This window comes from Neolamprologus multifasciatus, chromosome 18, assembly GCF_963576455.1.
Source record: "Neolamprologus multifasciatus chromosome 18, fNeoMul1.2, whole genome shotgun sequence".
Classification (NCBI taxonomy): Eukaryota; Metazoa; Chordata; class Actinopteri; order Cichliformes; family Cichlidae; genus Neolamprologus; species Neolamprologus multifasciatus.
Window position 1 is genome coordinate 33,899,391 of NC_140456.1, and position 136,708 is coordinate 34,036,098.

Sequence of the window (136,708 nt, forward strand, 5' to 3'; positions counted from 1 at the left end):
TAGCACAAATACTATGACTTAGCAGAAATACAGTTTACTTATCTAGAAACATACAAGCACACATTTCTGCTAAATTACAGTATTTCTTGAAAATCATCAAATCATAGTATTTGTGCCAAATTATAGTATTTTTGCTCAATCATAGTATTTGAGGCAGAAGGTTAAGTGTCTTCACTTCTTTACATGTTCTGCTTTTTCACCTGTTTCGAACACAAATTTAAGTTTACTCAACTCTTTTCTGCAGAAAGTGCAACTTTGTCAGCTAATTTTTCAGCTCCTTCAGTTGATGCCTGCTATATCTTTTGGTGCTCGTAACTGTTATACTTTTTGAAATATTAAGGTTTTTATGCCATTTTTTTTGGCTCATTTTGATAACTGAGACCAAATTACCAGTGTCTTTGCTGATTTGGCTCTCCGGGCTGAGCAGCTGTTCTCCGGGTGGGAGACCTAGGTTCAAATCCTGCTTATGGCCACATTTTATTTTTTTTTATAATTATGTATTTATTTTATTTTCGGTTGCTACAAACGGGACAGACATGACTGGGGGATAGGACAGGGAGACAGAATGAAAGAAAGAGAGGGAGAGAAAGAAAACGAGAGGGGAGAAGAGACGGTGACAAAGGGGGGAAGAAAGAAAAACAAACAAAACACCTGGATCACCTGTATGGAGAAAAAAAAACAGAAGAGAAAACAAACAAAAAAAGAGCAACATAATAAAAACAGCACCATCACAATAAACTAGCTAGCAGTAGATAACAGTAGATACTAAATATTAAACGCAATTGTGCAGCATGCAAGATAGACAGCGCACAATGTGCTTTGAGGCAGCAGCCAAGAAAGGTGTAGTTTGTGTCTGTGTACACCTGTGTGCACACCTGTGTGGATCAGCACGCTTGTATTCCATGGCAACATTTTTTCAGTGAACACTTTAACTTTCTAAACTCTTTTCAACACATATTTCAGCTTCTTAACTGCTTCTCAGCAGAGTTTTCAGTTTTTCACCTCTTTTCAGCACAAACTTCAGCTTCTTCAGCTCTTTTCAGCAAATTCTTCTCCTTCTTCTGCTTTTTTCCAAATCCACTGCAAAGCATTCACACAGCATTTTCGCAGGAAATGCAACTTTTTCTAGTTACAATTTTTGCTCAGTCGCTTTGAAACATTTCTCAAAACACCTTTAAAGTTCTCAGCAGTGAAGAAATATTTCCATAAACATGTATGAAATACACTGCAGCTCACCCAGAGCCTCAGTTCATATTTTAAAGTCACATGTTTGTGTCAGTGAAAAGGACAAAATTAAAGGTTTAGAAATGTTGAAGAATAATTTCAATTTCACAGTCAGGTCCAAAACATTTGCAACAGTAAACTTGAGCTTGAAAAAACCTGTTAGGGATGACTGGATGTTATTAGTGGGTCCAAACATTACAGCAAGTACTGATTCAGTCCACTGCAGTGAGATTTATCTGTCGGGCAGCTTGATTCATCAGGACAGAAGGTTTCTTGGCAGGATGAAGGAGATCCTGCCAAGAAACATGACATGTAGATTGTTCATTTGGTAGAAATGTTAATAATTATATTATAATTCCAACAAAGCTTCATCTTGGATGACTGGCAGCTGTAAGTCTGACATTATTAGATATTTCATCTATAAAAACATGAATTATTTAATATTTTCTGAAACTTGGGGGAAACTAAGCTATTGAAGTAACCATGAGGAAGAACTGAGGCTTTTAGTTTGTTAAAAAACTAAACATATATCACTTTGTTGTTCTAATGTTGGTTGTACAAAAACATTTATGAGAACTTTTACAGACTCTACCTTCCCTTCGCTCTCCATCCATTCGTCCCTGGGGTGAGCAGAGCAGGGAAAAATGCCAAGGAATGTGGCTGTGAAGAAAACAGTCAGCTCTTTTAAATGCTTGAGGGAATTCATGCTTCCCATGATTTAACCTATTTCAGATCATCTAAAAGCCTCACTGGGAGCCAGTAACTATGTGGGAAAAGTTCAGCAGTCGCAGTCATTTCCATGAAACCTTCTGGTATCACGTAAGCACCAGAGTGACAAACGGTGACCCCTCCTCCACACGTACACAGGAACACACACTTACTCCAAAAACCCACAAGCGTACAAAGTATTTGTCTTTTTTTGGTTCGTTTTACTCCAGGATTGTTTGTGCATTTCACTTTGTCAAGGAAACGATGATGATGTGGATGAAATGCTGGAAACAGCTTTACTAAAGCGTGTGTCCTTTCTCCTGCGTTAAAGTGTCCGAGTATCTGCTTTGCTTCTTCACTGGTTAATAAACAAAGCCTTGCTGTAAACAATGAGAGCCCAGACACATGTTTGTGATCACTGCGGCACCAACACCAGCGCACACATGCAACATGAAATCAGTGTGATGGTGCAGCCAGTCTTGTAAAATCACTGCTCAACAACCAAGTCAATGTTTACATCAAGTAAACAGTGATACGTCCAAAAGTAGTTATTTTTCCTGTTTTAAGTGCAGTTTAACAGCAAATGAAGGGTTTAACTAAAGTGTTGCATCAACCTTTAAAGAATGAAAACCATTTCTATGCGCAGTTCTCCATTTTCAGGCTAAAATGCACCATTAACTGGGAAGTATTTTCCTGGTGGTGAGGCCTGCTTCATCATTACTTCAGAACAAATAAAGCAAACAAAACATATGCAGTTGATTCCAACTCTGGAATTTGCATCTGGTAACTTTTAAGGCTTTTAATTCTCAGTGAGGCCCAGAGATGTTGATGCAAGACGAAGAGGCTGAAAACCCCAAACAAACTATCAGACGGAGCAAAACCTCTGCATACATGCGTCCACTGTTAAACGAAGGAATAATAGGTAAACACAGCAACACTGTCTCTGGTGGGCTCTACAGTGAGCTCTCCGTCTATCGATGCAGATTTTGTAAACAGAAAAACTACTGCAGAAAAGTGGCTCCAAAGCCTGCGTAGTTGCTTCTTCTTGAGTCTTCTCTTTTTAGAATAATAAACATCCACCCAAGCAAAAGAAATCACCATTAATCTGTTCTGTGCTCAGCCAAGTGCTGTCCCGAGAGCTTTAAGTGGTGCCTCAGACTGAACTTGTAGACATAAAACAGAAAGGCTTGACTAACATAAGTGTAATATTTCAGCCGGTCCTCCCTGTGCTGGAATGTTGAAATCTAATGAGTGATAGTCGTGTAAGGAATGCCAGCTTCACGGAAGGAGTCAGCATGGTGTCCACATGGTTACAAGGAAATTTAATGACTCAGCCGGTCACTCTGACACATCTCACTCTAGTACCTGACTCACGTCGTAGCAGAGCACATGTCTGCCTGTGCTGTTCGCACCAGGCTGTTTTACGTAAACATTCAGGCCTCCTGCTTTCTGTGTGGACTCACAAAGCTATGATCTCGCAGGCCTGAAATGACTGTCAGCTGCAACATTCAAATCCCAGCTGGAGTCTTTCTGTGTACTCGTTAAATCCATGGAAAAGTTTAAATGAAATGGAAAATAAATACAGCACAGTGATGAGTTTATCTCTCAACACTGGGTCAAATTAACCAGCATGTCAGCTGCTGCTGCTGCTGCTGCTGCTGCTTCACCAACAGTAGAACCAGCAGTGTTGGGCAAGTTGTTTGGAAAAGTAATTAATTATAGATACTAATTACTTCTTCTTCAAAAAAGTATCTGAGTTTTAACTAAATTACAAGATTCTAAAAGTAATTAATTACTAGGAAAAGTATCTATTGTGTTGTTTAACCCTCTGGGGTCCAGGGTATAATCGGCCATTTTAACTACTTCTGATGTTTCCTCTACATTTAGCCTTCAAAAACGATTTCCTTTACTTTGTTTGGTATCATTGTTTTCAGCACAACCTCATGTGTCTGAAGTTACAGTCATGTTTTCATTTTGACAAACTGTATTAACACAACTGATCTAAAATCAGGCAAAAAACATAAAATCCAAGTAGAAGAAGTTATTTTTACTGTAACAACCACAAACATGTTTAATGATCATATTTCATAACTTTAAATGTAAATATAGATTGTAAATTTTAAAATCCTGCCACGGTCAGCGAGGCAGACTGTGTGGAAGTGTGGAAGGACTCTGTGCAGTGAACAGTTTATTTACAGTGCAGAAAATGACAATAAATCCACATGTGCTCCCTTGACTTCCGTGTCATGTCTTCTCCCAAAAATCAGTGTCTTTGACCTCCCTGTGCTCAGTGCCCTCCTGTTTCCACGCTCCTCATGGAGTCTTCGCTCCCCCGACGAGCCTCATCAGCAGCAGGTGAGTGGCATGGTCTTCAGGTGTGGCCAGCTCTCCTGCAGGGCCACACCCACCAGGCTTGCGGGTGCCTGTCACCCAGCCTACAGGAAACAGACACACCCACAGACACACCTGCAGACACACCCGCAGACACACACGCACACATGCCTGCGTATACATACAAATGTGGAACACAGAATGGCAGCACAGTGCAGCAAAAATACAAATAATAATAACAATAATAATAATAATGAGAGTCCACACTGCTCAAGGACCCTGGGTCACTCAGACCCACCTGACCTACAGGTCAGTGGACACTCTTTCAGTGATGCACATCCTGGACAGGGAGGAACGCTGGTTTGAGCAGGAAGTCAAGGAGGCCATTTACATGAAAAGGGAAAGACCACCTTTAATTTGAGGAGGGGGGCTAAGGGTCCATCTTTCACCATCTTACAATACTGTGATTGCAGCCATTCCCCAACTCTCTGTGAATGGCACTCATGGTCATGGATCAATGGTCATTGATCAGTGGTTGTTGATCAATGGTTATGACAAGTTGCATGTTGGTGATCAAGAAACTGATCACAGTCCATTCGCTAGTGGTGCTAGTTTGTGCAACTTTTATTGGGCGAAGCAGGGCTTTGTGCAAGGGCGCTGCTGCAATCATCTCAGTGGAAGGGGTCACATGAAGAGGACATGGACGCTATGGAAACATGGAACCTGTGATGCCCAACTTCTAGACTGCAAAACAACTAGTAACTCAGTGTTCCACCATTTAGAGGGAGCATCTGCATCACATGTGGAGCTCAATGAGGTACAACACAAATGCTATGGCAAGCGGCAGTCATCAGGTCAGGGGGGTGATATCATCATCCACACCCAAGATAGGTACCTTAAACACAATTGTTCATATAAATCTTCTGAGGATCTACTAGATCAGCGGTCCCCAACCTTTTTTGCGCCACGGACCGGTTTATGCCCGACAACATTTTCATGGTGTTACGGATAAATACAACAAAATAAAACTAGTACCGGTACTGAAAAAAAGAAGATTTATTCATAACACACGTGAAAAGACCCAGGAAAACCGAGTAAACGATAAAAACAATAACAAAATAACGCTGAAAACCGATAAAAACCCTGAAAACTATACATTTCACACCTGAACCTCAACTCTCGCGGCCCGGTACCAAACGACTCACGGACCGGTACCGGTCCGAGGCCCGGGGGTTGGGGACCGCTGTACTAGATGATGTGAATGCGGCACTACGGACAATACCTACCGCCACCATTACCGAGACTAACAAGTGGGGCTGAGTATCATCACTGATTTCTAGAATCGATTCGATTCCAGTTCACAAGGTCCCGAATCGATTCAATCCACGATTCGATTCAATTCGATTTGAATTTGGGAAATTTTGCCTCAGACAGTCAGAAATATTATAATTCTAAACACTTATCAGTACATATCCATACTTTTATATCTACAAAAAGACAGCTGACACTTGTGAGACTTTATCAAAGGTGTGAGCATCACAGCAGAGGCCTTTGTGTCAAAGTAACTGAGGATAAACTCATACACAGAAAAACATGAAGGAGATTTTCCTGGCCAAGCTTTTTATAGCAGATAACCTTCAAAATATTGTGCAATAGAACAAAAACGAAAGAAAACCATGAATCATCATATGAACATTTCCTGATGCTGCTGAAGTGAAGCAGAGCAAAGTTACAGAGGTTTTATTAGAGACACAGCTGAGCGTTTTGCAATTTTGCATAATTTTAAAAAGTTTACATTTGTTCAGTATTGACCAGCAGAAATGAGGCTTTCTTGTCGGAAGTCAGTAAAAAAAACAAACAAACAAACTGTGGCCCACAGCGCTGTAAACAATGGTAGACAGGTGCGTAATAAGCAAGCGAATAATGCAGAAAATTGTGATTTTTGGATGGGAAACCTATTCCTGAGAGAGGGAGAGAGAGCTGTGCATGAAGTGTGATTTTATCGTGGCGGAAGCAGAACAGCAAAAGTCAGAGTGAATTCATGACGATATTTACGTGACGCGAAATGTGAAGCGTCATTTGGCTTCTTTTGTCGATGGTTCAGTCGATATTGGAGAGAGATAAAACCTGCAGCTTCAGAATCAGTGCAAAAAAAGACATAAACACAAAGAGTGGACCCACCGACGCATTAAAAATCAGTGAGCTGTCGCCCCGACGCCATGTCCATGAGAAAAGCGACAGCTTACTGATTCTGATGCGTTGGGTCCACGCTTTGTGTTTACATCCTGGTGCAGAATCCGTGTACCTGCTCTCATTTACTGTTTTAGCTGTTTGGTGGTTGTTGAAATTTTGTGAGGTTTAAACTGAGATTCTGGCGTTTAATGGATTTTAATGAATCAATATCACGTTATCCAAGCTAGAATCTATTTTAATCAATAAATTGATAATCAAATCCAACCTACTAACAAGCTGGTCTACACCATGGCAGCAGTGATTAGTAAGATGCTACAAGTTGAACAGCCACATAGAGCAGTACCCTCCATTGAGAAGGAGACTAGAGGCCAAGATCAAGTTAGCACAGAGATAACTATCGGAGCTGGAGAAAGGTGCGACAAAGAAGGTGCCTAAGAAGTACAGCAGCCTGTCCATACCTGAGGCCTTGGAAACAGCCAAGCAAGGCTAAGTGGAAGGAAGGAGTGAGTGTCAGTACCACAGTCCACGAACATGCAGGAAGATGGCCCCAACCAACTGTGTGCTCGGTGAATACCTCCGGCAGCATAAACCCAAGAAAGACGAGGAACCATCATGGAAGGACAGGACCCTGCATGGTATGCACCACCGGCAGATAGAGGAGGTGACTGATATCCAGAAATCCTCCCAGTGACTGGATAAAGCTGGACTGAAAGACAGCACAGAGGCACTAATCATGGCAGCACAGGAACAAGCTCTGAGTACAAGATCCATAGAGGCTGTGGTCTATCACACCAGGCAAGACCCCAGGTGCAGGCTGTGTAAAGACCCAGAGACAATCCAGCACATAACAGCAGGGTGCAAGATGCTAGCAGGCAGGGCATACATGGAACACCATAACCAAGTGGCCGGCATAGTGTACAGGAACATCTGTGCTGAATATGGCCTGGAAATCCAGAGGGCAAAATGGGAAATGCCCCCAAGGGTGGTGGAGAATGACCGAGCTAAGATCCTGTGGGACTTCCAGATACAGACGGACATAGTGGATATAGTGGTGGTAGACAAACAGAAGAAGACGGCCGTAGTGTTCGATGTAGTGGTTCCGGATGACAGCAACATCAGGAAGAAGGAACACGAGAAGTTTGAGAAGTACCAGGGGCTCAGAGAAGATTTCGAGGCGATGTGGAGGGTGAAGGTGACGGTGGTCCCTGTTTGCTTGAGACTAACAAGCTGATCTGCACCACGGCAGCGCTGATCCGTGAGATGCTTGGCTACAAGTTGAACAGCCACAAGGAGCAGTACCCTCCATTGGGAAGGAGGCTAGAGGTTAAAATCAAGGTAGCACAGAGGGAGGTTAGATAACTATCAGAGTTCCAGAAAGGAGCTGCAATGAAGAAGGTGCCTAAGAAGTACAGCAAGCTGTCCATACCCGAGGCCTTGGAAACTGCCAAGCCAAGAGTCAAAGCCTTGGAGGTAGGTGCCTGTGGAGGTACACAAGATTGAGAGATAGAAGGCAAGAGAATTTGCATGATTTAAATCTGTGTTCTCTGTCTTTGTTGCTTTGCTATGATCTTTTGTGCAAACCACCTCCTCCCCATCTCCACATCCATCTCATAGACACCACAGCCAGAGCTCTATTCACACTTCAATCTCCATCTTCACCGTCACCAGCATCTAGACTTCTGTCTCTTTTTTGGCCAAGTTATAGTTGCTAGATTTCCTTTCCTGATCCTGATAACCCTCAAAACCTGCTAGTTTTGAGGGTTATCAAGCGGGACAGCTGATCATCACAGAAGAAGATGATGCTATTTGAGAGGTACATGGCTGCAGTTGTTGAATTTATGCACAAGGAATTTAATTGTATGAGTAGCACTGAATACCTGCGCTTGTGAAATGAAATTATATGCTCCAATTATGAATTTCCCTACGCACAACTTTTGACAGAAAAAACAATTCCATAGACGTGTCTTTCCTTCCCTCTTCCTCTCCAATACTGCTGTCCACGAGCAAATCATCTTGACCTGATGGACATTACATTACATTGGATGAAGTAGATGGCACTGTGAGGCAGCTGTGGCTCAGTTGTCTACAAACTGGAAGTGCAACAGACTGATTCCTGCCTCCTGTGATCCACATATCAAAGTATCATTGGATGAATGAGATTTTTTCAGTGTTTAACTTGAGTAGAAAGGCACTACATAAGTATATTTACATTTATAAGTACATTATTTTATTATGTTTTACCACATTCATTCAGTAATGCCAAAAAATGGTGTCTTTCAGCACTATAACATCATGTGGTGGTTTTCACATTACTACCTCAACACATTTACTAACAGTAAAACTTTCTCACTGTTAAAGCTCAGATCTATACTGGTAAGGTAGACTGCTTTATAATATAATATAATATAATATTTTATTTTATTTTATTATAATATAATATAATATAATATAATATAATATTTTATTTTATTTTATTTTATTTTATTTTATTTTATTTTAATATAATATAATATAATAAAATGAAATATAATAAAATATAATATAATATTTTTAAAAAGAAAAAGTGACTTCATAATACAGACTGCGCCTCGAAAAGTATTAAGACAGAAGTTTTACAGATATGTTTTCTTTTTAAAAATATCATATTATATTATATTATATTTTATTATATTTCATTATATTATATTATATTATTTTTAAAAAGAAAACATCTCTGTAAAACTTCTGTCTTAATACTTTTCGAGGCGCAGTCTGTATTATGAAGTCACTTTTTCTTGTCTTACTTCCAAGTATTTTACAGGGAAGGAGACACAGATTGCATTTTAAGTAAGTTTAAATACTTAAAATTAAAATTAATTATTAATGTAAATTGCTTACAGAGTATTTTAACACAGCAAATCCCGCATGTCAAAATTAACACGGTCAGATTTGATTTCAACTCTATTAAAGTGTCTATATGGCTCCACACCAGAGAGTTAATTTAACTCTTTCTGGAGAGTTGGTGCGTTAACTCTGACTGAACCAAGCATGGCAAACAACTCAGAAATATGTAGAGCAAATTGTTCTGAAACGGCTTCACTTCAGCTTCGATTGGAACCTGTGGTGCTGGGGGCGGAGTCTGTGAATTTACTCTATTAGTGTCATAGCCCCTCTAGGAGTTCAGAGTTAATGTTTCCATTGTAACACCTCCAGATTTGACATAGAAACACTCATTTTTAACACTCGGTTTTAACTACTATCATTTTACACCTCGGAGTTACATTAAAAGAGTGTGACTCTACTTAGAGTAAAATTAACTCTACTTTTGCAAGAAGTCTACTACCACCAAAACATTTAATGCTTTTGAATTGCTGTGAAGTTACTTATGGTGTACTTTGTGGTGTAACTGGGACCACAGATTCGATGTTGGATCCAGTTTATTTATTCTGGCTGCAGCTCTCGGCTGTCAGCCGCACATCACACCACAAAAGTACTTGCAACTCTCACCCAAACCCTGATTCCCCATGTTTTAACATGGGGAATCAGTCGCATGGCACCGTAGACCACGCCTCACCACATACTTAAACTTACTTAAAATGCAATGTCTCCTTCCCTGTGAAATAACAGAAAACAAGCAATATTTATACATTTTACATCGTATGAGGCATAGGCTGCATTCATGGAGTCACTTAAACAGACACGACTTCTTTTACAGAGAAAGAAACACTAAGATAGATTTCTGAAAACTGACTTAGTGTGAAGCTGTTCCTCCAGCACAGAGAGCTGCAAAACCCCTCAGGAAACTCTAACTCTCCAGTCACAGACAAAAACCTGTAAAATGCTGTCTGGGTGGATGTTGCTGCTGATGTTAGCAGAGTGCTTCTGACCCATGTGGACAGTGACTGTGGAGACAAACTGAAAAGAGACGTAAAATGAAAAAACCCAAACAGGATTTCCATAAAGGCCATTTTGGAATCAGTAATCAAATATTGATCACAAATATACAGAAAATTATTGATTTATCTTTCAGTTAAATATGAACGTGTTCCTTAACTGTAAGCAGTTAAGATGTGGTTTGATTTACATCTTTCATGTACGCAGCACGTTTGTCATGGCCCACTGGTAAATATTGGTGTAATCTCAGGGGAAATAGCTTATTGTAGGGATTCTGTAAGAAAGATTGCTAGCTCTAATATTAATAGCACAAAATCCAAGGACACACTGACAGCTCGGATTTCTAGAACAATTTAAAATAACATCCGTCTATTCATTTGTTTTCTTCTGCCCATTCAATTCACAATGGGTTCCAGTCTGTGGCAGACATTAGAGTAGCAAGTCTGTTTAAAACGACTGCAAGCTGGCTACAACTATATGTATGACCATGTGTCTCTGTGCCCACGCTCCACTTCTCAGGAACCTGCAGTTCATTTTTAGTCTACTTTAAACAGACCTCACAAAGTCCAGCATTTTGCATTGACTATGATACCTTTGGTCATACATCTCCTCACCACCTTCATTTTAACAATTCTAAATGAGACTTGAGTATTTTTCTCACACCTAAATAAAAACTACTGATATTTACACATAACACATTCAGCTGATCCAGCCTGACTCAACCTGATCAGAAAAGGTTCAGCGCAGACAGACAGGCATTGTTTAACGTTAATGACAGCAAATGTTTGTGCAGTATTTCCCAGAGTGTGGCAGTGTTTGCATGATGTAAACATTACTAAGTTTCTAACTAATGCTCCAGTGTAACAGGTGTGCCAAATAGAAATCAAATCAAATCAAAATTTATTTATACAGCACATATTAAAACAACAGTGTTGACCATAGTGCTTCACAGTCAGTAAAAGCATGAGACAGTTAAAACAAACAATAAAAGAGGACAACAAACAATAGGTAACACAACAAGCTAGACCAGCCAACTAGACAGAATCAAAAGCCAAAGTAAAAAAATAAGTTTTAAGACATGATTTAAAAGACTGGATCGACTCGGCAGTACGAATATGAACAGGGAGGTTATTCCAGAGTCTGGGTGCCACGGATGCAAAGGCCCGGTCTCCTCTCGACTTCATTCGAGACCTAGGCTGTGCTAGGAGCCTGTGATTGGACGATCTAAGTGCTCTGTTGGGATTGTATGAGTGGAGTAGTTCAGAAAGATAGCTGGGTGCTAAATTATTCAGAATATTAAAAGTGAACAAAAGAATTTTAAAATCTATGCGATATTTAACAGGGAGCCAATGTAATGGAGTGGAGTTATGTGTTCATGGATTCTCGTGCCAGCAGTTAAGAGGGTCATTAAAGCTGCATCCTGAGGTTTGTCAGATCTGTCGGCTGATTAAAGGAGACAGATTTTGTTCAGACAGGTAGGATTTTATTTTACACTGACCCTGAGTCAGTATGAGCAACCTATACACCCAAACTTTAAGCCAGCACCATAAAGACAGTAAAGCACGTGATAATAATACTCCTGGTAACCACATTAACATTACTGACACTCGCTGACTTATTATAGTCCCTATAAATGCTCTCCATTGCAATGGTCTTACCTGTAAACACTGCCATATCCACCAGAATCTAGGGAGTCTTCCCATCCTCCTGGTAGTGATCCCCCATCTGAATGGATGACAACAACCTTCTGAACAAACTCGGTGTAGAAGGCCCCTACTGGCCCAAATCTATGGGGCTGGTTTCTGCTAATAATGCCCATTGTTTGGACTGATAACATGCGAATCGGGTGCCCAATGCCTTTTACGGTTGACTCCAGGTATTTAAACTTCCTTGCATCTTCAGTATGATACAGTATATCTCCCTCTCATTCACACACATCACAAAGCAGCTCTAATGTTTAATAGTAGTAATACTCTTCACTTCTGTGTGTGATTTTCTACATTTGGCAGAGCAGCAGCCTGTGCTCACAGATGGTGACGCTGTGAGAGACGGTGGTGTTTCCTCAGAAGAGCTACCAGAGGGCACAAGTCCTGTGCTGTGTCATCAAATGTATATTCTACATCTTCTATGCTTACAGATGCAGAGGCTCTGTGGAGGTTAGACAAAGCAGAGAAAATGAAGATTCTCATCTGATCTCTCATAAGAGGCAGAAGATAAACCATCCACAGCTAGAAAAGAAAGAGTTGTGACCTCTCATGTTGTACGTAGTGTGTTCTTTACATTTTACTGTGATCTTTGTTGGCTGGTGTTTAGAGTAGGAATGGAGAGTGGAATGAGATGCAGATGTTTTCACACTAATGAAGTGTGTAAATCTTTAATAATATTTATTTGTTGGTCACTTTAGGAGTGATGACTGTAACCCCAGAGCGAACTGGTCTGCAAAGCTAGAACAGGACTGAGAGAGAGCAGTCTTCATCCAGCTTCAAAGAAAACATCCAGGTAAAGCGACAAGGATCAGTGGATAAACTTGTCTCCACTTTCTAATGAGATACTCTTAGAGACAGACGATCTGAGCCATTTTAGCCTTAAACTCTAGTACTTTCAAATACACAAAAGTTTTTAAAGGACAAAACTTAACATCCAACTTTGACCATAATTCAGACACATCATTGCATGTGTGTTTTCAAACTTCCACAGATGGGCAGGATATCGCTGTCAGGCTGTCCAACCAGCCAACTTCAACAAAAGAACATGGCAGCCCTCAGCGATCACCACAGATGAGTTCCTGCAACATTCAGCATCTGATTTTTCTTGGTCTGTCTGCTTCTGCTGTATAGTTACCTACAGTAACCATCATGCGGTCACTCTAAACACACGCCATATCACGATTTCTTCTTGTTCCCTTTAATCTTGAAGTGTCAAACAGCTGGAAAGGAAACCGTGCCAGTGTGCTGTGATGTTTCACCAGCAGGTGCCAGATGCTGTTCTTGCCATTCATAGTTACACCACCAGAGGCAGCCCCGCCCACCTCAGGACCTCCCTGTGTCATGTATGATTATGAAGATGAAAACGAGCAGAACTAAGACTGTAAAAATCCATTATTCTGCCCTCACTAGGGTGTGAAGCTGGTTTCTAGCTTGGCAGATAGCTAACAGGTCCACAATAAACATCCAGGAGTCAGCGGATACGTTTTAGATGTTTACTGTTGAAGCACTGTAAAACAGAAACAAACAAAAAAATATTACATTTCTGCTGTAATTGCATTTTCTTTACAACATCAAACATTAAGTCATGCACTACAATGTATATAACACATAAACACAAACTTATCCAAACCCTTTCACTGGTTATTAGGCCCACGCATTTAGCGCTTAGCTTAATGCTAACATTACATAGGAAATACCATAGACGGGCTAACGTGTTAGCATCGCGGCCGTTTTTCCTCACAAAAGAAAGTTTTCCATACAAACCTCTAAACTGCTACACAAAACTATCGCGGGAAAGCTTACAAAACAAATAGCAACTACTTACAGGTATGTGCTCTCTCAGGCCCAGCAAGAAAAAGTGAACAAAAAGTGGAACAGACAACAGTTTGTCTAACGGACTGTTTTTCACTGGCGCGGTACTACGGCAAGTCTGCTGGTACAAAAAACACACACCCAAATTATCATGCCTGCCTTAAAGGGGCAGCACATCCATGAACAGAATGTTTAAATGCTTTTAAATTATTTATGAATCATTACTATGTTTGTGTGTTTTGTCTTGTTTTTTGGCGTTGTTACTAACAAAGTTCACCAAACTCAGACAGTTTACATTCTGTATGTGTTTTCATCTTTACCAGCCACACTCAATTGTTGACTCAGTGACTTTATCAAATATTCAAGTAGTCCAGGTAACCCTTGCTCTCAGTAAGTTGGAAGTAATTTCCATATTTATTTTGTAATCTCTACTCTTTCTGTATTCTGCTGTTTGCGTGCTGCCTTTAACAGTTTTTCTCCTTTGTAACTGAGCTTGTAAACAGCTGCGTCTCTTTGTTCCCACATCACCGTGTTAAGTTTTTCAGTGGTTATTTTTTACTGCTGTTTGAATTCTCTGTATGTTTGACCCTGTAGACTGTTTAATGGATTGCTGATCTTTCTGTTTGTAACCGCTGCCTGTTTTTGACTCAAGATTTGGATTTTTGACTTCAACACAACCTCTGCGTGTCCTCTTCCTCTGTGAATGTGTTACACATGACACAGATGTTTTCATTTTAATGACACAGCTTTCCCACAGTGAGTTATTATCTTTCATTAGGTAAATTTGAAAGTCCAGTATTTCAAAGCAGATGGGATTAGGAACAATACTGCCTGTTAGGTTTTGTATTGTTGATTGTCATTTATGCTTAGAAATGTCTACTTATATATGCTTAGAGTTTTATAATTAGTTTTAGATTGGTAGAGGTTTGATCCTTAATAGTCTGCAAACTTTGTGTGCAGTCCAGAGCGCTCTGGGAGCATGAGAGAGGTCATACCTCGTCTTATTGTTTTATGGTAGGATAAACGTAGCTATGTCTGTTTTAGGCTAAGTGCCTTTTGTTTAGATAAACTGCTGGACTTCCAGACCAGCAGGTTTAGGGAAGTCTTTATGGGGTCACACTCTGACCCCACACACACACACACACACACACACACACTTACACAACGCACAGGCAAGGTACTCTTTGTGTGTATGTAGACGTCATATGTTAATGAACCTACTTGAAACTTTAAAGTTACTCATGTAACATTAATGTTTATTAAGCTAGGGTTAGCAATTCAGACATATGTAATCGATATTACTCTTGCTGGATTTAACGAATATCTAGGAATTTGTATTATAATTCAATTTGCATGTAATATTCATATTCAATATCAGTCCTTTCATCTTGTAACCACATATCCTCCCAGGCTCATGGTGGGGCTGTGTCCTGGGATCCCTGAGTAAAAGAGAGTGTACATCCATATCATATTATATTCAATATTTGGTTAAAAAGAATTAGAATGTAAACAAAAATCAAAGTAGGATTCTTGCAAATGAGAACATGGCTGTTTGTATTCAAGTCCGTCTTTGACTCTATCGTCTGCCTGATCCATCAAACCTCCAGCCAGTAAACCTTAGTCATGACATTATTAAAGGTAACAATGTAAAAAATACACAGTCTGAATATAAAGTGCATTTAAACTCCACTTCAGTGAATTATATTAATGTCCAAGGAGTCATTCAGGACTGTAAAACATCAACTAAAGAGCCTGGTCTTTAGCGACTTTAGCCTGGCGAGTTACAGCAGACTGTCAGCACTTTGAAATGGAACGCAGCCCTCCGACGGCGGACAGCCAAAAACAGCAAACACCATAGCAACAGCCTAGCATGAGCTTACAACATATCCAGTCTTCATAACTATCAAACATATGGAATAATCTGCAAACAGTGAAAGTGTCACAGCTGTACAGAGCTATATCTTTGGAAGCTGCTAACATGTAATAATGTAAAGTGTGATGTAACCATGGAGACCATAACTCAGTCATGTTAGCTAGCACTGACTGAGGTGATCGAGCCTCCACACACAGCACAGGATAAAGACGTTTCCGGAAAATAGTTTTGAGGTTATGGTCAACAGGAAGTAAATGGATATATATTTGCTTTCTTTGACTGTCTAAATATTCAAACAGTCGAAGAATAAAGTTTTGTCTCAGAAATAAGCAGAGCTGTTCATGTTTGCCATTATAGTTTTATTTGTTGAGAGAATTATGAATTTCACACTGTGTATCTAATGAAAGAGCTTGGATAGTCTATTTCATTCCTTTGCCCTCTGAGAGCAGGATAAACACTGACAGTTATAGTTTAGCAAACTTCAGTCAAATCATGAAACAGTAGATACAGGTAGAAACTGGGTCAGATTCTTGCTTAGTCAAAAGCAGATACGTCCTGAGTTCAGTCTGTCAAATTAAAAAAGAAACTGCAGCATGCTGCATGTACGTCACAGTCTGGCAGAGGCAGACTGTAGGGAGGGGAGAGGTTGGACCCAAGTGCGTACATGCAAAATATAATATTAATATTAACTGAAAACGAGCCGTTTATTGAAACTGATTTTAGCAAAGAAAAACTAAAGTAAAGACAAAACTAAATCATAACCTAAACTGGGTGAGCTAAACATAACAAAACCCTGGAACATAGACATTGGCTACGTTCACTCTGCAGGTCTTGATGCTCAATTCAGATTTTTGGATCAAATCCGATTTTTTTGTCTGCTCGTTCACACTACAAATAAAATGTGACAGCAAACGCGCTCTAGTGTGAACGCTCAAAGCGGCCGCATGCGCAAAAGAAGACGTCACACACAACGCGCTCTGTTTAGACCCAGAGCAACAGTATTGTTTGACTGATGGCCTTAATATAAAGACTTCGGACTTCACGTTTCCCAATTTTTGCTTTAAGTTATTTTGTTATTTACATAATAATGTAAATAACCTAATAATGATCCTTATTGCTGTTTTAGAGGAGCGGTGCTTCAAAGGATAGTTGCAGATTTCTGTCAGAATCTGCAGATTATACAGTACAAATAAAATGTTCACGTTTCTCCAACGTTGTCTTCCCAACAGTTTCACTGGATGGACAGGAAGCGTTCACGATGTCTTCTCCAGCGCTGATAATTGGCGTCTGTCTTGTGTCAGTGACGTAAAAGACGGATTTAATGCGACATGACCATCAAACAGCAGCTTTCTAAAACATCAGATATGTATCGGATTCAGCACCACATACGAAAGTGACCCAGATCGGATTTGAAAATATCGGATTTGTGCCGTTCACACTGTCATACCATGATCGGATATGAGTCGCATAGGGTCAAAAAATCGGATTTGATGCGCGTTCGCCTGCAGTGTGAACGTAGCCATAGACATAGAGACCTGGCATGGAGACAAGGTAGGATAGCAGACGCTCAAAAGGCGAAAAGAATGAACACACACAGACTAAAAGCACACAGGAGGTGATCAGGGGAAGAGGAAACACATGGGGAAAAACGGCTGACACAAATGAACATAATGACATGCAGTAGAAGAGCAAAACTAAACGCAACGAACACAGGAACACATGACCTCTTCAAAATAAAACAGGAAACACAATGAGACAGACATGACAACATGAACTTGACAACAAATGACATGCAGACATGAAACACAGGCGAGACTTATACAAGGGTAGAAAACACAAAGGGAAACTAACAAACAAAGAACTATAATGACAACCTGGGCATGATAGGACGAACTTAGAAAACCTAAAGGACTTAAACATAAACTAAAACCAAAACGCTGATTGTGACAATGTACTGTTTGCATACACGGTCTCATAAATAGGCATCGATGTCTCGAATGTAGACGTGTACCTCAGTAAGCATTAAAAGATCCCAAATGAAACAGCAACATTCATGTAAAACTAATTTATATGACAATGATCAGACACTGAAAACAACACGTTTTAAAACAGTATTGTGGGGTGTAGGTGGTCATCAAAGTAGAAAACAGAACAGGACAATGTTCAATAACAAACCCCTGCATGCACAGATATAACACATCTCCAAACAGAAATAAATATTTCACAGTTTTTGATCAGTGTATTGATTGTTGTAAGACCACATGCAGTGTGTTACCATGATGGGCACACTGTGGACTGAGACTATGAACGTCACTTCTTTGAAGGATTCTCCTTCTTCTTGGCATCAGCATAGAGGCAGAAACAGCAAAGAGCTGCTTTCATCTACCAAAAGGAAAAAGCAGAATATCTGAGTTGAAACCAGTCAGGTGGATATAAACAATAAATCAATCCAATGTCTCAGGTAGCTTAACCTGTTGCAACTGTTGATATAAGCTCAGTATAATTAATAATTTTATCAAGGAACTTGTGTTTTTATTGTTTCAGTCATCTAACTTCCATCCATCCATTCATTTAATCCCCTTTTGTCTTTAAGTAAATGACTTGGTTCACTTTCTGACACAGCTGTATGTGAGTTTATGGTCGTGTCCAAATTCATGGCTGCTTCCTCCTGAGGCCGCATTTGTAGACTGATTACATCACAGCGACGCGCCGAAGGCTGTCCAAATTCATAGACTCCTCCGAATGCAGCCGACAAATGCGTCCTCCTTTTCCCCGAATTTGAAGGATGGGTCGGGTGTGTCCTTCGTGGCCTAACATATCCCAGAATTCATAGCGCGGCCCAGCCAAACTCCAGTTTCCAACAATGGCGGCCGCTACTAAGTTTTAAAATTACTCTTACTAATCTTTCTGGGTCACAAAATAAACTTTTAACATATTTTCAGGCGAGAAAGTAGCTGTGTAAACATCAAATATCTGCTCGGTTTATCAAGATATTGCATATTTGCAAAAGTGCTTCGACGTTTTCGGAGCATCTGCTACCCACCAGCTCGATAGCTAGCCGGGAGCTCGAGGGTCACTGAAGCCGCCGAGAACGGCACAACTCCCGGCACATCATGTTCAGATCACCGCGGACTTTCGCTACTCAGGTTAAACGTAATATATGTCACTTAGACAACCTAAAAATGTTATTGTTGGGCTTTTTTCAGTGTTTTATTTGTTCGTGAGTAAAACGGTTTGGCTGAGGTTAAAGTTATTAGATTAGATAAAATAAAACTTTATTAATCCCCCGGGTGGGTTCCTCCGGGATTTTCACACAGCTGAATAAACGTCAAACAGAAAACTGATTAAACAGAAGTGTGAGACGGTCGAGAATTTACGCCAGTGTCCGGTTATATTTTAGATAGCAAGGAGCAGACGGCCGAGTTTATTAAACTCCACCAACACAGCGGTGACGCTAATCAGAAGGTTAGACCGTCCAATTTCCCCAGCCGTTTACTTCGGGCTTACCCGACCTTCTGAGGACCCGGCCCACGTAGACCGCAAAGGCCGGGTCCTCAGGAGGATGCAGCCCATGAATTTGGACACGACCTATATCATGTCACTTTGCTGTTAGGGTTCGTGAGTTTCTCCAAGGTGTTTAACTGGCAGTGAATGTGAGCAGGGCTTCTAGCTTGGAAGCACATCAGTGGCTAACCCCCACTGGTTATCTTTGGTTGCAGTTAACTTGGGAGGTAGGTGTGGTCTCCCATGACAAGATGATGTCACTGGTTAGTGCAAATGGCTCACTGGGACATAGAAACCTGACATCTATGTCAAAGAATATCCAACCTGTAAAAGCTGTTTACGGTCAGAATCTTTTCAAAAACTCTAATTGTTAAAACCAGAATTCAAAATCCTGCTCCTCACATACAAGGTCTTAAATAATCAGGCCCCATCTTATCTTAATGACCTTGTAGTACCATATCACCCTATTAGAGCACTTCGCTCTCGCTCTGCAGGCCTACTTGTTGTTCCTAGAGTATTTAAAAGTAGAATGGGAGGCAGAGCCTTCAGTTTTCAGGCCCCTCTTCTGTGGAACCAGCTTCCAGTTTGGATTCAGGAGACAGACACTATCTCTACTTTTAAGATTAGGCTTCAAACTTTCCTTTTTGCTAAAGCATATAGTTAGGGCTGGACCAGGTGACCCTGATCGCTGCATAAATAAATTGAATTGAAAAAAAATTCAAACAAGTGAGCTTTTCTCTTTCCGTCAAATATCAACACCGGGACGTCTTAGACTGTCAGCTTTACTTAAGCACAACCAAAACCTGAGTTGTAGAAGCCGAAAAAAACGTTTCAGTACACGGCCTTAAATATTTCTTTCCCAACTTCTTCTGAATTCTATCGGTATTGTCTGATGATTTGAAGAATCCACAAAAGAAGAGGATTAAGTGATTTTATCTGCATCATGCAGCATCAGTGTGTCGTGTAATGATGTTGAATAGACAATTATCTCTCTCGTGTCAGGATTGTACTGCGCAGCATCTGATCGATATGTGAGGAATGCTAATGTAATATGACAACAGACATCTGGTCTTGTGTCCATCATTGTGGACAACAACACACATGGATGCAGGTTTATTGTTAACTTTTGTAAGGTTTATTTATTAAACACAGCTGCAGTCCCACTGTAAGCCTGAACTGGATAAGCACTTAAGAAAATGTGTGAACAAATGGACACAGACTAACTTAGCGGTACTATATTCATCCAAACAGACTGGACCAGTTATGGTTTACTGAATTAGAGACTTTAACAATCTCTTATGTAAGAATGTCTCGTGCTGATATACCTGCAAACTTGACATATCAGCAGCTGATATACCAAGCTGCTGTTTTTCAGGCTACGTCCACACGTACACGAGTATTTTTGAAAACTGAGATTTTCCGTTTTCGTTTTAAAAAATAATCCCGTCCACACGTAAAGGCAGAAATGAAGGAAAATGCTGCTAGGAACATGCCAAAGCAGCAGGTGGCGATATATTCCTAACTGTGTAGAAATGTTGGCCAATCAGAAGTCTAGAAGCCTCGGTGGGAAAAAGTAAACAAAGCTGGGGCATAGAAGCAGAACCGAGTCGTATGTGTGGAGGGACAGTAACTGTGTGTGTATATGTAAGCATTTAAACACTGCAGAGACAATTAACAGTAACAGTATTGTAGAAATTCATTTCACCGAAGCAATAACGTGGCGCACAGTGTGACGTCAAAAAAGGCGCACATCTTTGACGCTGCGTTTTCTCCGTTTTCTGCGTTTTTCTCGTCCACACGTAAACGCAAAAACGGAGTTTTAAAAATATCCACCCTGGCCGGAGTTTTTAAAAATCTCCGTTTTCAGTGACCAAAAACGCCGTTTACGTGTGGACGAAAGGTGCAAACGCGTAGAAAAATCTGCGTTTTCAAAAATACCCGGGTACGTGTGGACGTAGCCTCAGACTACATGTAGAGTGAGAAGTCCTCGAGACCCTCACAGTTCAAAGATAATTTTGATGGAAGTAGTTTTTCAGCAAGTGCAGCAACAGAGTAACAGAGTAACAGCATGTCAGACTTTACTGCTGTCTAACCTGAAGCTGTTGGCAGTTGGTGAATTTAAATGTATGGGAATAACAGAGCATTCTGATCAGCACCTTAACTTCAGGCTTATTTTTCATTGGTGGATTTGTCTTCATCAGACAGGTGGTTCAAATCTGGACTGGCACCATTTACCTGTTTGTGGTAAACTCATCTAACCTCATTTAATGTCTCTGTTTTAAGTCTGTATAGTTTATCTTCCCACTAACGCACAGTGTGAAAGTGAAATACACAAACCAGTTAAACCTTAAAAACTATTTTACCTGCTGCCAGTTCCTCTGTTTCTCCTTATGCCACTCATGGTACTCTCACACACATCAAATATTGTGCAAATATTCTGGGCTTTAGATATTTAAAATACATAATAGCACTCTTCAAGTGATTTAAAGAATATCAGCTTTTAATATTCATTCAGATTATTTGTTGGTTCCAAATTTTCTTTTGTCAGTTTTTTTCTAATGTAGACTTCAAAGATGTTCAGCTACTTTCAAACGTTTAACCTTATTTTAAGAAATAAGCATCTTCTGTGTGAACTTCAGCTTTCGACAGTTCTGCACTTTGGCTTTCATGTGAATGATCTGCCATATTCAGTGTATTCACCGGTGTACGATTAAACAATTATAATTCAAGTCGAACCATTCAGCTGTCAGCATCCACCACATTTTCTTCAGGAAACACTTTCTCTAGTACTTGTTTTATTAGTCTTTCTGTATCCACCTGTATGCCATAAAAATAATACAAAAATCAATAGTTACATATGTTGATGGATATTTATAAGGATGTCTTACTAAAATAGCTCCTCTCTCAGCATGTTTATATTGTTTTCCTTTCAGAAATGTAGCATAAAGCAGACTTATAAACATTTATTATCAAGTAGCAGCTAAATGTTGTAAAATGTAAGCATGTTGCTAAAGTGTAAAAATAAATGTTTCATCAGGTATATTTACTTTAATTCAAAAAATATTTGTTTGTTCATCTTCATGTGCATGTATGTTACAAGCATTTTCTCTGCTAGTCATTCTTTTAAGAAAATATCGCATGGCAGTAATTTCCTTGTTTTGTTTTTAACACACAATTTTCCAGCTTTAAATTTTATAAAACGGTTATAAAAGTATTATGTCATTAATTTTACATTCACTTGGGTTCTATTTACATTTTATGACACAGTTGAATGCAATACACCAAAATAATGTTTAGTGTAATGTAGAGATGGCACGATACCACTTTTTTATGTCCGATACTGATATCATAAATTTGGATATCGGCCGATACCGATATGAATCCGATATAGTGTGTTTTTTTTATTAAAACTGTTTTTTTAATATCTTGCTGCATTTTGTATAAGTTCAAATTCAAGTTTAAAAAAACAAACACTAAAGCTATTCTGTTATACCTGTATGCAAAAAATACACTGCACCCAAAATATTTCATAGTTCAGCAACACTGATCAATCTAATAAACTTGACCCTTTAAGACCTACCATAGAACAAAGTCCGTCAGAGCTTATATTATATTTTTACATGCTGTGGAGCCATTTTTGGGAGCATTTCAAGTTGATATACATCAATACAACCATTATAGCCCAAATTTTAATAATATGTCTGCTTTAAGTGCATAGTAATTACATAAATTGCAAAAAAGTGCAATAAACTACAAAAAAATTGAAAATCGTTTTTGTTTTTTTAACATATATTTCTAGTTAGAGAAATTTAAGAGGTTTATACCTCAAAACTGTAAATACAAAAAAGTTGCCCAAACTAGTTTCCCACCACAGGAAATTTATTTTGAGTGTCTTCATAGTTTTATTTTTGAAATACACCAACTTTTATAAACTGCAGGAAAAATGAAAATAAATATTATAATGCAAATTAGTGATGGTAAATTTGATTCTTTTTACTGAATCGAGTTTTAATGAGTCACTCACCAAAGTGAATCGGGTTTTTTGAGTCATTTGATTCACTGAGTCAGTTGACCAGAGAGTGCAAAAAATGTACATTTTCACTCAAACTTAATTTGTTTCTCTTTTCATGTAAATCCTACTGCTAAGATGAGTGATTGAAAAAGAAAACAACTATTTTATAGAGCAAAAAAGAGCAAAAACATTTCTAAAATTAAGCAATTTCCTATCAAAATTGCTTAATAAACATTTATTTTGTTTATTTTTATTTTATTAGTATTTTCCTTAAATGTGTTAAATATATATTTTCTCTTCTAAATGTCCACTGAGCTGTGAGCCAGGGGGCGGTAATGCGCCTTAACATTGGTTGCCAACCAAGAAGAAGAAGAAGCTGTGAGCCAGGAGGGAGGGGTTGAGTAAGTGAGTGATTCGTTCGCTCTGTGATTCAGCACAGGAAGGGAGGGGGTGAGTAGCTCAAATGTGCTGTTAGCATGTTAGCAGAGCGATGCTACTGTGAACCAAGGAGCTATTGTGTTGATGTGAGCTTCTACTCAGGGTTTTTTCTTCCAGTTCAGAGCAGAATTGTTTTCGGTTAAGATACTGGATGTTACAATTTTAATTATAAGCTAGATACATTGCTGCTAACAGCAACAGTGATGAGTCAGTGAGTCAGTTGGGCTTGTGAATCATGATTCATGAGTCAGTAAAGTGATTCTCGAGTATTGAACGACTCGTTCATGATTTGCGCATCACTAATGCAAATTTGCAAAAAAGCAGCATATGCATCAAAATAAACTATTTCCAGCAGTGCAATATGAGTCCTAAGCATCCCAGAAACCACACAGAAAGTCATAAAGTCAAAGATAACTTTTAAAAACACCAGTATAGGCTCATGAGGCCCTGATGGTAAAAAACTACATTTCCGCAAAAATGTCACTTCCGGTTTCGGGCAGGTCATGGCGGACATGTGAAAGTTCGCGCTGACTTGTATTCCAACGTAGGAAATGTTATGAACAGCTGATCGGATCGGCAAAGCGTGTTTCTGGAATATTATGTATTTGTTGCTGCAAGAAAAAAAAAATAGGGAACCACCCTCCACCTCATGATGCTTAATCGACGTAATCAACTTTAATTTGATGCAGTGTGAAAAAAAATGCACAGAAATCCATTATTTTTCAAGAATAATTAAATAGATTCAACATCTTTCTTCAACAGAACTGCAGACTGCACAGATGGTATCTTCCCAAAGGAAAAAGTACTATAGCTTACTAGGGTATATTAGATGTTATATATTATATTCTTCTTCTTCTTCTAGCAGTTCATATCCCACGACGCAGCTCCACTACCTTGCATGCCTTCCTCCATTTCTTCCTATCAAGGGCGTTTTCTGGTGTAACATTCACAGCCTTCATATCATCCTTGATTCGGTCCATCTTTGGTCTTCCTTTGGGCCTGTTTCCATTCAGATCTAATTGCTGGGCTGTCTTTGTGATGGAATTTTTATCGCCACGGACAACATGGCCGTACCATCGGAGCCTCGCCTCTCGCATCTTGTCTGTGATCGGTGTCACTCCCCATTGTTTCCTGACATCTTCGTTCCTCGCTCGGTCAAGTCGTGTGAGACCCAGAGGCCACCTCAGCATCTTCATCTCCATGGTGTGAAGGGCTTGTTCGTGTTTGGTCGTCGCTGGCCAGCACTCTGACCCGTAGAGTGCCACTGGGCGCACAATTGACTTATAGACTTTTGCCTTAAGATAGATTGGCATTCTCTTGTCACAAAAGACTCCACTCACCTGATGCCACTTCCTCCACGCTGTGTTGACACGGAATCTGGCGTCTGGTAGAGTTTTGCAGTCCGAGGTGACAAGGGACCCGAGGTACTTGAATTGGGCAACTTTAGTCAGCGGCTCGCCGTCGATAGTGATGGTACTGTTGGTCTGGGGGCCGCATTCAAGGTACTCAGTCTTCTTGATGTTCAGGTGCATGCCGTTTTCGAAGAGCCGGTCTTTCCATGCTTGCAGGCAGACATCATCTGCATACAGGAGGCTCCACGGATGTGGTGATTGCAGATCAGCCGTCGCGGTGTCCATACAGAGAGTGAACAGCAGGGGCGAGAGGGCTGAGCCCTGGTGGACGCCAACGGTAATCGGGAAGGCTGGTGATGCTCCCGCTGAACATCGGACCTCGCTTGTGACATTACGGTAGAGCAGCTGAGTCCATGAACCTGGGCCAGCTCTCGGCTGCGTCCAGTCAGAGTTCCAATGTTGATTGTTCCGAATCGTAGATGAGCTGGCTTCTTTTGGTAGAAGTTTCTGGCTTAATAGTTACTATATACAGTAATGGACTTCTATACTTTTTACATCAGATTAAAACTTTGGGTGTAAGATTCTGATAATTAATTATTAAAAGCTCGACATTTTAAATGAGAATAAGAAAGAAAAGTATGTCTTTGTGCCCCCTTTTCCCTGTTCATGCCCTATCGGCCCCCCTGGCTAAACTTTGCTAGATCCGCCCCTGCACAGTTACGTCAGCTGTAGAAAAAGATCCTGGTGTAGAAATAATATTAAATAAATTCTAACAACAGTTTATCAAGCTTAAACGTGCTGCTGTTGTTCAGCCGCTGGTTTCCTCTTTCTGGTGCAAAGTGGACCAAAAACAAACAAGAGACGGACTCGCGACAGAAAAGCCGATCAGCTGATCATTGATCAGTTTCACGATTGAAGCAGCAGCAGGAGAGAGAGAGAGAGCGAGAGAGAGGCAGTCGCTCCATATATCGGTTGTTAAGCTTAACGCTGGAATGCTTTACAAGCATTCAGAGATGAACTTACACACTTGCTTTACTTCTCTCTGGGAAAACTTTCTCGTAGATGAAATGCCGGTTTGGTAGCGAGGCTACAAAAGCTCAACCAGACAACAGGTCTCGTGCCACAGCCGCTCTATCACGTGACGCACACTGCTCCGACGTGCTACGGTTATGAGCCGAGTTACGCCATGTCGCAAGTTTTCTGAGGTGCTTTTTTGATATTTAATGGATCGGATTACATTTTTTATTTCTCTCTGATATCCGATCCAGTAATTTAGGTCAGTATCAGACCGATACCGAAACTTAATATCAGATCGGTACATCTCTAGTGTAATGGACTTTCACTTGTGCACCTATTCTGTGAAGTACACTTGTGCCGTCTGGACAGACAGCACGATTATTGAATACATTATTGCATGCATTAACTGCTGTTATGTAAAACAGTGACAATGGATTGAAACAGAAAAAAGCAAAAAATAAATTGCAAGCATAAAAGGAAAAACACTGTAAATGTAAAAAGTCAGTGTCAGTGTTTGCTTTTTCAGTTCACGTTTTTTTTTTTAAATCTTTCAATTACATTTTGTTTTCAGTATCAAAACCAGACGCTGCTCTGGCTTCATGTTACCCACCCAGGATACCAAGGTTGCCTGCTCTATCGGCAGGCTCTAATAAAAACCTTGCAACACTCCATTCCTGATCAAAACTTAAATCAGTGTTTGTGTGTTTAATGGGACAGTTTACAATGAAATTGTTCAGCCAGTTTTGGGGTGCTGCTGCAAGAAATGCTTATTCTAGCTGTTAGCACATGCATGTGGGCCACCCAGCTGTCAAAAATAAGATTCGCACTGGCCCTTTAATGACTGGACCGCTCCATTCATTCCACAGGGGAGAACTCACCAACAAAGAACTAGATATGCCAACGTCTAACATAAATACAAAGAGTCACGGGGGGAAAGTGAAGGACACCACGTAGAAAATCGAGATAAAAGACTGTCTATGCTAAGAGTGGGTTTAAAATGAAGTAAAGAAGCAGACAGTCCAAGGCTGCTTTCCCGTTCAGCCGCATCTATCCACTTTATTGCAGGGGCTGAGCCCCCGTCAAGGTAGCCGCAGTAGTGGATCACTAAGCGGAAAACAAGGTTTTTTTCCTTTCAAAATAAAAGTAAAAGTAGGCCAAGCTACAGTACATCAAAGGTATCTGTATATTAATTCATTCACTCATCACTCAATTATATTATGCTACAATATTTATTACGACTAGTCTTTCTGATTTTTTTATGCTTTTACATTCATTGTAGTTCATTTTAACTGTTGTTTTTACGATTGGATGCATCTTATGATTGGCTTTTATAAAATGCCAAAACGCCAACATAAACAAGTTATTAGAGGTTCACTAAAATCTGTTAGGGTATAATGAATATCTTCTTTGTCCTTTATAAACAGACAACTATATTTAGTTGTCTATTTTAAACGTTAACGAGGGTCAAAGTCGACCATAATGCTTGAAGTTGTGACCGGAAGCGGCCTTCGTGCTGCCGCGCAGCCTCACAGCGGTGCTGCTGACTGGAAACAGGATGCTGTCAGGCCGAAGAGACGCTCTGACCTAACGGAGAGAAACCGCAGCATCATCCTTTGTTTTCTGGAGCTGGATATCCAGGTAAGGACAACTAACCAGCTCAGTTGTGATGCTAACCTGTCTGCATTTCATAGCTGCGATGGCTGAAACGGCACTGACACTTCTGATGAAACGCAGGACCTGTCTTTTTTTCTTCATTAGCAGTCTTGTCGTAACTAAGGCTATTGTTCGGGATAATGCGATCCAGTCAGGCGCTGAGGACACATCATATAACGGAGCACTTATCCGTTGTTCTGACGAAGCCCTATGAGAGGTGCTGATGTGATTTCGTGTGAGGTTAGGGGTGGTGGTGCAGAGCTAGCTTCCAGCGCAGGAGCACACAGGCATTCCGAGGTGTAACATCCATGGCTGTGCTGCTGTGACGGGGGGTCGCGTTGCATTGCATTGCACTGCACCACCCCCACCAGCAGCAGCAGCAACGCGGGGACGCGCGCGCATGCAGGTGTAGTTGGTGTTGTCGCTTGTAAACAGCTCGTGACACATGGTATCACAGACAGGGACACCTCTGAAATGCTTTGGGGACGTTTGTCTTCCTCCTCCATGTCACAGTGGCTGTAGATATACCTGCAGTATATGATGCTTATGCTAGCTTTGACCATTTTGTGCTTGTTCCACCCTTTAACCATAAGAAACACTGTCCACTTCCACTCTGTCTTTAGCAGTAGGTGGTTCTTTGGCTAGCTGCAGTTACACGGGAAATTCCACCTGTTAGCTGTAATGTCGTGAAGGACAACAGTGTGGAGCAGAGTCAGTTTGAATCACCAGACCAATAAGCCGGACCAGTGTAATCAGTGTAACCCAGGGATCAAACTGACAGTAGATGGCCCTAAACTTTAAGCACTTGTTCTTAAATTCAGCCAAACAGCCAGTGTTACATCTATGTCAGTGTTTGGGAGCGTGGTGTAAATGAGCCTTTATACATTTAGTGCTTCGTGTCCACTTTAATGAAAGGAAACAGGGAGAAAAGGCTGTGGCAACAAGTCGCTGTCAATATCAGTCCAGTTCAGTTCAATTCAATTCAATTCAATTTTATTTATATAGCGCCAAATCACAACAAAAGTCGCCTCAAGGCGCTTCATAGATACAGAGAAAAACCCAACAATCATATGACCCCCTATGAGCAGCACTTTGGCGACAGTGGGAAGGAAAAACTCCCTTTTAACAGGAAGAAACCTCCAGCAGAACCAGGCTCAGGGAGGGGCGGGGCCATCTGCTGTGATTGGTTGGGGTGAGAGAAGGAAGACAGGATAAAGACATGCTGTGCAGTTCAACGGGGTAGAAAAGTGCTGTATAAGAACCAGTCCATTGAGCAGTTTTAGTGTTGAATCCAAATTTACAATGTGTGCTTCATCATCAGTAAGTATGGAGGAGGTCAGGGAAGTGATGGTTTAGGGTTGTATTTAATCCAGTAGTGTTAAAATTCATGGAATTACGAAAACTGAAAAGTACCGTCAGATTTTAGCTACCACCTGAAAACTGATTAGTTAGAGCTTCATTTCTCAGCCTGACAATGATCCCAAACACGCTGCCACTGCGGCGAAAGCATTCATGGATTTAAAAACAAAATCAAACACAAGAAACTCATTATTATTATTAGTAACACCAAGTATTAGCTTTCAAGCTTGTTAACATTGTACAAACTCTGTTATGCAGCGTATGTAGAATAGAATAATCCTTTAATTGTCCCACAAGGGGAAATTTGGTTGTAACAGCAACAGAAGAAAAACACTTATACAAACAGAAACACACAATTTTTACATCATGGGATTGATTCAGTAAATCACTGTTACATGTTTTCCTAGTGAAATATAAAGAAATGAGGCTGAAGAGGTTTGAACAGAAATGAAATCACTACTGTTACAATGTATACTCTAGTCCAGCGGTCTCCAACCTTTTTTGCGCCACGGACCGGTTTATGCCCGACAATATTTTCATGGACCGGCTTTTAAGGTGTCGCGGATAAATACAACAAAATAAAACTAGTACCAGTACCAAAAAAAAGAAGATTTATTCATAACACACGTGAAAAGACCCAGGAAAACCAAGTAAATGATCAAAACGATAACAAAATAACGCTGAAAACCGATAAAAACCCTGAAAACTATACGTTTCACACCTGAGCCTCAACTCTCGCGGCCCGGTACCAAACGACTCACGGACCGGTCCGAGGCCCGGGGGTTGGGGACCGCTGCTCTAGTACATGTGCTCAGCACGGCAGCACGGTGGTTAGCACTGTTGCCGCACAGCAAGAAGGTCCTGAGTTCAATTCCATCATCAGGCCGGGGTCTTTCTGTGTGGAGTTTGCATGTTCTCCCCGTGTTTGCGTGGGTTCCCTCTGGGTACTCCGGCTTCCTCCCACCGTCCAAAGACATGCAGCTTGTGGGTATAGGTTAATTGGATAATCCAAATTGCCACTAGGTGTGAATGTGCGAGTGAATGTGAGTGTGAATGGTTGTCTGTCTCTGTGTGTTGGCCCTGCGACAGACTGGCGACCTGTCCAGGGTGTACCCCGCCTCTCGCCCTATGACAGCTGGGATAGGCTCCAGCGCCCCCTGTGACCCTGAAAAGGAGAAGATGGACATGTGCTCAGCTTAAAAATCCCAGCCAACAGTACAACAGTGCTTTTTACATTATGGGTACGTTTACATTCATTAAGCTTGTCACATAGAGCAGCAGCTCACCGTCTGCTCTCTGGGCATCATTCCTGCATCTTATAATCATTCAGGGCAGCAAATAAGTCTTGATCACTCGCTTTGAGCACATAGAGTTTTGTGTGAAACTGTACACAGAATACAGTTTAGTATATAAGATAAAAAACAATGTCTCTGTATTTTAAGACTGAATAGTGCAGTTCACAGTGCAGTGTTTCCCAGGAGCCCCAGGTATGCTTTATGATTTAATTTCTCATCCTTCTGAGAAAACGGCACCATCAGTTTCCTTATAGGCCACATTTTTAAGCCCCGTCACTGCTGGACAGGCTCTCATCTCGCAGTCAGATGGACTCTGCTGCCATGGACTGATTCTGGCAGCAGCAGTCAGTGCTTGGAAGGTCACTCTGTCCACAAGCTGCAGGTGGGAGACTGGTTCATGCATTGCTAAGCTGTAGTTCAGTGAGGCTAAAGAAAGGTCAGCATGTTGAAGATTGAGTTTTTGTTTAAAAAAGTCATTCAGATTAGACAAAGTTTAATCTGTGAAAATCCACGGCTCTTTAATCTGCAGCACTTTTCTGCTTTTAGTAACCAAAGTGTGAAAACTGCAGGGGTCAGTGATAACCAGCATGAGTGCGCATCACAGAACTGCTCGTGTGGTTCAAAGGATCTTTACATGAAATGTGAAACACTTTATGTCTGAATGTGAAGGACACGTGTCTCACCTTTGTAAACGATGCTGTTCCTGTAAGGACTGCCAGCTCTTCAGCCGTGTACGTTATTAATACCAGAGAAAGTGTTTGCAACCTTCCTGAATTCCTGTTTCTTTGTATGTTTGTCACACTTCAATGTAGAGCAGGGCGATATGACCAAAAATATTTATCACGATATACATTTGAAAATTTGCGATAACGATATAATTGACACGAGACAAAATACTTTACAACTCCACAACTTTATTGGTGCAAAAAAAACCCCATCAATGTATTTTCTCTTAAACAAGCAGCTGTTTTTTGCATTAAAGCTACATAAAAATGTAACAGTGCAAATTCCTCGCTGACAGTTTAACTAAAAGGCATTTCCAGTGGAAACTGGCCGACATATCCTCAGCATAACCATGTATAATATCCACACAACTTAAAAGAGCTTATACACACACAATACGGTAATATTATGTTGGAGCACAGTACGTATCACTCCGCGAGGCTCCGCCTACGATAGCCGTAATGCTCCGACAATCCATCAAGCGGTGCGGCTTCGTAGCTTAGCAAAGTCGTACTAAAACATTTGACAGATTTTCGAGCGCCGTGTACATAAAATCGTTTCGAGGTCAGTAAACACAACCAGAGTTCATACATAAGGCACACGGGATTATAAGGGGCTCTGTCGACTTTCAGAAAAATCAAAGGATTGATTTTAAGTGCGCTGTATTTTCCAAACAACACGGTAATAACGACGGCCCGCTAGCATGCGCTACCAAAAATAGTGCTTTGTTGTGTATCTGACGGACAGAAGCTAAACCAGTTCCACACCACTTAAGTTGCAGCATTTTTACAAACCAGTTCAGGTTCATCTGTTTCATTCAACGATCCACTTTCGCTTTCCTCATTCTGCGTCGCCGCCATGTGCGTATGAAAACAAAGGCACTGCGCATGCGCGTTTTACCCATATTCTATTGCGATATTTCATTTTCTTGTCGTTGCCCAACATTACACCGGTATTACCGTGAACGGTATGATATGGCCCAGCTTCAATGTTTCAGAGCATCAAACAAATGTAAATGTTAGACAAAGATAATATAAGTTCCATGTTTTCGTCACTTGTGGATAAACGGCTTTTACTGTGTTTGGCTGAAGTTACACAGCTTTAGCTTCAATAACCTTTTCAGACTCAGAGACCTGAGGGTTGTTTCTCATTTGTTCCTGAACTTTCTCGGATCTCCTTATTCTTGATGGAGAACAGGTGTGGCAGTAATCAGCAGCAGCAATGGCCTTTATACATCTAGTGTTTCGTGTCCACTTTAAGAAGCCACACTTCCACTGAGTCCTGATGAGGCTTCAGTGAACATGTGGTGCAGCTGAAGTACATCTTCATGTCATCTGTTGCTGGGTATTTTAGTCAGGACCACTATAGCCAATAGAAAACGTTTTCCATCTGCACCTTCCCAACTTTCCATGTGTATGTACATAGAAAACCTTCTGCCCTTTCGTGTGAACGCAAAACCTCGAGGGAGGTCAAGCAGCAGAAAACATGGCCACAGGGAAGCCACTACCTCCTCTGTTTATCCCCAACCAGGAGGTCTGAGTCAGGAGTGAACAATGTTGAATTTGATCAGCGGTTATTGAATCAATTTCTTGCTTTCTTACAGAGTCTAGTTTTTCTTCTCAATGAGCTAAAGTCTGCGTAAAAAAGCACAAACATGTGTGAAGTGTGTTTGCGTGAAGAAGATGATATTTCCGCTTTAAAAGTAGGGCTGCACGATTTTGCATAAAATGAGAATCACGATTTTTTGGCTTAGAATTGAGATCACGATTCTCTCACGATTTTCTTTTCCAGTATAAATATTTCTTGCACTTATTAACTGCACATCAACTTCGTAACAGTTGAGACTGAACATAAAAACAATAAATAAACATAAAAACAACAAATGTCTCACGTTTTGCACAGTGTTGATGGAGCCATATCTTTGGTCAGGTGATAAGTAACAGCCTCCATAATTTCTTTGTACCTGTGGGAGTTCGACGGGTATAGGGAAGCGCTGTATAAGGTTCCCGTTATTGATGTTTGGGTGGTTGACCGGGACGGATTTTCTCCCGTCACTTTCTCGTCGTCCCTGACGTGCTCTCCGTTGTTTTTTCCTGCTAATTTTAGCAGCCAGCTTCTGTATCACGTGGTATAAGGCTCCGCCTTTGTCATTTGTTGAGCAGGAAGAGTGAGCGCTTGTTTTCATGCAGATTACGTCCCGGATCAAAATGCGGTACAATCGTTGTCTCTCTCTCTCTCTCTTTTTTTAATCGTTGTCATTTGGAAATGAGATCGCACATAAGTATGAATCGAGATCACGATTTTCTAACGATTAATCGTGCAGCCCTGTTTAAAGTCAACATCAACATGACTGAAGCTGTTTTTTACAGTGCTGTCATTAACAGTACTGCACCAGTATTAAGTTAGTTTTCTCACTGTGTGGTCAGCATTAACAAGTGGTGTAACTTCCACTCTTCATTCAGATCAATGCTACATTGAGCCAGCATCAAAGAAGCAAGAAGAAAGATGGAAGAGCCCTTTATAAAACCCGACCTTTGCTTTGGTAACGCTGCAGAGCTCTCACCTTGCTCTCCCTCTTCATCTTGTGCAAACTTAAGTGATGCAATAACCTTTTACATTTGTCTGGGCAGTCAGTTGCACAGTCTTTGCTTTGTTGTACAAACAAGCCTCGAGTTCCAGCTTCGACTGAGATATAGATTGAGGAAGTTTTACCTGAGAGCCACAGGTATCCTTGCTCATAGTGCACAGCTTCTGTCTGTAGCCTTTATGAATTCTGCTGTGAATGATTTAGTCAGGCTGTTTCTCTGCTCTGGCTGGAGCTTTAGATTGCAGTTACCAGGAACAGCTGACAGGGATCTAATCAAATGCATGAGATGATGGGTTCCCAGGTGTCTGTGATAAAACAAGTGAAGTTACAGCAGTTATTGAAAAGTGTTTTCTGCTGCTTCTTCTTCTTCTTCTTCTTTAGAGTCAGTTCAGACAATCAGGCTAAACCTACTGCAGCAATGAGTTGACCCCTTTAGAAGGAGCACATTCAAATGATGGAGGTAAATGAAGCAAACTGCAGCGACCGCAGTGAAGGCGGGGCTTACTCAGGATGTGACACTGCCCAACACTGGAGCGTGCATTGCTGTGCTGAGGGACATTTCCAATAAAGTTTACTGTACAACTGCTATCAGTGGTGACATACAGAGAGCTGTGCAGAGTAACTGTGAAACAGCGCCAGTGTCCGGCAGTCTCGCCTCTGTCAGTGCGCCCCAGGGTGGCTGTGGCTACAATGTAGCTGCCATCACCAGTGTGTGAATGTGTGTGTGAATGTGTGGATGATTGGATGTGTAAAGCGCTTTGGGGTCCTTAGGGACTAGTTTTTACCATTTCCAGTGACTCTCAGATTAAATAATAAAAGCAGAGTGTGCTACTTTGAGCCTCTCCTCTGTTAGCTCGGCGTCTGTCTGCATTGTGTGTGTTCTCAGTTTGAACTGAACATTATTAAGGTGTCTGACAGTGAATGAAGAGCTAATCATGGTCTCTGGAGAAGTTCAGCGCAGTTGTTAGTAGGACTGGGCGATATGACCCAAAATTCATATCTCGATATTCTTTAGCTGGATGGCGATACACGATATATATCTCTATATTTTTTTAAAGCCGTAAAGTAAGAACAAAAAGAGAGTTCTTAGTCAAAGCTGTGTCCCAGATCTCACACAGGCACTTTTATTATCATACAGCGCAGACGTAGAAGAAAAAATTACTCCGAAATAAATTATCAGCATTTATTAAATAATAATGCTCCATAAATAAAATAAAACCATGTTGTTTTTGTGCATAACCAAAAGCTCACAATTGTGCAGTCAAAATGTAAACTAACAGATTCCCAAGTTCTCTTTGTAACCACGTCTCTGAACAGGTGCAATTTGTGTCAATAATTCATTAAATGTGTCAAAAATATTTATTTAATTAATTATTTCCCATTTTTATTTAATTATTGCCACATTTAATTAGTTATTTAATGGTGTATTTAATTAATTCATTATGGCAGTCCTGGCGTTCCATAGTAAAGCAGCAACACTGATCCTTTTATTAAAGATGAAAGAATTTAGAGTTTTTAACTCTCAGTAAACCCACAGTGTTCGTTTCACTTTGGACCCAGAATCTGTGAGTCTGACGTCATTGACTTACAGACCGGATAACGTAAAGAAGACATTTAAGCATCTGCACATTTATTTTCTAGAAATGAAAGCAAGACGAACATAGCAGTGTAAAGGCAGTGTCCAATGAAACTGAAGTTTATATTCAGCATTTGTAGAGAGGGAAAATACGGCTTTTTTACATGTTTTTATGCCACCAGCTTTTTAGCAGGACAAGCACAGAGATGAGTCCACTGTCAGAGGCCATAAGAAGATCATTTGTAACCTTCAATAAAGCTGTTTCTGTGCTGTGATGAACTCTGAAACCTGACTGAAACTCTTCAAATAAACCATTCCTCTGCAGATGATCTGTTAGCTGTTTGACAACTACTCTTTCAAGGATGTTTGATATGAAAGGAAGGTTGGAGATTGGCCTATAATTAGCTAAGACTGCTGGGTCGTTTTGAGTAAAGGTTTAACTACAGCCAGCTTGAAGGCCTGTGGTACATAGCCGATTAGTTTTTAAAACACCTGATGGCTTAGCACTTAGCGTCACAGTGAGACGTTTATATATGTCTGATAATTCAGATAAACTCTTGATTTATTATAATGGTAAATGGGGTTATCGTGATATTAGAATTTAAAACTTAATATGATACCCAGGAAAATACAAAATGCAAGGTTTTTATATAAAGAGTGAGTTAGTATGTCTAATTAATAATTAATATGTCTTATGTCTCTTTATGTAGCACGTGAAAGAATGGGGAAAACGCACACACACGCTTTCATATCTTAGTGAGGACATCGCATTGACATAATGCTTTTCCAGGCTGCTTACCCTACCCCTAACCATCAAAAATGAATGCCTAATCCTAACCCTCAGCCTAAACCTAACCATAACCTAACTGTAACCCTGACACTAAAACCACATTTTGAGCCTCAAAAATGCTTCAAACTCGTGGGGACGGCATTTTGTCCCCATTAGTGACTGTTGGTCCCGACAAGTATAGTAGCATGTCAATTTTCTGTCCTCACAAAGATGTCTAAATATGTACACACACACAGGACCCAGTCTCCGTAAGTATTTTATTACTTTTTTATGACAAACAAATGACAAAGTAACATAATCAGTTGCTTGTCCATTCGCGCTGTGGAGTCTTAACTGTTGATCTGATCTGCAGCCTCTGTCAACTTAACAAAGTGGTTGATTAATGACTTTATGCCTGCTGCAGGTTTAGATGAAGTATGTCAGGTCATTGTAGTCTAAGGAGCTTGGAAAGAAAAGCGTCTGGACTTCTTTAAGTTGCTTGAAGATGTTTCACCTCTCATCCGAGAAGTTTCTTCAGTTCTAAGGTCAAATGTTGGAGAGTCCCAGATTTAAGCCGTGTAGGAGCAACTCACTGAGAGGGACAATGGACCCCCTAATGATCCTCTACCTAATCACATGAGCCAAGGTGTGAAAATGGGTGTAGGTCACAATGGGTTAACGCCCACTCACATCCTGGGCCTCAGAAAATCACATGGTGGGGTGGGGCTAGGCTTCACAATGACCTTGGCTGATTGTGCCCTACACCCATATTTGGTAGTAAGGGCGTTGTCGTTGTGCTGTTGTCCACCTCAGTGTGTAAACAAAACAAAAAACAACAATTGGGAATAATACTTTCTGAAGGGATTTGGATAACAGAATTTAAAAAAACAAAAAAAAAAACGCTTCATTGTAGACTTTCATTTCTTTCTTTTTATGATTTTCTTTTATCGTTTATGTTGTTTTTTTATATCTTTATTTTGATGGTTTCACCTTGTCCTTTAGTCACAGTGTAATAACATTAGAGACAGCGTTTTACTTTGCAGTTATTTTTGTGTGTATCCATGGAAATAAATCCTCCATGAGCCATCTGTCACATGGTCTCCATGTTGCAGAGACTATGTATGTGCATGAGGCGCACTACCTGTCAAATGTGTGAGCTGATTTTACCTAGGAAGTAGGATCCACACACACATCCACACATCTCTTTGTCTCACACACACACTTGCAGGTGAAGAATACATTAACTCAGCTTCCTTCTTGTACTTGCTGGACTCTTTCAGGTAATTTAAGATTAGAATCTGATGGGTCACATCAGGGCGTCTGGGTGAAAATGAATGCAGGGATGTGTGGGCATCAGGCAGATGAAGTGGGGGAGGGGCTTTTACATGTCTACTCCAATCAGATTAGAGATGTTAAATCTTTCTGCTTTGCCATCCTTGGAAAACATGGCAAGCATTGTTATCAGTCTGTGCTTCAGTTCAGACTGCAATTCATGAATGGATGCTGCAAGTATTCCCTGGTTCAGGGCAACAACAAGTACCACTCCTGGGATGGGAATGGAGATCTGGTTCTCTACAAGAACGAGTAGTTCAATTTAAGGTTGGGCGACTCGACGAATATATTGAAGATTGTTTTTACAAGAGTGATTTATTTATTTGCCAATGAGTAAGTTTGCTAATAATGCTGGTTGAAGCTAAGAGAAGCAGTCAACCGTAAAAATAATAGCGCTGTTTTAACAGCATCCTCTTCCAGCTGCGAACAAATGCGGCAATTCATTTACTCAGGGGTGGGGCGATCGTGGCTCAAGAGTTGGGAGGTCGCCTTGTTTTATAACAGAAAGAAAGAAAGGCAGTTCAGAAAACATATTATTACAAAAAAACCCAAAACACAATGGTGGGGAGGGAAACAAAGAAGAAATGGCTTCTTATTTCCACTATAACTGTGTTTACAGGCCGTTCCAGTGTTTGTGTGTTTTACACACTCGACCAAACAAATACAAAATTAAACACAAAGTTAAGTTAAGTCTTTTGTGCGATTTGGTGCATCTCAAATAAATAAATGAGTAATCCAAAAAGTAGCTATGTTAATACTGAAACAAGCAAGATAAGAAGGTAAAATACTCCCTCCAAACAAAACGTACAAATTTGAAATGCAAATCAGTCCGTACATGATTACATTGCTCTGCCCATCAAAAAGTCTGCATGAATATATCGCCTATCACCGGTTATTGGACTGTCAGTTGGAAAATTTTTACATATCGCCCAAGAACCCAAAGTGAAAGCTGAATGAATGTTAACCCCAACCCAGTAACCAGACCCCGAAACTGGGTCGACATATACATGTATATATGTGCGTGTGTGCGTATACCAGCCAAGTGTACTCTCAGTGGCAGAGGAACAATATGAAATCGGCACCACCAAGGCAGGAGATGGAGCAATATTGGAAGAGCATATGGGAGAAGGACACAACTCATAGTGGCAATGCTCAGTGGCTAGTGGATCTAAGAGCAGACCACAGCAACCTCCCTGAACAGGGTCCAGTAACCATGCTGGTTGACGAGAGACACCCGGAATGGCTAACCGAAGGCCGGATGGTCCTGATCCTCTAGGACCCCCCAGAAGGGACCGGTCCCCTCCAACTACCGACCAATAACCTGCCTCAGCACCACGTGGAAGCTCCTGTCAGGCATCATAGCTGCTAAGATGAACAGGCACATGGGTCAATACATGAGCGGGGCACAGAAAGGGATGGGCAAGAATACCAGAGGCGCAAAACACCAGCTACTGATAGACCAAGCAGTCAGCCGAGACTGCAAGACTAGGCTGACCAGCCTGTGCACTGCCTGGATTGATTGCAAGAAGGCCTATGACTCAATGCCCCACAGCTGGATCCTGGAATGCCTAGACCTATACAAGATCAACGGGACCCTAAGAGCCTTCATCAGGAACTCAATGGGGATGTGGCGTACAACATTAGAGGCCAACTTCAAGCGCATAGCACCAGTCATTATCACGTGCAGGATCTACCAAGGAGATGCTCTGTCCCCACTGCTGTTCTGCATAGGCCTGAACCCCCTCAGTGAGATCATTAACAAGACTGGCTACGGATACCGACTACAGAATGGAGCAGTTGTCAGCCACCTCCTGTACATGGATGACATCAAGCTGTATGCCAAGAGTGAACGAGACAGCGATTCACTGATCCACACTACCAGGCTATACAGCAATGACATTGGAATGTCGTTCGGGCTGGAAAAGTGTAGTTGGATGGTAACAAAGAGATGGAAGGTAGTCAGAACTGAGGGGATTGAACTACCAGAAGGCAACATTGCAGACATAGAGGACAGTTACAAGTACCTGGGGATCCCGCAGGTGAATGGGAACCATGAAGAGGCCGCTAGGAAAGCTGCAACCACCATGTACCTGCAGAAGGTCAGGCAAGTCCTGAGGAGTCAGCTGAACGGTAAGAACAAGATCCGGGCTATCAACACCTACGCCCTGCCCGTAATCAGGTACCCAGCTGGCATAAGCTGGTCAAAGGAGGAGATAGAAGCTACTGACATAAAGACAAGAAAAGCTCCTTACCATGCATGGAGGGTTTCACCCCAAGTCCAGCACCCTGAGGCGGTACGCTAAGTGGAAGGAAGGGGGCCGGGGACTGGTGAGTGTCAGCACCACAGTCCAGGATGAGAAAACAAACATCTACGAATACATCAGTAAGATGGCCCCAACCAACCGCGTGCTCAGTGAATACCTCAGGCAGCAGAAACCCAAGAATGAGGAGGAAGAGGAGGCACCATCATGGAAGGACAGGCCCCTGCACGGTACCACCAGCAGATAGAGGAGGTGGCTGACATCCAGAAATCCTACCAGTTGCTGCACAAAGCTGGACTGAAAGATAGCACAGAGGCACTAATCATGGCAGCACAGGAACAAGCTCTGAGTACAAGATCCATAGAGGCTGTGGTCTATCACACCAGGCAAGACCCCAGGTGCAGGCTGTGTAAAGACGCCCCAGAGACAATCCAGCACATAACAGCAGGGTGCAAGATGCTAGCAGGCAAGGCATACATGGAACGCCATAACCAAGTGGCCGGCATAGTGTACAGGAACATCTGTGCTGAATATGGCCTTGAAGTCCTGAGGTCAAAATGGGAGACGCCCCCAAGGGTGGTGGAGAATGACCGAGCTAAGATCCTGTGGGACTTCCAGATACAGACGGACAAAATGGTGGTGGTGAACAAACAGAAGAAGACGGCCGTAGTGATCGATGTAGCGGTTCCCAATGGCAGCAACATCAGGAAGAAGGAACACGAGAAGTTCAAGAAATACAGGGCTCAGAGAAGAACTCGAAAAAATGTGGACAGCGATGTAACAGCGATCCCAGTTGTAATCGGAACACAAGGTGCGGTGACTCCCAAACTAGTCGAGTGGCTCCAGCAGATTCCAGGAACAACAATCGGAGATCTCTGTCCAGAAGAGCGCAGTCCTGGGAACAGCTAAGATTTTGCGCAGGACCCTCAAGCTCCCAGGCCTCTGGTAGAGGACCCGAGCTGGGAGTAGACCGCCCGCATGGGCAAGTGGGGAATTTTTAATTTTTTTTAATATTCTCATTCAGCAGTCAGTGTACAAGTTATTGAACCTTGCATTGGCCTCTATGCTTATATAGTGACCATTGCAGGGAGAATTCCTCGGCATAGTGGAGGTGGAGCATCCCCACACCGACTCCTGAAATCTGACATGCATGTGTTCATCACGGTGTGTTAGTGCCATTCATTTGGTGAGTTAATAACATTACATAACAGCATTTTTCAGCAGTGTCTGCAGTACTGTGAGGGAACTGCGGCTGGAGAGTTCATCTGTGTTTTCAGTTAGAGGCCTGTCACAGTATCTGTATAGGACCCACAGCATCTTGGCACGAGATTTGAAATGTACTGTTTACCCTTTATCTACCTCATGCCTTTATCTAATAAACGTAAACTAGTGCTAACACTCTGGTGAATATTGTGAGGATTGTTTTGTTCCAGCTGATGTCTAAATTGCAGAGGAAGATATGCAGATTATTACTATGTATCTTTTTTAGAGGAATCTTGTTTGCTTGTCTTGTGTTTAGTTTGCAGTATGGCTGCTTTTTTACTCGTAAAAATGGTGATGCTGATTATGGCTAACTTAATTGGTAAGTGGACTGGTACTTATTGCAGATAAAGGGATTTTTTTTGTGTCCAAATTACAGTCCCTCTGTGTCCGTTTCAATGTATATGTGTAGCAGCTGGATTGAGGCCATCAAAACCACAAGTTTTTCACAAGGCTGTCAGTTTATTTGTGGCACAAACCCTGCCTGGATTAACATGTGCTGCTTTGATTTGGCTCTTAGCACTCTAATGTCTCTGATCCCAGTCAGTCTGCATGTACAGAATAGAATAGAAATAGAAATATCCTTTATCTGGTCGTTAAGTCTGACGTCACTAGCCGTGTCTGGGCCTAAACTCCGCTGCAGGTCCATATATCAAACGATCACTATGGCATTACTGAGAGTTGAAAAACTGTCTAAAGTCTTTCATCTTTAATAAAATGATCAGCGTTCTGCTCTACCAGGTGTAACAATTGAGTTTAACATCCAGGCATCCATGAAAACGGAATTTATGACATTTAACGGAGAAGTTAGCAGGAAGTTAGCTCGCTAGCTTCTATCTAAATACAATATAGCATGTCCTGACTGCGGGGTTTTGGAAACAAACTAAAGCGTACAGCTCTGTTATCACTTCCAACATAAATGAAGACAAAAAACTAAACAGCAGTGACGTTTGTAGGGTTACTGAAGTTTGGCTAGCTGGTATATAATGATGTGCTACGTGACCGCTTGCGACACAGCTATGTTAGCATAGCATAAACAAGCTAACTTTTTTTCCACTTGATAAAACATTAACGTTAACGATAAAAGAACAACTGAGATAATCCATCCACAATACGAGGTTAGTCATTCATATACTGCTGCATGGGCTGGGCTGTAGTTACATCGTAAGGTTTTAAAAACTGAGCTTAAATAAATGATTAGCGGTAATAAAGCCGAGGGAGGTCAACAGTGATCACTGACTGTTTTAGGAGCTTTTTGAGATTAAATAGAAGAAAATACAAAACATTAAACATGTTAACAACACAAAAGCATATTAAACACAGACTACTTTAGGCCCGGAAGTAGGATTCGTCACGTCATCACTTAACGACCGGATAGTCCCTCACTGGGGAAATTCAAGTGTTCCAGTAGAAGAGTGACCAGCATGGAGCAAAAATAAGGAATAACAGACTGTATGGTCTCTTAAGTGAAATTTAAAACATAAGAAAAAAAAAACTTTACTGTTATTAAAAATAGCACACTTGGATTCAAAGAAATGTGCAACGGAGTAGGGTAATTGTTTTTAAAAATAATGTACAAAATGTGCTGTATATTTGTGCTTAAAAAACCCAGACTTTTTACAGACAATGTAAAAACTGTGTAAGTAACAGCAGGGATGTAAACAACGTATTGTGTGAGCAGTGATGGCTATAAAGTCTAACAGCTGCTGGGAGAAAGGACCTGCAGCAACGTTCCCGTGCACACCTACGATGCAGCAGTCTGTTACTAAGTAGCTCTCCAGTTCTGCAGCAGCTTCATGCATCGGGTGGAGACATTGTCCAAGAGTGATGTTATTTTTGCCACCTGCACTCAGGTGAGGGGGCATCCTAGGACAGAGCTGGCCTTCTTGATTAGCTTATCCAGCCACTTCCTCTCAGCTGTAGATATGCTGCTGTTCCAACACACAACACCACAGAAGACGGCTGACGCTACCACAGAGTCAGAAAAGGTCTTCAGCAGCGCCCCTTGCACTCCAAAAGATCTCAGTCTCCTCAGTAGGTAGAGTCTGACCCTTTCTGTAAAGTGTGCATATATGTTTGGAAGTGTGGCAAAACGCGTTCTTGTGAACATTGTGGTGACACAATAGTGACATAACCTGCAAGATACAGTGATAAAACTTTACAGGTGTGTAGAACAAGTTTAAAGGAAGTGCTACAAAATGAGATTAGGGGATTAGAAACTTATGTTGAACATAACCTGCTCCCATAAAGTTATATTCAGACATTTGATTTAATATCGACTGAACGTGCCATCTTTTCAATTGATTCTTTTGTTTCACGTCCAGTATACACTCACCAGCCTGTTTAACTGCTAACACAAATATCTAATCAGCCAATCACATGGCAGCAATGTAAATTTGTAGACATGTAGACTGTGTCCCAAAACGTTGGCTGCATCCTTTGGAGGACCCGGCCTTTGCGGTCTACGTGGGCCGGGTCCTTCAAAGACCGAGAAGGCCCGAAGTGCGAGGCTGTGAAATGGGACGGTCTAGCCTTCAGATTTGCGTCATCGCTGTGTCGGTTTAATAAACTCGGCCGTCTGCTCCTTGCTATCTAAAATATAACAGGACACTGGAGTAAATTCTCGAAGGTCTCACACTTCTGTTTAATCAGTTTTCTGTTTAACGTTTATTCAGCTGTGTGAAAATCCCGGAGGAACCCACCGGATGGATTAATAAAGTTTTATTTAATCTAATCTCATCTAATAACTTTGATCTCAGCCAAACCGATTTACTCCGGAACAAATAAAACACCAAAAAAAGGCAAACAATTACATTTTTAAGTTATCCGAGTGACTTATACATCATGTTTAACCTGAGTAGCGAAAGAGCGGGGTCTGAAAACGATGAAGCCGGGAGTCCGCTGCTCTCGCCGGCTGGAGCGACCATTGAACCCCCCCGGCTTGCTATCGAGCTGGTGGGTAACAGCCGTCTCCGAAAACGTCGGCACACTTTTGCAAATATGCGATATCTTGATAAACCGAGCAGATATTTGATGTTTACACAGCTACTTTCTCGCCTTAAAATATGTTAAACGTTTATTTTGTGGCCCAGAAAGAATAATAAGAGTAATTTTAAAACTTCGTAACGGCCGCCATTGTTGGCAGCTGAAATTTGGCTGGGCCGCGCTATGAATTCTGGGATATGGTGGGCCACGAAGGACACACCCGACCCATCCTTCAAATTCGGGGAAATGAAGGACGCATTTGAAGGAGTCGACGAATTGGGACAGCCTTCGTCGCCTGGCTGTGACATAATCGGCCTTCAAATGCGGCCTCAGGAGGATGCAGCCGACGTTTTGGGACACAGCTATGGTCAAACATGGTCATGATGCTGAAGTTCAAACTGAGCATCAAATGGCAACAGATACCCTCTTCTCATAGATGGCCTGTCCATGGCCCCCTATAGTCTGCCAGCGGAGAACCGTGCTGAGCTCTGAACTCTTGCATCAGGACCAACTCAGGGTTCAGTGTCTTGCCCAAGAAAACTTTAGCATGCAGACTGGAACAGCCAGAGATTGAACCAGCAACCTTCTGAATAATAGATGACCTGCTATAGTCTGTACTCTTCAGTCTCCTCCTAGAAATATCCTGAAAGAAAGAACAAAGAAGAAGGAATCTTTTTATAGCAGTTTCCAAGTTGTTTACTGAGCCTCTTAATCTCTGAACAGTGATTTCAGTTGACATGAGTCCAATAAGTTGAGGTGGTGAAGAAAAAGCTGTTCTGTAGAAGTGCTGTGATTAACGCAGTAGGGTAAGTCTGCTTGTAAGATGTGATCTGTGTCTTTGGTAAACCCATTAGCTCCAGCACACAGCTTATCTTGTCTCCCTTATCTGACCCAGGGCTTCTTCAGCCTTCTATCGCCACTCTTTTTGCTTACTTTCTGCAGGTTTCTTCATGAACCTTGTTAAATTTCAAAGAGATGATGCCAGTTTTTGCCTAACTCAGGCAACAATGTGTACAGTAATTGTGTGCTTCATAATTCGCCAAGTCATCAAATGTGTGAAAACTGTGGAATTTTGCAGACTTATGGGAAGTCTGCTAAATTAAATGTTGCAGAATATTAGTCTTACTATACAGTTAGTTCCACAATTTGTTGGTCAGCAACACAGTTTCTGTCCACCACCACAGTGGATTTTAAAGTGCAGACTTACAGCTTTAATTTGAGATGTTCAACAAAAGATTTGGCTTAACTGTTTATAAATTGCAGCCATTTTTTTCACGGTCCCCCATATTTGGAGCCTCAATGGGACTTGGACAGTTGAGTGGCAAGCATGTCCTGTCCCCTTTGTTATTATCTGAAGTTGAAGAGATATTGGTGCAAATAAGCAAAGCACTCATTGGGCTGAAACAAAAACTGTGTGAGAGCGAGAGAGCAAGAAATCTGTTAGATTTTACAAAAGAATGGATGAACTGTTCAGTTCAGCTACAACACAAGGCCTGAAAGAGCACTGCAGAAAACTGACGTGTACAATCACAGATTCATTTCCTTGGTTAAGACAACCAACTTCACTATATCTAACCATGATAAGAGGCCTCTCGAGAAGGCAGGAATGAATGGAAGTACTACGGAGCCCCGCAGGGGACATGGGAGAAAAAAAAATTAAGACGGACTTTTGCGAGATCTTGCAAAACCAACTTGGGATCTCGTAAAACTTTTGCGAGATCTTGCAAAACAAACTCGGGATCTCTCAAAACTTTTATGAGATCTCGCAAAAGTTTTAGCTGCATTCTTCGGAGGCCGCCAGCTCGAAGCCGACCGGGAGGTTGAGGCACGATGTGCCGGGAAAGCGTTGTTCCTCCCGGCTGTAGTAGGTCTTGACCTCCCGTTAGCTTCGAGCTAGTGGGTGTCAGATCTCCGAAAACGTCGGAGCACTTTTGCAAATATGTGATGTCTTGTAAACCGAGCAGGTATCTGACGTTTACACAACTACATTCACGCCTCAAAATATCTTAAAAGTGTATTTTGTGACCCAGAAAGAGGAATATTACAACTAAGTAGCTGCCGCCATTGTTGGAATTCAATTTTTGCGAGATCTCGCAAAACTTTTGCGAGATCCCGAGTTTGTTTTGCGAGTTTGTTTTGCGAGATCTCGCAAAAGTTTTGCAAGATCCCGAGTTTGTTTTGCAAGATCCTGAGTTCTCGCAAAAGTTTTGCAAGATCCCGAGTTTGTTTTGCAAGATCCTGAGTTCTCGCAAAAGTTTTGCAAGATCCCGAGTTGGTTTTGCGAGATCCCGAGTTTGTTTTGCGAGTTGGTTTTGCGAGATCTCGCAAAAGTTTTCAAGATCCCGAGTTGGTTTTGCGAGATCTCGCAAAAGTTTTGCGAGATCTCGCAAAAGTCCGTCTTAATTTTTTTTCTCCCATGTCCCCTGCGGGGCTCCGTAACATACAAAGTTGAGGTGAAACAAGCTGAAAACGTCTGGTGTGTAGACTTCAAAGGAATCATGTAAAACCTTCACAGTTCTGAGAGGTGAAAAAAAGTCTTTGGACAAATGAATCCAAGATGAACTTGTACTAATGATGGAAAGACGAAAGCACGGAGAAGGAGAGGAACGGTCCATGATCCAAATATCTGTCAAACATAGTGGAGGTAATGTTGTGTCAGGGGCTGCCAGTGGAACTCAGCATAGTGTTGATTCATGATGTGAATGCTGATAGAAGCAGAAGCATGACTTGTGATTTGTACAGGGTTTTACTCTTTGCTCAGGTTCAGACTGATGCTTTCCAGGGCTTCTCAGAACAGATGGATACTGACCCAAAATATGCTACAAAAGCAACCCAACAGAGCAGCTCCAGCTACTGAGGACAAAACTGAAGACAAGGACCCACAAATGGGCAGCAACTGAAGACGGCTGCAGTAAAAGTGTAACAGAACATCGCAAGGAAAGCAGCATTTGGTGATGTCCATGGGTTCAAGACTTCAGGCAGCCAATTTTCACCTAAGTATGGAAAACAAGCCTTATATTTGAAATGGTCCTAGTTTGTCCACATAGTTGTCAGCCTCTAACAAGTGGAGAAAATCACTGAAAGACCTAAAAGATGAACCAAACATTTTTGTAAAACCCCTTGAATTAGGCTACTCATATTGTTTATTTGATTTCCACTGTGGTGGCGTTCAGAGGCAAAACTACAAAAGCTGGATTTGTGCCGCCTGACCTTAACCCTTCCAGTGCCCCTAGTTTGGGCCCTTGTTGTGGGAATGAGTATCTAAATAGTCTGAAGTTTTAGTTTGACATTTAAACATTTCCAGAAGAAATAAATTATTCTGATTTGTTTTTCGTGTAGTGTAGCTTATATATTCTCCTTCCAGCCTCCCTCTCTGTTATTAAAAGACGATGTTGCTGCACGTTGCCTCGACAGAGATCTTAGTTATATGAAAATGTAAGAATGCTAACGCACACATACTCACGCTCTGCTTGGAAGAGCTGTAATAGGATTCGAGAGAACTGGAAGTGCAACTGGAACAGAGAAACAGGGAGGTGACAGAGTGGGTCATCCACAGTGGAGCATATAGTGAGACATGGGTACATGCACACACACAATACAACCTCAGTTCCAGCAAAGTTGGGTTTCTGGTTAATGTAAACAAAAACAGAATCCAATGATTTGCAAATCTCATAAATCTTTATTTTATTTTATCCAATCTTCACTGAGAAAATATATAAACAGGATGTTTGGAATTTGGCAGCAACACGTGCCAAAAAAGTTGGGATGGGGCAGCAAAATGTTATTTCGTATTAGTAGAGCTTCTCCAAAACTGTGGAACAATTTCAGTGGAATGCAAATAGTGTGAATATCTCGTCCTCCAAAGTCACGTTCAGAAGATTCAGAGAATCTGGAGAAATCTCTGTGCATGAGGGGCAAGGCTGAAAATCAACATTAGAGCCCAAATTCAAGACCTCAGGCAGTATTGCATTAAACACAGATATGATTCTGGGATTAAATCAGTACATGGGCTCAGGAACAGACAGAAATCACAGTGCCATCATCTCTGGACCAAAATGGATCGAAACATGGACACTACGTCCTCTAGACTAGGGCTGCTCGATTATGGCAAAAATGATAATCACGATTATTTTCACTGAAATTGAGATCTCAATTATTTGACGATATTTATTTAACAATAACAATGTTGAATAATGACTTTAAAGATTGTCAAAAATAATATAAAATAGTGCAAATACTGATAACAGTGCAAATGTTTGCAATATAAGAAATAAATGAAAAATGTAAACATCTATGTTTAGTGAACTTTGCAGTGTTGCTCTGTGGTGCAGCTACGACACTGTAGCAAAGTTTACACACTGTGTCTACTTGATCCACGTCTGACTCATGAACCCATAATGTTTCCACACCACTGAAGTTTTTTTTACCTCTCTTCAACCAACAGCAGTCACTCTCCTCTCCAAATAACTTCTGCTGAGCTTTCCGAGCTTCCCTCGGGTCCTCTTAATCAGCGGTCCCCAACCCTCGGGCCTCGGACCGGTACCGGTCTGTGCGTCGTTTGGTTCCGGGCCGCGAGAGTTGAGGCTCAGGTGTGAAATGTACAGTTTTCAGGGTTTTTATCGGTTTTCAGCGTTATTTTGTTATCGTTTTTATCGTTTACTCGGTTTTCCTGGGTCTTTTCACGTGTGTTATGAATAAATCTTCTTTTTTTCGGTACCGGTACTAGTTTTATTTTGTTGTATTTATCCGCAACACCTTAAAGGCCGGTCCATGAAAATATTGTTGGGCATAAACCGGTCCGTGGCGCAAAAAAGGTTGGAGACCGCTGCTCTTAATTGTTGTGACACGTGTTCAAAATGCAGAGAGGTGCGCTCGATTTGCCACACGGAGCAGCGCGAGAGTAAAGCACGAGGGAGGGGCTAATAATCGGTTCAGTCGTTTTTAATGATCGTTGAAAACCCAGATCGTAATCGTGATTAAAATTCGATTAATTGAGCAGCCCTACTCTAGACTAAAGAGGAGAAGGAGCATCCAGCGTGCCATCAGCACTCACTTCAAGAACTCCTGTATCTTTGGTGGTGGGGGTGCGTTAGTGCCTCTGGAGTTGGCAGTTTTAGAGCAGCACATACTCCCACCCAGATAGATGTGTTTCAAAAGCACCTTGCTGAGCTGGCCTGTCTGCAGTGCAGACCTTTAACCACATGAGAACATTTGGAGCATCGTAAAGTGAAAAATATGACAAAGACACGGGACTGCTGAGCAGCTAGAATCCTCTATCAGACACTGATGGGACATCATTCGTGTCCCAGAAGTCCAGCAGCTGCTCGGTTCCCACGGGTTTGTGGAGTGATGTTAAAGAAGAGGAGATGCTACAGAGTGGGAAGCATGACCCAACTTTCTGAGATGTGCTGCTGCCATCAAATTCAAACATTACATATTTTTCTTCTTCTTATTTGTTTTCTCAGTTTAAACGTTTGATATGTTTCCTATGTTGAATAGATTGAAAGATTTGTAAATCATTGCATTCAGTTTTATTCAGATTTACAGCATTCAAACCTTTTTGGAATTGGAGTTGGCTTACCTCTGTTTTCTCTCCTTTCTGTTGTGTGTCCTGGTCCACCTTTCCCCATCAGCTCACATCACTGTGTGCGTTGCTAATTTGAGCCTCTTCCTTTTCCTCCCACACACTCAGCAGGCACTGAGGTGGACAGGCTGCCACAGAGCAGGAGCCCACAGCATTCTTCTTCACATGTCACAGACCCCGATCCTCTTTCTAATTCTACCAATGTTCTCAACATACAGTTAAATCTTCAGGAGCGTTTCCACCAGATGACCTCTGTGTGGGCTCTAAGGCCCCCCTACTGTAAAAGAGGGAGCTGCTAAATATAAGGCTGGGGGTGGGGGTGGGCAAGCAGCTGAGATTAAATTCAAAACACAACTTGGATTTGAGAATTTTAACAGATTTGTTGCTAGTTTGCTAACTAATTTTACAGTACTCTGTTTTCCTTTTGGTGAGCTTCAGTAACATAGATGAAAAACAATCTTTGGAGAAAACAGACTGTGGTAGGGCTGGGCGATATGGGCTAAAATTCATATCGCGATATAATTTGAAGCATGTGCGGTAACGATATATATCACGATATATTCTTTTCTTCTGTATAACGTATTCACCACACTTAAAATCCTTTAATTTTCTCAAAAATCGAGAGTGTGCCTAATGTATGAATTCTGGTTGTGCTTACTGACCTCGAACCGATTTTGGCAGAAATCTGTTAAAAATGTTTTAGTACAACTTTGGTAAGCCGCACTGCTTGATGGATTGTCAGAGCATTACGGCTGCCGTAGTGAGGAGCTTCACGGAGTAATCTGGGTCCTAAACTCCGTCTCCTTCAGGTCCCAAAGTCAAATAAATACTGAGAGTTAAAAACGGTCTAAATTCTTTCATCTTTAATTAAATCAACAGCTTTGCTGCTTTAGCAGGTGTAACAATTAAGTTTAACATCCATGAAAACAGAATTTATTAAATTTAACGGAGTTAGAAGTTAACAGGAAGTTAGCTCGCTAGCTTCCACCTAAACATGTTGTGCTACGTGATTGCTAGCGACACAGCTATGTTAGCATAACATTAGCACAGTGAAGCTGGAGGATGAACGCTAACTTTTTTCCACTCGATAAAAGTTAACGTGAGGGATTCTGGTGGTCAGGGACAAATGTAATCACATAGCAGGATGTTATACACGGGCCAAACTTCAGTCAGGAGAACAACTGAGATTATTCATCCACAATACGAGGTTAGTTATTAATATACTGCAACAACATGGGAACAGAGCAGCTGCGAGAGAATTCAACATTAATGAATCAATGTTACGGAAGTGGAGGAAGCGCAGTTTTTGGCTTTCCCCATATTTCAAAAGTGCTTCATCTCTTTGCTGTGACTGTCGCCATAATTTGCAGATGATAATGGTTGTAGCCACTGCGATGCTTTCGACCAAAACAGGCGCAGCTTGATGACATCATCAACATGCGCTATCGCGATATAGTCAAAATCTATTGATGGCCAAATTTATATCGTTTATATGGCCCACCCCTACTCTGTGGCGTGTTGTGGAGAATTTAAATTGTTAAGATGTTCACATCATTCACAGCATCATTACTGCTGCTGTTGTGTTATAAGTCTTTAAAAAAACAATAAAAAATGGGGTTGGTGTGGGCTTAATATTGTTATAAGTTTTATTCACTTTATATTGTAAGGCAAAAACTCCATAATTAAGAGAAAACTATGAGCAAGCACTTGACGACTGTGGGAAGGAAAAACTCCCTTTTAACAGGAAGAGACCTCCAGCAAAACCAAGGGAGGGACAATTATCTGCCGAGAGCAGTTAGGGGTAAGCTGTTGAAGAGAGCCAGATATTAATAATAACCAATGATTAAATGCAGAGCGGTGTGTAAACACAAAGAAACAGCATCATGGGAAGCCCCCAGCAGGCTTAGACCTGTTGAGGTTCATGGTCAGCTAATGCAGCCCTAACTATAAGCTTACTTCTCTGTGTGTATATCTATCGCTTTCAAGCAGCCTTAGTATCTTTGGGTGGATGGTATGTGTGTCAAAAGTTCAGCGGTTTAATCCCCTGCTCCTCCAGCCTGTGTATCAACGTGAACCTAAACCCCAAACTGCCCCTCATGCATTGCAGTGCAGCATGGTTATATATTAACATGCTGCCCAACAACCTGCCAGAAAACCCTGCTACTGCAGTCCACTGCAGAACTAACAGTGTTTTTGAGTGTTGCTGAGTTTAACGGTGTAGGTGTTCTGTTGTTTTTTCTCCTTCTACTACTGCTGTGTAGTTTTAGTATAGCTAGCAGGTTATTTGGTGGGACTCCAGCTCCCACTGCGTGACCATCTGGACCTCTGAGCTGGTGCATGTACGCCACATACCACTCACACACTCACCACTGTGAGTCACTGATGTAGAACCAATCAGCACAGGCCCAGATGATGTCAGCTAGTAAATGAGGCAGGCTGGGACCAGGAAGTACTAAACTAAGATGACAGCTGGAAGTTAATACTTACAGTAAGTGTAAACTGTAACGTTTTTACAAACACAATACCTGTGTGTCACCTCCTTTAGCCATGTTTAATTTGTTGCAATTAGGGCTGCCACAAACGATTGTTTTGATAGTCGACTAGTCAGATCATCATCCATTGGACATAAAACGTACAGCTTATTGCACCTGTGAGGTAGATTATCACAGCCATTAGTGTGACGCACTGCACGAACTCCTTTCACGTACTTGCATGGAGGCAGTGATGCGTTCCAGTCGAAGCTGAGTCGGGCTGAGGAAAAGCTGCAGCACTCCTTTGCAGCTTTGCAGTTTTTCTTCACACTGAAGAGCCTCACAGAGTGTGATGATGTGAAGAAGCGACAACATTCAGCCAGTGGCTTCTCTACAAGTCTCTGCTTCACAGCTATGTCTCCACTTTGAATTAATTTTAATATTCCTGTCAACTTTGTCACTGCAGAACTCTGCATGTGTCTGCCAGGTTGTGCTTTTCCACTGAGAGGAGCCTGAGAGTGTCCATATGGACTGGAGAGACAAATATGTCTTAATCCAGGAGAAAACATTTAAAATTGCTGATACAAAATGGCCAGCAGAGACTCAAATAGAAAAGCATGATGAATCTGGTCTCACTCAGACTGTGGATGGTGGGCACCTACTGTGCATATTTTGTGGGTATTTGTTGCAGTGTGGAGCTTTAACGCCATCTGCAGAGCAGAAGGATCATCTCTACTGCGCTGTGTCCACACAGAAAGCCTTGAACTACAGCTTCAGCTCACCCATAGTTTGGCCTCAGAGTTCAACATACAGTCACAGTAAAATGCAAGAAAACAGAAATGTAAAAATACATGTCGGCTTGTGTTTTTAGGTATAGATGGTGAGTAAAACGGTTTCCCTGGGTTTTTTCCCGTGTTGTAGTTGTGTGTCTTATTCTGAAAGAAATATTTACGCACTACCATAGCAACCAGAGAGCATTAATAGACCCTGTGCACGAGAAAATGCTAACTTCCTGTTTTAAGACCGGATGTAGGGTTGTACATTTCCGGTAGCTTTATTTTGCAGTCAATTGGTACTGCGAGAGTGGACTCAAAAATCATGTCCAAAATATGAAAACGGAAAGATTACGTTAAGTTAACAAGAGCAGAGGGTGGGAACACTCACCATTGCTGTCATAAAAAAATCTAATGATCAATTTTGATGTTTGAAGAGCGTTTGTTTGTTTACATCAGTGATGGTAAATTCGATTATTTTTACTGAATCGAGTTTGGATGAGTCACTCACCAAAGTGAATCGGGTTTTTGAGTCATTTGAGTCACTGAGTCAGTCGACCAGAGAGTGACAAAAATTTACATTTTTACTCAACTTAATTTGTTTCTCTTTTCATGTAAATCCTACTGCTAAGATGAGTGATTGAAAAAGAAAAACAACTATTTTATAGAGCAAAAAAAGATTTCTAAAGGTAACATTTATTTTATTTATTTTTATTTTATTAGTATTTTCCTTAAATGTGTCAAATATATATTTTCTCATCTAAATGTCCACTGAGCTGTGTGCCAGGGGGCGGTAATGCGCCTTAACATTCTTAACATTAGTTGCCAACCAAGAAGAAGAAGAAGCTGTGAGCCAGGAGGGATGTCGCTACCCGATACCGGAAACCCGATCGGTACCCCGCATGCGCAAATCTTACGTCACTTCCTCTCTTTGCCAACATTGCGACATTCAATATATTTGAATGACACGGTTAGCGCCCAGTTAGCTCCTAGCATTTCTCAACACCTAGCATTTCTCAACACCTAGCATTTCTCAACACCTAGCATTTCTCGACTACCGGGACATTTAAACAATGGATCAGGAGCAAAAAAAGATTTCTAAAGGTAACATTTGGCAACAACATAAAGGAAGGTAGAAGTTACTGTATTTATTTTATTTTTTTTTACCATACCGTGCACTGGATTATAAGCTGCATTAAGCTTAAATTAAGCAATTAAGCTTAAAGTTAAATTCATTAGTTCTAAAATCTGTCATTACTATTTATAGAAAAACAAATATACTGTATGTTTATTTCTCAAATAAATGTTTGGGACTGAAAACTGGTTTTGATCTTTGGTTTCATTCTATAATGGACTTTGAGAGAGTTTAAACAAGAGAGAAGTGTGAAACTGTTCATGCCTGTCTGAGGAAAGAGCGAGAGAAAAATATCGACAAGTCAATGAACATCATCTACAGATATATTCGGTAAATGCCCAAGACATCTTGAGAAATGTAAATTGCCACTTGATTCGTCCATTTGGTTGACTTTTTTTGGAAGACCTGACCTTAAACAAGACGCAACTATCATTAAACGAAGCGCCCTACAGGAGTTTCCCCACCAGAAATATGCATATAGGCTGTATCCCAATTCAGGGGGGGTGTCCAAGTTCATTGGCTGCATCCTCCTGAGGCTGCATTTGTCGGCCAATTACGTCACAGTGCTGCGACAAAGGCTGTCCAAATTCGTAGGCTGTGTCCCAATCCAGCAACCGCACGCTTCGGAGTACGCACAGTTCGTGTACTAGGTACGGTACGTACTAGGAAGTATGAGAAGTGCAGAAGTGAGAGGCTTGTGAAATGGGACGGTCTAGCCTTCGTCGCGCTGCTCAGGTTGCCTAGCAACCATGGATCTAACCGCGAGAAATGTTTCATACAGCTTTGTTTGACAGAAATGAAGGAGAAAAATGTTTTTTTGTTCATTTTTTATGACATCACTTTGATTTGATGAGTATCTGAGGCTGAAACCACGGGACTGTAAAACATGATTGTTGGGCTTCATTTCTGTGCTGAACAGTTATTTAAGATTAGCTAGTAAATAACAATTAGCTAATGTTGTTCATGAGACTAAAATCATCTCACTGTGGTAATGTAAATATAATATGGCCAATATCAAAGTTATTATCATATTAATCATTATTAGTTATTACAGCAGTGAACTTGAACTCTGTCAAACACTGAGCTTCAGTAAAGATTCAAGTTGCAGTTATTTATATTTCCTATCACCTTAAATCTTCACTCAAAGACACTCAAGTATCTTTGACAGTGTATATATAGATGTATTATATATAATATTCTTCGTTTAATATGTTGGCATTACTACATTTGGCTCATTGCTTATATATATGTGTAAAAACAAAATGTACGAGCTGTGATAACTGTGTCTGATAGAATGAAGAGTAGACTGATATATGAAATATTCCTTTATTGGGTGAGAAAATCAGACCATGTCATAACTGCTTTAAGTCACACAGAATAGATATCAGAGCCTTAAACAGGCTGACTTCTGCTAAATGGGTCAAACTGGGCAGAAAGTAAACAAACACATAACATCCTTATGGAATATGATGTAACACTATAGATCAACTTACCTCAGAATATATAAAGCATATAAACAATTACAGCAATATGATGCAACAAACACAGCAGCTACTGATCCAAAATACTCAAAGCTTCACAGAACTGAAACAAACATTTATTTTTAGCTCCATTCTCCATCCCTTTCTCTCATCCACCTGCTGGCCTCTGTGGAAGCTCCAAACAACTGAGTTATTTTTACACATCTGCCAGCATCTGGCCAATCCACCACCTCTCATTGTTTATACCGTTACAAAAAATCATCGGCCTATAAAAACCGTCAGCTCGTTCAAACTCACGTTAAAGTCCGTTTGGCTCGACACCACCGAGCAGAGGCAGCAATATAACACAGCTAACATTAACAGTGCAGTGAATCCTGCTTGTGCCGTGATATTCAGGACTGCAAACCGAGCAGCATCACTGACTTTCAGCCTGTTGTGTTTGTGGATATATGACTGACTTTAATTATCCACAAAATCATCACATTCTCTGTAAGATTAATCTCAGCTATTGAACGGCGTATATTTTAAAGTAAAGGCTTTAAAACCAAGTCAGTACAAACATCGCTAATGTCACATAACTTTGCCGACATGTGGCCAACAGGAATGTTTTAATGTTCTTCCTTATTAAACATTCGCACATAAATAAGTGACATAATATTCAGTACTTACTTTTAAATGTTTACTCTTTGGCCGCCCCGTTTCCGCCGTTTTTATCCACACCCACCGCTGCGCTATGCATTCTGGGATATGTTGGGCCACGAAGGATAGACCGACCCATCCTTAAAATTCAGGGAAATGAAGGACGCATTTGAGGCTGCGTTTCGAGCAGCCTTTGAATTGGGACAGCCTTCGTCGCGTCGCTGTGACGTAATTGGCCTTAAAATGCGGCCTTTAAGGCTGCAGACCCTGAATTGGGACACAGCCATAGACTATAGAGAGGAGGATGTTACTCTCAGTGTTGTTGCCGCATTTCAGGAGTACGCTGCTAATAAAGTTGCACAGTGAATTCGCGTTAATACCACAGTTTTTGTCTTGGTCGTATCATTTTACTTTGTTGTATTTATCTGCGACACCTTAAAGGCCGGTCCGTGAAAATATTGTCTGACATTAAACCGGTCCATTGCCCAAAAAATGGTTAGGGACCGCTGAACTACAGTGTGTGAGAGCTGAGGAGAGAGGTTGATAGCAAATGTATGAAATGTTTGAAGAGAGAAAACCACTTCAAAAGGGCCTTAAATTCTCATATTTCATCCTGATTAGAAGCAAAGATAAATAAGCTTTTGTTAATTTATTCAACTACTGAAAGTCATTCCAGCAGCACTATGCGTACAGTTCAGTTATCATGTCCAGAAGTTGATTCTGTTCATCTGGACGTAGCGTTTTGTGGGAGAAACGTTTCGTCATCATCAGGTGACTTCTTCAGTCTCAGCTGACTGCAGGTTTCAACCTTATAAACAGGACATTTGCATAATGACTGAAACCAGCTGACTGAAGGAACAATGGGCTGGGTGGTCAGTTCCTTCATCATGATTATGCAAATTCTCATAACCATTGATCAACAACCACTGATCAATAACCATGAGTACCATTCACAGAGAGTTGGGGAATGGCTGCAATCACAGCTTGTAAGATGGTGACAGATGGACCCTTAGGCCCCCTCCTCGATTCAGAGATGGTCTTTCCCTTTTCACGTAAATGGCCTCCTTGACTCCGCCCTCAAACCAGCGTTCCTCCCTGTCCAGGATGTTACATCCTCATCATTGAAAGAGTGTCCACTGGCCTGTAGGTGTGAATAGACTGCAGAGTCCTGGCCTGACGAGGTGGCTCTTCTGTGTTGTGCCATCCTCTTAGCCAGAGGTTGTTTGGTTTCCCCGATGTATAAATCCTGGCAATCCTCCTGCACTTAACAGCTACACTATGTTACTCTGTTTGTGTCGGGGGACCCGATCCTTGGGGTGGACCAATTTTTGGTGTTTTGGGGTTTAAAAGCCACAGAGACGCGGTGTTATGATTAAGGAACTGACCTCCCAGCCCATTGTTCCTTCAGTGGGCTGGTTTCAATCATTATGCAAATGTCCTGTTTATAAGATTGAAACCTGCAGTCAGCTGAGACTGAAGACGTCACCTGGATGATGACGAAACGTTTCTCCCACAAAACGCTACGTCAGGATGAAAAGAATCAACTTTTGGAGATTTATTTTCCTGGATGATTGAGATGCATCAAGACGTTCAGTTATCATCACATCAATCAGCTGAAGCATCAGTAGCACTGAAAGGTCGAGGAGAAAAGGCCGTACCTGCATCTGGTTCAAATGGAGGTCAGCCAGCTTGGCAGCTTGTTCCAGCTGTTGTGGTCAAACTCCTTTTAGATCACAGTTTTCTGTTTCTGGGACATTTGGCTGACCTGGCTTCAAATCCTGGGACAAACAACAGGTTCCATTAAGCACCTCCCACTCTTACTGTCTGTTTTTATGTTTTATAATAATGACACCGCTATAATAATAATAATAATAATAATAATAATAATAATAATGACTTTCTGTGATACTAACATGCACCTTTTCTCTGATATTTATCTCTCTGGATTGTTTTGCAACATGTGCTTAAATGTCTTTATTTCTAGATCTTGGACTATAGCGAGCTTCTCGATTTGCTTATATTGCTCGCTGGTTACGTTTGGAGTAAAAGCAGCACCAGTGATGTAAGACGCTCTATTTCAATGTCAGTAAATTACCGACTGATAGTCTGGAGCAACTGGCAGAGAAGGAGGAGGAGTCCAGTTCTGACAGCCAATAGCAAAAGCTTAAAGCATCCAGGGAGGTCGACTGCTCCAAACAAGTAAAGAAACTTAGTTTATGTAATGACATTTTTTTTAAAGACATTATTAGTTAAAAAAAAAAAAAACCTGAGACATGCAGCTTGAAGATCCAACAGCTTACCAAAATTATTTTATGAATAAACAAAACCCAAGAGACCAGAATTCCTGGTCTATGTTGTATTAGTGTAGAAATTGTAATTCGTTAAGTTGCAATATCGTGTATCATATCATATAAAATGCTATTTTGGAATAGCAGCTCCCCAGGCTGTAGTATCACTGATGTTATAACCAAATGGCCGCGTGCAGATGAGGGTAAAATTATTTTCCCTCCTATAAAAATAAAATAAAAAGTGCATTTTTAAACATATTATATTGAGCCAAGGCACAAAGCTTGTAAAATCAAGTTCAAACTGAGGGTTAGCTCCAAATCTCTACAGAGTAACTGTAGAAAGACTCTAATGGATGAGTTTGTCAAGTCGGCCATCATTGTCTCAAAGAAGAAAAGCACCAAAACCCTGGACAAGAATGGACTGCCTCCACTTTTGCAGAGGAGACACGGTGCACACTGTGAGTGAAACATGGTGTTTGGAGTAATATGCTGCGGGGAAGCTTCAGTGAGTCTGGAACTGGGAATCTCATCTAGGTGGATCATAAAGAAACAAGGATATGTACATATGCAAGAAACATCTCCTAGGATGCGCTGGTGTGCATCATCATTGACATTGTGTTGTTGTGTAAAGCACTTAAAAAGCGCTATATAAGCACTAGTACATTTACCATTTATAATCAGTCCACGTTTCCTGGGGTCATGGGGCGTTCTGGGTCTTAGCTGACTCACCCAAGTGACCCGGTTGGGGTTGATCAGGCCTCGACTTATGTCCCAGGAGCAGTCCACTGACCAGCCCCCTTAATCTAAAGCCACCTTAAATGGGCTTAAATGGGCTTCTCCTTGGCGACTCCTTTCATGCCCAACCGTGTGTCTGCCTGCATTCAGTTTGGTAATCCTAAACTGGAGTGTACCCTCCCACCTTGTCCATGCTCCTTGCTGCTCACTCTTTCACATCCATGTAGGCTCTTAGGTGGGGCTGCCATACTTGAGACTTGGACATCTTCTGCACACAACTTCAGCTGACTCAGCTATAGAGATGGTACAACCTGTTATTTTTCCTTCTCTAGGCAATGCCATTCTGATTTTTCTGACCCGCATCCTGAAATTGTCCAGGATTAGGTCTTTAATCTTCTTGGGAACAGGGTTGTGGTGAAGTGCAAGTTCAATCAGTTTGTGTGGTATCGATCCGTAGGCATTAGCCAGATCCAACCACAGCACGACTCGATCACCTGTGTTCTCTGGGGTTCTCTTTTGGAGAAGAAGGCTTTTGGTTTGCTCATGTGGGCAGCTGAAAATGTCAGTCAAACTTGAAGGTGTCAACCTTAGAGCAGGGCCTTCTTTCTTGGTTGGTACCCTCTCAGTCTGTAGTGTAGAGAGAGCACAGAGGTTCAGAAACAATCGTATAAAAAGAAAATGTTGCATCTGAATGATGTAAATCAATATTTGTGCTCATCCAGGTTATTATGAACCAAAAGCTAATTTCTGAAAGAGACGCTGAAGTGTGATGAATACTGGTGGGAATGTGGAGTGTACTGCCTCTGCTCACCAAGCTGCTAACTCAGGAAATAGAAAGAACTCGAGGCTATGTGAGCATGTGTGTGTTTGCTTGTGTTCCTTGGCTCTATGCCTAGAAGTAACAGAGAAATGAGTAAAAAGAGAGGAGGTGGAGTTGAGTCATCACACACGGTTTCTTGATGCCGACTCAGTAAGAAGACCCTTCATTTCCCAACCTGCTGGTGTGAACCATGCTAACACTGAGATCCCAACATGGTCAAAGTGCTACAGGCGTCTGTTTTACTTTTACCTAAATGTAGGAGACAAGAACAAATAAATAAAGAAGAACCAGGCTGTGCCCGTACAGTTTTAGATTACTAAAGAGCCAATAAATCTTTCAAAGTGAATTCCAGTTGACTTCCTGATTGAGTGGCTGTAGCTCAAGAGGTAGAGCAGCTCATGTACTAATCAGAAGGCTGTTTTGTCAGTTTGCACGCCCAAATATCTTTTTGCAAGATACTTTCCCCAAGTTCTGATGCATTCATCATCATGAGGCATGTTGTATAAAACACTTTGAGTGCTCAGGTAGAGTAGAAAAGCACTATATAAGATATATAAGGTATATGTATATATATATATATATTTATTAGGGGTGCGACGATACTCGTATCGATATTGAACCGTTCGATACAGTGCTTTTGGTTCGGTACGCATATGTATGAACAATACAAAATTTTTAATTTATTTTATCAACTTTCCTTCTGACGATGCTGTCTGTGTTGAGCGCTCAGTGGATCTGTGCTCGACAGTGCAGCCTAGGCGGAGTAGTCGAACGCAGATTCACTGAGCGCAGGGCAAGCTAGCAAGACAGAAGCTAAGCTCGTTGCAACATGGCAAATTGAACCTCCCCCACCCTCATTCAGAGCTGGCCTTTGGAACTATTTTGGTTTTCATGTGACGTATGACCCTGAAGGTAAGCGCGTCATGGACTAAAGTAAAACAGTATGTTGGATGTGCCAGCAATGCTCAATTACATTGGTGAGAACTAGTGCGTTAGCGCAGTTAGCTCGTTAACGTGTTGGCCGTCCAGCCCCACGCACGGGGTGATCCGTGGTAGCTCGTTAACGGAGATTTGCCGTGTTGTGGCGTTAACGTCATTTCAGATTAACGCTGACAGCACTAGTGGGAACACAACGAATATGACTGCACATTTACTCCGACATCATCCTAGTGCAAAGACAAGTGGAAGCAGACAAAAACAACAAGCACGCATGCTACAAACTTTACCCGAGTCATTTAGACAGCCGTTAGCACATGATTCTCCTTATGGGGACCTGATATGTTTAATATGCTGCTGAGAATATAGCCCAGAAGAAGCGTTTAGTAGAGCTTTTATTTTGAAAGAGACATTTCTCTGTAATAAACTCTCTTTACAAAGATGAGTGATTTCTCCATCAGATAGATTTATTATTTTGTTGTTTCAGCAACATTAAATTTAAAAACTGTACTTTTGAGTTAAAATATATATTTATAATTTTAATAAATGACAAATTAAAAAGGCATGAGCATTTTTTTTGTATTGAAAAAATATCAAACCGTGACACCAAAGTATCGAACCGAACCGAACCATGAATTTTGTGTATCGTTGCATATATATATATATATATATATATATATATATATATATATATATATATGCATAAGGTATATAAGAACCAGTTCATTTCCATTTACCATCAGTCCTGTCCCCCTGTAAAACAAAGTAACAACGCATTTTTATCTGTTATATGACTGGTTCTCTGAGAAATGTTTAAAGCGGGGACTGTTATCATTTTAGCACAGCTTTAATATTTGGCCATGTTGTTATGTTTGTTGTTGCAGAGTTTTTTTTTCATTTTCATTTTCATTATACAGGTAAATGTCACTAAGACACGTGACCTGTTTTAAATATCCGTACAACGCTACAATATAACCAAATAACTGGGAAAATAATTAAAAATAAAAAACAGTAGCAATAACACATTAAGAGCAGGAACAGCCATCCAATGATGCTTTCTCCATCCTTCAGTTCAATATACTGCACCGTTTCAAATCCTGTTGTAATTTTACTGTTCGATGCACATAGACGTTGCCTGATGAGTGCTAATGACTAAATAGAGAGCACCTGTGTGTAATCTAATGTCAGTACAAATACAGCTGCTCTGTGACGCCTCAGACGTTGTCTAAGAGAATATTGGGAGCAACAACACCATGAAGTCCAAAGAACACAGCAGACAGCTCAGGGATAAAGTTATTGAGAAATTTAAAGCAGGCTTAGGCTACAAAAAGATTTCCCAAGCCTTGAACATCCCACAGAGCACTGTTCAAGCCATCATTCAGAAATGGAAGGAGTATGGCACAACTGTAAACCTACCAAGACAAGGCCGTCCACCTAAACTCACAGTAGAACAAGGAGAGCGCTGATCAGAAATGCAGCCAAGAGGCCCATGGTGACTCTGGACGAGCTGCAGAGATCTACAGCTCAGGTGGGGGAATCTGTCCATAGGACAACTATTAGTGGTGCGCTGCACAAAGTTGGCCTTTATGGAAGAGTGGCAAGAAGAAAGCCATTGTTAACAGAAACCATAAGAAGTCCCGTTTGCAGTTTTCCACAAGCCATGTGGGGGACACAGCAAACATGTGGGGGACACAGCAAACATGTGGGGGACACAGCAAACATGTGGGGGACACAGCAAACATGTGGGGGACACAGCAAACATGTGGGGGACACAGCAAACATGTGGAAGAAGCTGCTCTGGTCAGATGAGACCAACATGGAACTTTTTGGCCAAAATGCAAAACGCTATGTGTGGCGGAAAACTAACACTGCACATCACTCTGAACACACCATCCCCACTGTCAGATATGGTGGTGGCAGCATCATGCTCTGGGGGGGCTTCTCTTCAGCAGGGACAGGGAAGCTGGTCAGAGTTGATGGGAAGATGGATGGAGCCAAATACAGGGCAATCTTGGAAGAAAACCTCTTGGAGTCTGCAAAAGACTTGAGACTGGGGCGGAGGTTCACCTTCCAGCAGGACAACGACCCTAAACATAAAGCCAGGGCAACAATGGGATGGTTTAAAACAAAACATATCCATGTGTTAGAACGGCCCAGTCAAAGTCCAGATCTGAATCCAATCGAGAATCTGTGGCAAGATCTGAAAACTGCTGTTCACAAACGCTGTCCATCTAATCTGACTGAGCTGGAGCTGTTTAGCAAAGAAGAATTTCAGTCTGTAGATGTGCAAAGCTGGTAGAGACAGACCCTAAAAGACTGGCAGCTGGAATTGCAGCAAAAGGTGGTTCAACAAAGTATTGACTCAGGGGGCTGAATAATTACGCACACCCCACTTTGCAGTTATTTATTTGTAACAAATGTTTGGAATCATGTATGATTTTTGTTCCACTTCTCACGTGTTCACCACTTTGTGTTGGTCTTTCACGTGGAATTACAATAAAATTGATTCATGTTTGTGGCTGTAATGTGACAAAATGTGGAAAAGTTCAAGGGGGCCGAATACTTTTGCAAGCCACTGTAGTTATATACATATAGGATAGGATCGCATGTGTTCTACACACACACAGTGGGGCGTTGTAAGTTCATGGGAGACATTAAACAGATGGTGAGGCTCCTTCCCTTATCAGGGAGGATTCGAGAGGTAAATCTCTGGGTGACGGCTAAGTGAAAAACAAGGGCGCATCTCTCTGTTTAAAGGAAAGGTTTCAAGGAGGGAGCTGAGGGTATAGGCTCATGCGATGGGACAATATGTAAGAGGTGGGGAATGTTTTTGTCCAGCCCTGTATTTAAAGAAACGCTTTGTTTTTCATTGTTAGAGACCACGTTGGTGTTTGACGATGTGATCAAACCAGATGCTCATCAGTGTTTGCAGTTTATGTTAAAACTTCCACAGCACTCTCATTAGTAAGTAAGTAAGTAAAATTTATTTATATAGCACATTTCTAGATAAAAGATCACAAAGTGCTTTACAAGGTAAAAAACAAAAACAGTCAAAAGTTAACAAAATGCAATTTTAAAAAGATGTGTTTTTAGCTGTTTTTTAAAAGTTTTGTCAGAAGCCTTGCTGCAGCATTTTGGACAATCTGCAGACGCTCCAGAGAGTTTTTGTTTAGACATGCAAACAGTGAATTACAGTAGTTCAATCGTGATGAAATGAATGCATGAATAACAATCTCCAGTTCAGTATGAGATGCTAAAGGGCTCAATTTAGAAATGTTTCTTAAATGATAGAAGCAGGACCGAACCAGAGATTTGACGTGGACATCCAGGGTAAGAGCAGAATCAAAGGTTACCCCGAGGTTCCTGATAGACGATTTCACACATGTTGAAAGAGGACCAAGAGCATTCATTATGTTAGGTACATGTCTGTCTGGAGCACATACAAGGACTTCAGTCTTTTCTTCATTAAGTTGGAGGAAGTTGTCAGCCATCCAACCTTTGATGGTTTCTAAGCACACATTTAGAATCTGCAGCTTAGAAACATCTTCAGGTTGAAGACATTACACCCTTAACCATATCCCAGACTGTTGTGGGTTCCACTTCATTATCTTTGTTTAAATTATTACAATCTCAGATTTCTTTCTTTATTTCCTGCACTATTGTTTTTTTGTTCAAAATTCCAATGTTTAGTCTCTGTTGGGTCCTTCGTTTTAAGTCTTCCAGGTTAACTGTCAGGTGAATGGTGTTATGATCTGATGTGTCAGCTGTCCCAATTGTACAATCTGAGACCCTCTGTCTCTCTCTAGTGTTCATCAGGAAATAGTTCTGGAATAGACCTTGTGAGTTGCAGAGTAATGTGTAAAATCCCTCAGCACCTCAAATAGTTCACTTTCCTTAATTTTTTAAAACATTTCCACATTTTTAGACACAGTATGTTGTGTGTATGCTGTCCAGTTTTTGTTGTAGTTTGATATAATATTCCTTCTTCTTATAAATACCTTCACTCAGGGAGATTATTTGATCAAAAACAAGCCTGAGACATGTCAGGTTACTCTCTGGAGGTGCGTCTATATCGACTAGGGCGACCACAGTGCTGTTGATTCTGCCTTTAACCCTTTAAAGCCGGTCAGAGCAGCACGCTCTGTTTTGCATAACTATTTTTAAATCCCGGTAGCTCTACAACCATGTAAGCTAGCGCAATAATTTTTTTTGCATATGAAACCGGAAGAGTTGTACTTACATCTTATGCCATCAGCTTGTCCTCGGTCACAGTTTCCTTCCACATATAGCTTTGCAAAAACTGCATAAAAAGCGCTTGCAGCAACAAAAACATAATATTCCAGAAACACGCTTTGCCGATCCGATCAGCTGTTCATAACACTTCCTACGTCCATCAGCGCGAACTATCGCACGTCCGCCATGACCTGCCCGAAACCGGAAGTGACGTCATTTTCGCGGAAATGTAGTTTTTTTTACCATCAGGGCCTCATGAGCCTATACTGGTGATTTTAAAAGTTATCTTTGACTTTATGACTTTCTGTGTCGTTTCTGGGATGCTTAGGACTCACATTGCACTGCTGGAAATAGTTTATTTTGATGCATATGCTGCTTTTTTGCAAATTTGCATTATAATATTTATTTTCGTTTTTCCTGCAGTGTATAAAAATTGGTGTATTTCAAAAATAAAACTATGAAGACACTCAAAATAAATTTCCTGTGGTGGGAAACTATTTTGTGCAACTTTTTTGTATTTACAGTTTTGAGGGATAAGCCTCTTAAATTTCTCTAACTAGAAATATATGTTAAAAAAAACAAAACGATTTTCAATTTTTTTGTAGTTTATTGCACTTTTTTGCAATTTATGTAATTACTATGCACTTAATGCAGACATATTATTAAAATCTAGGCTGTAATGGTTGTATTGATGTATAGCAACTTGAAATGCTCCCATAAATGGCTCCACAGCATGTAAAAATATAATATAAGCTCTGGCGGACTTGGTTCTATGGTAGGTCTTAAAGGGTTAACAATGACATATCTACCATCTTCCACTTTCATCACTTCAAAATTGACGCGGTTAGATATTAGTGTAATAACCCGCCTCCTCCTGCTATTCTTACATGAACTGCAGAAAGAGTTTATATAGCCCAGCTTTTCATCTTCTCATGTTCGTTTTCATGTGTGTTTCTAGGAGAAACTGCTCTCGCCTTTTTCAGTTTTGCAGTGACTTTACTCCTTTTTATAGGATTGCCAAGACCATTAACATTCCAACAGTCAGCCCTATAAACAAAAAGGATACTCTATAAGAGTCCAGAACTGTAACAGAACACCTAACATGTTAGAAGACCAAGTAATACTGTGAACTCCAATGGTGGGGCAGATAGCTGTCCTCCTCCATAACCCTGCTGGTGGGTCATGGGAAAGGCCTGTCGTAAAGACAGGGCCCTACGCTGGAGGCTAGTGATGAAACAACCACCATCCTATTTGTCCAGCGCTCTTAATTTCGAAAGCTGCTCCCAGCTTTAAGCATCTGAAGCAAATTTACATCTGACCCGTTGTTGTTCCCACCCCATCGTAGTCATTCCGGCGTGCTCCTTTTGAATATCCAGAGTTTTTCTTTGGCGCTCCCTGCAGCTGTAGATCAGCCTTCCTTCTGGCTCTTTTCCAGGCGTTGCCATTTTAGTTGCTCCTTCAGTCTGGTCGCAGCTGAGGCGTCCTCCTCCCTCGGAGCGGACACCAATACGCTGAAGCTGCGTCTCTTTAGTTCCAGCCCTGCTTCGTGTGCGTTGCTGTAGGTTCTGTTGTCACAGTCGATTCTCTTATTAGTGTCTGTAAACGAATGCCTTCTTTATCCCGTTGTAGTCTCTACGTTTTGAATAATCTCTGCTGCATAATCATGGTCGAAGAACAGCGTTTGGTTTCAGGATATTAGCTAAACAGAAAGGCACAACTAGCAATTCAATGAAAATAAAAAGAGAAGAAATTCTGAAAACAGAAAGTTTTTTGGAAGGCAAAGGTTTTCCCATCAGTGATTGATAGAGGATTTCAGCTGCTCAGTCATCCAGGACTGTTGTTGTTACAGTGGTCCCAGTGTTTTCAGTGGGTGACAGGTAATATGGAGCCATGCTGCTGTACATCAGGAGTGTGGTCTGATACTGAATTTCTGAAGTAATCAAGACCAGAAGAAGACATCTGGGTACCAACATGTGTTGCTTTAACACCCCCAAAGATCTTCTAAGCTACTCGTGTTGTGCGAAATGCTAGCTTTGAACTGTGCGTGGACAGCATGACGAGGTGTCCTTGACCAAGATATTGAATCCTAAACTGTCCCTGGTGCAGCCATCAGTTTGTGTGACTGATGAAATGCCCAAAATAAGCAGCTTGTGTTTGAACAAATGTATTTTACAGATCGGATGAAGGCAACAACATTTTAAGATGTTTATATAACTGTTGTCACTTTTTAATGTTGTGTAGCTTGTTGCTGGTGAGATGACAAACCATTCATGACACCTTGTAACTAGGGATGCAACGATACCAATTTTTTCAAACCAATACGATACCGATACTTGGATCTGAGTACTTGCTGATACAGAGTACAAAAACCGATACTTCTACCACACACACACACACACACACACACACACACAAATACAATGAATTGGAAGACAGGTTTTATTATATTCCCTGTCGATAAAAAATAAAATCTTAATAAAAATGACCACAAAAAAATTTCAAGTGAAAAATAAGCACTTCTGTTAAATTATTGCAGAGTCTCCACGTTGTAATTTAACAAAATATCACTGAACTATTGGCACTGTCTGGGCGGTTGGGAATTTCATATCGCAGCTCGAGTATGCTGAGAAGAATCCTATGTTTTCCACGGCCGGCATTGGCTGGTCATCCAGAGCGATAAAATGAGTCAGAGCCTCTGTTATTTAAACTGCCCGTGGATTTTCTCTTGACATTTTTCATCGCTTTTCCAAAACCTGAGTTAAAGTTGGCTGTTCCACACTGCTGACATTTTGTTTAGCCTAGCTACAGCAGCCTCCAGTTTCTCTTTTTTTATCTGGAGCCGCCAGTCTCACTCGCCTAACCCTGTGCCTGTTTAGCGCGGGATGTCCCCCTAGTGGCCAATCTAAAAAACTACAACAGAAATGACATGCCACCCTCTGATTAATGAAATAAGTTAGTATTGGTTCATGGTATCGGTTAACTTTTACGAGTATGAGTACACACACATTTTACAGTATCGGCATCCCTACTTGTAACTGTTGTCACCTTGCAGGGACTTCCTCTGTGGTTTGGTCCTGGCTATTCCTGCTATTGTTGCTAGGTGCATGTCAGTGTGTTACCCTAATCTGATTGGCTTCTGTCTTTCTTTCTTTTTTTAACCTCTTTCAGATCGTGTGGTGAACTGAAAAGAACGCTGAAGCAAAGGTGGAGAGCAGCAGGACTTTGGTCTCCTGCTGTCCCGTGTTTTTGGAAACCCCACTTCTGTCACTGCCCAGTCCACTCCTACTGTTCTTTCTGTTCGTTCACTCTCCTTCTATCATCTATCTGCCCATCTTGCTCGACAAATAGGTCAACAGAATCCAAGCGCCAAAGCCTAGGAGACCATCTCAGCTGTTTCTGTAGAAGCACTGCTGATAGAAAGAACACAAGTGGATGTAACTGCCCCCACCCACAGAGTTTGGTTCAGTCCCACGGGCGATGAGACGAGCCAGGAGCTTCATCTTTCTCTAGACACTTTCCTCTACACCTTCTGTCTTCATGCTTTGGGGGTCCTCAGGTGCCCCCACCCCGTGTCGACCCCCCCGCACCCGTTGCCACCACGGCAGACCACCCCAATCGCCTTGTTGCCATGCCGACAGAGACACTGACTCCAGCCCTGCCAGATAGCAAGGCTGCTGGCCCTGCAACGCCCTTCAGTTCCACTGTACCCCTCCGCATCCTCAACAAGGGCCCCGAGTACTTCAGGAGACAGGTACTGTGTGTGTTAGGATGTACGTAGATCTGTTCAGGGAAATGTTGGATTGAACTGAAGCGTCAGAAGACATAACTTTAAGCGTTTTGCCCACAAAATTCCAGGGTCGAGCTCATTTGTATAACCAATATAATTCCATAATAATCGGTCATTTGTGAGTCGTATAATATCGTGTTTTAACCCTTTAAAGCCGGTCGGAGCAGCACGCTCTGTTTTGCGTAGCTATTTTTAAGTCCCGGTAGCTCTGCAACCACGTGAGCTAGCACAATAATTTTTTTGCATATGAAACCGGAGGAGTTGTTCTTACATCTTATGCCATCAGCTTGTCCTCGGTCACAGTTTCCTTCCACATATAGCTTTGCAAAAACTGCATAAAAAGCACTTGCAGCAACAAAAACATAATATTCCAGAAACACGCTTTGCTGATCCGATCAGCTGTTCATAACACTTCCTACGTCCATCAGCGCGAACTATCGCATGTCCGCCATGACCTGCCCGAAACCGGAAGTGACGGCATTTCGCGGAAATGTAGTTTTTTACCATCAGGGCCTCATGAGCCTATACTGGTGTTTTTAAAAGTTATGTTTGACTTTATGACTTTCTGTGTGGTTTCTGGGATGCTTAGGACTCATATTGCACTGCTGGAAATAGTTTATTTTGATGCATATGCTGCTTTTTTGCAAATTTGCATTATAATATTTATTTTCGTTTTTCCTGCAGTGTATAAAAATTGGTGTATTTCAAAAATAAAACTATGAAGACACTCAAAATAAATTTCCTGTGGTGGGAAACTATTTTGTGCAACTTTTTTGTATTTACAGTTTTGAGGGATAAGCCTCTTAAATTTCTCTAACTAGAAATATATGTTAAAAAAACAAAAACGATTTTCAATTTTTTTGTAGTTTATTGCACTTTTTTGCAATTTATGTAATTACTATGCACTTAATGCAGACATATCATTAAAATCTGGGCTGTAATGGTTGTATTGATGTATAGCAACTTGAAATGCTCCCAAAAATGGCTCCACAACATGTAAAAATATAATATAAGCTCTGGCAGACTTGGTTCTATGGTAGGTCTTAAAGGGTTAATAACCACTGATAAAAATGCCTGTACCATTTGTGACTGTATTGTACAGTGAAACTTGTCTTAAAAAGAACTAGCTAGCTCTTTACAATGCAATTAATATCCTGTTGTAGTAACACCCACTGTACCATTGTCAGGAAAAGTTGTCCATCCATTAGGAACTAACACTGGTCTTAATCCACGTCACAGTTAGACGTGTATGAAGTATTGCTGTGCTCCTGCTGACGGGGCTCCATCGTCTGTTGCTGATCATGTAGGCTGTCACTGTTGCCGTCAAGTTGCTCGTAGACTTTTCTCAACTTTAATCAAGAATTCTAAGAGAAGCAACATTAGACATAATTAGATATATGCCTATATATGCCTAACTTAGTGAGGACTTAACAGACAGATGATTGGATATTATCCAGGCTTGGGGCTGAAACTGGAATGCACTGCCTTGTGAATCCGTGAGGCTGCGTTTGTGGCTATCGGGTGTTGTTGTTGTGAACCATGCAACACAACTGCAACAACTTTTACATGACCTTGTAGATATGCACTTAGCTATAAATGTGTGTAAAAGTGTGGGAGCTTGTTGCAAATTTAGGGCTAAGATATCTGTGAGAAACTCAGAAAGTCCTAAATATAAATACCCTAACCCTAGACTAAGGTAAGGGACTGACTCATCTCTCTTTTTTAACCCGTGTCTCAGGTGGAACCAAACCCTAAGCGCCTCAGTGCTGTTGAAAGACTAGAAGCTGATAAGGCCAAGTATGTCAAGAGCCAGGAAGTCATCAATGCCAAGCAGGAGCCAATCAAACCGCCTGTGCTTGTTAAACCACCTGCTGGCCACCCCCTGCTATCCAAGAGAGGCTCTGGCATCGGTGGAGGAGGCAGTGGAGGCGGGTTACCTTTCAAAGCATCCAATAACAATGCCAAGTCAGACACGTGCGCAACAAGCTGTGGCAGCATCAAACGGGAGAATTTAAACCTCGAGATCCTAAAAAATCTGCTAAACTCATCGTCTTCTTCAGCAGCAGGATCTGGAGGCGGAGCTAAGAGTGCTGTGCAGATGAGGTCAACAGGTGGAATGGCCAGGAGTTGGACGCCATCGGGGTAAAATAATATACTTTTATCTTATATGTAATCAATAATTATGTGGCGTTCAAATATCTGCATTCAGAAAGGTTCCTCTAAATGTGTTACTTTGAGTGTAACTTGGTTATATTTGCTACAGTCCTGTGAAAAGCTATATACAACCTCACTGCTGCCCAGTTCAGCCTGATCATCACGTGTGACCACAGCTGTAAGATCAGAGGTTTTGGCAGTTTGCTAGTCTGCAGCAGTCAGGTGTGTTAACACAACGCCCAGGAGTGCACCTTCCAGCAAAGACCATGCAGCCTTCAGAGGAACTGCAAAAAGCCCACGAGCTACACGTCAGACTCTGCAGGCCTCAGTTAGCAGGCGGTTATTTGTCCAAGGTAGGCTTGGATAGCTTGGGGGGTCTAGCCTAGGGACCGTTACTGGATACAGATGGTCGGGAATCAAACCCCTGACATGAAGTTCCAAAGGCGTGTAGTGTTTACCTCCAGGTGAAGCAGAGAAAGTGCTGATGGGGATAGATCATCTTTCTGATTGGTAGATGACGTGCTCTACCGCCTGAGACACGACCGCCGAAGCTCCGACTGAAAGAAGTAAAAGAGTTGTGTCCAAAGAGGAAGCCTGAAAAGGCACAGCTTTCCAAAGTGTTTCCACTGTTGTGAGGACAGTTTTAAAAAATATTAATAATGAAAAATCAAAGCTCCAGCTCGGAGAAGCTTCTGAAAATAGTTTCTGCTGAGATGCTCACTGTGACTGAGTTTAAAGAAAAGTCTGGAGGTCAGTGTTGATATGCAAAAAGACAAAAATATGACAAGCAAAATAAGAAAGCAGGTGAGTGACAAGCAGGAAGTGAAGTGTCGGCCTGAGATGAGCTGCAGTGAAGACAAATGTGGCTTCTGGTGTATTCAAACCTACAGATAATGACCAAAAGACAGCCGGGCGTCATAACTTGTTCGTATGCACTTTAAATATGTTCATGAAGCGCAAACAAAGTCAGCTAAAAAAAATATTGATAAATAACCAACATTTGTAACGTTTTATACACAATTTACGTACAGATTTTTGTGTCCTCGCGATTCAATCAGCTTTAATGTCCTATGAACAGACGAGACCAAAGTGGAGACAGCAGCATCTCTACTTTGATTTAAGAGCAAAACCAAACACTGTCAGCATGGCGGCGGTGGGATGATGATTTGAGCGCCTCACACAGATGAAGACGATGAAGTACGATTTAGACCAGGCTGTCATGGACAGCAGCAAACTGCGTTTGCTATTACTGATGATAATAAGAAGAATCATTTTAATTATACTAACGAAATGATTTCCGTTGTTGCTGAATGTCTCACAGTTTCATTCCCCAGAGATGCTGGAGAATCTCAGTTTTGTGAGTTTTTTTGTCTTGTTCTGATAGAAATGACACCTGGTTTCTGTTGTTATTAGCTCGAGCTTTGCTGCTTTCTTGGTGAATTCCTTTTGTTTCCTGTCTCGTCACTGCAGTCAGCACTACAACTTTCTGGCTTCCTCCTCTGATAGTTTCAGGTTCAGTCAAACCTTCTTTTCCCCTCAGCGGTGCAGGCTCACAGCATCATTACCTCTTTCTCCACTTTGGCTGTTGGTTTAGTTTAGTTGTAAGAACAAAATAGGTTGGTGGGCACGTTTCGAGAATTTCTTGGGAAATATTAGTGATAAGGCCCAGTTATCACAGAAACAACTCTTTATCAGAATGACTGGGCCACTGCAGAGGCTTGACTCTTTTCCTCAACCTGACTGAACAGCTGTGGACAGACAAACAAAGATCCAAAAACCTCAACGATTGCAAAGAAGAGGGAGACAGAAGTCCTCCACAGCAATCTGATAAAACCATAAAGAAAACGACTCCAGCTACGCCTGCTCAAGGTGGTTCAGTTTAGTTTTCACAGGACTGCTGCTGAAAAAGGAAGTTTACTCAACTGACTACGAAAAATATTTTTCCTTTTTATGTCTCCTTGATATGACGATTGTTTGTTTTTTTAAAGGTATGTTATATTGTACACCAGAATAATGGTTTCAACACGTGTTTCTTCAGTATTTAAGTGATCAAGTGACAGTCGTCAGTCTTTCTGCTACACAGTAAACAATAGTTGCTGATAATAACTTACTTTCCAAATTGTAAACAAATCCGGTGTAAACCGGTGCTCATGTTGCTGCCATGATGTAACGCAAACTTTACATTATCAGGGCGTCTCTTTCTTTGGCCTCCAAACAGTGAAAGTCAGTTCATTTGGGCGAGCAGGATTTGGTTAGCAAAGCAGGCACTGAAATTACGTGACAGGACTTTAGATAATGTTTTTTCTCCCTCTGAACTTTTGAAATGAATATAGTTCCATACACCGCTGTCAATGTTAATCCACGTGTCGGCTGTCCACAGATGGTACCTATTTAACGTAGCCAAATACCGTAAGAGCTGTGGGCGGTGTTGCCAACTCCTCAGTAAGGAAAATCGCTATTGGCTGTCCTAAAAGTCGCTAGAAGTCGCTAAATGACGTCATCACCTAATTTGCATAATTGGTCATGCTAATGTAATTGTAACCTACGTTGTTGGAGAGAGAAATAACATCGTGGACGAGACATAAAGTGAGTAAAAAACGTCCTAAATGCATTTAGAATTTATTTAGAACTACAAATTAAATTTATTTTAGCAATTATTGTTTTTTTTAATGTCACAATTCCAACCCTGCTCCTTTACCCGGGCTTGGACCGGCAAAAGTGACCTGAAATAGGCACTCTGGTGGAGTTACTTTGTGTGTGTGTGTTTATAAGTAGTTTTAAACCTTGTGATCCACAAAACAGCATAAGAGTAAAAGAAGAACTGACTGCGTTACAGCACCCGCTGCTTGTTGAGAGTAAAAGCCATATGCGCTTTCACGTCTTTTTTTAGCAACTTTTTTTAGAAAAAAAGTCGCTAGGGGGTCTGAAAACTCGCTAAATATAGCGACAAAGTCGCTAAGTTGGCAACACTGGCTGTGGGCGGCGATAACATTCAGCTGTGTGGAGTCTCTTTAGTACCAGGAGGCTCCAACACCAAAATCGGGGCTTGCTCTGGTGCACATCAAAAGTAAATCTAGCTCTGTGCTTAACAGCAAACGCTCAGTTGGCTCGTGTTCATTAACTTGGCTGCTGGTGGTTTATAAAGGCGAATTTTCCAAAGCTGAGCTACCATCCAAATACTTGTGTCTGTGTCTTTATTTCGTTTTAGCTTTCTGTTTTCTGCTCCTAGGATGCCGTTAACCTATCGGTCGACCATGACTCTTAACGAACAACCACCCGACTCGACTCCCAGTCCCAGCACCTCACACTCCCTCCGGTCCTTCTCCCATTCACTGAAGGTTCCCCCGATCAACAGCGGGGGGCGTCGCAGTCCGCAACAGGGAGGAAACCTGAATCTCAGCAGACGAGTCCACGACGAGAGAAGCGGCGAAGGAGGCGTTATGGATCGTTCTCGGTCCCCGCTGCCACCTCTGCTTACTTCCCACTCATCTTCCGACCTCCTGCGGCTGTGCAATGGCAAGCCGCTCCGTACCGCACGATCCAGTAGCTCCTCAGCTCCGCCCCTCCCTCCAAAACCTAAACCGTCATCCCTCCCTCCTCCTGCACTTTCTTTGTCACTGCCTCCCCCTCGTCCGGCCCCGTCCCCCTCACCTTGTGACAACACCCCCCCCTCAGTCGCTACCTTGTGATCTTGGAGATCCTTCAAAAACGTTAGCCGATCCTAACCTCGAGCTAGAACCTGGTTCGTCGGTGGCACGCCGCTCCTCGCTGCACAGATCTAAATCCGACCTGTCAGACCGCTACGCCCGGGCTGGAGCTGACGTGGAGCGCTTTTTTAACTACTGCGGACTCGACCCCGAGGAGCTGGAGGCGGTCGGTCCGGAGAACTTTGCACGGGCCAACTCGGATATCGTCAGTTTGAATTTCCGATCAGCTTCTATGATTTCCTCTGACTGCGATCGTTCTCGGCGATCTTCCAACGACGGTCTGTCAGATGGGGATGAGGGTGAGGACGAAGAGGAGGAGGCTGGGGAGCGTGTGCCATATGGCATTTCGGCTGTGGAGCGAAACGCACGGGTCATTAAATGGCTATATAGCATAAAGCAGGCGAGAGAGTCGCACAAAGTGTCCCATGTTTAGAAGTGGAGCTTCTTTAGGCTAAAGACGAACTGTCCTAATCTCTGAAGGAATCACTGCAGCGGCTTTTCTCACAGATAAAGAGGTTGTTGTCTTATTGCTGAACGAAAACTTTTTCAACTGTGTGCAGCTGAATGAAAGAGGGAGGACTGCACAGGTGTAACCCAAGCAAGGAAAGAGACAAAAGAGTGTCTGAAGATTATAGAAAAGACAAAGACTGCAGTCCTCCGAAGTTTAGAACAAGAAAAACACCAAGAACAGAAAGAGGAAAAGCAGATTCAGTGGCAATTAGCTGCTTCTCTGTGGACGCTGTATGAACTGTTGTGTAAGCACTACATTTGTCCAAGGATCCATAATGTGGCCATCGCAGTAGAAAGGATTGAAGAGGTTTCTCACAGAGGACATTTGGACTTGTCAGACATCAGTACGACTGACACTGTTACATGTAGCCTTTGACACTCATCGTCTTTAAAATGTTCCTCAGCCCACTTTTGTGCTCTTTCATGGTCACATCCTCAGTAGGAAATAGTCGGCCAGTTGTAAGTGGTTGAACTTCATCTTACCTCACAAATGCTGTCTGCTAGAAAAATAAATAACTTTAGCTAGCACAGGCCTCAGTCTTGCTTACATTTATCGCTCATTACAGATACTTTGGATATGTTCTCCCTTTGGGACAAAACAAAAACCTAACCTCTGACCCTGTGACTGAGTTTGCATAGTAAATGTATACATGTGATAAACTGAAACAACAAAGACCCTGCTAAGTGGGTTTCTGGATTCAGCATTAAATCTGCACATTTCTTGGACGGAGGCAGCTGTCCTTCACACAATCTGCCTAAATTTGCACTCGACGCAGCGCATGTAGCTTATTGCTAAACCCTTGGTGAATGACGTCACACTCGTCGTGGTTCGTCTAGCACCTCGCAGAAGTTCTTCCTCACAGCACTTTTCTGATTGTTTGAGGTGATCAGCTCCCCAGTTTCCTGCTTTTCGCCTTATCAGAAACATCAGTAATTCAATTCAATTCAATTTTATTTATATAGCGCCAAATCACAACAAAAGTCGCCTCAAGGCGCTTCATAGATACAGAGAAAAACCCAACAATCATATGACCCCCTATGAGCAGCACTTTGGCGACAGTGGGAAGGAAAAACTCCCTTTTAACAGGAAGAAACCTCCAGCAGAACCAGGCTCAGGGAGGGGCGGGGCCATCTGCTGTGATTGGTTGGGGTGAGAGAAGGAAGACAGGATAAAGACATGCTGTGGAAGAGAGACAGAGATTAATAACAGATATGATTCAATGCAGAGAGGTCTGTTAATACATAGTGAGTGAGAAAGGTGACTGGAAAGGAAAAACTCAATGCATCATGGGAATCCCCCGGCAGCCTACATCTATTGCAGCATAACTAAGGGAGGATTCAGGGTCACCTGGTCCAGCCCTAACTATATGCTTTAGCAAAAAGGAAAGTTTGAAGCCTAATCTTAAAAGTAGCATCAGTCACTTACAGTAATAGGGTTGCTAACTTTTTAGCTAACGAATACGGGACACTCTGGCATGCCAGAAGCACAATACACAACCAGCTGGGTGTAGTGCACATATGCACTGTATGTGACATTGCAGGTAATGGTCAATAAATGGGACATTTAAGGTGGACTAAGGGACAAACCAGTGTTTGCTCATTATACAGCTAAAACGGGGCAGTTGGCAACCCTGGACAGCAACACTGGGAGGTTTGGGTAACAGTGCAGTTAACAAATGCCTGTTGCTATTACCCACGGTTAAACAGCACATGAATTTTAAATAAAAAGTGAAAATCCTTATCAAGTAGCACCTGTTTCCATAACGTGAGTTGTCATTGTTCATAAGTTGGTGGAACGGCGTCATCGTCTGTGCTTTCCTACAGCAACAAGTCCAAATGTCCACTGTGAGAACAGCCATGCTGACGAGGCTGCTAAACACACCTTGTGAAAGGCGCCGCTGCAAACACGACTGAACTGTCGGAGCAATCTCGGTAAAATCACTTGATATTTGCGTAAAGTGACTGTTAAAGGATGGATTGACGACTTCGTCACTTGCCTCAATGAAGTTGCTGCAAATTGTTGAAAAACTCTGAAATAAAGACATCGGAGCGGGTGGTGAGTGAGACATGAAGGAAAGCAAGGAACATGAAACAAAAACTAATGTCACAAACTCTGAGCATATTTATGTGGTTACACCATCAAATCATTACACTCTTTGGCCTTTATCGCGAAATGTCTCATTACGCCTCCATGTCAGCCAACAGAACATTTGAGCGGAGAGTTTAGGTGTCCTGAGGTGGGAATTCAATCAATTCAGGTGTATTTATTTAGCACCAGATCACAACAGCAGTCACCTCAAAGCACTTTACACTGCAAAGTGAAGAGCCTACAGTATTCTAGAGAAAACCATGACCTCTAGTTTCAATCGGAAAGCTTTTGATATAAGCTGTAGTTTTAATGGGAATTTCCCAACTACTCCATCTTAAGGTCACCGAGGGTTGGAGCCTTTCCCCATTCAGACAGCCATTGTACCACTCGAGTCAAAATTAACTGTGGTAATGAACAGATTTCTTCCGTGAGGCTGCTTTCATGACGTAGGGTGACATCAACAGAAGTGTTAAAGTACCAAACCTTGACTTTATGCCGCCGATGTCAGTGGGACTATTAAACAGAACTACTGACTTTTCTTTGGTGGCGCCCAAATAAACCAAACGTCCGGCGTTGAAGAAGCTGAAACAATCAGACCTGTAGATGTATCCACAGACGGTTTATTGCAGTGGAAACCTAATGAGAATGTGAAGCTGCAGGACACCAAGACTCTCCTGTCGAAACAGTGTTGGTACAAATCATCATGTGTCACCACGTGCAAAAACCTACACTGAAAGCAATATTATGCATACCGTGTTGCAGTGTATGAAGGTGTCAGACTGAAGTGTTGATTGCACCCTGCGCTGACTCCATCTCTCTGCTGTATCCAAACCCTCAGTCAGTCCATCACAGGAGGAAAGTCTTTCACTCGGCCTTTGTTTGCTCCTAATAATGACGGTGGCCGGATTACTGAGTTCCACACCACCCTTCACATCTGTCTGCAAGCCGCTGACATGTCTGAAGGCCTGAAGCCATATGGGTGTGAATGCAGTGCCTCAGCCAGCAGTTCCATCTACCCCACCACCTCCTCCTTTTAGCTCACTTACAGGTCTGCAAAGGTCCAAGCGCCCTGCTGGCTTCACTTCACTGCCCCTCATACTGCACTGCAGATAGTGTTGGTGCTGTGGAAGCATAAACGTCTGAAACAGCTGGAGTCAGCTCTGCAACGTTAAACTGAATTTGGGTTGGGGGTAAGATGACTCACACGTTAGTTAAGCTCCCTATAAAGCCGTCCACTTTCAAATGCAACCAAAAACAAGGTGCTTACTATCAGTGTCAGAATATAAATGCTTCAGCTAATGGACACAGCTGCTGCCAGATGTCTTACAGCTTTGAATGTTTCATACTGACAGAACTCCAGGTGCAGCGTAGATGCAGTCATAAGTAATGTAACATATGAAACATTTCTAAATGCACCTGTACATCACTGGTTAGCTGTTCACACAGTGCTCTCAGGTACAGGAACAAGTTCTTGTTTCTTGAAATGATGCACAGGGTCTTTGCTGAGCAGTTAGGGTCACAGTATAATGCTTGTTCTTCTGAGTAACTATGAACAAAGTGCATAGCTGTAATAATCTCAAAAACCCTCCAAACATCAAATTCTTGAAAATAGCACGTGCCTCGTGAAACACAAAAGTTCAGCTGCTAGGAAACAAGGAAACAAGTACCAGGAAAGCTGTAGTTTTCTCTGAGGACTCATTCTCCCAGCAGCCTCTGCACCTTATAGGAGACGCAATGAGTCCAAGTGTCAGTAAGCCTTAAAAGACTCTCGTCAGATCCCGAACCAGCGATTGGTTAGATGCTTGATTCTTCAGTCAATGAGCACACGCTGCCATCACAAGTGAAAACGGTAGTAAACATGAAAGCAACTGAAGATACCCACTTAACATTAGCGAGGATATAGAGAATAATTAGATGATGCTGAACAGTGATACTGTCAGCATACTGAATATAAATATTACCTCTAAAATGTCAAACTAGTGCTCTGAAAACATTAAAAAAGTCATGAAATTCATTGTTAAACTCTGAAACATACAAATGGACTGATTCTTATATCCGGTCGTTCAGTCTGACGTCACTAGCCGTGTCTGGGCCTAAACTCCGCTGCAGGTCCATATATCAAACGATCACTATGGCATTACTGAGAGTTGAAAAACTGTCTAAAGTCTTTCATCTTTAATAAAATGATCAGCGTTCTGCTCTACCAGGTGTAACAATTGAGTTTAACATCCAGGCATCCATGAAAACGGAATTTATGACATTTAACGGAGTTAGAAGTTAGCAGGAAGTTAGCTCGCTAGCTAACTAGCTAGCTAGCTTCTATCTTAATACAATATAGCATGTCCTGACTGCGGGGTTTTGGAAACAAATTCAAACGTACAGCTCTGTTATCACTTCCAACATAAATGAAGACAGAAAACTAAACAGCAGTGACGTTTGTAGGGTTACTGAAGTTTGGCTAGCTGGTATATAATGATGTGCTACGTGACCGCTAGCGACACAGCTATGTTAGCATAATATAAACAAGCTAACTTTTTTCCACTCGATAAAAGTTACTGTGAGTGTTCTCGGTGGTCAGGAACAAATGTAATCGCATGGCAGGATGCTGTAAAAGGACCAAACCTCAGTCAGGAGAACAACTGAGATAATCCATCCACAATACGAGGTTAGTCATTCATATACTGCTGCATGGGCTGGGCTGTAGCTACATCCTAAGGTTTTAAAACTGAGCTTAAATAAATGATTAGCGGTAATAAAAGCCGAGGGAGGTCAACAGTGATCGCTGACTGTTTTAGGAGCTTTTTGAGATTAAATAGAAGAAAATACAAAACATTAAACATGTTAACAACACAAAAGCCATATTAAACGCAGACTACTTTAGGCCCGGAAGTAGGATTCGTCACGTCATCACTTAACGACCGGATAGCGCTTTTCTACTCTGTTTGGTTAGGAACATGCAGCGACAACACCTGATTATCAGCAGCAGGTTATACGGTTTGGGTTAAAAGAAATGTTTAATAAGTCAAAGCATTGTTTTTGATGACAAGCAGGGGAAACCCTCCAACTGCATGTATGCAAATGTGTGACACGATTAGTCCGCTTCTCCTAAACCCTTTTTTACTATGTTTTTGGTCTTAGTCATTAGTTTGATGTTTTCGTGAACACAATGTGGTGCTTCCTGTGTAAAAGATAATTAACAGTAAAGCAGGACACTCGTTACCATAGTCGTGCAGTGTCCGAGGGGCTTCTGATGATTTAGGTTAACATACACCATTCACAATAGCAACAACCCCACCCCTAGCTCAGAGTTATTAGACAAAACACCAACCAAGTGATCCTAAAGTGTGTGGACACAGTTGTCGTGAGTTGCGGGATGTTTAATGTTCCTAAGACAGTGGGTGTGAAGTGAAGCCAGCTGGAGGACCGGCCCTGTCCTGAGGCTGAGCCTGTTCCTGACCCTTCATTCGCCTCACGTCTTCCCAGCATCCTTTGTGGAATCAAGCAAACCCTGCTGCTTCTCCCCGACAGCGTGGTACGGCAGCAGCGACATCGTGTGCCATTCTCACTTTTGTCGACATGATGTGCTTTTCCTTTGACTCCGGGACAGAAGGATCTAGAGTGGTGATTGTTTTACTTTTCATTCAAAGTGTAAATACTGTAAGAAAATGTATATATTTGATTTTCAAAGGACGGTGTGTTGTGTTTCAGTTTTTTCTGTGTCATAAAAGACTGGGAACAAAGCTCTGCTGTTTTGCTGTTGCCCTCAAACAGAACTGTCTGACTGAGCTGGGCACGACTGTTTCAGTGTTGATCATGTTTTTGATGTGGAAACTGTTACATTTTGCTTGATTGGGAGAAAAAAATTACAAAAATGTCTTCGTGTTTAGTTTCTTTTGCATTATTTCAATAAATGTCTTCTTTTCCCATGTCCTGCCGCTCATGTTTGTAAGCGTCGACCTGTTAAACTGAGATGGTGGAACCTGAGCAGCGCTCTCTGCAGTCCACACATGAACCTGGGCTGGCACAGACGACTGCTGTGATCTGGTGCTACAGAAATAAACTGAACTCGTTCAAGGTGAAGGTTGTTAACTTCAAGTATTACAATGATCGGTTCAATACTAGCAAGTCAAATGATATAGCTGGGCTTTTAAATAAATATAAATGGGAGTGAATACGAGAGATGAAATGATTTATTGTAAGAGTACAAAAATATGTCTCGAGATCTGATTGGATACTCGTGAGATCAAAGGTGCTTAATGTTACTGCAGAGGAGCCGCATGAAGGTTGAGCTCTATAACACGCATGAACCAAGCTTAAAAGAACAGCTCGTTAATGCTTAAGAATCTGGGTTTGTGTAGCAGACGATGGAATAGTTCAACAAAACGGGAAAGAATTGATAATAGACACATAAAATCTAATGTGAAAGTAAAAATGAGATACAAGCCGAGCCTTCTGGAGGGGATCTTAGAGGCTCCTGACTAAGACATCGTTAGCATGCTGTGTCTGCAAGACTACTTAGGCTGCGTTCACTCTGCAGGTCTTGATGCTCAATTCAGATTTTTTTGTCTGCTCGTTCACACTACAAATAAAATGCGACAGCAAACGCGCTCTAGTGTGAACGCTCAAAGCGGCAAAAGAAGACGTCACACACAACGCGCTCTGTTTAGACCCAGACCAACAGTATTGTTTGACTGATGACCTTAATATAAAGACTTCAGACTTCACGTTTCCCAATTTTTGCTTTAAGTTATTTTGTTATTTACTTAATAATGTAAATAACCTAATAATGATCCTTATTGCTGTTTTAGAGGAGCGCTGCTTCAAAGGATAGTTGCAGATTTCTGTCAGAATCTGCAGATTATACAGTACAAATAAAATGTTCACGTTTCTCCAGCGTTGTTCCCAACAGTTTCACTGGATGGCCAGGAAGCGTTCGTGTCTTCTCCGGCGCTGATAATTGGCGTCTGTCTTGTGTCAGTGACGTAAAAGACGGATTTAATGCGACATGACCATCAAACAGCAGCTTTCTAAAACATCGGATATGTATCGGATTCAGCACCACATACGAAAGTGACCCAGATCAGATTTCAAAATATCAGATTTGTGCCGTTCACACTGTCACACCATGATCGGATATGGGTCGCATAGGGTCAAAAAAAATCGGATTTGATGCGCTTTCGCCTGCAGTGTGAACGTAGCCTTAGATTATGTGCAATATCAGGCCTTAAAACCACAACAGCAGGTCAGATAATTCCATTAAATTGCTCTAAAACCTGGAACAGCAGCCAACCTGTGCTGCTACGTTTGTCAGTCAAAGCAGCCCAACTGGAGTCTTCTGGAAGGATGCTTCTTAACACTGGACAAAGCGGTCTTTGAGGAACCGCTTCCTGAGTGGCGGTTAACATCGGTCTGCTGTCAGGTGATGCTCTGGTCTGCTGCTCGCTGACGAGCACTTAATGAAACACGAGTGAGGTTCCTTTGCTTCCAGTATGAATGTTATGTTTGATAAACATCTATCACTGGTTTTTAAAAAAGTGTTATAGATTTTATTTTGAACATTTACAAAGGATCACACTAATATAACCCATACGTTGTCATGGAAACACTATTTTTTTAAGAACTTTAATATCAAATCTGAGCAGCGTTTTTTTTTTGTTTTTAGGAACATCGCAGGCAGAGAGACAAAGAGGCCACAGTTTAGCCAAGCAGAATATCATCCAGTCTGTGCTGCAGTTCTTCTGAGAGCATGTGTTTGTGTTTCAAATCCTCCAGCAAGCTTTTTACTGTCTTTCTGTGCCTCCTTTCCCGATCCTTAGCGTTTCTCAAGTCCCGACGCAATTCTTCCAGCTTCTCCCGGGCCTCGTTTAACCGCTTTTTTACTTGCACTGGGTCTAGAGCATACTGATGATCCTGAAAAATATTACGACCGAATGAAAAGTGGCTTTCTAACCGACGCAGCTCCAGAATGTGTAAACGGCAGCTGTCACTCACAGATGTTTGCTCCACAGCCTGCACCTGTGGGAGTTCTTCTGCAGCTTTCTGAGAGGTCCTGCTTGTCCTGGCTGCAGTATGTTCCTGGGAAGGTTCAGAGTGCAAAAGGTTTTCCTCACAGTTATCACTCGGTTCAACACAGCCTGTGATATGTGATACTCACCTTGCCGAGATGTCTTGTAAATAAAAAAACCGATGGGATCACTCCTTCTCTTATACGAGTCGTCTGTCCAGTCCTGTCAAAGTCTTCTGCTTTGAAATGACAGCTGCAGACAACCGAGCGGTCGTTTGGCTCAAAGTCTCTTCTCTTCAGGGCTCTTTTCCATAACTGCCTTTTAACTTTGTCCTTCGGGAACCTACAGAGATAAGACCCTCATGAGGAGAACAGCATGTAGTCCTGTTGTCTGTAGCAACACGTTACACTGTACACTACTGTGGTCCCTCAGAGGTTTCCCCCCTCTCAAAGTCAACGCTGTATACACACAACCACATGTTGATGCACCCTGTCCTCCTTTTAATGAACTATTCTCAGCTTTTCTCATTTCATGTTAGCACTGCTGATTCAACACAGCTGCCTGTTTTTGTGTTCACCGTATCCCATTATGGAGCCTTAAGCTGTTTTTCCCTTGACCATGTGGGAGTGCTGGTTCTGACTGAGAAACACTGCGCACTGATTGGCTGTAAGTCATTACCCAGTGGGCGTACCCAGGAGTAGGGCTGCTCAATTAATCGAATTTTAATCTCGATTACGATCTGGCCACGGACCGGTTTATGCCCGACAATATTTTCATGGACCGGCCTTTAAGGTGTCGCGGATAAATACAACAAAATAAAACTAGTACCGGTACCAAAAAAAAAGAAGATTTATTCATAACACACGTGAAAAGACCCAGGAAAACCGAGTAAACGATAAAAACGATAACAAAATAACGCTGAAAACCGATAAAAACCCTGAAAACTATACATTTCACACCTGAGCCTCGACTCTGGCGGCCCGGTACCAAACGACTCACGGACCGGTACCGGTCCGAGGCCCGGGGGTTGGGGACCGCTGATTAAGAGGACCCGAGGGAAGCTCGGAAAGCTCAGCAGAAGTTATTTGGAGAGGAGAGTGACTGCTGTTGGTTGAAAAGAGGTAAAAAAACTTCAGTGGTGTGGAAACATTATGGGTTCATGAGTCAGACGTGGATCAAGTAGACACAGTGTGTAAACTTTGCTACAGTGTCGTAGCTGCACCACAGAGCAACACTGCAAAGTTCACTAAACACAGATGTTTACATTTTTCATTTATTTCTTATATTGCAAACATTTGCACTGTTATCAGTATTTGCACTATTTTATATTATTTTTGACAATCTTTAAAGTCATTATTCAACATTGTTATTGTTCAATAAATATTGTCAATTTCAGTGAAAATAATCAATTATCATTTTTGCCATAATCGAGCAGCCCTACCCAGGAGAATTCTCTTTTCTGGCTCCTAGAATGACCATAATGTGGAAAATGAGCTTCATGTTCACTTTAATATCTGAAAGATAAGATCTGAAATTCAGCACATTCTCTTGTTTTCCCCCATCGAATCTGAACCTGTGAGTCACATCAACATCCAAGAGGCTACAAACCACTGCAAGGATCGGCATGCTCTACTGAACCACGACTCATAAACCCCCAGCCTCTTTCATGCTTCAGCAGGGGACCACAAAGCATGTCAGGGGCAGTCGCAGCCCCCGTCTGCACCACGTAACTAGCCCAAGCTTGCTTGTGCTGTTGTTGGTGCTTCAGTCAATGAGAAGAGTAAAGTTCTAACATACAAAACACTAAAGTTAGATTTTTTTTATCTCAAGTATTCAAGGAAGACTGGTGACAAAAATATGATAATCTCTCTAATAATTACAGTTAACATCTGAAGAAACTGATCAAAAGCTATTGCAGCAGCTGAGACTCTCCAAATATCTGGGCTGGATTGCCTGAAACAAATGAGCAGCATTTCCTCTTGTTTAGGCGCATTGGGACAAAGTGGGCACTGTTGTTTGAATAGGGAAATATCTCCATACAGGTACATGAAGACATCTGTTACCTGAACTTACTGGATTCAAAAATCAGCTATTATTTTTTCCCAATATCATTTTTAGAAGGCCATGCAATTCATTGTTGTTGTTGTCTGAACAATAACTGTAGTCCCACTTTACAACGTAAACGTTAGAGGGTGGATCCATCCAACTTTGCCATCCTTCAGATTCAGTATGTAGCCCACTGAACTGTGTTAATTGTTTCTTTGAAAAATAAACCTCAAACATGCACTTCAAACAATTTCCAAACCTTTTTGTGTGTTTAGAGAGAGAAACATTTACATTCCAGGTCCCCAAAAACCCAGTTTCAAAACACATGAAAAGCTGAAAGGTGTGTTTTGTTGTGTTAACTAATTATTATGCAAAGTAAATGACAGTGATATAGTGGTGAATAAAATGTGGTCAGAATTTGCAAATTGAGACTTCATCTCCTAAGTGATGGCACACCACTCTCCCCCAATCAGCTGCCTGAATAACTTACAATTATTGGTATGGATATCAGCAATAGTGGCGCTGTATTTACTTGGTATTGGATTGATACCAAAATGTGTAGTGTGGCGCTGCTCTACCATGGATGAGGGGAAGTGTGAATGTAGGATGTTTTTGTTGAACTGTCCAGGCAAGTACATACATGTTAAATGACACATATACGTGTTCACATAACGTCAGTTAACTTTTTATTTCTACGTGATAATTCTTCATAATTAAGTTGTCTGATGTCCTGTGATCGTTATGAAACTACAAATTTAAATCACACATTAAGTTTCTGTACAAAGTATCGGATCGGAAAGGAAATCAGTGGTATCGCACATCACTGCGGCATAAATAATAAATACGTTTGCTGCGACGTCACTCGGTGCCATGACAGAAAGCGGTAGGAACTGTCGTAAAACGGATGTGGCAGTTTCGTACGGGACCCTTCGCGCAGTGCTGTGCTTGGTGAGTGCGAGGTGAAATAAACACACAGGAGCAACATTACCACAGATACCGCATCCGTCGCGTGCCGTGGGTCAGTATTACAGCACCCAGCTCACTCACAGCTTCTCACTGACGCTTTAATATTTTGGCAGCTTAAAGTTAAATAACTGTTAAAGCTGTTGACACTCTGCTGCGTGAAGAAACGCTAATAGTCGTATAACTAGATGCTCGTACAACAGTAGTGTTGTAGCGGCTCACCTGTGAAACGTTATTCCCCGCTGCTTGGTGTTGGCGTTCCTTTGATGAGAGCACCCGAGAGCGGCACAAAAGTCTGGCATGTTCTGTTATTTTGGGCTGACCCGAAGAACCCCGCTGCAATATGGCGGCGGGATAAACGCATCGCAGGAGCCTTCTTCTTCTTCTTTGTGTTTAACGGCGGTTGGCAACCAACGTAAAGGAGCATTACCGCCTCCTACTGTTCCGGAGTATGGGTCAGACTGAGTTTACAATTTGTATCCAAATAAAAAAATAAATAAAAAAAAAACGCATCGCAGGAGCCGGATGAGGAACCCACGTATGAATCGTCATGAAGGCAGTGGTCACGTGAGCCGGAAAACAAACTGGGGTTTTTTATTGAGCAATTGCAAAATACAAACTGTCAAAGAGGAACACGGATAATAATACAAATGAAAATTAGAAACAGTACAAGAAATACAGCATTAGGGGAATAATAGAAACGTAAATGAATAAAAATGTACAATTAAAAAACAGAAAAGATACATGGCAGGCATTTAAATTGTGCATAAAAGGGAGCAGTGAAACAAAAGACATAAAATAAGTCAAAATTTAGAATAGCAGGAGATGGGCAATACCCTGGTAAAAGTTTTTGGCATATTTGCTCTTTGTCTTTTTAAGCGAAGAAAAAAAAAACTTAAAATCATTAATAAAACCAGGGAAAGAAGTCTTAGAGTTCCTCCATTTAGCACAATGGATATGATATTTACTCAATACCATGTTGGGTAAATATCTCTGACAGAGACATCCAAAGCTAGATGATCCATATAAAAAACATGATATAGTTCAAATGGTGGCACATCATTCATTTTTAGAGAAATCCAATTTTTTATGTCACACCAAAAGCATTGTGTGATAGGGCATGGAAAAAAATGTTTTAGGGTTTCATTTTCATCAGTACAAAAAGAACACTGATCCACCTCACAGCTAAATCTCTTTTTTAGAAATCCGGCTCTGGAATCAAAACCGACTGGACCTGCACACGCTCTGATTAGAGCCGGGCTACGTTAGTCTCGGCACAGTTTAGTTCTCGCCTGCTCTCGCTCACTTTTCAACAAAACGGATGATTTGAGACTCTAATTTGTCAGTGACAGGTGTGGAACAATAATTTCCGAGACATGGCTGCATTAAAAACATCCCAGATGCAGCTGTGGAAACACAGGGACACCGTGTCTACAGAGTGGACTGCACACCAGAGGCTGAGAAGAACTTTAACCACACACACCTGAAGTCTGTGTTACCAAAGTGCCACAAAAACGTTCCCATTGGAACATGGAACGGAAAAACACTGGATCAGGTTTACACCAACATCAGAGGATCCTCCAAGACCTGCACAGCTGTCCACCTTGGACAGTCAGACCCTTTGGCTCTGTTTTTGACTCCTTCATACAACCCTCTTATCATCAGGACAGGTCACGGTCTGAGGAGACTGATTGTGTCCCATCACGTGTCGCGCCCGCAGTCTTTGTGGTGTTTTGGCTGGTTGTGCACTAACGGTACTTTCAAGCTCTTACAATGCTGTGGTTGCATTGGAAGAGCTTGCATTACGCTGCATCCAGATGAAAAGAATCAACTTTCTGGGATGTACTTACCCAGTTTGAGCATGCATACAGATATGTAGCACGTAACTTTGCTTTAACTATGAACAATTTGTGGTTCTTCCCTGAAAATAAGGGATAATATCAATTAAGACGATGTGCCCCAACAACTGTTACATCAACCATAATGAGCAAGAGGGAGTGAAAAAGCAGAAGAGCATCTCTAGCGTGAACGCATTTAGCTTTGGTAACTCACAGTTAGCAGTCAACTTAAACACTCATGCAAACGTAGGGAAAACGCTGTCACAGCCAGGGTGGAATACACGAGTCATCTTGCCTTTAAGCAATATTCCATCTAAATATGAGGTCAGTGCATCTGTACGTAACATGAGCTCCATTTGTAAGAAAAATCAAAGACAATCAGGTCCATCATATTTGAACACTGACACAAGTTTAGTTTTTAACCTGTTTACTGAAACATTTTCCAGTTATAGTTCTATAATGGACGTGGACATGATGTGTAGACTATCTACATTCAAATTGGATGAAGAGTTCAGACATTTCAGCTCCTTAACATGTGTCACCCTGTTTTTAAAGGGACCAATGTAATTGGTCAGTTGACTCAAAGGCTGTATCCCAATTCAGGGTCTGCAGCCTCAACGATCCTCAAGGGCCGCGTACTTAAAGACCGCTAAGGCCGGAAGTGCGAGGCTTGTGAAATGGGACAGTCTAGCCTCCGTCGCGCTGCCCAGGTTGCCTAGCAACCATGATACTAACAGCTGGAAACGTGTCATACAGCTTTGTTTGACAGAAATGAAGGAGAAAATCTTTTGTTCATTTGTTTGTTTCTACATGAGCTTTGATCATTCTCTGATTAAGCTCAGCTATTGAACGGCGTATATTTTAAAGTAAAGGCTTTAAAACCAAGTTAGTACAAACGTCACTAATGTCACATGACTTTGCTGACATGTGGCCAACAGGAATGTTTTAATGTTCTTCGTTATTAAACATTTGCACATAAATAAGTGACATAATATTCAGTACTTACTTTAAGTTTACTCTTCGGGTGCTCCTCATCCGCGTTTTTTTTTTCGGCAAAATTATCCACACCCACCGCCGCGCTATGCATTCTGGGATATGTTGGGCCACGAAGTCTACACCGCCACGTCCTTAAAATTCAGGGAAATGAAGGACGCATTTGAGGGCCACATTTCGAGCAGCCTTCGAATTGGGACAGCCTTCGTCGCGTCGCTGTGACGTAATCGGCCTTAAAATGCGGCCTTTAAGGCTGCAGACCCTGAATTGGGACACAGCCATAGACTATTTCACAGGCAGGTGTGGGCAGTTCCTTCGTTATGTCTTTGGGCCTGGAGCTGATTTGAGGTGTGGTGCTTGCGTTTGGAGATTTTGCTGTGAACAGACAACATGTGGTCAAAGGAGCTGTCCATGCAGGAAACAAGCCATCCTGAAGCTGCAGAAACAAACAGAAACAAACCCATCTGAGAAATGTCTTTACAATATGGAAACATCTACAGTTTGGTTCATCCTGTGAAAGAAAGTAAGCACTGGTGAAGTCAGAAACACAAAAAGACCTGGACGTCTACGGATGACTGCAGAATCATTACCATGGTGATGAGAAAAGACTTCACAACAGCCAATCAGGTGAACAACACTCTCCGTGAGTAAGGCGTGTCCATATCCAGTGGTCCACGAAGAACGCTGGACAGCTGACTGCAAGAGTTTATTAAAACAAAGAAGTGGAATATTCCTGAATGACCAAGTCAGTCACCTGATCTTAACCCAGTTGAGTATTTCACGTGTTGAAGACAAACAGCAACTGAAAGCTGCTGCAGTGAAGGCCTGGGAGAGTCAGGAGGACATCTAGTGATGTCCATGAGTTCAAGACTTCAGGCTGTCATCGCTGGCAAAGGATTTTCAACCAAGTATTAGAAATGAACATTTTATTTTCAGTTATTTGATTCATCCAGTTACTTTTGAGCCCCTGAAATGATGGGATTGTGTTAAATAAATGCTTTTAAATGTAATATTTTTATGCAAACTTTTAGTTGAACTTGCTGAATGAAAGCTGAAAGGCTTCACCTGCCTCTGAGTTGTCTCGGTCCTGATATTTATGCACCTTATATCGGCACACGTGCACCCACAGTCTGACTACACATGAAATACTGTTTTTTGTGTGTCCTCTGCATAGATGAGTGTGTGTGCGCTGAATGAAAAGCAGTTCTTGTCCTGCTGTCAGCTCCTCCTGCAGCAGTCTGAGCATCTGAGAGATGGCTGGAGCTGGGAGGCCGTGCAGGTGAGGAGGCCTCTCAGTCTTAATGTTGACGAGCAGCCTGGAGCTGTGCTTTAAAGGAGTCTGATTTTGGTGCAGGGTTCAGAAGAGGGCTACCTCAGGAAGACCGTTCTCAGGTCAGTCGTAGCCGACTGCTGCGATGCACAGAAACAGGAAGCTGCTTCGGTTTCCCCCATTTTCGCTCCCCCCATCCAAGAGCTGCAGCAACAGGAAAGGACGCAGGTGAAACTTGAGCAGCGCTTCATTTTCCAGCTGTTCTCCACTAAACATCACTAAACGTGTCTCTTCCTCCACAGCCTGTTGTTGCTACCCATCTTCATCCTGACGGCATCACAGGCGACGGCGGCGATGAGGACGATGCGGTCTGCGCGCTGTCTGAAGGCAGCAGCCACGTGCTTCAGTACGAGTATCACATCCTGTACTCCTGCAGCTACAGCGCTCCGGTGCTGTATTTCAGAGCTTTCACCCTGGGTTAGTTACACACGCACACCTACCCTGTGTCCTCCTGTTTGATACCACAACTGATGTTGGTGATGATGCACTAACCTGTGGCAGGAGGTCGTCCCTGTGGTATAAACTCACCCGTTTTGCTCTGCTTCTTTGTCAGAGGGTCGGAGTGTGACGTTAGAGGACGTGTGGAGCTCAGTTCATCCAAACTTCAGACGCTGCCTTCAGAACAGTCCTTTGACTGCAATCACTCAACAGGTAAAGGAAGTCTCGGCATCGTCGTCTTTACTTTCCTCCTGACGATCCACTTACTCTTGTGTCTGTGTGCCAGGAGCATCCTCTGCTGGGTCAGCCTTTCTTTATGCTCCACCCCTGTAGGACGGAGGAGTTCCTGAGGCCTGTGCTGCAGGAGGAACAGCCCAGGTAGGGGCACTGAACCACAGCACTGTTAACCCTTTAAAACCGGTCAGAGCAGCACGCTCTGTTTTGCGTAACTATTTTTAAATCCCGGTAGCTCTGCAACCACGTGAGCTAGCGCAATAATTTTTTTTGCATATGAAACCGGAGGAGTTGTACTTACATCTTATGCCATCAGCTTGTCCTCGGTCACAGTTTCCTTCCACATATAACTTTGCAAAAACTGCATAAAAAGCACTTGCAGCAACAAAAACATAATATTCCAGAAACACGCTTTGCCGATCCGATCAGCTGTTTGTAACACTTCCTATATTGGAATAGACGTCAGCGCGAACTTTTGCATGTCCGCCATGACCTGCCCGAAACTGGAAGTGATGTCATTTTCACGGAAATGTAGTTTTTTACCATCAGGGCCTCATGAGCCTATACTGGTGTTTTTTAAAAGTTATGTTTGACTTTATGACTTTCTGTGTCGTTTCTGGGATGCTTAGGACTCATATTGCACTGCTGGAAATAGTTTATTTTGATGCATATGCTGCTTTTTTGCAAATTTGCATTATAATATTTATTTTCGTTTTTCCTGCAGTGTATAAAAATTGGTGTATTTCAAAAATAAAACTATGAAGACACTCAAAATAAATTTCCTGTGGTGGGAAACTATTTTGTGAAACTTTTTTGTATTTACAGTTTTGAGGGATAAGCCTCTTAAATGTCTCTAACTAGAAATATATGTTAAAAAAACAAAAACGATTTTCAATTTTTTTGTAGTTTATTGCACTTTTTTGCAATTTATGTAATTACTATGCACTTAATGCAGACATATTATTAAAATCTAGGCTGTAATGGTTGTATTGATGTATAGCAACTTGAAATGCTCCCAAAAATGGCTCCACAGCATGTAAACATATAATATAAGCTCTGGTGGACTTGGTTCTATGGTCGGTCTTAAAGGGTTAAGAAAATCAGCTGATCCTAAAAAGTTTCTAAAATGATTTAAATACAAAGTCAACAACAAGACATGTTGGAACTAACACAACTAAGCAGAAATACAAAAATACAGAAAACCCAACAACTATATCTCAGACTCTTCATGACAGTACAATTAGAAAAACGACCAAGTGTGTGTGTGTGGCAAAGTGTTTCTGCGCAGTGTACCAGGGGCATGGAGAAAAGTTGTCGTAACATAGGCACGAGCAGTGTATGTGTGTGTGTACAAGTACTTTGTTTTTGTACTTAAGTAGAATTTTCAGGTACTTTTTTCTTCATTTTTATATGAATATCTGTAATTTCAACTCGTTACATTTTCAAAACCGTCTTGTTGCTTTTCAGTGTTTAGACCAGCGGTCTCCAACCTTTTTTGCACCACGGACCAGTTTATGCCCGACAATATTTTCACGGACCGGCCTTTAAGGTGTCGCGGATAAATACAACAAAATAAAACTAGTACCGGTACCGAAAAAGAAGATTTATTCATAACACACGTGAAAAGACCCAGGAAAACTGAGTTAACGATAAAAACGATAACAAAATAACGCTGAAAACCGATAAAACCCCTGAAAACTATACATTTCACACCTGAGCCTCAACTCTCGCAGCCCGGTACCAAACGACTCATGGACCGGTACCGGTCCGAGGCCCGGGGGTTGGGGACCGCTGGTTTAATGCACACGAGGGAAGTTTAACATCACTACGATGAAACATCAAACCAGTCTGAGAACAGTAACGTGAAATACAGTCCTGCTGTCTACATCTCTGCTTCTGCGTTTAGTTAGTTTTTGTTAAATAAGTGACAGCATGTATAATACCTCATGTTCTGTTTATCCGAGTCTGTATTTAAATCATTTTAAAACCTGGTAAAGATCTGATTGCTTTGTTGTCCCGATATATAAAACGTTTGAACTGACAGAGGGTGTCGACTCTTTACATCGTCACTCTTTGCAGTTTTCTTTTGATGCAGTTGTTGCTTCCTCTGGATTCATACATATTTGTGTGTGTGTGTGTGTGTGGGCAGGCCAGTGAACTATGTGTTGTTGTGGCTCAGTGTGGTGGGTCCTGTGGTGGGTCTGGACGTCCCTCTGAAGTACTGCACCCAGCTCCATCCGTCCTCTCGCAGCAGCAGTGAGCCTGACTAAAGCTGCAGCGCTCGGCTTCAGATTGGATGAGCAGCACCGTGGAGGCTGCAGGCGGCTCTGTGTGCGACACTGTGCAAGGAACACTTGCAAATGAGTTTGGACCAGTGTTAGATAACGCTCTCCACTTCCATCACCAAAACATGGAATATCTTACAGAAGAATCGCGGCCCGTCTCTCCACTACAGATCCACAGACACGGAGAATCAGCGGCACATGGTGGCTTAAACTCGTAGTGAGATGCTCTTTTTCCTTTAATACCAACTCCATGCTTTGGAGAGGTGCCCTGTGCTATTAATGCATTTAATATTTGTGTTGATGTAATGTATACAGTACATATTGTGCTAAAATTTAGACTCAATTGTGCAAAATGTAATAAAAACATAATCCTGGGATTTGCAGACCTCATTGAAATAAAACAAAAACAAAATGAAATCAAGACCGTTTTGAAAAATGCATTTTGTACATTTTATACCAGCAAAACATTTCAAAAGAAGTTGGAGGAGAGTTAGAGAAGTTGTATAATGCTGAAAGAAACACCTGGTGGGAAATCTCCAACAAGTGGGCGTGGCCGAGAACTCCACAGAATCTTTCTGAAAACAGTTCAACGTTTGATTCTTTTAAATATAGTCAATAATAATAATAATAGTCTTGACTTGAAGGACGACTGGAATCCTGCCAATAATAATGCTGCATTTTTACTGTAAAGCAAACTCGAGTACTTTGAGTGACAGGCAGGTTAAAATGGTGTACACTGAAGTATAAAGCATGAAAAGCATTTTTAAAAAGTGTCGGACTTTGAAGTGAGTAGCATACGCTGATTTGCTGACTCAATATTAAAGTAAACCCTGCAGTCTCCTGCTTTCTTTGAGCCAGTTCATGACATAAGAAACAGATAACGATGAATAAATAAGGCGTCATAATTAGAAAGTGTATGTCAGGCTAAACCCACTGTGAAAGGACGGACAACCACAAATGGGATCTCACTGGAAATTTCCATCTCATTGTGCCACAGTGCCACTTTCAGGTCTCTGGATGGCAGAGTATATAAATTTGTATTGATAATTATCAACATTTGAATATATTTAGAACAGTTCTTATATAGTGCTTTCCTACTCTGAGCACTCAAAGCGCTTTACCAGAACAGCCTGTGATTGATCCACTAACCTGCTCAGCCTCCTGAGCTACAGCCCTGTCTGTCACAGACCATTCAGCATTGCTTTGGAAAGCAGCCAGTTCAGGTGCTCCACGTCTGAAACCAAAGGTAAGTGTCGTCATAAGGTCACAATCACACGCGTACAGGCTGAGATGTCCATCAGCCTGCATTGACTGAGTCTGTGGATATTGTGCCTCTGGAAGTAGGTAGGCTAGGTCACATAAGATATTAAACTAAGATATCCAGCTTCAGTTGAATAAAGCTTTTAAATAATTCTATCAGTTAACTGCATTGTGTGTATGGTGCATGTCTGACAGGGAAGTTGGACAGAAGTACACCTTAGGTAAGATAAGTCACCCTCGCCAAACTCCCAGTGGCGCTAAGTGTTTAGGAAAGTAACACTACACACTGTATAGGTGGATGTCATTTGAACATGAAGGAATTAGAATCCTTATTTTAAAAAACAAACAAAAACCCAGATTTATACTTGAGGTTAAGGTATTTTTAGACACTGTACTAATACTCAACAATCACTTCATTAGGTATACCCGTTTATTACTGTGCAGTTATACTAATTGGGTAGTTAAATTGCAGGAAGTGTATTTAGGCATCCAGATGTATTTAAGATAACCTGCTCAGAGTACTCTCAGAACTGAAGTCCTCTTGGATGAGAAGTGAAACTTCTTCACGAAACTTAAACAAGTCCAGCTGCGTTATTTCCAAGCTTCTTCTTCTACAATAACTTGGATGGCTAAGAACCGACACGGATCAAAGAGAATGGACTTTTCTTGAATGTGTTGAAGGGTTTAAATGGCTGTGTCTGAACCCAGTTCGAAATATTTTCCAAAGCCGAATGATGTAGTTTTGGTACCTAAACTCAAACAAATCAAAATGGACCTCATACTGAAGACTAAATGTAAAAATCCTGGTCAGATGTCATCTGTGTTTTCATTATTATGGGCTGGGAGGGCAGTTAAAGGAAATGACCACCCAGCCCATTGTTCCTTCAGTGGGCTGGTTTCAGTCATTATGCAAAAGTCCTGTTTATAAGATTGAAACCTGCAGTCAGCTGAGACTGAAGAAGTCACTGGATGAGTGACGAAGCGTTTCTCCCAGAAAACGCTACGTCAGGATGAACAGAATCAACCTTTGGGAAGGTTTAAAGCTCATTTTAAATTCTTTTATATTCTGTTTAATCTACAGGTAATGCACATATCCCAGTTAATTCATCCAAAGGTTAGATGCTGCAATGTTCATAAATACAAACTGACTGTGGATGTAAACTTAGACAGGACTGAACGTGCAGCTTTCAGGAGATCTAGTCTACACCCCTTGATGACACTCAACCACCTTTAATGGTTTGCATATGAGGATGCTATTTAAAAGAATCAAGTGGTCCTAAACAGTTTCTAAAATGATTTAAATGCAAAGTCAGATCAACAACAAGACATATTAACAGAAGACAATGAAACACCCTGCCTCAGCAAAGAACTGTGCAGGTCTTCAGTGTGTTGAACAACTTACCTCCCTATCTTGTAGAACCGTGGGCAACTGTGTGCAAGTATACCAAAGAGAACAGGCTCTGTTTTAAAGGTGAAAGCTGCTCGCCCAACAAATGTTGATTTAATCTAGCTTCTTTTTTTCTTTTTAATGTGCTTTTGTCTTTCAAATTCCTGATAAAAACAGCAGCAGGCAGTTAGACAGTGGAGAGAGAGAGCATAAGGGAGAGAGACACAGTAGGTATGGCACCTGCACCATAAATAGATCATACACCAAGCCCAGTCCAAGGAGTCATCACATATAACCACCAGAGATGGTCGTGATGACAGCGATGCTGTCAGTGTTCCTCTGCTTGCTGCTGGCTCTGCCTGTGGACCCGGCAGGATATAAGGGAAGCAGAGGAAGTTCATTCCAAGTTTGGCTGAGAAAACCCTGGAGCCAGCAGGAAGTTTGATGCGAGATCACCCACAACTACAAGTAAAGTTGGGTTTAAGCTTGGTCTCACAAGTACAACATTTTCATTTTATCAGGTTCACCTACAGAGTGATGGAAGAAAAAGAAGTAATGCAGTTATAATAATATTCAGGTAGGAAGTGTGGTAGACAGGCACAATACTGCAACTGGGACAAATGAAAGGAAAACCGGAACCATCTGCAGCTGCGATGCTTTGGCATGGACTGGAGTATAGGACCATGGCAAATCCATGCAGCATCGTTCTGAGTAATCACTTTATCTTAAACTTTGGTAAGGAGAGTCTGATCATGATGAAAATGAATCGTTTACTTTGGTCTTGTGGACATTTCATGTTGTGTTCATTTCTGTAGGAATGTTTCCAGTATTTTCTTGATCACTTAAGGAAACACTTCAGTCATGCTTTATTTTAATTAGTAGGGTAGATTGAGGTTGGTTGTGACACTTTTTATATACATACTTTTTATACAAGAGTAAACTCTTGTATAATTTGCTAATTATTGAAACGTCCTTCAATAACTATTCCTTCCTTACATCAAAGCTTAAGGTGATATCTTTCCTGGTAATTGTTACGATGGCTGTGGTTTCACCTCACTGCCTGGTCACTCCTCAAGTGGCAGGCAAAGGGAGAGTAGGGCTCAGATATGTTCTGCTGACCGTCTCATCTGGTCCTATCTTCATCACTCTTGCATTGATTGCAATGCAACTTTTGCTGCCATTATTCCTGATTTAATAAAATCAGCATCCATCAAAGGCAAGTGTTTTTTAGAATGGGCTCCCTGTGCTTTATTCTCTGTACGGTAAATGAACTGACTGTTATATAGCTTGGTTGTTTGATAACCAAGCCTCTGAGTTTAAGATTAAGCTTAAAACTTTTCTTTTTGTTAGGGCTGGATCAGGTGACCCTGAATCCTCCCTTAGTTATGCTGCAATAGGCGTAGGCTGCCGGGGGCTTGATTGTGATTTTCCACTCAGCTTTTTTCACTTACTATGTGTTTATACGCCACTCTGCATTTAATCATTACCTTCTATTTTTTCTTGCTCTCTTCCACAGCATGTCTTTATCCTGTCTTCCTCCCCTCACCCCCAACCAATCACAGCAGTTGGCCCCGCCCCTCCCTGAGCCTGGTTCTGCTGGAGGTTTCTTCCTGTTAAAAGGGAGTTTTTCCTTCCCACTGTCACAGGGGGTCATCTGATTGTTAGGGTTTTTTTGTTATTATTTTCAGTATTATTATATATCTTTACCCTACAGTATAAAACACAACTGTTGTTGTCATTTGGCACTTTATATAAATAAAACGGAATAGAAAAAAACTGAAATAATTTACTTTGCATGTGAGTTTTCTCTGATACTTCCTCACTTTGAGTCTTTCGCTCCACTTTGCTCGTCTGCCCTGCCCTTGCTGGTTGCACTAAAGCACCCTGTCACACATTCACCCATGAAAATGAGTGTTTTTTCTGTGCTCTGCTCAGAAAGTTATGATGTGGTTTCACTGGATTAAAACCTCATGCCTGGAGCTCAACAACACTGACATTTACCAGCAACTATGCATAATTTAAAATGTATGGGGACCAGTGGTTTGTTTGTTGAGCGTTATGTTATTTTCCATTTTATCTGTTAATTTTTAAATCAAAATGATTAAAATGTGGGCTGGAAAACCAAAAATGATAAGCTTAAATAAGAAACAAGGAACTCGTTTCACTTTTTCCCTTTTGGTCTGTTTGTTTTGGTCTCTACTCTCCCACAGTGGTGATTGTTCCCCAACCTCAGCAATTAACTTGCTGGGGTTGGGGAATAAAGATAAAATTAAACTATGGATATCTATTATATCATGAGGTGTAGCTTAACTTAACCTCCTAAGACCTGAACTCTTCCATGGCATGCACTTTTAATTTCTCTTTGATATTTGGGCTGATTGGGGCCCAATGAATGTAAAAACAAAGAATTACCAGATTTTTTTTGTACCTTATTTTCATTGTTAAGAAAAATAAGAGCCACATATGAGGATATTCGTTTAAAATTTCGATAGAACAGTAGCATATAATGTCCTCGTAAGTGGATATCAGGCCCTTATAGAGCAAAATTGAGTATTTTGGTCTAAATAACCCAAAATGTGACGTCCACATGTGGACGGCAGGTCCTAGGAGGTTAAAATTCTTTTTGAAGCTAATAGAAAGAGAAATATCAGGATGGCTATTATCCTGAAGAGTCTCTGCACTATCACGACCGAGCGGTGGATATCACCACCTCAGACCGGAATAAGAGCATGTATGACATGCTGTGCAGGCTTGATGTGGAGGCAGGCTTCCACTGTGTCTACTATGAGTCCAAAGCCCATATCCACTGGTCTGTGAAAGCAGGTAGGTGAATGATATCAAACACAAGGCAAGCTGATTTAACACGTGAACTACAAATATGAACCAGAAAAAAGCCAGGACAATTAAGTGACGACCTTAACCTTTAAGTCCTTTAAGTTGTAAGTTGAGAAACTGCAATGCACTGTGTATTCATCTTTCTATCAGAACCAACATGAACCTTTTTCCCGGTTTGAGCTACAGTCGCTCATCTATTGGATTGGACCACGTGGGCTTAAGTGGTGCTTGGCCCTACATGACCCCGTCTCTGGTTCACCACCTTTCCGTCCTTGGACCACTTTTGTTAGACAGACCACTGCAGACCAGGAAAACCCCACAAGAGTTGCAGTTTTGGAGATGCTCTGATCCAGTCATCTAGCCATCACAGTTTGGCCTCTGTTTTCTTAAACCCCTCTACTTGCACATTTTCTTGCTTCTAACACATCATTTGAGGACTAAATGTTCACTACTCACCAATATATTCCACCCACTCACAGCTGCCATGATGAAGAGATAATAATAATAATACCTGTCAGTAGTCAGAATGTTATGCTGGATTTGGACGACACCACCATCACTTATGCGTTTAGTGTAATGAATGAGATTGTAGATACACGCAGCTGAAAAAAGCTTTCTTCCAAGGGTAGCTGGACTCTCCCTTAGAAATAGGGTGAGGCGTTCAGCAATCTGAGAGAGGAGGTGGTTTGGGCATCTGACTAAGATGCCTCCTGAGTGAGGTGTTTCAGGCATTACCTACCAGAAGAAGGCCCCTGGGACAGGCCCAGGACACACCAGAGGGATTACAGCTCTCGACTGGCCTCGATATGCCTCGTGTTCCCTCAGATAAGCTGGAGGACGTGGCTGGGGAGTGGGAGACCTGGACTTCTCTGTTTAGGTTGCTGCCCCTGCGACCCAGCCACAGACAAACAAAAGAAAATGGATGGATAGAAAAAAATGGATTGTATAGTTTTAGATTGTATAGGTGAGATTTTTTTTCAAACTTTTGAGGCGGTTGGAAATTACCTGGAAAATCAAGAGGCTGCAGAGGTACCAGAGACCAGCTCCATGTAGTTTGCTAGGATACCCAGCAGAGGGGGCTGTTTACTGGCCTCAGAAGTTGTTCTAATACTTCTCTGATTCTCGTGTTAGTGCAGACAGATAATGCTACATAGTTTAGGTGCCATGCACCAACAAAAACAGAAAAATAAAATGACCACATTTTTATGCTTTTAAGTTTACCAACACACTGTATGTGCACGTAATTCACATACACACCTGACACAGTAACAAAAGTTTATCTTTAAAGAATATTTAAAGTACATAAAGTCATCCTAGCTCATTTCATGTGGAAGGAGGAGGATATTGAAGAGAGGTCTGCAACATCTGAGGAGAAGCCATTGGACTGATTTTATTTTTAATCACAAGAATGTGATTTTAAAGAGCAAACTACACACAAGACAGAAAAACCTTGGCTGACAATGAACACCTGAAGTATGCATCGTCATTTTCAGCTGTGCTGTTAGCTTGTGTTAAAAACGTAAACACTCAAAGGGAGCGTGTCCTCATTAGATAGGGATTTATGTAAGTGTGTGAGACTGTAGGCATGTCATACATGATCCAGTATATGAGAGTAATGCATAGTAATGAGAAATGAATGAATTTGTCGTGGGGTGTGGTTGGTGGCTCAGCTGCAGAGGAGGGGTGGAGCAGTGGGTTTAGGGCATGGTGTCAGGGGGAGGCTGATTGTCACAGCTGGTGAACGTCATCTAATCATGCCTTCCACGTTTTAGTAGCCGCTGGGAAGAGGAGAGAGTGCGAAGAAGCTGATGGAGCAACGACTGGAACGGAGCACCAAGCAGGCACTCCACCTCTGGGTGCGAGGTCCTGGGAAAAGCAGGCATGTGTGAAAGAAGCACAAATGTAACAGTCATCGTAAACGACTGAAGGCAGTGCAGGGCCAAGCCGAGCGGCAGACAGAGGTATTGGAAAACTCCCTGTGATGTTTCACCGGATGGTGGAGGGAGATGACGCCCAGGAGAAGGAGATCTCTGCGCCCATGGTGGAGGTGTGCTGGTGGCCGGAGGAGGAGTGGGCCCTACCGCTTGTTGCCGCCCCTGTGGGGAGAGGCCCGACTACACTATGAGCCTCCCTGTCATGGAGAGGACCTTCAGGGGTGTGGAACGAGTGGCTTCCGGCTGGAACGGTGGAGTGGGTCCACTTTCATCGGCTGGTTATCCTGGAAATTGCTGTAAAATTTTCCGAGGACCACCTGCTGGCGATCGCATCAGTGTCTGATGGAGGTGGGACTAGTCTGCGTTGCTGGCCCTCTGACACCCTCCCCCAGAGATACGTACTGGGTTCTAATAAGGTGCCAAAGGGTGTATACAGGGTTTGTGCTCAGCAGCGACGCAGTCGTCCGACACTGAGGAGTGAGGAGGGCGTGAAGGCACCGCCGGTCCCGGTAACTCACTTCATGGAACATTTTCCACCAGAACAGACTTGTGACGACACCGTGTGCTCAGCTCAGCATAGTTGGTAATTCCAAAAGCGCATTTGTGCCCGTTACATTAATGGAAGTCCCATTTGTGCCCGTTACATTAATGGAAGTCCCATTTGAGCACATTAGCATGGACCTTGTCGAGCCAAGTGTAGCACAGGCGCTGTTTCAGGTCATCTCCCTACCTGGCCTCCTGAAAGAGATATCGACTGACCAGTGCACAATGTTCATGTCTCACAAAGTAAAAGAACTGTATGAATTACTGGACATTAAATCTGTTTGGACCAGCATCTACCGACCTCTGACATGTCCATGATTCATAAATTCACTCACGAAGATGAACGCAACTGGGATCGCTGGTTAGACCCTTTGTTGTTGGAAGTGCTGGAGGTGCCCCAGACCTCCACAGGATTTTCTCCCTTTGAATTACTGTTTGGCAGAAAGCTGTGGGGGGTGTTGGACCTGATGAAAGAAAAGGTCAAAGCCTACTGAAATTTGAAATTCGGTAGGTAAACACGGTACATTAGTCAGAAATTGTCCGAGCGAGAAGCCCAGTATAGCAACGTGAAGAAAGAGTGCCTTGTGATCCGGTGGCAGATCGACTCCTTGTTATTACCTCCTGGGGCGCCCTTTCACCCTCTGTTCAGATCCTCTGTGCAGCCATGCTGCAGTGGCTCCATTGCATGAAGGATGCCATCACCTGGATCACACGGTGATATCTGTCTCTGCAGACTTTTAAGTTCATGGTCCATAGACCACGATGAACAGAGGGAAGCCACATGCGGACTTCACAGACCAAGGTCCTGCTGACCAGCAGATTTGAACTGCAGATCTTCTTGCTGCAAGGCCACATAATAATAATATAGAAAGATGCTTTTCAGAATCATATACATGACATTAATGAGCTGGTTTGGGTCCTTAAGGTTTCGCTGGAATATACTAATAAACAGCAATACCAAGTCCAGTTTCTCCTCGACTTACCTCAACATTCTTTACCACAGCAGAAAACCACTTGGACGCCCTTTTGCCCTCGGCAGTGAGACCGAGAATTCTCTTCATGGCCTCCAGTGTGAACGATTCCTTGTTGCTCTCCAATGTCTCTTCATTTCTTCATTCTTTTTAAAGTTGGCGCTGAACAGCTGGAGGCAGCTCCGGTGCTCGAGGAGGGCGGTGTCATGGTCTGGGTGACACCGACCTCCTCGATACCTCCCTGGTATCCACCCATGGGCAGGGCCTACTGCCTCCCTCACCTGAAGCTGATTGAGGCAATCAGGTTGGAGATTTAAGCTGCTTGCTGACGCTGCTTCCTCGCCAGTTCGTCAACCACCCTATGTTGGTAACAGGCCTCATGCTTCATGTCTATGAATCTCAAGTGCTCTACTAACCTTGCATCTTGTGTTCTAGTTACTCCTGGAAACTCCATCACACTGAATCGTCTTGGAAATCTGGTTAACCCCTGCTTTCAGAATCATCTCCTTGCCTCACCTGCCCTCCTGCCCTTACACCACCTCTGGCCCTTCACCGCTCAGGACAGCTGCCACACACCACCAAACCCACCTGGACTGCACCACCTCTCCTTCGACGCTTCCATCTCCCACCTGCACAGTAAGACGAAGATTTTCACAGCTTCCACCCTCTCCACAACTCCTCATTGGCTACTGCTCTAACACTGCTCTCCTCTCCTCCAGTATGTACCTAATCACCAGCCAGCTGCCGATGCTTTCTTGGACCTGTCCCCTTGCTTATCCCTCTCCCCTGGCCAAGACCCTCACGCCCCATGTGTCAAGCTTAAATCAAGGACTATTGTAAACGTCATTTCTGTGCTAGTTAATAAACCTTTGTTAAACCCTTTCCTCAGCCTCCGCTTTGGGTTTTCTGCACATGGGTTTGATTTTTGGTACTTTGGTGCTCTCTTGACCTGCTTCCACTGCAGCCTCCTCTCCTCCTTGGTCGTTGTATGAGTACAAAGTCAAATATTGCATCCAAAATATAATGAGGTTGAAGTAGAAAGCAGCAAAATGCAGAAACAGAAATACACTAAAACTCTGCTTCAGTAAAGTTCTTAAATATAAATGTACTGAGTGAATGTACACAGTTACATAACACTTCTAGACTTATCCATGCTTTCATGCCATTAGTGGTTTCCTTTTTCACAAAACATATAGTTAGGACCAGTGTTGGTCAAGTTACTTGAAAAAAGTAATCAGTAACTAATTACCAATTACTTCCCCAAAAAAGTAATCCTGTTACTTTACTGATTACTTATTTTCAAAAGTAATTAATTACTTAGTTACTTAGTTACTTTTTAAAAACACGATTTACAACCTGAATAGGTGATAAAGTGATAGATCTTTCAGCCCAATTCGACTTTTTCTGCATAATCATCATACAAAATGTAATCAAATGGAAAAGTCTCTTTTTAAAACTTGTTTTATTAGTTTTAATCTTTTAACTTTATGCATCAAGCAAAAATTTAATTATCTGCAACATTCTCTGACTGGAAGAAATTAGTTTAACATTTAAACCTATTTTCTGCACATTCCAGCACATAAAATAAAATATTTTGTGTGTTTACACTCAGTCTTTCAAATAGATGCAAGTAAAACACAGCAGAAAATAAATAAAGTCAAAGACTAGCGGTCCTGTTGCTCTATTTTCACCTGTAAAGCAGGAGTGGGGTAGGCGGAGGGTTACCCTGGTGCAGGTGTGCAGCGGTCAGTGGAAGAATCCGCGAGTTTCTCTGTGAGTTTCCCATTACGTCGTAGCTACTCGGTGCTTGTTTGGAAGTTTAGGGGTTTTTTTCGCTGTAAAAAGAAGTTTTCTTCCCACGCACAACGGACACTAATGTTTTTGTCACTTTTTATGGAATCAAACTCAAAGTAAGGTCAGTACTTCCACGCTTTAAACGCTGCACGCTCATACTCTCTCTGCACTCGATATATGATCCATTGTTGATCTGCACACAGCTGTTGTCACGAACGTCGCACTCGCTTACGTCACTGTCATGAGACATTCTCACAAAAAATCACGGTTTTAGTAACGCAGTAACGCAGCGTTCCTACGGGAAAGTAACGGTAATCTAATTACTGTTTTTGCAATAGTAATCCCTTACTTTTCTCATTACTTGAAAAAAGTAATCAGATTACAGTAACGCATTACAAGTAACGCGTTACTGCCCATCTCTGGTTAGGACTATATGAATCCTTGGTCTAGACTGCTGGAGGCCTCTCATGATTCTTTTTCACTTAATAGGTGTTTAACACCACCCTGCATTTATTCATGAGTTATTATTAATCTTCGGCTCTCTTCCACAGTAAGTCTTTGTCCTGTCTCCATCACTTCACCCCGAAATGGTTGCAGCAAATGACTGCACCTCCCTGAGCCTGGTTCTGCTTTTTCCTGTTAAAAGGGAACTTTTTTCACCAAGGGCTTGCTCATAGACTGTTTGTGTTTTCTCTGTGTTATTGCAGGGTTTTTACCTTACAATATAACGCGATTTGAGGCAGCTGTTGTTGTGATTTGGCACTTTATGAGTAAATCCGAATTAAATGAATTGAATTGTGGTGGTGGGATCCCATCTTTACAGTAGAGAGCCTTAACAGCCCTGTGTTAACTCTGGATATTGTCAGCCATCAGGGCTCCTCGCAGTCTTTAACAGACTCTGACACAGCCTGCAAGAAACATATGGAGGAGACTGACCCAGCTGAGAGGATCTTCCTGCCATCAGCAGGTTTCTCTCTACAGGAAACTGACAGATGATGGAAAAAGCCCTTCAACTGACATGGAATAGCACAGTGTCCAGATCCCATCTCAGCACTCTTCACTCTCCCTTATGCCCCCAGATCATCACCTTCCCTGACTTTCTTCTTCTACTTCCTCAGCTGTTTGGCTCTGTTCCCTGTCATGAACAGCCGTGCAGAGGTGAATATAAGGTGAATAAGGAGATTAGCGGCTCGAGAAAAGAAACAACTAATTATACTCAAGTGTTCAGTATAACACTTAATTGGACTGAAATGATTTTTGTCAGCAGTCTGTGTATGCTATGATCATGGCACATTAAGCCAGCTCCCACAATAAAGGCCTTTTCCAGGGCATGAGCAGCAGGATACAGCCTCATTTTTGTTGGTATTCCATAAAAGTCTCCACCGACATTCATTCTCACTGCAACCTTTCCCAGCACAGCACCCATAAGCTGCAATAGTCTGGGAAGGTGGTTTCACATGATCACGTGAGCTGTTTAGAGTCTCCAGACCATTTGAAAAGCTCGTCCTTGGACTGGGGGAGAAAGCGTGCATGTATACGAGATGCAAAACTGCTGACAGACCTGGAACCAAGGCCAGATATAGGTCTCCTTTTGTTCCCTGAACACATATGTTTCAAAGCTATGAACAGTTTAAACCGCAAATATTTTATCTGATGAATTGATGATGCATTCAGGACCAGTGTTAGCGATCAACAGAAAAGCTGTAAATGAGCTCGAGTAAAGCTTAAACATTAGGTTAAAAGTGACTGTAGTGGCTGTAGTGGCATGGCAAACAAGTATTACAAAACGTAAACATAAAATCAATAAAATAGACAAAAAGAAAAGACATTTTCCTGATGATGGATAATATAATCACAGAATCCTCTCTTCCTTCTCTCACCCCAGCCAATCACAGCAGATGGCCCCGCCCCTCCCTGAGCCTGGTTCTGCTGGAGGTTTCTTCCTGTTAAAAGGGAGTTTTTCCTTCCCACTGTCACCAAAGTGCTGCTCATAGGGGGTCATATGATTGTTGGGTTTTTCTCTGTATCTATGAAGCGCCTTGAGGCGACTTTTGTTGTGATTTGGCGCTATATAAATAAAATTGAATTGAATTGAATTGAATACACAGACTGCTTTTCATTCCCACTTTTTTTTTTTTTTTTTTTTTGCCTGTCCCATTTGGTTCTTTAGCCGTCAGAATTGTTGTCTGAAGACCAACAAGGATACCCAATGGATTTATTTTGCCAAATGGATCATCATGGCATTGCCGTATTGGTCCATTTGATCGACCTTTGTTTTTATTATTTATTTTATTTTCAGTTGTTACAGACGGGACAGACATGAGTGAGGGATAGGAAAGGGAGAAAGAAAGAGGAAGGAAAAGAAAAACAGAAGGGGAGAGGGACAGTGAGAAAGGGGGGGAAAAATATCTCCGGGATCACCTGTTGAGAGAAAAAGAATAGAAAACAAGCAAAAAAAAAAAAACAAAGCAACATACTAAACACAACACCATCGCATTAATCTAGCTAAGTGTAAACAGCAGTAAATACTAAATATTGAATGTTGTTGTGCAGCACGCAGGACAGACAGCGCACAATGTGCTTTGAAGTAGCAGCCAAGAAAGGTGTGATTTAAGTCCCACTTCTGTTGGTTAGATCTCATTAGCTCAGGCACTCTGTGGCTGAAGCACCACACTGAGCTTAAATGTGTGCTCGGTGTATCTCTGTAACCTCGATGAGCTGCATATGGCCTGATATTTTTATATGGTAAGCCCTCAGTACACAGGCTTAATGAGCAACCCGCAGACCCCCCCACCCCCATATGTAGATTACAGATATGGCTACCAAAGAAAAGCACTCTGTGGACCACTCACTAGGCTCCTGACAGCAGCAGAGCTTGATGGAAACTGGCAGCCTTAAAAAGCTCACCACTGGGGCTGACAGTGCCCACTACCTCAATGTTAAAAAGGTCACCTAGCAAAGTGGGAAGGGACTGGTAACGAGCTCTTGTGAGACAGACTCCACACTACAAGCAGAGCTGGACTGGTAATACGACAGGGAGCTACTGTGCACCCACCCTAAAGTGTGTGGAAGAAGTGGTTGATGAAGTTGGGCAGGCAAGAGTAAAAAGGTGGACTGGTTGGAATGGACTGGTTCTTATATAGCACCTTTCTACTCTTCTGAGCACTCAAAGCGCTGAAAAGCACTTTGAGGTGGAGCTGAAAAGCTAAGAGAGAGAAAATAAAAGAAACTAGAAATAGGTTTAATAAGGAAATAGATGAATGGACATCATTAGGAAAGGATAAGTAAAATGAATGAATGCATGCACATCTTTGATCTGAAAAACAAATGGCATTTGGGAGCTTACTGCATTTGGAAATTTACTGCATGTATATCCTCTAGTTTGTATTTCTCACCTGACCACATTCTGTTCTTGTGCATTTCACATATTCTTAAAGGATATTCAAAAGTCATGCTGTCTCCTGAAGCTCCGCCCCCTGGGAGCCTTGTCCTCCGTTTTGTCTCATTGGAAACTTCCACATGTGGACATCACATTTTGGGTTATTTAGACCAAAATACTCAATTTTGCTCTACAAGGGCCTGATATCCACTTACGAGGACATTATATGCCACTGTTCTACCCAAAGTTTAAAACGAATATCCTCATATGTGGCTCTGATTTTTCTTAGAAACAAAAATTAGGTAAAAAAAAATAAAAATCTGGTAATTCTTTGTTTTTACATTCATCGGGTCCCAATCAGCCCAAATATCAAAGAGAAATTAAATATGCATGCTGTGGAAGAGTTCAGGTCTTAGGAGGTGACGCATTAATGCCGCAAATCTCCGTTAGGGAGTAGCGCGGATTGCTCCCGCTAACGTGCTGACGACGCGGGGTTAGCTCGTTAATGCTAACCCCGCGTCTGCTTCTGCAGACTGTGACACAACCAGCTAGCTAATATTGTAGTACTGTCTTATATGTACCTGAGATGGCGGAAGATAAAGCCAGTGGGATTAAATCTCCCTTCTTTCAGATGCCCATAGGAGGCAGCAAGAAGTCAATAAAAACACCCATCTGCTTCCTTTCCTTTGATGAATTAATTTTCTCACTTCATAGTTTTATGTCTTATTAACTAATAAGTCTAAAAATAGTCTTATTCTAAGACATGTCTCATTAACATCACTAAGTGATGTCCACATTAGAGGACAAACAGGATACTGAAGGTGGGACTACCTGCTGACTGATAAGCACGTGTTGTGTCTGAGTTCAGCGGTGAGGCCTGAGTTATGAAAGAGTTGAAAAGGTGATGGCGAGAACACCTCCAGCCTTTGTAAACCTGTGATGATGTCACAGTGACATCTTTATCTTTTATAAACTATGGTCCTTCTTATTTATTTATGTATTGTTGAGCAATGTTCTAGACAAATGCACCGCACATAATATCCTATGTAATATTAATATTATGTTTTCCTTGTTGTCTAACAGACGGCCCAGCAGCAGCAGAAACCATAAAGCCAACTCAATGCCCACACAGTGTTATTCAGTGATGTCTACGGTGTTTCCACGTTGTCTCCTCAAATGTAGCAAATGTAAACATACATTGCTGTTTGCTATCAATACTCTAAGTTATTTTATTAGGTATGTTGTATTCTTGTACAGCACTTTGGTCAACGCTCCTGTTGTAATTAAATGTGCTATATAAATAATTAAACCATTTGTACCCTCAGTGACTTCACTCCCCAAACCTCTTAACTCAAACCCAAATTTAAGTCGTCAAAAATGGTGCTTTCTTTTCCTTCTTGTGTTCTGTTCACACAAAGATGTAGTTATGAATACACACACACACACACACACACACACACATCTACAGATTTTTGCTGTGGCAAAGCTGTTCATGAAAAGATTAGCAGGAGTTTTGAGCACCTGCAGGATTGAAAGCATGCTGATGACCGTGACAGGATACTGTCCATATGCCACAAGCAACGCACACTATACTCACTCATACACACACGCACACGCACACATGTGTGCAGGCTTCGGTGAAAGGTGAAGGAGTGTATCAGATTATTGCGACAGGCAGTGAATGAAGATGTTGGGCTGTTCAGCCATGGTGAACACACACACACACACACACACACACACACACACAGCAGATTGCAGTGATCTGACTGCTACAGTTTACAGAACGTGGAGAATGTGGGACATGTAGTGTTAAATTATTTCCCTTTGAGCCTATCGTTGGTCATAAGCTCAGAGATGCAGATGGTGAGACTGTCACGACCTGCTGGGCTCTCAGGGATCCAATGCCAGAGCAACGACACAGAAACCCAGAAATGTGATTATTGACTCAAACACAGTGCTTGCAGTCGACTCCAGTATCTCCAGCCAGCAGACAGAGATGTCTCTGTAACATGTCTCATAGTGGATAATAGTATTCTGATTACCATACTCAGATTAATGCCAGATAAGGCTGAAAGTAACTGTGATTGTTTGAGTGGTCAGATCAGTTGATCATAGAGAAGTTGTGGCTGTTTTTTGCACCCGAACAAAGAAAGCACAGAGAATATTAGCATTTCATCATAATCTGGTTGATCATGGTTGATTATCAAAAGGAGAAGCCCAATGCAAACGGTCTAATAAAAGGTTCGTTTTGGCTAAGCTTGTTAAAACTTGAACACAAATGTCCAAAAGTCTAATGCAAACAAAACAGGAACCAAAGAAAAACACAAGTGGAAATGACGAGTAAAAAACATAAGAAACGATTAGCTTAGCACTTTTCTAGTCCTACTGAAAAGTGAGCACCAAGGCCACATTTAACCGTGCAAACATACAGTGTTTTATTTTATACTTTCTAGGTATTTTTTCTACCTCACATCCATAGGAGAATGACCTAACTTGTCTTTGGACTATGGGAAATAGCCAGAGGATGCAAAGGTCATCCACAGAGCCACAGCGAGAACTTGCAAACTCCACATAGCCGCACTATTGTGCTGGTTACACAAGCCACTTATAAAATAAGACTGGAAGTAACAACAAAGAGAGGGACATAGGTAAAGACAGGGAAGATAACAAGACACCAGCATTAGCCAAGGAGAAAACATGCATGAAACTGTAGAGCACATTTTTACAACGCTGTGATTGCAGCCATTCCCCAACGCTCTGTGAATGGGACTCATGAACATTGATCAGTGGCTGTTGATCAATGGTCGCACGATCTGATATCGTCGTGTTGATCAACATTGCAAGTGACCAATCAGAATGTTGTGATGTCATACTTTTGCGACTTTGGGAAAAACCGCCGTAAAACAAAAAACTGTACTTAAGCTGCGAGAAACCGCCTCTGTCCGCCGATCAACGGACCCTAACCCTGACCCTTTAATAAACGCTAAGCAGAATTGATGTTGTCCTTGCAACATTGGAATTTCATAAATGCACGAATGGCTTGGCGCGCCAAAGAATAACGTCACAACAATGTGATTGGTCACTTGCAATGTTGATCCTGGAACAACATGTTGTTCCAGGATCAACACCAACATGACGATATCAGATCATCCCTCAATGCACATGAGAATTTGCATAATTAAGATTAAGGAACTGACCTTGTAGTACCATATCACCCTATTAGAGCACTTCGCTCCCGCTCTGCAGGCCTACTTGTTGTTCCTAGAGTATTTAAAAGTAGAATGGGAGGCAGAGCCTTCAGTTTTCAGGCCCCTCTTCTGTGGAACCAGCTTCCAGTTTGGATTCAGGAGACAGACACTATCTCTACTTTTAAGATTAGGCTTCAAACTTTCCTTTTTGCTAAAGCATATAGTTAGGGCTGGACCAGGTGACCCTGAATCCTCCCTTAGTTATGCTGCAATAGACGTAGGCTGCCGGGGGATTCCCATGATGCATTGAGTTTTTCCTTTCCAGTCACCTTTCTCACTCACTATGTATTAACAGACCTCTCTGTATTGAATCATATCTGTTATTAACCTCTGTCTCTCTTCCACAGCATGTTTTTATCCTGTCTTCCTTCTCTCACCCCAACCAATCACAGCAGATGGCCCCGCCCCTCCCTGAGCCTGGTTCTGCTGGAGGTTTCTTCCTGTTAAAAGGGAGTTTTTCCTTCCCACTGTCGCCAAAGTGCTGCTCATAGGGGGTCATAGGGGTCACATAGGGGGTTTTTCTCTGTATCTATGAAGCGCCTTGAGGCGACTTTTGTTGTGATTTGGCGCTATATAAATAAAATTAAATTGAATTGAATTGAACTGACCTCCCAGCCCATTGTTCCTTCAGTGGGCTGGTTTCCGTCATTATGCAAATGTGCTGTTTATAAGATTGAAACCTGCAGTCAGCTGAGACTGAAGACGTCACCTGATGATGACGAAACGTTTCTCCCACAAAACGCTACGTCCAGATGAACAGAATCAACTTTTGAATCAATGTAGAGCGCATTGCATAAACAAGTAGTGTTGTGAAGCCTGCTTTAAAAATGTAACAGGTCATAGTACACCACCCCATAAAATATTTAAATTAACTTTTAATATTTGATTACTTTTGAATTTTGAATGTAAGACTTGAAAGTGAACAGTAAAGACGTGTCCTCTAAATTCAGGACATATTTACCAATGTAAACAAGCTGTATTATCTACACATTGTCATGCTACGTCAGCTTTCTGCATTCACAAGGATACTGACTTTATATAGCACAGTAGCTGAGAACTGACCCATAAAATTTGGTGGCAATTCTTGAAATTTTTATATTTTTCCATTTTTAAAATAGTGCAGGGAGTTAGTCTGCAAATGTGAAGGCTTTGGAAACAGCATTTAACCCCTTAATCGAATCTAACAGTGGCATCAACATGATTCATGAGAAGAACATACTGATTAAATGTTTGCATTCAGTGCTGGAGTCCAGTATGTTACATTCCTATCAGAAGAAATGAAACCAGCTGCATATCAATGGTGCATATTTGAAATGTTATGCTGTAAAACCAGCAGCCGGGCCAAGTCATCTGCTACGTAATCCTCTATACACACAGTACACATAGGATTATTTTGCAGAGTTAATTGGTATTTTGCAGAAAACAAACACTTATAGCATCACTGAGCACACACTGTAGACAGGAGAATACGTTCTTGTTAAACCAACTACTACATGGACAGTCTGCAGTGAATAACAATTAACACAGAGCGGTGGGTGCTGCATTAGTGTGAATACGCTGAGGTGGAAGAGCAACTGTCCCCTGTTTAAAAGGCAGCTATAAGTAAAGTGCCAGCTGTTTTATAATTAACTGCCTTCATCTTTACTGATATATGTGAATTAACGAGCATTTAAATATAAAAAGACTGCTCAAAGACAACGGTTTCACACTTTCTAATAAAGCTAATGATATTAGCTATAATAATAATGCCCATACATTTACTCATTTCTTCCACAGCTATAAAGTTATCAGTCATTTCAAATAAACCTACAAACAAAGCTCCCACATGGAAATAACAGCAAACCAAGTTTTAGTCTTTTAAACTGAAAAACAGCAGATGTGTCCTCTCTGGGTTATTTTTTCTTTATTCTACATCAGTAGAATCAACGAGTACATCAACGAGGAGGCCTTGCTGGTCTTAATAAGTGTTGGGAAGGTTACTTTTAAAATGTATTCCACTACAGATTACAGATTACATGCCCCAAAATGTATTCTGTAACGTATTCCGTTACGTTACTCAATGAGAGTAACGTATTCTGAATACTTTGGATTACTTAATATATTATCATGCTGTTTACAACTACATGAATGTACTATTGCTGTGATTTATTACTGTTACTGAAGGTCCGCGGCTCCGAACCGTAGTAAAGGGACCTCTGGCTAATACGGTGGGTTCTGTGTCGGGCTCGTAGCTGAAAACTAGCTTTACTTTGTTGTCTGGGTCAACTTTGCTAGCAGAGACAGAGAGAGGCGTTGAAAGGCTGCTCCAACGGAACTTATTGTTTTTGGAGGAAAACACGAACACGGTGTACAGTGGAGTCTTAATAGCTTACTTACAGCTGGGCTCGTCAGGCTCTCTTCTTGGCTGCAGTGGTTATTATTATATTTACATGCTTCCAGCTCCCGTTTCTGCTCGATGACAGCTCGTACTTTTCCTTTTTCTCCCTCCCTCGCTCACAGACACATAACGTGTACGGCAGTCCATTCTCCCTGCAGCACGGACTACACTGCCCATGATGCTACATTCTTTAGAGCTATACCTGTAGCATTCTGCCTGTTAGCTTAGCACAACAACAACAGGCGCTCTCTCACCCAGGAAACACGCAGAGAGAGCGTCACCCTGTAACCATGGCAACCGTAACGCTGCCTGGAACAACAGAACGTAGCTGTCAAACAAAACCCAAACAGTCCTGACCCGCCACAATATGAAACAGGGAAGTACCGCCGTGTAATCCATTTATTTCAACAAAGTAACTATTCTAAATACCACCTTTTTAAACGGTAACTGTAACGGAATACAGTTACTCATATTTTGTATTTTAAATACGTAACGGCGGTACATGTATTCCGTTACTCCCCAACACTGGTCTTAACACACAGTTATGCTTCCTAACTAGCTGCTATTATCGTGGCATTATCAAGCCCACAGGCCATTTTGTCTGTTTCACGAGTGATTGTGCCACAATGTTTGACTTTTTCTTATTATCTTTGTCACATCATTAGAACAACACTGAACTGCCAAAGTGTACCCCGCCTCTTGCTCAGTGACAGTTGGGATGCTCTGCCCATCAATCACAATTCATCCAAAAACAGAGAACTTTGAGAACCTTTCTTGGTGCAGTACTCCAGGGCACTGGATTAATGCAGCGCTTCAAACAGCAGTAAAAGCTAAACCCTGGTTCTATGTTGGAGCATTTCTTAACATCAAAGAAACACTGTTAATGAATTAAATGTTGTCTTAAATAATTCTCAAGCACTTCATGGTAGATCAAACCCCTAACGCCATCCCCTCCTTGAGCAAATGGAGTAAAAAAAGCTGGCACTGGATCAAAATTGACAGGCAGTCTTCTCTAATGCTGCGAATCATAAATTACAGCCCTGCTACTGAACGTCAAGGTTAATTCCCTCACCCAGTGTGATGAAATGATTCCACATGACACCTTCAATTGATGCTTTTGGAGGCCTGCCCAGCAGAGGAGATCCCTGTCAGGCTTTTAATAAAGGACATAAAGGAAAACGAAAGTGGCGTGACAATAGTAACCATGAAAATGACTTCATTCTTGTAAAATTCACTGCAGCGCTGCCTTCTTTTGTTAATAATTATTCTTTTTGGTGCTGACTGAGAAATAGACATTGAACAAAGTGAAAATGATAAAACTCTTCTTTCTGTCTCTCAGAACATTCAATATTCTTCATCGACACAATGAAAATATGTTTGCACAGCCAAGCTATGATATTTTACTGCAGATACATAATAAGTCTGGTACCAATCAGCACCACTGGTTCAAATGCCGTCCTTAACACTCACCATCCCTCCTCTTACCTACCCTTTCTTCTCTCACCTCCCTCCTACGACCCAGTGTGTTTTGTTTCTTTGCCCAAATGTTTGGAACTAGGGATGCACCGATACCACTTTTTTGGAAGCGAGTACGAGTACTTGCATTTCAGTACTCGCCGATACCCAGTACTTAATAAAAACATGATTTATGATTTGCAGGTAACAGCTTTAGTCCTATAATTTAACAAAAAACAACAACAAGGGACTAGTTTTGAATTAAGAACATTTATTTAAAATGAAAAGCAGAATAAATAATTATAAAAAAACAAAATTGAATTTTAAATTTGTTCGTCTGTTTCTCTGTTTAGAAGTCTCACTAGCACAGTCACAGCTGGGATGACATCAGAGGCTAGTGCGTCGTAGCTGCTCACTTTTAGTTCCTCAAAGGGGGCGAGGATGGCAACAGTCGTCTCCATAAGAGCCCATTGGTGAGCGGTGAGATAGTCAGGGAGTTCGTGCTCGGACACGCCCAGCCCTCGCTTTTGCTCAATGAGGGACTGGAGCATGTAATACGTGCTGTTCCAGCGCGTCTGTACGTCCTGCTGCAGTCTCTTTATTGGCTGGTTGAGCTGTCCCTGAATGTCCTCGAGGCGGGAGTAGGCTAAGGCGGAGTGTTTAAAATGCCCAACTATTTTACGTCCCACTGCTGTAGCATCAGCTATGCTCCTCTGTGCTAATAAGCGTGGGTAAATAAGCGTGGGTAAATAAGCATGGGTAAACTCTTTGTACTCGTTGTCGTGTTGGGATTTTGGTGCTTGATTAAATTACTTGTGTTAAATGCGCTACCTTTAGAGCCTCCTCTGGACAATTTCGCTGAGCACAATTTGCAGTCCGCCTTTGTTTTCGCGTCTTCGTTCACTTTGAAATAGTTCCACATGGCTGACTTGTCTCGCCTCGCCTTCTCCCCGCTCTGAGCTGCAGCCGGGGCCTGGGGGCGGGCACTCGGGGCCTGGGGGCGGGCACTTGGGGCCTGGGGGCGGGGACTCGGCGCCTGTGATTAACCCGTTACATGCCGCTCAAACATAGACAGGTCTCAGACCGTGGTATCGGTCCCCGGTATCGGGGGACTTTTAACGAGTACGAGTACTTTAGAAAATGTGGTATCGAGGCCGATACCCGATACCAGTATCGGTATCGGTGCATCCCTATTTGGAACACATAAAAAACAACAATAGCAAGTCTACATCAAGAGTAGTGTGGTTTTTTAACTCCCAAATATGAATATGAACTTTAAATTCATACCATCACTGAATGTTTTGTGGCAAACAAGTAGCACAAAATCTCCTTTTCTCCTCTAGAATTGGGCATCCACAGTGAGACTGGTCACTATGGTGTGTCAGAAGAAACTTTAATACATTGGGTTTGTTACTAAGATGAAAACCAAACAAGAAACAGTTGTTTTGTCGGGTTCCGACCGCCGGGGCTCCAAGATGGCTGATTCGATCTCCCATGACAAGGAACGGATGGTGCGGATAGGTGGAAGGATGGTGGTCTCCTTGACAATTTTATTTATACAGCACCAAATCACAACAGCAATCACCTCAAGGCCTTTATATTATAAGGTAGACCCTACAATAATACATACAGAGAAAACCCCAACAATCATATGATCCCCTATGAACAAGCACTTTGGCGACAGTGGGAAGGAAAAACCCCCTTTTAACAGGAAGAAAGGGGTGGCTATCTGCTGCAACTGGTTGGGGTGAGAGAAGGATAACAGAATAAAAGACATGATGTGGAAGAGAGTCAGAGATTAATAACAAGTATGATTCAATGCAGAGGTCTATAAGTTTGGTTGAGACAGGATCAGTGCAGCTGCGGTGCACCTATCAAAAGCTGCCTGAGCCGACTGGAAAGGCACCTTAGGAGAGGTCAGATGACTTAGTTGCTAAAGTCCCTGACAAAATGGAAATGGAAATGAGCAAACCCAAGAAAATGTTGAAACTGTTTGTGGTCCGTTGCCTCTGGTCAATCAACAACTGCTTGCACTTTGACCAGGTTGGTTTAAGGTTCCCCTTCTCAATTATGTAACCAAGGAATGAAACTGTTTCAAAATGAAACTCACATTTTTCCCCTTTTACAAACAACTTATTTTCCAAAAACAATCCCTCAGGTGGCTCTGGTGAGCGGATGGTGCCTGAAACTCTGGAGGGAGTGGAGGATTAGCTGGTGCTGGGCCAAATCTTGTGTGAGGGCAGTGAGGACACTATTGATATTGAGGAGCATTTGGAGCATACCGGCCTAGTAGAGCCTCCTGGGAAGTGAGAACATGGCGGATGAGGTCCATGGCATGGCTGGATCATTCTGTCATGGTAGTCAGACATAACTCAAATGCAGGACTCAAAGGTTTACAATCAGAGGTGTGTTTATTTACAACTGGGGCTGGGCGCTCATGTATGTACCGGCTCACTCCTGGTGGCCGATTGGCGGGGCCCGGCGCCTGTGGCCCGGCTGGGCCCCTTCCGGGGGATGGGATGCCCTCAGGCCTCTGGGCCTGAAGCTCGGTCCTCTCTGGCACAGCTGGCTGCCGGCAGAGCCCGCGGGCACGCCACTGCAACCCCCTCTGGCCTCTGCTCCGTAGCTGCTGGGTGACCTCTTGTTTGGGGCTCTACTCAGCTCTTCCCAGGAGGGTGGCACGGTTCCCCCCCTTTTGGTGGTCCTCCTCGGGTCCTTGTACTCTGGGGCCTCTGGATATCTGGGGCCTGGATCTCCTCCATACCTGCTTCATACCCGGGGGGGCGGGGCTATGGCTCCCCACACTCCCTAGCAGATCGTTACATGGAGAAACCTTTGGAATACAAGCGTGCTGATCCACACAGGTGTTCACAGACCTGGACTACACCTGTCTTGGCTGCTGCCTCAAAGCACATTGTGCGCTGTCTATCTTGCGTGCTGCACAATATCGTTTAATATTTAGTATCTACTGTTATCTACTGCTAGCTAGTTTATTGTGATGGTGCTGTTTTTATTATGTTGCTCTTTTTTTGTTTGTTTTCTCTTCTGTTTTTTTTCCATACAGGTGATCCAGGTGTTTTGTTTGTTTTTCTTTCTTCCCCCCTTTCTCACCGTCTCTTCTCCCCTCTGGTTTTCTTTCTCTCCCTCTCTTTCTTTCATTCTTTCTCCCTGTCCTATCCCCCAGTCATGTCTGTCCCGTTTGTAGCAACCCAAAATAAAATAAATACATAATTATAATAAAGGTCAATCAAATGGAGCAATATGGCCATGATGATCCACTTGGTAAAATAAATCCTCTTGGCATCTTTCTTGGCCTTCAGACAACAATTCTGATGCTAAAGATCCAAACGGGACAAAGAAAAAATAAAATACAACGTGGTTACCAGGTGCTATATACAACAGTGGGGAATACAGAGGAAGGCACACAAGTCCAGACTTCACACTCTTCACTTGACAGTCATTTACAGAAATACACGCTCATCACAGTCCAAGGCCACAGGGAATAATCCAGGTAGGTCTGTGCCAGAAGGAAGTACACGTTAGAACACGTAAACATGAGAAAGATAAATAGAGATGGTGCGAGAGCCATGGGTACACTGACTAGATTAAGCACAACAATCCAGAGACAATTGCCATCACCTTAAGCAGTGGCTTTGAAGATGATGATGATTTGCAGGTGTCTGAATGTCAGCAGGTGAGTTGGCCAAGGGCAGGGAACCAGCAGGGAGGACAAAAGAGGTGAGAGGAGGAGACAGAGAGGGAGGAGGGGGAGAGACAACAACAAACTCTGGTAGGAAGTCAGGGAGGACTGGGGTACGATGACGTGACAATTTTCTTTTATTGTTTTGTTTTTGTAGTTTTTTCAAAGTGTGTGTGTGAGAGAGGGAGAGAGAGAGATTGTTAACATTGTATGTATGCCTGGAATAGATTTTAGTAATTTTTGCTAATGTATGACTGTAAGCAACCAGCCTGGTACCAAGTATAACATTAACATTCTTGTTGTTTTGCTTATTTTATTGGCTGAGAAAAAGCCAGTAGCTGTGGAGTCTGGATGGTGGTGGGTTCTTCTCCCCACTCCCTTTGTTGTACAACAACCTGAGTGTAAAGTTGTTTTTAATTGCTTTATATTGTAAGGTAAAGACAAAGAAAACCCCAACAGTCATATGAACTCCCTATGAGGAAGCGCTTTGGCGACAGTGGGAAGGAAAAAGAAAAAAATGGGTTTTAACAAAAAGGGCTTCTCACTCTTACTAAACTTGTCACGGTCGGACGACCTGCTTGTTGTGTGTGTGTGTGTCTCTCTCCTTTTTTCCTTCGCCCCTCCCTCCGGGTCTGTTTATGTTTAGGAGCCGTGTTTTCGGGAGAGTGTGGCTGTCCACTGTGCAGAAAGCTACTGTCATCTTCCTGGTAGCTCCCAGACCTGAAGGTGGCAAGGATCCCGATCAGATCTGCACACTGTTAGACCTCTGCCTCACCACCACATACTTCAAATACAACGAAGGCTATTACAGACAAAAACATGGCTGTGCCATGGGCTCCCCCGTGTCACCTATTGTAGCCAACCTTTACATGGAGGAAGTGGAAAGGAAGGCTCTTGGCTCTTTCAAAGTAAGAGTACCCAGCCACTGGTACAGATATGTAGACGACACCTGGATCAAAATCAAGACACAAGAAGTGGAATCCTTCACTGCGCACATCAACGCTGTGGATAAAAACATCAAGTTCACCAGGGAAGACACAAAGGACGACTGTTTGCCTTTCCTGGACTGCGCTGTGCACATTGAAGAGAACGGCAACCTCAACATCGAAGTTTACTGGAAGCCCACACACACGGACCAGTACCTCCTGTTTGACTCCCATCACCCTCTGGAACACAGACTTGGAGTAATTAGGACCCTACACCACCGGGCAGAACATGTTCCCTCTAAGCCTGAAGGGAAAAAGAAGGAACACACACATGTAAAGGAAGCACTCAAAACGTGCGGCTATCCTAAATGGGCATTCTTAAAGTCAGCAAAGAGGCACAGAAAAGAAGATCAGACACCAGCGAGGGAGGATAAGAAGGACAGACGCAACAACATCGTCATCCCCTATGTAGCCGGTGTATCAGAGAAACTCAGGAGGGTTTTCTCCAAGCATGACATCCCGGTGTACTTCAGACCCAGCAACACACTCAGACAAAAACTGGTTCACCTGAAAGACAAAACGCCAAAACACAGACTTAACAATGTGGTGTATGCCGTACAGTGCAGCGAGGAATGCCCAGACCTCTACATTGGAGAGACCAAACAGCCACTTCACAAGCGCATGGCACAACACAGAAGAGCCACCCCCACAGGACAAGACTCAGCTGTCCATCTGCATCTTAAGGATAAAGGACACTCTTTCGAGGATGCCAATGTTCACATTTTGGACAGAGAGGACAGATGGTTTGAAAGAGGAGTGAAAGAAGCATCTATGTCCACTGTGAGCGACCATCTTTGAACAGAGGCGGTGGTTTACGACACCAACTCTCTGCCATCTATAATCCAGTTTTGAGTTCCCTCCCCAGACGCCTTAACACCCACTCACATCCTGGGCCATCTGACCTCAGGAAATCACATGATAAGGTGGGGCCAGGTTTCACAACAAGCTCACCCGAAACTCTGGCTGATTGGGACCCACACCCAGTTTCACACCTTGGCTCAGGCGATTAGAGGATCATCAGGGGGTCCTTTTGTCCCTCTGTGGGGGGAAACTCCCACTAGGTTTATATCTGGGACTCTCCACCATTTGACCTTAGAACTGAAGAAGCTTCTCGGATGAGAGGTGAAACGTCTTCAAGCAACTTAAAGAAGTCCAGACGCTTTTCTTTGCAAGCTCCTTTGACGAAATTGGACTAGCTAGAGAGAACCAAACAGAAAGACCCCACCCAAATGGTGAAACCCAGAGCCTCCTTGATGTGAGGCAACAGTGTTAACCACCACACCGCCATGCTGACCCCTTACACCTCTGCCAGCTTGTTCAATCACATTATCAGTGATTATGATGATGCATCTTGGGTTTGGATGGCCAGGACTACAAGACCTGGAGTGTGCAAATAATCAGCCAATCAGCTTCTGTGTTACCCCACAATGATCTTCAAATGAGCCACCATCTCTCCCAATCAATGCCGATTTGGCAAAAGGTGTAGGATGACTGACAGCATCCATAGAGCCCAGCTGCATTTGGAAAGACAGGAAAAACAAGCCCGTTCTTATAGAATTTCTGGAATATGAAAAAGTCTCACCAGGCTCATCTGGCATGCTTTGGGGACACATGACATGTCCAATGTGTCTAATTGCTCTGCCACAATGTAACTAGACTGTACAATGCCCAACAGTAACTTTGCTGCTTTTCAGTGTTGCGATCAAACCTACCAAAGCTCTTTATCCTCTATATAGACAAAGCAACAGCCGATTTTTAGCTTCCCTGGAACCTGCTGTATACCTGTTATGGCCATATTCATTACAGTGTAGTATTTCTTCTGTGTGCCGTTTTGTGCATTAGTATGACCCTTCTTCTTTATCTCTGAGTCTCTCTCTCCAGGTCTCCTAATAATTGGTCAAATCCATGGCTTTAAACCCAGCCTTCAACATCACACACAACAGTGGAAGGATTGGCTGGATGTGAATGCCATGCAGCTACATTTAAAGACATGCAGTGGGAGCCACAGGCAGATGGGGCAATGGTTGTCAGTGGTTTAACCCTGAATAATTCAATTCAATTTTATTTATAAAGCGCCAAATCACAACAAAAGTCGCCTCAAAGCGCTTCATAGATACAGAGAAAAACCCAACAATCATATGACCCCCTATGAGCAGCACTTTGGCGACAGTGGGAAGGAAAAACTCCCTTTTAACAGGAAGAAACCTCCAGCAGAACCAGGCTCAGGGAGGGGCGGGGCCATCTGCTGTGATTGGTTGGGGTGAGAGAAGGAAGACAGGATAAAGACATGCTGTGGAAGAGAGACAGAGATTAATAACAGATATGATTCAATACAGAGAGGTCTGTTAACACATAGTGAGTGAGAAAGGTGACTGGAAAGGAAAAACTCAATGCATCATGGGAATACGTGTTCAAATACTTGGCTCCATCATTTTCAGTGATGGCCAGAGGTGGCAAATGTACAGAATATCTGGACTTAAGTAGAAGTACAGATACTAGTGTTAAAAATACTCCAGTAAAAAGTACAGTACTGATTCAACTTCTTTACTCGAGTAAAAGTAAAAAATAACTCCTTGGAAAATGTTTCTACCAGCAAAGCTAACTGAACTTTGTCCTATATTAAGGTAATAATAAAATAATGTTAGTAGATGGAAATTTTATTTCGGTCTCTCAACTTGAATCTGTAAAGTAGAGCATGAGCAGAGAAACAGAAGGAACATTAAAAAAACAAACAAAAGCAAAACAGTAGCTCTATTTTGCTACACTGCAGAGGGTGACTTTGCACTAAAGAGGGAAATGAGTAGGGAAGAGGTTAAAGTGGGTTTCAGCAGGTGGAGGATCGCTTGTAATGGCTCAGTGTAGAGAAAACAATCACAACTCACAATAATTTCTATTGTAGATTTTCCTAGTACACAGGCTGCGATTCAGCGATTTTAAGATGGCGCGGCCACGTCTAGACGCCTTCCTGACCGCTCCGCTCCGACTATGCACCTTTTTAGTTTTTGCACAAGTTGAGGAGCGTGTCAGGTTACATTTCACTGTGTGTTATACTTGTGTAACTATGCATATGACGAATAAACAACCTTGAGCTAACCTGCTGCTCTTTGTGGATATACACAACCGAAGTCAACAACTGGATTCAACCAGATGTCAGCTGATGTTTGATGAGGTGTCCTTTATTTCTATAAAGTTGTTATGAAGGTGGAATTCAGTAAACGAATCTCAGTATCATCAGCTTAACTTTAAATTAATCTCTGCAACACTTCATTTAAGCTAACTCTGAAACCACTCACACACACTTTAAATCCAACACAGTACAGAAAATTATCCTGTTTATCAGAGTATTTTCATGCAACCTTTAAAATGAATTAATGTTGCATGAAATAAATAAATAACACAGTAAGTCTCCCTCAGTTCTTACCTTTAAATCTAACCTCTGTTGTTCGTCTCCTGTCCTGTTTTTCTGATCTTTCTCCATCTCTGAGTGAAGTTAATTCTCTTTCTTTTCTCTCCCAGTGAAATACAGCAACTGGACCTTTAGCTAGCAACACACTGTGAGACCGACTGCACACAAACACTTTGTTTGTTTGCTGATGTTTGTTGAGTATGTTGTTTGTATGTTGCATTTAAAATTACCTGCCCCACATGTTATTGCCTTTATCCTCGCTCATCTTCTGTAATGCTAGGTAGATGTGGAAGTAACGCAAGCGTAACTTATGGACACCTGCAGTCATTCTGGTGTCTAAAGGCTCGCAGCTGCAGATAAGATGCAAGAATCATGACTTCAATGGTGTGTGTTGAAGACCTGTTGGCAAAAAACACCTTATGTCTCAAGCTCAATGACCTCAAGAGAGACTGAAGAAGAGGAGGCATGACCATCTTTAAGAGGACATACGGGGAGTGTGAACTTCATGCCAGAGGATTACTTCAACTTTTTCATATGCAATGCAGCTAAGCCTGTGCTTACATGAGAAAAATCACTTATTGTATACAATTTTATAAAATACTGTTATAGTTATAGAGAAATTATCGTTGAAACACACACACAGCAGCCAAAACGTGTAAATAACATGTTGCTAGGTAACTAGAGTGTTGTTTTACACGTTCTGTGGTGTCATAATAACTCCTTTGGATGTGTAAACGTTTGTATATCTTTCTCTTTATGCCACACACCCCAAAGCTCACTATTGATAAACTTATTTTAGGAAAAGTAATGGAACTTAAAGTTATGGTGTTTCCATTTCCCAGTTAGATACTTTAAAATATAATGATGGACAAGAAAAGCAAGCAGTGCTTGCCTTTAAAACACAAACAAAAAAACCCCCAATTAATTAAAATGTACTAAAAAGCGATCTTTGTCCTTTCCTCTTACACAGTGCTGTTGTGTCTCCTTGCCTGTATGTAAAAGTTACTGCTTGCTAATGTTAAAATGCCAAAGGAGTCAAAATGACACATTTGGCACGTCTAGTGCTAAACTTTTAACCTTGCAGAAACATTATTTGAAGCATCTTTTCGGCATTTAAACATTAAAAATTAAAACATGAAGATGTGCAGACGGATGTATGGCTGTACAATCTGAGAACACGATGCCTCTGCAAGCATAAGCAGCACACTGACAAATATCTTGACTATATTTGACCTTTTTAGCAATGGCAGACAGCTTTTAATCACCACTGCACGCCATACTGCATTGTGAACATTTACATCTACCTGTCCAATCGAGACTTTGATGTTAAAGATAAGATTCAATTAGCAGCAGGAAAACCAGGTCAGATCCCCCCGTAAAGACACCACCTGGCTCTTAGTCTCGCGCTCTCACGCATGCACAGGTGGGAAGTGAATTACAATGCGTTGCTTGATTAACCTCAGCATGGAGCTGAGCTGTTATGTTTAGAGAAGGGGAAGGAGCTCTTCAGTCAGATCCGTTAGTATTTACGGCCACAGCATATCACAGCATATCACTGTGGTGGTATATTTTCTATAGCACTGCAGTCGAAAGCTCGAAAGTCACATGCACGTAAATATCTTCTGAACAGTTGAATATATTCTATTTAAATTATATTTAGTTTTAACTGACTGTAACAGGAGATGGTTTATGTTTGGATAAATGAATGTAGTTGAATTTATTGCAGTACTGTTTATTTATTTTTGTATGAATTCACAAGTCACCACTAAAGTCAGCAGCACACTGAAGTCCGATTTCCACATTCTACCAAAGCGTCCAGGAGTCAGCGCTTGTAGACGCTGCGTCAGTTTGATTGGTCCATGCTCTTTGAGTTTGAAATATGATTGGCTGTCCGCCTCTATGCCCGACTGAACGTGGCTACACCAGAGCCGAGCACGTCAAGACGACAAGCGAACCGGAAGTAGGTGTACTAAGAGAAGTAGGCCGAGTGTGCTTTTAAGATTGACGCATAATTTTTGTTACGATAAAGATATAGTGAATAATTATTTCGAGACAAAGATTCTGACTTATTTTTTATTATTATTATTTTGTGTGTGAACTTTACTACCGCAATTCCCGTACAATAGTTAAATATCGAATATTTTTCGGGCAATGCCCTTTTACTTTGAAAGGCACACCCGGAAAGCTAACTGTTGTACTGTATGTGTCAGTGCTGTTACCTGTCAGTAAGTGAAGTAGAGATAGGCATGAACAGACAAATGAGCTGAGGACATGTCATTATTGTAGTAATAGCGCTGCTGCACCGAGTCCAGCCGGCTCCACGTCCGCTGTTAGCTGCTATAGCTCGCTTTCCTCGCAAGGTAAGACAAGCTACCAGCGCTCCCTCACTAACCCCGACGTGGACCGTACCTCGTAAACAAATGTGAAGTCTTAAGACAAGTCTCGTATGGCGATCAAAATCCCAGCGGTGAGAACGCGTTGAAAATATTGTTAATATTTTACTTGTATGAGCCTACAATTCGGCATTCGCTAAGTCCATAAATAGTTCGATTTAAGTACAGTTTGATCGGATTTATGCTTGCCTTTTCCGTGTGACCATCCGGGGGCTTTGTACTGCAACAACTACAGGTAACGTTTTAGGAAAAGCACTTGTTGATTCCTCCGTAAAGTTCCCAAAGTGCTCCCCTCTTTAAGGTTTCAGGTCTCAGTTTCAGTTGTGTACATGTGGAGGTAAAATAACACTTCAATAATGTATAAGAACACTAAATTTACTAAAATATGATTTGCATATTAAATTGTATGTGGTTTGGTTTTTTAAAAAAATACACAATATGTTGTGTTTTTTGAAATGTCTTCACACTTTAAGACTCTGTTACTTAGGTGTAGTATACTGAAATTTGATTTTAGTTTTTACTGTATATGCCTTTCTGTACTATTAGGCTATCAAGATGACTGCATGGGTTATTCAGATGATGGTGATGGTGCTCTCTGTCTTTACTGGCAGCAGCCAGGGGAAGAGGGACAAGGTGCTCTACTGTTCTGGTAAGTCATGCAGATCTGACAGAAGCTTTCTGTCTCAAAGAATATTGATGCTATTTAAAGGAAAACCACAACTGAACTGCAATGCAAAAGCATCTCACCAAGTAACTCCAGAGTTGGCAGAAGTACAGGCATTCTGTGCTTAAGTACAAATACTACTGTTAAAAAAATACTTCAGTAAAGTTGAAGTGCTGATTCAACTTCTTTACTAAAGTAAACATAAAAACTACAGGCTCAGAAATGTACTCAAAGTAATAAAGTGAAAAGTAGCTCTTTGGAGGATATTTCTATTTTCCTGCAAAGCTAACTGAACCTCATGCAATATTTATATGATAAAATAATATCAGTAGATGGGAATACAAACTGTAAAACTTTTTTAAAAATTCGTATTATACTCAGCTTGAATCTAAAGAAAAGGGACGATGCGATTCCACATATACAGACCCAATATCTGATTTAAAAACATGACGACTTGCATCAATCCTCATCTTTTAATCTAACCTCTCTTCTTCCTCTCCTGTCCCGTCTTTCTTATCTTGCACAGTGTGTTGTGCACAATAAATAATACTTACAACATGCACAAACATATGACCCACAGCATGTAATTAATTTGCATGAATGTAATGTTGTTGATATGCTGCTTAGAGATGCTGGTGGAGCCAGTGATAATCGATAAGGGAATCAAATCGGGAATCAATTCCCATCCATAGCATTTTGACCTTGTAGCACTTCCACAAACATCAGTATGAGACTGAATTCTGGATGATTTTTCATGTTACTTACGTACTGATGTTCACTAAATTCCAGGCTGTGAGCTGTTGCTTGTATTGTTTCCATCACTGAGGTTTACCTCTGTTTCCCAGCATGCAAGGCAATCGTGGATGAACTGAACCACTCAATCAGTCAGGTGGACCCAAAGAAAACCATCAATGTCGGCAGCTTTAGACTCAACCCTGATGGAACCATGAAAGACAAAAAGGTACTTTACGCCAGTGTTTACACACACACCACTCACTTGCCAAAGCCCCAACAGATGCTTCCTCATCGGTGACCCCCCCTATGAGTAAAAAGTGGGAAGGAGGATCAAAGTTTTACCAGGAAGAAACCTCCAGGAGAACCAGGCTCAGGGAGGGGCAGCCATCTGTCGTGACTGATTGGGGTTGATGGGGGACGACAGGACAAAGATACACTGTTTAAGAGATGCAGAAACCAGTAACAACTAATGATTAAATACAGAGTGGTGTGTAAACACACAATGAGTGCAGGTGAATCACAGTGCATCATGGCAGGCCCTCAGCAGCCTTGGTCTATTGCAGCATAACTAAGGGAGGACTCTGGGTCACCTGATCCATCCCTGACTGTATTCTTAAAAAGTTAAAGTTTGAAGCTTAATTAGTGTCTGTCTCCCGAATCCACCAAAGAGGGGTCTGCCTCTGCCTTCCATTTTATTTCTAAACATCCTATGAACCACATGTCCGAGAGTGAAGTGCTCTCTCTCTTCTTCATTATTCATTATGCGAGAAGGATTTTAAAGTTCTGGGTTTAACAGGCCAGTGAAGGGAAGCCATTACGGGTGAAATTTGCTTTCTTTTTCTAGGAATGACGTTTTCCAGCTCTAAGTGTAGCATTTTGGATCAACTGGAGGCTTTTCAAGGAGTTTTTAGGACAGTCTGATAACATTGAGTTATAATAGTCCACCCTAGAATAGATGCATAAACTCATTTTTTTAGCGTCACTCTAAGACAAAACGTTTTGAATTTCCTACACATTTGTTTAAAAAACTCTAAGGTTCCTCACAGTGTTACTGGAAGCCAAGGCAATGCAGTTCAGAGTAAACATCAACAAATCTCGGGAAATCTTGGGATAAAAGGAAGGCTGGTGATTGGTCTATAATTAGCTAAGACCCCTTGTCTGTGAAGGTTCTCGGTCATCCAGGTCATCGTAGTCTAAGGAGCTTGGAAAGAAAAGCATCTGGACTTCTTTAAGTTACTTAAGTTACTCCTTAAGTTAAGTAACTTAAAAAAGAAAAGCATCTGGACATTTTTAAGTTACTTAAGTTAAATAACTTAAAAAGAAGTTAAGAAGTAACTTAAGTAAGTTGGACTTACGTAAGTTAATTCTAACTTATGTTTACTTAAGTTAGAATCAACTTACTTAAGTTAGAATTAACTTAAGTTCACTTAGTTAAGAACTCACTTAAGTAACTTACTTAAGTTACTTCTTGACTGGTTACTTCTTGACTTAAGTACGCCCAACTTACTTAAGCTACCTTAACCTTAAGTTGAGTTAAACTAAGTTACTTAAGTTACTGTCACCAAACTCTCTGCACTTGCTTAAGTTAAGAAGTAACTTAAGTAAGTCCAGACGCTTTTCTTTCCAAGCTCCCTAGACTAAGACCCTGTGGTTTAACTGATGGCTTTTCAAGTAGCAGTTTAATTACTGCGAGCTAGAAGGTCTGTGGTACATAGCCCATTAATAGAGAGGGTTGATTAAAATAGAAATTAAAGCATAAATAAATAGTTGGACTTCTTTGAACAGTTTTGTAGGAATGGGTCCTAAAGACACGTTGATGGTTTGGTAGTTGCTGAAGTTAACTCGGAGAGATCAGTTAATTCTCAACACACTCTCACCAAACTCTCTGCACTAGCACATCTCCACGTTAAGCACTCTAAGCTGCTGCACATCCTTTCCATCTCGATCACCCCGCCTAGTCCATTTCTCCTTCCTGTTTAGCCAGTGAAACCAGAGCTGCTGGTTTGAGTGTATTAAACTGTTTGGGTATACAGTATGTAGCCACAGGGAACACAATAGACTACTTCCACAGTTTAGGGACTCACTTCTGCACACAAGACATGGTAAATGTGTCATGAAACACATGAACAAGTTGCTTTGCATTCTTCAGCAGTCTTCCTGTAATCCCATCCGACCCGAGGCTCTTATTTGCCTTTGATTTTTGTTAAAGACTGACTGAACATCATGGTACAAGGAGCCATTTCTACATAGATGCTGTGTTAACAGATGCTGTCTTTTCATGGAGGAGTCGATTGATCTTTGTTGTTACTGTGGCTGTGTGCATGACACTGTGTGAGCACCGAAGATTGATCCAGGCTATTGTCCTGCTGTAATGAGGTCACCCCCCCCCTGGAACTATGACATGTCCTGTTGCTCAGAGGTCAGAAAATCATGAGGTTTACAGCTATACTATTGATTTCTTTAGCGTTTGTTGTGACTATCAGTATCACGATAACTGCACCGATCAGTGTGTGCACATAGGCGTCGACACCTGCAGGCAAATTCAGAATCACAGATCTCGCCTTATGACAACTGTTGTTAACACTGACATTACTAGCTCAGTGTAGCCATTAGATGTTCTGTGTGACGACATAAGTCATCAAGTTTTACTGCAGAATTTTCCTCAAAACAAAGCCCAAACTATCCTCTAAGCATTTACATGTATCCTGATTAGAAAACAGCATTCCAGTCACCCAGCAGGGAGAATGAGCTTCCTCTTGCAGTGAGCTCCTGCTCTACTCTGAGCTGACACTTTCCTCTACCTGTTGTATTATCTGGTCAATCAGATGTTATTGAGCCACATAAGAAGCCAAACCTTGATCCCATGCCCTCCCGGCTCCCTTCTTTTCAGCAGCTTTTGACCTAGTGTGAATCAGAGAGGGAGGGATGTCACAGCTTAGATGCCATCAGTGAGGAGGATTTGCAGGTTTTAAGTCTCTGCTCTTTGGCCTTGTCACAGTAGGACTTCCTGAGAGTATGGGGCTGCTCTGTGCCACAAAAGTTAAACCTGCCTGCCACAACAATGCCACATTTAAGGCTTCCAAAGACATTGAACTTAGTTGGAGCGGGTTGATCTCATAGTGAACGGTGGGAAGTCATGCATTGAGAATGAGAGGATGCACAATAGCATGCTGACACAATGACACATAATATCATGGTCTGGAAATGTGACTCAGTGAGGTGACAGTCGTTTTTTTAATCCAACAAGGATCTTTTATTTTTCCTTGGAGGTTTCTTAAAGGAATAGTCAAACTTCCAAACAAATTTCCTGTTTTTGCTTACTTTTTGATTTGGTTGATATCAGTCTCATGTCTGAGACTCTTACTGCACACGGCATAAAAAACAGCGACAACCCTCAGGGCAACAAAATGAACCCGTTGTTGGAGTGCCAAGTTTTGGGACTTCCAAAAGTCAGTCAGTCCCAATAAAATCCACGTTAACTTGATCTGCTAAACAGCATAAAAAGCATGTTTGAAGTTTCCCTCTTCACACCGTTATTGATGTATGAGACTAGTATCTCATTATTCAACTTGTCAGGTCTCAGGTCTCTTTTGTCTTTTGTCTTCCTCCCCTCACCCCAACCGCTGTTGCACCTGTGCAGCACATAATACACCTTCTAACTTGGCGCTCCTGCTTATTATATAAATATGGTGTCTTTTGGCTCTTAAAAACACACCAACAGCGACAACATGGCGAATGTTGAAGCCTTAACCTGATCAGTCTGTGGACAGGACATGTTCTTCTGTGAGCTCCAGAGGCAGCGTTAGCATTGTGAACGGCCTTTGGGGCCCAGGCCCATCCAAAAGGATGACTGTGCCCCCTCAGCTGAATTCTACTGACTTACTTTTACAACTATAGGTAAAATTAATCGTTGTACAATAATAATTGTTATTGTAGTAACAACCAAGCCCATATTAATAATTTGGTCAATAGCAATTTAGAGCATCTACAATGAAATAGTAAAGTTAGTGAGTCTAAAGTTGGTTGCCGGTCTAGTCCATCTTCTGAGGTGCTGACCCTGTTTAGAGGTGCTCGTAGATGTGTGTTTGAACTTTGGACAGTAGGGCTGCTCAATTAATCGAATTTTAATCTCGATTACGATCTGGGCTTTCAACGATCATTAAAAATGACTGAGCCGATTATTAGCCCCTCCCTCGTGCTTTACTCTCGCGCTGCTCCGTGTGGCACATCGAGCGCACCTCTCTGCATTTCGAACACGTGTCACAACAATTAAGAGCAGCGGTCTCCAACCTTTTTTGCGCCACGGACCGGTTTATGCCCGACTATATTTTCATGGACCGGCCTTTAAGGTGTCGCGGATAAATACAACAAAATAAAACTAGTACCGGTACCGAAAAAAGAAGATTTATTCATAACACACGTGAAAAGACCCAGGAAAACCGAGTAAACGATAAAAACTATAACAAAATAACGCTGAAAACCGATAAAAACCCTGAAAACTATACATTTCACACCTGAGCCTCAACTCTCGCGGCCCGGCACCAAACGACTCACGGACCGGTACCGGTCCGAGGCCCGGGGATTGGAGACCGCTGATTAAGAGGACCCGAGGGAAGCTCGGAAAGCTAAGCAGAAGTTATTTGGAGAGGAGAGTGACTGCTGTTGGTTGAAGAGAGGTAAAAAACTTGAGTGGTGTGGAAACATTATGGGTTCATGAGTCAGACGTGGATCAAGTAGACACAGTGTGTAAACTTTGCTACAGTGTCGTAGCTGCACCACAGAGCAACACTGCAAAGTTCACTAAACATAGATGTTTACATTTTTCATTTATTTTTATATTGCAAACATTTGCACTGTTATCAGTATTTGCACTATTTTATATTATTTTTTAAAGTCATTATTCAACACATTGTTATTGTTAAATAAATATCGTCAATTTCAGTGAAAATAATCGTGATTATCATTTTTGCCATAATCGAGCAGCCCTATTGGACAGTGTAGAAGGTCAAAAACACAACATGTAAACAGATTTCCCCTGGTTCAAGTCTTCATGATGGCTTTGGTGGATTTTATGAGACCATCACTAGGCCAGCATTTGATGTATTTCATTGTGGCGTATCAAAATCAGCAGTCACTAGAGATAAAATATGATAAACCAGATCTGATCAGATGCTGAAAGGTTAAATACACTGGACTTCTTTCTGATTTGTACGAATCACTTAGAAATAAATCACAGAAACTGGAGCATCACGAGACTTTCTAACCAAGTTTTCTAACCTCTGGCTAATGAGAATAAACAGCATTATCGGCCTAAATTTAAAAGCACTATGAGAGCACAATTACAGTGAGACAGGACCATTTGAAATACTCACATTTACCACTGTAACAAACTAAGGAATGACTTAACTTACCTGACCATGAACACAACAGCCTGTAAAATGTTAAAATACATAGAATATTATTTTATTCTGGATTTAAATATTTCAAAGACAACAGATTTTTCTACCACTTATTTTCAATACAATATGAAGTACCCAGATAACCTGAGCAAAATATCAAAATATCATTCATTGTCCAGTTAAAAACAGTCTGGTATGCACACAGGTGTTCACAGACGCGGACTACACCTTTCTTGGCTGCTGCCTCAAAGCACATTGTGCGCTGTCTATCTTGCGTGCTGCACAATATCGTTTAATATTTAGTATCTACTGTTATCTACTGCTAGCTAGTTTATTGTGATGGTGCTGTTTTTATTATGTTGCTCTTTTTTTGTTTGTTTTCTCTTCTGTTTTTTTTCTCCATACAGGTGATTTTTCTTTCTTTCTTCCCCCCTTTCTCACCGTCTCTTCTCCCCTCTGGTTTTCTTTCTCTCCCTCTCTTTCTTTCATTCTTTCTCCCTGTCCTATCCCCCAGTCATGTCTGTCCCGTTTGTAGCAACCGAAAATAAAAATAAATTCATAATTATAATAAAGGTCAATCAAATGGACCAATATGGCAAGGCCATGATGATCCACTTGGTAAAATAAATCCGCTTGGCATCTTTCTTGGCCTTAAGACAACAATTCTGATGCTAAAGATCCAAACGGGACACAAAAAAAGGAAAAAAAAAAACAGTCTGGCATGAAGTAAAATGATACAAGGAAGCTTTAAACCTGCAGTTTTCAACTGTCAGCTGTTAAAACAATAACTCTAGTTATGCTTGCTCCTCAGTAGAGCTAGCTAGATGCTAAAGTAATGTGACCAAAGCTTCACCGGCGTGTGCACAAACACATGATAGGGACGAGGAGGAAAAGGGACCTCTTGTGGAGGTAAGCAGAACTGTGGGACGAAGCTTTTCTCTATGGGCTAAACTTTAAGCAAAGTTGTGGCACAAGAAAAATGATATTAAGTATCAATCTGATTTAAACACTCACTAACTGAAGGTGCTTCTATCATATTCTTTGCTTTTGTCAGTTTTATTTATGTTCTTCAGTGCCATGTCTTACTCTTCTAGTATCTCTGGTTTGGCCTATAATATGGTCCTTTACACCACAGGAAAAGAAAGAGCTTGTGGAGCGTACTGTTGACAAAGTCTTCTCACCTGACTTCTGACAAGAGTGAAGAAGCTTTACCACCAAACAGTGTTTCAGTCCTTGTGCTGACTCTGCTCTCCACCATCTTCCTGTGACATCAAGAAGCCCTGCTTTATGATTTAGAGCTCATATAAAGATGCATAGCATTTCCATTCAGAATGACCAGCTGTTTACTATTAGCTTTACTATTCTATCATAATGAAGTAATATTATCACCGTTAGACCTTTATCAACAACTGCTGTTAGAAAATTTGGGATTTAAATGATATATAAAGGTCAAAAATACATTTTAGATTGTCCTTCCACTTGCTGCCAATGTGACATTATTATTGTTATTTTATTGTTTATTATCATTATTATTATTGTTAATTTATGGGTCTTCATTGGCCAGAACAATGACATTGAAAGGCCCCTGTCCACAGTGGTGCAATAATGGCTCCCTGTCCAATGGGAATTGAATGGAGGATAGCTTCCCTGAGAAGCCTATTCTCTGGGCCAACCAGTCACACCCCACTACCACCTCAACCACCACCCCCCACCCCATTCTTCAAACAACGCTGTGACTGACAGCTCCCTTTCACACGGCTGCAACTGGCAAGGAAGGGCTTTAATTCCAAACCATTTTGTAGCATGGCATGATAATGACTTAGACCCAAGCCCATGGATTGACATGGTTTTATTGTAGGGCCGGGGAGAGCAGCCCTTTTCTTCTCTTTTTTTATGCTGTTTGGATGAGATTGAGGATTTAGTTTTATATTCAGTTTCATTCTCGTATAATAATATATATAAAAGAAAGATATGACTGACATGATGACAATAGAGGAACATGTATTATCAATTATTTCTGCAATGAATCAGTTCATTAAACCTGTGAATGTTACATTGTCAAACATGTGCTGTTTTTAAGTGAAACTCCAAAGTATTACATTTGTGCAACAGCTTCAACAGACGATGCTACATCGGAGTATTGTTTCTACTGAATGTGCCTTAAGCTGCCGTCCAGTAATGACTCACTAAATACAGGCTGCAGTCAAACCTACCAACTAAACCTTAATCTGACTGCTGAAGCTGGGACTTCAAACAATGATGAAACTGAAATATGCAAATATAAAATATTACTTGTCGTTTATATTATTATTATAACGCTTCCATCAAATCGGCATGGATATTAGAGTGTAATTAAAAACTAACCTAGCAAGCTTCAGGTAAAGATGATTTCGTGAAAACAGATGAAAATGTCAAAAACCATTGCTATTCTCTATAAAACAAAGCATGTCCTGAACAAAAAATCATTATACACACTCTATTGTTCTCTGTTGCTTCCATATATGACTTACTGTCTGGAGATATGGGGTAATGCATATAAAATAAATACTCTTCCTATTTTCAAGTTACAAAAAAGAGCTATAAGAATTATAAACCAATCAAACTATATAGAACCAACTAACATTTTGTTTATTAATCTGAATACCCTGAAATTTTATGATTTAGTTGAATATAAAATGGCACAGATAATGTATAAAGCACAAAATAACTTGCTTAATAACTTGTACTCCCCAGTACTCAGAAGCTGTTTAAAGTCAGAGAGAGTCAATATGACTAAAGGGGAACAGATTTCTTTAAAAAAAACAAGATAAGGACAAATATAAAGCAGAGATGTGTTTCTGTTAGACGAGTTAACCTGTGGAATAGTTATGACAGTGATTTAAAAAGGTGTAGTTCATTTTCCTTGTTTAAAAATAGAGTATTAGAAAAATATATATATCAAGAATGAAAAGAGCCAAAAAAACCAAAAACTCTTGATTCTTTTGCTTTGATGTAGTTACTTATCTAAGGTGGAAAGTTTGTTTTTTTTTCTTGTTTGTTTGTTTTGTTTTATTATTTGCTTCGAGCCCTGTGTACAGGAGCTGTATACAAAAAGATCTTTTGTTAAAAGGGTTGGCGTAATAAGCAAATGCTTCAGCCAATACCTTTTGATTAGCCTTGTCTCATGTGTTCTTGAAAACCATTAAAATAGTGGCTTCTGCACATTCTCAAATTAGCTTTTTAAAAGCTTGGTGGGAAATAAAACCAAGGTATTTAAATATGTCAACGTGGTCCTAGGAAAAGTGTGTCCAGCATCAATTAATTGACCAAGTTTTAATCCAATAAACAAAGAATTCAGTCATTGAGTGAAAGAAATGACAGCACTGATGCCAAAGTCACCACAAGCAAGTTTTGATTGATAGGCGAGCCTCATCGCCGCTGCTCTACATGACCTACATCCCCTAGTGCCTGGCCCTTCCAACCTTTAGCCCTGTGCTGTAACACCTTCTGTCGACCGGCCAACTTTCTTCCTTCCTCCTCAGCACTGTTAGCAACCTTAACAGTGTTGCTGTTAGCAACCCTAACAGTGTTGTCAGGGTCTTCTGCAAGGATTAATGCAGCGTCGCAGAGCTCAGGTGGTTCTAATTGTCAGAGGAATCACCGGCTGGTTTTGCTCTACTACCCAAAATTTCAGTTTGCTGAGCAGGAAGAGGCAAAGATTTGATGAAAGACAGATGGCAGAGCAGTCCTTTGTCACATCAACACATCTCAAAATGTATGATGTGTGTGTGTGTGTGTGTGAGAGATCAGTGTGGCTGGTTAGAGAAACAGAAACAAAGGCTGAGAGTATAATTTTTCTATCATTATAAGATCCAGCTCAGGCTCAAAAACGCTCCCTTCTTCCTCTGTGTTCACACCACCCAAACTGTCCCCCACCCCCAACCTCCGTCCTGCCACTCTTTGACCAAAGAAAACAAGGAAGATTTCCTCCTTTGATCGTCAGAGGATGGAGGGGCTGAATGGGCCAAAAGACAGCGCAGCGGCAGGGTGGGGGCCGAGGAGATGAGCCGTTTACCCTGCACTTGGCTTCTGTTGAGGCCTTCTGCTTCTCCCATCTCCTCCTCCTACGACCCCACCCTTCTCTGGATCCCAACCCCTCTTTTTGCTAGTTTGAGGTATAACAAACACTAAAGCCCACCCCTCCCCTCCCTCGCCCTTTTCAGTGCCCTATCCTTGCATCTTCACCCCTGGGCGTCACCCCTGTCACCCAATATCCTTCCGGGGATGGAGGGAGCAGAGCACAGCACCTGTCTTGACCCGTCTAGACACCACCGCCCTGTTGATTTGTCTTGAAAGGGATGGGTGGTGGAAGAGCATGGCTGGGTTTGGATGGAGGGTTGGGGAGGGTATTCATGCAGGTTAAAAGTCAAAGTTGGAGGGTGAGGTATTTCAGCGTTGATGGAGGAAACACAGCGGAAACAAGAGGTCACCCCACTGACCCACCCTGAGGCCTGTGGTGTAACACAGCTAACACCAACCCAGAGCCTTTTCTTTTTTGCCGTGATGCAGCTGTTTTGGTCTATCCTGCACGAGTTCGTAGACGTTTCAACGTTGCAATCTAGTATTGGCAACATGAGACGATGGCTCTACGGTCCAAGAAGAAGCCGTGCTGGAACATGCCAGTTCAACATGATGATTCCCTCCTCTCTCTTTGGTTTGCCAGGTCCCGTTCGCTCGCTCGGAGACTCACCTCAGCGAGCTTCTGGACGGCGTGTGCAACCGTATGAGTGACTATGCACTCTATGTGGATCCCAGCACCCAGCACAAGCAGTACAGGAGGTTTGCTCCCAGAAGCAGTGCTTCCACCGACGACTTCCCCGACTTTAAGAACTTCCAGTTTGATGGGCCAGAGGCGTCCAGTGACCTCAAATTCGCAGTGAGTGGAA

General features: G+C 41.9%; 4 protein-coding genes across 7 annotated transcripts in view; 3 read left to right on the forward strand and 1 right to left on the reverse strand.

Annotated features, from left to right (window-relative positions):
- The first annotated feature begins 27,555 nt into the window (after positions 1-27,555).
- On the forward strand, positions 27,556-75,627 carry fam110b (family with sequence similarity 110 member B). The gene is given in 5 exon segments (XM_085141122.1): positions 27,556-27,681; positions 68,107-68,689; positions 70,464-70,867; positions 74,109-74,544; positions 74,546-75,627. Coding segments are annotated over 4 exon segments (1,437 nt in total). The 5' UTR covers positions 27,556-27,681; positions 68,107-68,566; the 3' UTR covers positions 75,020-75,627.
- On the reverse strand, positions 72,297-86,656 carry LOC146498444 (THAP domain-containing protein 6-like). Of its 2 annotated transcripts, XM_085141132.1 has the most exons (4): positions 86,422-86,647; positions 83,340-83,532; positions 83,177-83,260; positions 72,297-83,095 (listed from the first exon to the last, which is right to left on the reverse strand). In XM_085141132.1, the coding sequence occupies exons 1-4, from the start codon at positions 86,499-86,501 to the stop codon at positions 82,883-82,885; spliced, it is 570 nt and encodes a 189-aa protein (XP_084997258.1). In that variant the 5' UTR covers positions 86,502-86,647; the 3' UTR covers positions 72,297-82,882. The 2 variants fall into 2 exon arrangements, with proteins under 2 accessions (XP_084997258.1, XP_084997257.1); XM_085141131.1 differs by having other exon boundaries at positions 72,297-83,260; positions 86,422-86,656.
- Positions 86,092-93,734, forward strand: atg10 (ATG10 autophagy related 10 homolog (S. cerevisiae)). 2 transcript variants are annotated; one of them, XM_085141126.1, is made up of 7 exons: positions 86,092-86,184; positions 90,205-90,309; positions 90,385-90,528; positions 90,603-90,777; positions 90,914-91,011; positions 91,085-91,176; positions 93,182-93,734. In XM_085141126.1, the coding sequence occupies exons 1-7, from the start codon at positions 86,107-86,109 to the stop codon at positions 93,300-93,302; spliced, it is 813 nt and encodes a 270-aa protein (XP_084997252.1). In that variant the 5' UTR covers positions 86,092-86,106; the 3' UTR covers positions 93,303-93,734. The 2 variants fall into 2 exon arrangements, with proteins under 2 accessions (XP_084997252.1, XP_084997253.1); XM_085141127.1 differs by having other exon boundaries at positions 86,127-86,254.
- Positions 93,735-124,637: 30,903 nt separating this feature from the next.
- cnpy1 (canopy FGF signaling regulator 1) overlaps positions 124,638-136,708 on the forward strand; it is a 15,644-nt gene continuing 3,573 nt past the window's right edge. The window contains exons 1-4 of one of the 2 annotated variants that reach the window (XM_085141133.1): positions 124,638-124,952; positions 125,532-125,634; positions 126,495-126,610; positions 136,486-136,698. In XM_085141133.1, coding sequence (XP_084997259.1) covers positions 125,541-125,634; positions 126,495-126,610; positions 136,486-136,698 — 423 coding nt within the window. In that variant the 5' untranslated portion in view covers positions 124,638-124,952; positions 125,532-125,540. Of the gene's footprint in view, positions 124,953-125,096; positions 125,221-125,531; positions 125,635-126,494; positions 126,611-136,485; positions 136,699-136,708 lie in introns of those variants that run through there. The other variant, XM_085141134.1, reaches the window with a different exon arrangement.

Bases quoted from the DNA above. Each gene is read 5' to 3' on its own strand.
- atg10 (XM_085141126.1), top strand. From the start codon at position 86,107: ATGACAGAAAGCGGTAGGAACTGTCGTAAAACGGATGTGGCAGTTTCG. The intron at 90,778-90,913 runs GTTAGTTACACA...CTTCTTTGTCAG, and splicing joins TTTCAGAGCTTTCACCCTGG to AGGGTCGGAGTGTGACGTTA. The intron at 91,177-93,181 runs GTAGGGGCACTG...GTGTGTGGGCAG, and splicing joins CTGCAGGAGGAACAGCCCAG to GCCAGTGAACTATGTGTTGT.
- LOC146498444 (XM_085141131.1), bottom strand. From the start codon at position 86,501: ATGCCAGACTTTTGTGCCGCTCTCGGGTGCTCTCATCAAAGGAACGCC. The intron at 83,533-86,421 runs GTGAGCCGCTAC...TTATCTCTGTAG, and splicing joins CGGGGAATAACGTTTCACAG to GTTCCCGAAGGACAAAGTTA. The intron at 83,261-83,339 runs GTGAGTATCACA...GAACCTTCCCAG, and splicing joins TTACAAGACATCTCGGCAAG to GAACATACTGCAGCCAGGAC.